The sequence below is a fragment of the Camelus bactrianus genome, chromosome 19 (genome assembly GCF_048773025.1).
Source record: "Camelus bactrianus isolate YW-2024 breed Bactrian camel chromosome 19, ASM4877302v1, whole genome shotgun sequence".
Classification (NCBI taxonomy): Eukaryota; Metazoa; Chordata; class Mammalia; order Artiodactyla; family Camelidae; genus Camelus; species Camelus bactrianus.
This window is the reverse complement of record NC_133557.1, coordinates 41,755,248-41,899,426: the sequence shown is the minus strand read 5'-3', so window position 1 is coordinate 41,899,426 and position 144,179 is coordinate 41,755,248. Positions and strand designations below refer to the sequence as shown.

The 144,179-nt window shown below is 42.4% G+C and overlaps 1 protein-coding gene and 1 long non-coding RNA gene across 2 annotated transcripts; both read left to right on the top strand.

Annotated features, from left to right (window-relative positions):
• Nucleotides 1-42,903: 42,903 nt before the first annotated feature.
• On the top strand, nucleotides 42,904-111,579 carry ISM1 (isthmin 1). The gene is made up of 6 exons (XM_074347858.1): nucleotides 42,904-43,041; nucleotides 84,987-85,226; nucleotides 94,060-94,324; nucleotides 101,680-101,823; nucleotides 104,572-104,661; nucleotides 109,868-111,579. The coding sequence occupies exons 1-6, from the start codon at nucleotides 42,904-42,906 to the stop codon at nucleotides 110,383-110,385; spliced, it is 1,395 nt and encodes a 464-aa protein (XP_074203959.1). The 3' UTR covers nucleotides 110,386-111,579.
• A 5,922-nt stretch (nucleotides 111,580-117,501) lies between these two features.
• LOC123613648 (uncharacterized) lies at nucleotides 117,502-129,617 on the top strand. Its single transcript, XR_012500777.1, has 3 exons — nucleotides 117,502-125,196; nucleotides 125,647-125,754; nucleotides 126,024-129,617. It is a non-coding gene; the product is annotated as an uncharacterized LOC123613648 (long non-coding RNA).
• The last annotated feature ends 14,562 nt before the right edge of the window (nucleotides 129,618-144,179 follow it).

Sequence of the window (144,179 nt, the reverse complement as noted above, 5' to 3'; positions counted from 1 at the left end):
GGATAGAACAGGAGTTCCTAATCCAGCTAATATAAAGTTGAGAAAGAAATAATAAGGACAACTGAAGGTAGGGGGCAAAAAATCAAAGAAATAACAGAGAAACTATTTTCCTGAAACAGAAACAAAACAGAAGGTAGAAAAAGGCCCAATAAGTACTAAGCTGATGAAGAAAAATAGATTTTCACCTAAAGGCATCTCATGAAACTTTGCTAAACCAAGGAAAAAGAGAACTAAAAAGTTTTCAACTAGAAAAAAAAACCAGTCTCTCCTATGAAAGTAAAAGGAACAGACTTTACTTCTAAATATTACCAATGTGTCCTCCAGAAAGTTCATTCCAATTTCCAAAGCCATCAAGGAGTGTATATAAATACCCATTTCCACAATCTGTGCCAGTGCTGAGTATTACCACGTTTATAATGTCTGTCAGTCTGACAGAGAAATGGGTTCTTACTAATGTCTGATTCCCATTTACTAGTGACACTTTTTTTTCCACGAATGTATGGCTGCTTGTATTGGTTTTTTGCACATTTTTTTTTGTATTCCCTGCTGCTTTTTCTATCATGAATGTCTCATTAACATCACTAGATGCTAGAAGACAATGAAGCCATGCCTTCAAAATCAGAGGGAGAATAGTTCCGAGTCTAAAATCCTATATCCAGAAAAACATATCTAATCAAGGGAGGGCAAAATAAGAACTTGTTTTTACATAAAAAGTTCAGAAGGTTTATTTTCTTTAAAAAAAATTCTTAACAAATACTTCAAAAAACACATCCAAACTAAAGAAAGACATGGCATCCAGAATTAATCCAGGAGTAAAAAAAAAAAAAAAAAAATCCCAGAATTAGTTAAAATAGATTCAACACTTGTAAGAAAAGATGGTGGGCTGTTTTTCCTCTTGTGGAAGTCAAAATTCATGTTTCTGGTTGGCAAGCACCCTCCTCCACATGGTGTCTCAAGGACCCGGGCTATTTTCCCAACTGTGGCTCCACCAAGCCCTAGGACTTGGTCATGTCACATGTGGCTGAGCATCCAGATTTCAATCTGTGCAAAAAGAAACACGAGCATGGAGGAGGCCACCTCTTATCCCTTTCTGTTGATTGACTTAACTTTGGACACATTCCAAAGAGGATGACATGCTTTGATTCCACAATCCCAAAGGGAGTATTGAGAGATCTGTAAGAAGCAGAATTGCTGTGGATAACACCTTGATTTCTCAGCACTTAGAGATACAGCCCTCTTCCCACAACACTACTCCAGCGCCAACCCCACTTACCCCTGGCTGATAGTTAAGACTTTGTAAGCTCCAGTCCTAGAGCCCAGAATCATAATCCCACAGCCGGCTGGGGAGCAGATCAGCCAGTCACTTATCCCATCTCTTATTCTCATGTGGATGCACACACCTTGTTCCTCAGAAAAAAATGAGCAAGGTGCCTGTCACATCTGAATACTCTCAGTTAAGGCATCTTTGAAAAGGCTGGGCTGGGCCTGGCCAGAAGAGGGAGTGTTGCAGTGGTGGGTGTCCACCTACATGCAGCTCTCAGGAAGTGGGAACTCTGTCCGGGCCATGAGAACTTCAAGCGTGCTAAGCCTGGCCCATATGCTGCTCAGGATATGAAAAGAGAGGTGATAGGTTTCTCGCCTCTGTGATCTTCACTCTGCCTCTCAAATTGTCACACCTCACTTTGGAACCCTCCTGGGTTTCATTAGTGATGGGGAAAGCCAGCCAACTGGTGATTAGTATAGGTTTGTTTGGGGTTGACTCTTTTAAAATTCCACTTTTACAGAGTAATAGCCTGGGGTCAACTCTTCAGTGAAACGCTGGAAACAAGAAAATATGGTGCACTTTATGGCTTGTTTATCCATCTGCATCTTCCCTGGTGCACGTTCCTGGAGTCTCTCCCCTCCTGGGTTATGACCTTTCAGGGTTTTGCAGCTTGTTCAAAGCTACTTTTCAGTGACACTTTAAGGATAAGGTGAGGTAGCCACTAAAAATAACAGTGTGCACAGCAATTCATTCCTGCCCCATCCCTATGCAGTGTCTCCCTCCATTTTCACCATTCAGCCTTAAATGTGACTATATGTGAGTGATGTGAAAATATAATTTACTTATGGTAGGTCTTCACCTTGCAAAAGTAAGAGTTGAAGTGACATGCTTTTAGAAAATGCTTGTTCATCAGAATTCCAGGAGCATTAATGTTCAGTTCTTTTAAATTTATACATCCAAAGTTCATGATTAGACAGATGTTCTATTAGAAGTGAAAAGTACCAGAAACAAAAATCTAACAGTAGGCTTCATACTTTGAAACTGGCTTTTTTGTCTCTGGAAAAAAATTGAAATCTTTTTATTAAAAAGATGCTTAGGGTGGGACTTGAAAATAGATCTCAAAGGATTTCTGGTCAAGATGGTGGAATGGTAGGACCACGAGCTTGCTTCTCCTCATATCTACAATGAAACCACAACTGACTGCTAAACAACCATCAAAAAAAAGACTGGAACCTAGCAAAAAAGATCTTCTTCAACTGGAAACATAAAGAGGGAACCACAGCAGGACAGTAGGAAGGGTGTGCTCATTATATAATTGGGCCTCATACCCCCCAGTTAGGTGACCCACAAGCTGAGGAATAATTGGGTTGCAGAGGCCCTCCCACAGAAGTGAGAGTTCTGGGCCCCACATCAGGCTCCCCAGTCTAGGGTTCCAGTGTTTGGAGGAGGAGATCCCAGGATGTCTGGTTTTGAAGGCCAGCAGGTCTTGGCTGAAGGAGCCCAATGGGACTGGAGAAAACAGAGGCTTCATTCTCTTGGGAGGCATACACACAATCTAGCATGTGCCACGTCCAAGGGCAGAGGCAGTGATTTCATAGGAATCTGGGCCAGGCCTGCCTGCTGGTTTTGGAAGTTCTCCTGGGGAGGTAGGGGATGGCTGCAGCTTACCCAGAGGACATAAAAGCTGGTGGTAGACAATCTGGAAGTGTTCATCTACATGAACTTTCCAGGAGGCTGACATCTTGATTGGATCATTAGCACCAAGACCTAGCTCCACCCAACAGCCTGTAGGGAAGCTCCAGACCAAACAATATACAGGATGGGAACACAGCCCTATTCATAGCAGACTTCCTGAGCCACAAATGCCTCTAGACACAGCCCTACCCACCAGAGGTCCAGGATCAAACTTCACCCAGCAGTGGGTAGGCAAAAGTTCCTCCTGCCAGGAAACCTGCATAAGCCTCTAATCCAGCCTCATCCACCAGGGGAAGATACCAGAAATAAAAAAAAACAACAATCCCAAAGCCTGTGGAAGGAATCCACAAACACAGGCCAGACTCTACACTGGGACCAGCTGGACCCTGGCCCTTGGGTGACAAGAGAGGAGTGTACTACTGGGACACATAGGACATCTCCCATAGGGGGCCACTTCTCCAAGGTCTAGAAACATAACTAACCTACCTAAAAATACAAATAGAAGGATAGACAATATGAGGCAGCAGAGGAATATCTTCCAGGCCAAGGCACAAGATAAAATCCCAGAAGAAGAAATGAGTGATGAGGAGATAGGCAATTTATCTAAGAGTTTAAAGTAATGATGGTGAATATGTTCAGAGAATTCAAGAGGAGAATAGATGTACAGAGTGAAGTTTTTAGCAAACAGTTGGAAAATATAAAGAACACCCAAGCAGAGTTGAAGAATAAAATCACTGAAATGGATAACACACTAGAAGGAACCAGGAATAGACTAAATGAGGCAGAAGGATGGATCAATGAGCTAGAAGACAGATTAGTGGAAATCACTACTGCAGAACAGAAAAAAGAAAAAAGAATGAAAAGAAATGAGGATAGTTTAAGAGAACTCTGGGACAACATAAAGTGCACTAATATTCACATTATAGGGGTCCAAGAAAGACAAGAGAGAGAGAGAAACAACCTGAGAAAATTTTTGGAGAGCTAGGAACCAAAAACTTGGGAAAGGAAACAGTAACCCAAGTCCAGGAAGGACTGAGAGTTCCACACAAGATCAAACCAAAGAGGAACACACCAAGGAACACAGCATCAAACTGACAAAAATTAAGGATAAGGAGAAAATATTAAAATCAGCAAAAGAAAAGCAACAAATAATATACAAAGGAACTCCCAAAAGATTATCAGCATATTTTTCAGCAGAAAATCTACAGGCCAGAAGGGAGTGGTGAGATATATTTAAAGTGAAGAAAGGGAAAAACTTACAACCAAGAATACTCTATCCAGAAATTCTTTGAAGTTCAGATTTGATGGAGAAATCAAAAACCTCACAGATAAACAAAAGCTAAAAGAATTCAGCACCACCAAATCAGCTTTACAACAAATGTTAAAGGAACTTTTCTATTCATCAAATCATAAGAAAAGAACAAAAATAAAGAAGGGTGAAAAAGACCTACAAAAGATTGCTTTGGTAGTTTGGGGTCTTTTATGTTTCCATGTAAATTTTGGAATTGTTTGTGCTAGTTCTATGAAGAATATCATAAGTATTTTGACAGAGGTTGCATTGGATCTGTAGATTGCCTTGGGTAGTGCGGCCATTTTGATAATGTTGATTCTTCCAATCAAAGAGCACGAAATTTCTTTCCATTTCTTTGTGTCATCTTCAGTTTCCTTCATCAATGCTTTATAGTTTTCAGAGAATAGGTTACCTCTTTGATTAAGTTTATTTCTATGTATTTTGTTGTTTTTGGTGTAATGGAAATGTTTATGCCAGTTATAAAATTCTGGTTTTTGAAGTGAAAAAAAAGTGAATGAACGGCTGCAAATGGCAAAATATTCTTCTTCCTTAGGGGTGAGTTGTATTCCATTACACATATACAGTGCATCTTCTTTATCCATTCATCTGTTGATGTACACTTGGGATGCTTCCATATCTTGGCAATTATAAATAATTGCTGATAAAAGTGGGGTAAATGTATCTTTTTAAATTAATTCTTATTTTGTGGTTGGATTTATTCCTCTGATAACTATGTAAATTTAAAAAGGTAAAGCTCTAAACATTCTCAGAAGCAATGAACAGTGCATATATGTAAATTTTAAAAATATGTGCAGTATACTGTATATATGTAGTTCATGCAACATATTGTATATGTGCAGTCAAATTGTAACAATTCTACCTAATAAAACTGAAAAATGAAAAAAATTTGAAAAAAGATTCTTAACATTAGAGACAGACAAGTTGAACACAGATTTAGTTATCCAAAGAGCTAAGAAATTACTTAAAATCTGTCCTGTGTTTCATTATTGTGCTCTTGAATTATACTCAGAAGATTTTCCAATGAGGACAAACTTTAGTTGCTGACAACATTATGGTCTAAGTAACCAGAACCCCTCCCAGTGTAAGGAGGAAATACTAGAGAAATGTAAGATCCTTTTAAATGCAGAGCTGAACCTGTAAGAAATTTGAAAAAATCCCCAGGGATGAAAAATGAAAAGGATCTTGAAATCTTAAACTGTAAGAGCTGAGCAGAAACTCTAGTGACACCATGGGTGTTTTCTGGTCTCGGAAACATAGAGGCTTAGAGTTTTAATGTTCATTTGGCAACACAGTCGAAAACTTAGGTCAGTAAGACATGAAAGTTTGGACTAGAAAAATCCACCCAAAGGCAGAATGAGACAACAAGGACATTTTTCTGTCCAGGCTATAGATGGAGGGAAAAAAAAATTGGTCTACTCTAAGAATTCATAACCATAAGACTGACCTCATGGGTTTGGTCCCATAATTACACTAGAATTCCCATGTCAAGAAACTAGCACAAAACATGTTCTGAGTTAATAGCACCCATGGTATGCATGACAGAAACTATCAGAAAATCTCTCTTAAGGGCCATTTTCTTAAACTAGGATTCCCATTGAGATCCCACAAAAGATGAGTTCATACTCCAAAAATTACAAAACTTATGGGGAAATAATCTACTATGAGCAAGAGAAGTAGATAATATCAGAAACAATGACAGTAGACACCTTTAGAAAGACACCACAAAAAAAATCATTCTTAAATGATTAAAGACATAAAAAATGTGCAGGAAACATAAGAAAGATAGGACATATTCTGAAAACAGAACTTTCAGAAACGTGAAAATATGATTGGAAATAAAATCTCAATAGATGCCTTAGACAACGCCTCAGACAAAGCTTAAGAGAGAATTAGTGAACTATAAGAAAGAAAATTATTCAGAATGCAGCCCAGAAAGATAAAGAGACTTTTAAAAATATGAAAGAGAGCTTAAGAACAATTTGAGGATGTCATAGAACTTTATCAAGAAGGATGAGAGTATTGTTTGTAAAATCAAAATGGCTAGAAATAAAATATCTGTCTATAAGTAGGTTTGTTTGATTTTAATGTCTTATTTATTAAGATTTTTATTTAGTTTAAGATTTACTTAAATTTAAATAACTATAAGTTTAATGACACTGTAAAAATAATATTGCAAATATAAATATTTTATAAAACTAAGTAAATATTTAGAACATGTATGTACATAAATCCATAAGAAAATATCTAAAAGACTTTAGCCTATTTTCTCTGGGTAAGGATACTGGATGTGCGTGCGTGTGTTTATGTGTGTGTGCAAAATCTTACACAATGAAAAAAATAAAATAAACTTAATTTGGAGGGAAAATACCAACTTATTAGATTCACTCAGAACACCACTCTTGCTGAGCCCTAAAGATAGTGGTCAAGGCTGCTTACAGACTATAGGTTTGCATTCATACATGAAAGAATATAGAGACCTCTTGAGAAGCCTATGATCCATGCAGACTGAAACTTGTAACATACAAAAAGAAAAAACACAGCCTGAAGAAACTAAGCAAAAATCAGAACCAGAACAAGATATAACATAGATATTTGAATTATAAGACAAGGAATTTAAAAAAAAACTGTGATTAATATATTAAAGGCTCTAATGGAAAAAGTAGGTACGATGCAAGAACAGGTGGATAACATAAACAGAGAGACAAACTCTAAGAAAGAATCAAAAGGAAATCTTGGGGGGGTACTGTCTAACACAAATAAAGATTACCTTTGATGGGCTCATCAGTAGATTTGAAATAAATGAGTAAAAAATCAGTGAGTTTGAAGATAGAAGCTTCCCAGAGTAGAACTTCAACAAACTACAGGACAGTTTTGAAAGATGTAACATGCAAGTAACTAAACTACCAGAAAAGTAAAGAAATGATGCATTTCTTTACACTAACAATGAATCAACAGAAAAAGAAAGTAAAGAAACAATCCCCTTTAAAATAGCACCCAAAGTAATAAAATACCTAGGAATAAATCTAACAAAGGAAGTGAAAGAGTTATACACAGAAAACTATAAACCACTGATGAAGGAAATTGAAGAAGACTTTAAAAAATGGAAAGATATCCCATGCTCTTGGACTGGAAGAATCAACATTGTTAAAATGGTCACACTGCCCAAGGCAATCTACACATTTAATGCAATCCCTATCCAATTACCCAGGACATAGTTCACAGAACTAGAACAAATCATAATAAAATTTATATGGAACCATCAAAGACCTAGAATTGCCAAAGCATTACTGAAGAAAAAGAAAGAGGCTGGAGGAATAACTCTCCCAGACTTCAGACAATACTATAGAGCTACACTCATCAAGACAGCATGCTATTGGTACAAAAACAGACATATAGACCCATGGGACAGAACAGAGAGCCCAGAGATGGACCCACACACTTTTGGTCAACTCATCTTTGACAAAGAAGGCAAGAATATACAATGGAATAAAGACAGTCTCTTCAGCAAATGGTGTTGGGAAAACTGGACAGCAGCATGCAAAGCAATCAAGCTAGAACACTCCCTTACACCATACACAAAAATAAACTCCAAATGGATCAAAGACTTAAACATAAGACAAGATACAATAAACCTCCTAGAAGAAAATATAGGCAAAACATTATCTGACATACATCTCAAAAATGTTCTCCTAGAATAGTCTACCCAAGCAACAGAAATAAAAGCAAGAATAAACAAATGGGACCTAATGAAACTTACAAGCTTCTGCACAGCAAAGGAAACATAAGTAAAGCAAAAAGACAACCTACAGAACGGGAGAAAATTTTTCCAAATGAAACCGACAAAGGCTTGATCTCCAGAATATATAAGCAGCCCATACGACTTAATAAGAAAAAAACAAACAACCCAATCCAAAAGTGGGCAGAAGACCTAAACAAGCAATTCTCCAAGGAAGACATACAAATGGCACATGAAATAGGCACATGAAAAAATGCTCAGTATCACTAATTATCAAAGAAATGCAAATCAAAACTACAATGAGGTAGCACCTCACACCAGTCAGAATGGCCATCATTCAAAAATCCACAAATGACAAATGCTGGAGAGGCTGTGGAGAAAAGGGAACCCTCCTACACTGCTGGTGGGAATGCAGTTTGGTGCAGCCACTGTGGGAAACAGTATGGAGATTCTTCTAAAGACTAGGAATAGACTTAACTTATGACCCAGGAATTCTGCTCCTGGGCATATATCCAGAAGGAACCCTACTTCAAAATGACATCTGCACCCCAATGTTCATAGCAGCACTATTTACAATAGCCAAGACATGGAGACAGCCTAAATGTCCATCAACAGATGACTGGATAAAGAAGAGGTGGTATATTTATACAATGGAATACTATTCAGCCATAAAAACTGACAACATAACGCCATTTGCAGCAACATGGATGCTCCTGGAGAATGTCATTCTAAGTGAAGTAAGCCAGAAAGAGAAAGAAAAATACCATATGAGATCGCTCATATGTGGAATCTAAAAAAGAAAAACAAACATAAATTCAAAACAGAAACAGACTCATAGACATAGAATACAAACTTGTGGTTGCCAAGAGGGTGGGGGGTGGGAAGGGACAGATTGGGATTTCAAAATGTAGAATAGATAAACGAGATTATACTGTATAGCACAGGGAACTATATACAAGATCTTATGGTAGCTCACAGAGAAAAAAAATGTGACAATGAGTATATATATGTTCATGTACAACTGAAAAATTGTGCTCTCCACTGGAATTTGGCACAACATTGTAAAATGATTACAGATCAATAAAAAATGTTAAAAAAATTAAATGATGAAGCATAAGAAACATTTGAAGTAATAATGGCTGAAAACCTTCAAAAACTAATGATGACTACTAAAATACTACATATCCAGCAAGCTCAGAGATAAAAGGGTAAATCTAAACAAAACAAATGAAAACTCTACATATGTCATATTCCAACTACAGAAAAAGACAAAAAGAAAATCTTGAAGAAGTCAGAAGGAGACAACACCTTACCTAGAAAAGAACAATGTGGGGATTACAGTGGACTTCTCATCAGAGACCATGAAAGCAAAAGGAGAGGTATGTGAAATATCTGAAGTTTTGAAAGAAAAAGCACCACCAACCTAGAATTCTATGTTCAGTAAAATCATTCTTCAAAAATGAAAAAGAAAAAAGACTTTCTCTGACAGACAAAAATTGTGATAATTCTTCACCAGTGGACCTGGACCCCTCTGCAAGAAATGTTAAAAGAAGTTTTTCAAGCAAAGTAAAATAGTATAGGTTGGACACTTGGATCTGCATAAAAACAGAAGAGTGTTGGAGGAGGAATAAGTAGAGGTAAAATAAAATATTTTATTCTTATTATTCTTAGACTAGCTAGAATGATAACTTTTTAAAGTAATAATAGTAACAATGTATTGCAATGAGCATAGCATATGGAAAATTGAAATAAATAGCAGCAATGTCACAAGGGATGGGAGAGATGAGTTGGGAATATTCTACTAAAAGGTACTTGGACTTCATGTGAAGTGTCACAGTGTTATTTGAAGGTGGACTTAGATTAGCTTTTTTACAAAAAAAAAATTTGTATTTCACTCTCTAGGGAAACTACAAAAAAGTTTTAAGTATAATTGTTGTGCTAAGAAAGAACATAAAATAGGATCAGCCATAAAAAATGCTCAATTAAAACAGAGTAGGAAGAAAAAGAGCAGGAGAAAGAGGGAAAAAGAAACCAATACAACGAAAAAAAAAATTACAAACATGGTAGATGCTAATCCAATTATATCAATAGTCACTTTAAATGTGAATGTTCTAAGACTCCAATTAAAAGACAGATTGTCATAGTGTTTGAAAGATTAAAGAGGCAGTTAGTGGAAGAGCTCAGATACACCCCCATGACTGACTGTCATAGAGGTTCTTTCTGCTTTACCAGAGCAGGAGACTGTTTCTTTTATTAAAAAAAAAGAAAAGACTTAGCACTGACATGTTTGGTATACAAATATCTCCTGTTATATTCATCAAAACATTAAAAAAACAACAACAGAATTAGAAATCTGAAATAACCATGATCTGAAGGATAGTCAATCTGAAAGATAGTCAAAAAGTTGTTAAAATTACTGCATATTCCAGTTAGGAATGCATTAGGCCACGAGAAAAAAAATATTCCATAAACACTGACTTAAGAAATAGGGTTTACACTTTTCAGCCAAAAGAAAGTCCAGAGACAGGCAGTTTCTGGCATAAATTCCAGTGCTCAACAGTGCCATCAGGGAGCCAGACTTGTTCTCTTTTCACTCCACTTCCCTTGACTTTGTCCTCTTGTCTGTTGCCTAATTATCACAAAATAGTGACCATAGTTCTGGACTTGACAGCATCATTCGAGGCAGGGAAAAGAGGAAAGTGTCAGGCTGGTAGCATATGTCCCATTTTAAAAGAAAATGCTGACCCTGAACTTCCCTCAGAAGAACCTAGTTACATCTTATTGGCCAGAACTGTATCACAGAACCACCTGTAGCTGCAAGAGGCTAAGAAAGTGAGTATTTTGCTTTTCTAATCTAAGTGTGGTAAGTGAGGGAGAATAAGGCAGACAAGCCAATAGTGGCTACCACTGCATGTCCAAATAAAAAGAGAAAATCTGACTTTCTAGCTATCAGTAGTTTAGCTTTTGCTTTTTTTTCTTTAATCGACTTTATTCTTTTAGAGTAGTTTCAGGTTCACAACAGAATTGAGCAGAAAATACAGAGTTCACACATAGTCCTCCCCTACTCTCAACAACCTTCATCGTTGTGGCATATTTGGTACAATCGAGGAACCACCATGGGCACATTATTATCAGCCAAAGTCCATAGTTTACAATAGGGTTCACTCTTGATGTTGTACATTCTATAGGTTTTGACAAATGCATAATGACATGTAACCACCACTATAGTATAATACAGAATAATTTCATTGCCCTAAAAATCCCTTGTGCTCCATCTGTTCATTCCTCCCTCCCTCCCTCTCCCCAAACCCCTGGAAACCATGATCTTTTTATTGTTTCTGTAACTGTGCCTTTTCCAGAATGTCATTTGTTTGGAATTGTACAGTTTTTAGCCTTTTCAGACTGGCTTCTTTCATTTAGTAATATGTCTTTTAAATTTCTTCCATGTCTTTTATGGCTTAATAGATTTTTTTTTTACTGCACATATACTTTTTAATTTACATGTATGTACTGCTCTTTGTTTCTAAGAATGTTTAGAGCTTTAGACTTTTAAATTTACATAGTTATCAAAGGAATAAAGCCAAGCACAAATAAGAATTAACTCAAAAAGATACATACACCCTGCTATTAACAGCAATATTATTTATAATTGCCAACATATGGAAGCATCCTAAGTGCACATCAATAGTTAAATAGCTAAAAAAAGATGCAACATATATATATGTAAAGGAACACAACTCACCCATAAAAAAAGAAGGCTAATTTGCCATTTGTGGGTCTTCATTCACTTTTCTTTTTTTTTCCAACATTTTTTATTGATTTATAATCATTTTACAATGTTGTGCCAAATTCCAGTGGAGAGCACAATTTTTCAGTTGTACATGAACATATATATACTCATTGTCACATTTTTTTTCTCTGTGAGCTACCATAAGATCTTGTATATAGTTCCCTGTGCTATACAGTATAATCTCGTTTATCTATTCTACATTTTGAAATCCCAATCTGTCCCTTCCCACCCCCCACCCTCTTGGCAACCACAAGTTTGTATTCTATGTCTATGAGTCTGTTTCTGTTTTGAATTTATGTTTGTTTTTCTTTTTTAGATTCCACATATGAGCGATCTCATATGGTATTTTTCTTTCTCTTTCTGGCTTACTTCACTTAGAATGACATTCTCCAGGAGCATCCATGTTGCTGCAAATGGCGTTATGTTGTCAGTTTTTATGGCTGAATAGTATTCCATTGTATAAATATACCACCTCTTCTTTATCCAGTCATCTGTTGATGGACATTTAGGCTGTCTCCATGTCTTGGCTATTGTAAATAGTGCTGCTATGAACATTGGGGTGCAGATGTCATTTTGAAGTAGGGTTCCTTCTGGATATATGCCCAGGAGCAGAATTCCTGGGTCATAAGTTAAGTCTATTCCTAGTCTTTAGAAGAATCTCCATACTGTTTCCCACAGTGGCTGCACCAAACTGCATTCCCACCAGCAGTGTAGGAGGGTTCCCTTTTCTCCACAGCCTCTCCAGCATTTGTCATTTGTGGATTTTTGAATGATGGCCATTCTGACTGGTGTGAGGTGCTACCTCATTGTAGTTTTGATTTGCATTTCTTTGATAATTAGTGATACTGAGCATTTTTTCATGTGCCTATTTCATGTGCCATTTGTATGTCTTCCTTGGAGAATTGCTTGTTTAGGTCTTCTGCCCACTTTTGGATTGGGTTGTTTGTTTTTTTCTTATTAAGTCGTATGGGCTGCTTATATATTCTGGAGATCAAGCCTTTGTCGGTTTCATTTGGAAAAATTTTCTCCCGTTCTGTAGGTTGTCTTTTTGCTTTACTTATGTTTCCTTTGCTGTGCAGAAGCTTGTAAGTTTCATTAGGTCCCATTTGTTTATTCTTGCTTTTATTTCTGTTGCTTGGGTAGACTATTCTAGGAGAACATTTTTGAGATGTATGTCAGATAATGTTTTGCCTATATTTTCTTCTAGGAGGTTTATTGTATCTTGTCTTATGTTTAAGTCTTTGATCCATTTGGAGTTTATTTTTGTGTATGGTGTAAGGGAGTGTTCTAGCTTGATTGCTTTGCATGCTGCTGTCCAGTTTTCCCAACACCATTTGCTGAAGAGACTGTCTTTATTCCATTGTATATTCTTGCCTTCTTTGTCAAAGATGAGTTGACCAAAAGTGTGTGGGTCCATCTCTGGGCTCTGTTCTGTCCCATGGGTCTATATGTCTGTTTTTGTACCAATAGCATGCTGTCTTGATGAGTGTAGCTCTATAGTATTGTCTGAAGTCTGGGAGAGTTATTCCTCCAGCCTCTTTCTTTTTCTTCAGTAATGCTTTGGCAATTCTAGGTCTTTGATGGTTCCATATAATTTTGTTATGATTTGCTCCATTTTTTTTCACTTCAAAAACTAGAATTTTATAACCAGCAAAGACATTTCCACTACATGAAAAACAACAAAATACCTAGAAATAACCTTAACCAAGGAGGTTACCTATAGTTTGCAAACTGAAATGACACTAAGAAAAGGAAAGATTTCTTGTGCTCTTGGATTGGAAGAATCAACACTATCAAAATGGCCATATTACCAGAAGCAACCCACAGATCCAACCCAACCTCCATCAAAATATTTGTGACATTCCTGACAGAACTAGAACAAACAATTCCAAAATTTATAAGGAACCACAAAAAGACCCCGAATATCCAAAACAATCTTTTGTAGGTCTCTTTTTTTACCTCTTTTTTCTTTTTGTTCTCTTTTCTTATGATTTGATGACTAGAGAAGGTCCTTTAACATTTGTTGTAAAGCTGGTTTGGTGGTGCTGAAATCTTCTAGCTTTTGTTTACCTGTGAAGCTTTTGATTTCTCCATCAAGTCTAAATGAGAGCCTTGCTGGATAGAGTATTATTGGTTGTAAGTCTCCCCCTTGCATCACTTTAAATATATCATGCCACTCCCTTCTAGCCTGTAAAATTTCTGCTGAAAAATCAGCTGATAACCTTAAGGGACTTCCCTCATATGTTATTCATTGCTTTTCTCTTGCTAGTTTTAATATTTTCTCCTTATCTTTAATTGTTGACAGTTTGATGACTATGTGCCTTGGTATGTTCCTCTTTGGGTTGATTCTGTGTGGCACTCTGCACTTCCAGGACTTGGGTGACTGTTTCCTTTCCCAAGTTGAGAAAGTTTTCAGTTATTATCTCTCCAAAAATTTTCTCAGGTCCTTTCTCTCTCTTCTCTTTCTGGGACCACTATAAGGCAAATATTAGAGCACTAGTTTTGCTTTTTCTTCTTTTAATTTCTTGAACTTGTGATTTCTCCAAAAAGAAAAAAAAAGATTTAACTGAATATTCTGCATATGAACCACAACTTCACTTAAAACTGAAACACCTTTCTTTTTCATCTATATAACCCTTTTGCTCTCCATTCCCTAACATAGAGCTGGTCTCCAAGCTACAACCTGGATGCTACCACAGATTATGACACACACTTCAAAAGAAGCAATGTAATTTAGGTGAACATGTTGTGCAAATGATAAGTAAAGTCCCTCTAGGTTTTGCATATGGGAGATTTAACTTACTTCATTTTAGGATGACATGGGACTTTTGGTGTGGAGCACGCAGCCAGATGCTCTCAGAATGTTCTCAACTGCAAGGGTTTTTAAACCCAACTCCAGATGGCTTTCTTAAACAATAAAAGGAGTTTCTCAGCTTCAGCAGAGTTTTATCCAGTGAATCAAAAATGTCACCAAGGACCCTGTTTTTGTTTTTCACTTTTTGGGGTTTTTTTAATCTGTCTTTTCTGCCATCAATGACATAGGCTTCACCCAAGGCTGGATTGCCTCATGCTTACATGATGGCTGCCAAGAACTACAGGGCAACGTACTTTCTGATACACACATAAAATATAAAAGAGATAAATTGACATCTCTCTCTTAGTCTGGTCATTTAGTTTGCTACAGTCCCTCACTTTGCTCTGATTGAACTGAACCAATCACAGTGTCAATAGAACACAAAGATCTGGTAGGCTTCAGCCAACTATAGGGATCGGGTCCATCCTACACAAAGGACAAAGTGCATCACTGCATAGTGGGAGAGAAAGAACTGTTGGGGTGCTGGGGAGGAAACCACAGTTTCCACTAGAGCTGGCTCCCTGCATTGCTTCCTGATGATCTGTGTGCATGAGTCTCCACAAACCTCAGCTCCCTCCTCCATAACATATGAACAGTAAAACCTGCTGAGTAGCTCAATCCACCCCTCAGGGTCCTTATAAGGACTGAGCAAGATAATGCAAATGAAGGATCTTTGTAAACAGTAAAGTATTCAACAAGACGAGGTACACAAATTATTGAGCGCTAAAGGTAAGCTTCTGGATGAACTTCCATTAGATACATTGAACAGCTACTGTCACTGACTTGCATTACTTGGCCTTTCCCATTTCTATTCACATCATCCAACTTCCAACTACTGACATCTACGTCCTTTGCCTGAGGTTTTTGTCTGGGCACCAGAGCCCTCTCTGCCCATGTGAGAGAGGTCACAAGGGCTTGGGAATAAACATCCTTCTCTCCAGCCCAGAAGCAGCCCAGCCTGTGACTGACAGAGTTGAGGAATAGATTCCTTGCTCCTGAGGTGGGGCACATTCTGCACAAATCCCAGAGTGGCGTCTCCAGGTGTCCGTGCTGGGAGCTGACTTGCTAATGCAACTTATATTGGCTTCCTTCCCTCCCTTCCCCCTTCCTCCCACTAATTCCTGCTTCCTGAGATCACCTCCCAAATAAACTCCTTGTGTTCGCATCCTTTTCTCAGAAGCTCCTTCTAGAGGAATCCAAATGAAGACACACATCCAACCAGTATCGTGCAAATAAAAGAATTCTTATTTGACATGAAAAGTATATCCCAGACATTTTATTTTAAAATACATCCAGTGATTCTTTTTAAGTGATTTTTCTGTGAGTTTTCATTTTCTCTATAGAGCATACCTTTGTTGCTAATTAATTCATTATGTTGCTAGTCTAACTGAGGGGTCAAACATGGCCTGACTCCAGAGAAAGATGAAACACGAGCAATGGTCCCCAGATGTATTTTCTACAAAGTCCTGTCCTGAAGATAGATAATGCTATTAGAACCCAGAATCTGCAATTAGTATATTTATCCATAAAATACACACTAGACTGTGATGAATTTGCATGTTTAAAGGCAAAAGAAAAAAATATGTTCAGGATGCATCCACTTAACCATCACTAAAAAAAAAGTTGTTTTGCACTGAGTTCATCTCTATCATAATCAAGTGATTGAGCTGAACAGACCATTTCATTTAGGCTCTTAAAAAATGGTGGCCTGTCATAAGCATTTTGAAAAAATGATTTTTTTTTCCAAAAAACTACATAGAAGTATTATAAGTTGAATGTCCAGCTATATTTGTTTTCTTATTTTATGATGGAATTCAAATAATTTGTTTAAAAGCTTAACCCTGCCCCAGGGCCTTTGCACTTGTGACCCCTTTGTCTGGAGTACATACGTCTGCATGGCTGCCTCTTTCTCACTATTAGGGTGGTAAAAAGTCTTTCTTCATCCACTGTCTAAAACTGTGCTGTCCCATACAGTGGCCAAATGTGGATGTTGTGCACTTTACAGGTATCACATATATAAAACCGATGTTGAATTTTAAAGGCTTAGTATGAAAAAAAATGTGTAAAACATCTCATTAATAATTTTTATATTGACTACATGTTGAAATATTATTTTAGATATACTGAGTTAAATGTATATTATTAAAATTAATTTTGCCTATTTCTTTTTACTTTTCTTTGTGTGACTGCCAGAAAATTTAAAATGTCATATACTGCTCAGATTTTGGCTCATGTGATATTTCTGTTGTTCAGTGCTGACCTAAAGTCATGTCCACACAAACTTCTACACCTTGATTTATTGTCATCACAGCACTTTATCACCCTTACACAGGTAAATTCTAAAGTAGTTACTTGTGCACTGAATTGCTTAACTGCGTGCAGTAAGCTCCAAGGATCCTTTGGGCCAAGCTTACTCTGCACCAGCATTTGGCACACAGTGGGGTTGAAAACATAGTTTATGAAATGCATAGATGAAGGAATACAGGACGAAGTGGACCAGGTGCCCTGTTGTCCTGAGAGTTCCCCGTCAATAGCAACTCAGCCTCACTCAGTCCCCACCAGGTTGATAAGCTGGATCAGATTCCCATGGAGGGAGAGAAGGGACAGGCACACAAAAGAAATAGAATTTGCTCGCTGGCCATTTCTTAATTCTATTTTGTGGTTTTCTTCATGAAATCACAATCAGAAATGCAAGACTATTTGGCTCATCTGGTAAGAATAACCAATACACTGAGGATCTAGCTGAGCAGAGGATTTGCCAGTTATTAGGAAGCTAATGACTCAGTAACTAAGGCGATTGACTGGGATCAAAAAGACTTTAACTGACCTTCTGCTTAGCGAACAATCATTACAACAATCAAGAATCTGAAGGTACTTCATTGGACTAGAAGTCACCACTAATTGCTGGCCTCTGAGTCCCATAACTGCCGTCAAATGGCTACCAGTGATATAATTAAGCTTCATAGTTGACAACTCTATTAAGATGAATGGGCAAGTTCACACTTTACTCAATGCTATTATTTTTAGATTTGCCTGTCTGAAGACTCAAAGACTTTGTCCAGACCAAGTCAAAATCTACTTCTATTTTGCTCACTGAATTGGCTCTGTCTTACATAGAAAGTCAGGAGTCTAGAGTTAGGCAACCATAGTGCTCCATAAATTATGTGATAAATTGTTTTCCCCTTTTTAACCTAGAATAGAGATTCCTGTATTCAGGGAATAGAGAAGTTATGTCATTGTTGATCCAGTGAACCTAGGGTTCCAACTTTATATTGGTCAATGATTTACAAAAAGGTTTCAAACATATTTTTAACCTTTTTCTGTCCCTGTGTCCTCTCTTTGGATATACCCATAGCAAAATACTTTAGTAGCCATGAAAAAAAAGTTTGATTTTTATGTACATACTAATCATGCCTTTCCTAAGACACACATTTTTCCCCCAAAATTAATTAAAAATATCATCTAACATGAATACATAAATAGCAAAGCTTTTCTCCATATATCACAAATATTCAGTTATTTGACAGTGTCTGAATTTTTTAATTTTTCAGTTTTAATTAGATTCTCATTATTATGTAGATGTGACCTGATAAAGTACATTTCTTATCTTTCTACCTCATACCTAAATGCCTGTAACTAAGCCCCAATCTCTCTGTCCTTTTATTTTTTTTTTCAGTGTGGGGGCATTAACTGTACTTCATCCACAAATCTGCAAAACTGCATATTTGTATTTATTTTCATTCTTATTCTTGTCATTTCCCTCCACTAGAATGTTCTTCCTTTTCCCAGCTGTTCCTCCATCCTGCCATTGGAAACCTGTTCGATGCCTCCTCCTCCACAAAACCTGCCCAGAGTAACTAACTTCTATTCGAATAATAAGAACATGGATATTTTAATTCATTTTCTTCCTTCTTTCACTTCCTCCTTCCTTCTTTCTTCCTCCCTCCCTTCCTCCTGTGCCTCTGCTATTCACTAAGACCCAAGCAGTGGCTGAAACAGACCTGGATCCTGTCCTCATGAGGCTCCTCTAGTGGAAAAGACGAATGTGAACACGTTTATCTCCACTCTGTAGCTCACTCACAAGGCCCTTGAGGGACAGAGGAGATTCTGAGAACTGCCTGTTAAGTTGACCAAGACTCAAGTGAATTTGATATTTATGTTTATCACTGACAGGTGTACTTGCCTCTCAGGTTCCAGTTCTGGTTTTCAGTGAGCGGTGGCCCACCATCTCTGCAGCTGTGTCCTAAACGAAGAAAGTGAAAAGGGTAGAGCCTGTCTTCAGGAAGCTGCCAAGATGGTGCCCCAGTGTTAGGATTTACAAGTCAAGACATCACTTGTACTCCAGTTTCAAGGATTCTTCCTCTTTCCAGCGAGGGTGACCTGTGCTGTGATACACTCCTTTAACCAAGGCTGTTGAGTGCACTCTGTGCTCAGCCCAGTCTCAAGGCCCAATTCGAGAACTCTTACACTTAGATAGCTTTACCAGCAGTGATAAAACCCAGTTTCAGAAACATGTGAATTTATCCTTCCAAGATCCTTTCAAACTATAAAGTGTCTCTCTTCAGAATGATTCCAAATAGATAAAGTTGAAGTTTCTCCCACTCACACAAATATGAATTGATTTCCCAAAACTCAAATAACAAATCATTTTAAAATAAATTCACAGAAAGCACGATGGCTCTTTTACTGACGTTTTTGCATTGGCATCCTTCATGATTTCCAAAATTAAGCTAATGAGCTGAGACATAAACTGTAGAAATGATTAGAGTAATTTAAAATTGTCATTGGCACCTCAATCTGCGTTAAGTAAACGGGGCTCCCTTTGAACATTGTTGGTTGTTGCGTTTCCTACCTGGAGACCCATCTGTTCTGTTAAACTGTTATTTTCTCAGGGTAGAGACTAACTGAGGTCTCTCTACTGCAATGGGCACTAAATATGTTCCCGGAAGTTTACCATAAACCCACTTGACTTAGTTAATCTACATCCAATTTGTACTTACAAAAAGAATAAAAAATTGGGAAATACCAATAGATTGACCAAAGAAGGAAAATGACATTGGAGTTAAATTTCCACCTTCCCTGGATTATGTTACCAGGGCACCTCCCGCCCCCCCAGTGAGGGGGAGCGGTGAGCAATGAGATTCATTAGCCATAATGATAATTACGAGCACTTTCAAAGAGACTTTTATCCCCCAGGCTTGAAGTGCTCTATAAACATTAATTAATTTAAGCTCCGGGTAGCCCAGTGCCATTATGTCTTTTGTAAAGAAGAGTAAACAGAAGTTCAGGAAGTTAAGTGGTTTCACTAGGCTCCTTGACCAGCCAACTGCAGAGCTGTGAACAAAATCGGATCTGAATGGCAGCCACCAATGCCAGTCACAAGCACAGGAGTTTCCAAGGGAGGGAGGGAAGAGGAATTCTGCAAAGTCAGTCCAAAGTCGAGAAAGTAAGGAAATGGCTAAATTTTAACCAAAGTACAGGTAAGCAGTACAGCACAGCGGATAAGATGGACCTCACCATGTGGATCACTGGCCCCATTTTTTTTTTTTTTTAAGGCAGGGCTTCTCTGGCTTTAACGTGCAGACAAATCTCCTGGGGCATCTTGCTAACCTATAGATCCTAATTCAGTAGATCCCTGGTCAGGCCTGAGGGTCTTCACATCTAAACAAGCTCTTAGGTGAAGAGGAGAAATGCAGCTGGCCATGGACCACATTATGTGATAATTGCCCGTGTAGTTTTTTTTTTCATTATTATTATTATTGTTAGGTTTTTTTCCTTTATCCAATTCTGTACTTCTTGACTTTTTCAGTACCCATGTGTTATCTTTTTCTTTCCTTTAAAAATTGTTGTACGATACTTGTAGGGGGAAACACACAGATCTTTAAGTGCTCGGTTCTATGAGTTCTAACAAATGCATGCACTTGGATGATCCACAATCCTATCAAGATAGAGATCATTGTCATCACCCCCAGAAAGTTCATAGCCCTGTTCTGCATAGCCAGGTTACAGGGTAACATTGTAAAATGTCATTTTTTTTTAAAGGGATGTTGGAACTTCTAAAATGAGAGGCACATTACTCCTCTAAGCCTTTTAAGTTAAGAAAATGGAGTCCTCACAACCCTACTCATTTCTCTGTGACCTTCTTTGGAATTTTGAGGCAGAGCTGCAAACATATTATGCTGTAAACATCAGGCTGGAATCTAGGTCACCTGCCCTTTGATCCCAACTTAGAGAGACTGCCAGTCTTTTGAGCAGGTCTGGCTTGGCTCTTCCTACAAAATGTGCAGAAGGAATTTCACTTCATGACATTTATTATTCATTATTACTATTTGTAGTGTTTCTCAGCCCTTTTTTAAAGAGGAAGCACTAAATTTTTTAAAGATTTTTAAAGAAGGAAGCATTGGACTGAGGCAAATTTGCACTGCTGGAGCAGGGGAGAGAACATAGGTAAACCAATAAGAAATAAATCATGGAATTATGTTTAAACAATTCTAAACCACAAAGATGAAAAGATATGTAATCAGTCATTCAGAATTTTCTTTTTTCCTACATGAGGATAAACATCTGGACATTTGGAAACATCTGGATAATTAAGTCAATTTCTCAGTCTTTCATTGTAAACAAATTAATTGATCAATTTAGTTACTAAGGGCAAGGTTATCTATAAAGTATGCTGATAGGTTCCTTGAAGATGTAGGGTTGTTTGGGCTCCAGAAAAGATTATGGTCCACGTTACAAGCACATTCAGTAAGGCAAGAGCCTTAAGAAGGCACCAGAGAGGAAAAGGAAGGCTCACTAAAGGGCATACCTTCGGGGAAGACCAGAGAAAAGCTCATGGAGAAGTAGCCTCTGAGAGGGGACTTCATGGACAGGAGGTGGTAATGGGGCAGCAGGTATGCCAGGCAAAAAGAAACAGACAAGTAGAGGCATAAATAAAAGTGAGAAGAATACATGAGAGTGTTGGGAAACAAATTCTTATTATCTTGTCAAAAGAGAAGAAAGCAAAATGAGAGTTATTTTCATCTGAAACTGGTAGTTATAACAAAATGTAACTCTAGGCTTAAAGAACTCTTCACATATGGCCACACTTCCATCTTTCATCCAGTACAGGTCTCTGAGTGTGCACTGTGTGTCCGGCACTGTGCTAGGCTTTGGGTGGGCTCTGATGAAGCAGGGCAGGCATGGCCCCTGAGCTCATGGAGCTTAGGGTCTAGTTAGGGAACCAGGTGAAATAAGTAAGTAAACAAATCATGCACACTGACAAGAGATGGAAAATGCAGTAAATGAAGGAGATATAGACCTGTGGTGAGGAGGGACCTACTCTATACAAGATGATCAAGGAAGACCTCTCTGAGGAGGTGACATTTCAGCTAAAGTCTGAAGGACTTCAGAACTGAGAGTTGGAAGCATAGTGGCTTTTCATTGGCTGACTTATGACAGTCTTTCATTGGCTGAGTTCTTGCCAGGCAAGAAGAGGAATATTCCTTCTTTCTCTTGGGCTCTGCTACTGTTGTCTTAGAGCATAATAGCTCCCCCTTCTGGACTCCAGACTCTATTTTAATGGAAGTTTCTGTTTAACTTTTACAGCCCCCAGACAGAAAAGAATGGATGTGTTCCAGGAACTGTCAGAAGAACAAAAAGCCTGGAGGTTAGGAAGCCCAAGATGAGATGGGGCAAATAGGCAATGATCAGATCTTGCAGAGTTTTACGGACCATGGCAGGGAATTTGCATTTTATTTTAAGTGCAATTCCCAACCCTGGATGGGTTTTAGGATGGGAGTGACATGACCTAACCTGCGTGTTTAAAAGACCATTCCTATGACTAAGCCCTAGAGATCGACTGTATCGCATAGTGCCTGCAGTTACTAATACTGTATTGTAGACTTTAAAATTTGCTGGGGGTAGCTCACAAGTGTGCTTTTATCACACACACATTATCATCATCATCATAAACAGAGGGTGGAAGGAAACTTGCAGGAAATGAATATGTTTGTGGCATAGATTGTGGTGATGGTTTTACAAATGTGTATTTATGCCTTTTGTATGTCAGTCATAACTCAATAAAGTGATTTTCTTAGTGTAAAAAATAGAGTGAATGTATTCTGAAAGGAAAAGGTCATTCCTACTCCTTTGGAGAAAAGGATTGGAGGAGGGTAAGAATGAAAGATGGTGGTACTTAATTCAATGCCATTTTGGATTTTCTATGCCATAGCTACCTGTATTAGTATACATCTTTAAACATTATCAGTCAATTAAAAAAGAAAGAATGCAATATCCAATTCTCATATGAATTCCTAAAATGATATTGATATGCTACCCAGAAGTTAACTATCTAAATGTTTACATGCAAAGAAAGAAAATAAGGGGAAATACATGCAGAGTTTCACTCTGATCAGAAATTGCACAAATATAGGTTCAGGTTTCCCTGATGTACTGACCTGTGAGCTTCAATGTGAAGAAAAATTTGGGATAAAGCAATAAAAAGTTGTGGACTCTCAGATGATAAACTTTTTGAAGAAATCCACCTCTCGCAACTCCCCTCTCAGGCCAGACAGTGTCAGTGGTGTGGTGAAAAGTATTTTGGGGGGAGGGGAAGCTTGGGCAGGAGGAGTAGGGAGTAGGGGAAGACCCCTAATTTGTAGTATTTACTGATTTCCACGGTATAGATATTCCCTTCATGGCTGATTTCAGTCTACCAAAGAAGTAAAGTCACTGAACACAGAGTTGGAAGGCAATGTACAAAAGTACACCATCATATAGTATTTCCGCTGTATGAGCTACAATGGAGATGAATAAATTCAACAGCACGAGTAACTGTAAAATGGAATATAATCAGGAAATAAGTTTTGAGCATTACCTTTGCTCCTGACACAACTTATTTAATTGCACGTTTATGTAATCTGATTTTTTAAAATAACCATGTTTAAAGGCAGCTCACAAAATTCCTGGAAATGTAACATTTGACTTTCACAAGTCAGTCTCTTTCTTCACCACACTGCTGCTTGTCCACTGGAACTCATGACACATACCAGTGAATGTGTGTTGAATGAACTTCACTGGGCAACCTGGACTCAGAAGACATCAGTCTTATCATTCAAATTCTAGAAAAGTTCTATCTTAACAGAATTTTCATTAATAAGCAATTCCTAAGCACTTAGCTACATGCTCAAGGACTAGGGGTTGGGGAATATAAGTAATATATATTGAAAGTTACTGTGTGCCAGTTACTGTTGTAGATTCTTTAACTGAATTAACACCTGCAATAATAGTCGCTACAAGTAGATACTATTATTATTATTGTTCTCCATTTTTTGAGGAAAATTGGAACACAGAGGTCAGTTGGTTGAAAACTTGACAATTTGAACCCTTTCCTGAAAGTTAAGGGAAATAAACAAAAATGAAGTAAAATCTCTCCTTCAGCAATCTCAGAATGACACAAATGCGTATGTAACTATTTCATCTGTAAACACTCATGTCTGTGGATCAAACTTTTGCATCTTGTTCATATACTGGAAAAGTTTTTGTACTTTCAACTGCCTCAGTGCCCTTGAAATAATGGTCTATTTTAATAATTTGTGCCTTTATGGATTAAAAAAAATAATTTAGTTAAATGACAATATGAAAAAGCATTAATTTGATAGGATTAAGATGGTCAATACTTGCATTTTTAATCAGCAGTGGTTGAACCACACATATTTTTATAGCCATTCACTATTTCTCTTCATGCCACAACTTGTGGACATTTAAGTTATAAAAATAGTTTATAGGCCTGTAAAAACCAGAAGCTCTGTTCAATGGAAAACAAAGAAAGTAATTTGTACTGTCAACCATCTATTTAAACTTCAGAGTAGGGATGGGGGCTGGGGGCTTCAGACTAAGAAATGCAAAAGCTACAGGGGTTAAGCTCACCTTTTAAAATAATTTCTGACCCAACTCTTTAAATCCATTTTGAATCTACAATAAATGGGCCTCTCAGAGGAAAAAAAAGTTTAATCCAAGTGCTTGTCACATGGACTCACACCAAAAACAGCTTTGCAAAATCATTTCACATAAAACTTAATGATGCCCTAAGATTTCTCAGAATCCTCATGAATATAATAACTCAAATAATATTACTCAAGCATCTATACATTCAAAGACAGACTTAATCAGTCTTTTGAGTACTGATTGGTTTTGGATTTCCATAGTTTTATTTTGATTTTGAGACATCTTAGTTCCAAGTCTCAGACAACCTAATTGCTTTCACAAGAGAATAACACACATTTGAAGGGAATGGGGTGAAAAAGTCTTCCCTCAGAGCGCTGAGTCGTTCTGCCTGTCTGGGCCACTTTTAGTCAATTATTTCACATCTACAGCTAACAATTTTCCCCTTGCTGAAGTTTTCAAGGGCCCATTCTGTCCACCTTTGTAATTGAATTCTTCCCCTGGGGATGGAAATACTGCTGGAGCCTCCTTTCATAATTTTCACAGGGTGTGATACAGAAAGATAATTCTTTCTTGTGGGGAAAAATGTGGGGGAAAATGCCTTTTTTAGTCATGGCTCATATTTTCTTCCCAGGTGAATTAACCCCACTTTGGATTTGCTATGAGGTAGCAGGCAGTTGAAGGGCTTTAAGACACAATTGGGCCCAATGTGTCAGGTTCAAAAGCAGTGGGGGTATCTTTACCCACCTAGGGCCATGTCTGCCTGATCTGACTGGAGGAGGAACAGACTGTGAGAACAGAGGGTAGAGGGAGGGGGTGGTCACCATGCATGGATGCTCCCCCAAGAGGGGGTTTACAGTTGGGTAGCTGTACTACCTCCTGCTAAAAAGGGCTAATGCTTTGGTCCCCACAAGCTCTGGAAAGGTCTGTCATTGAACTCCAGAAACATAAATCAGGTTAGATGGCTCCTCTGCTTAAGACATTTGTTAGCTTTCCATCTTTCTTAGGATAAACTCAAACCTCTCCACAGGGATGAGGCCCATGTCCGTCTCTCTCAGAGGTCCGCCTACCAGCCACCTGCTTGCTCCCGCCTTCCAGGCCTCATTGCTATACCTCAAGCATGCCAAGCCCTTCCCACCTCCTGAACTATTTTAAGTGCCTAAAACTCTCCTCTAGTATGTCTCTCGTCAAATTCTTGTCTCTGTTCAAAAGTTTTCCCTCAAGCTCTCCACCATGTCAAAAGCTTTTTCTGCATCTACTGAGATGATCATATGGTCTAATTCAAAGAGATATCTGGACCCCAATGTTCACAGCAGCACTTTTTCTAATAACCAAGACATGGAAGCAACCTAAATGTCCATCAACAGATGAAGATGTGATATATATACACAAGGGAATATTACTCAGCCATAAAAAGAATGAAATAATGCCATTTGCAGCAACATTAATGGACCCAGAGATTGTCATACTAAGTGAAGTCAGTCAGAGAAAGACAAATATATGATATCACTTATATGTGGAATCTAAAAAGATGACACAAATGAACTTATTTACCAAAAAGAAAGACTCACGGACATAGAAAATAGACTTATGGTTATGGGGTGGGGGGAGGGAGAAAGGAGAGATAAACTGAGAGTTTGAGATTGACAGATAAAAACTACTATACACAGAATAGATAAACAATGAGGTCCTTCTATATAGCCTGTGGAACTACATTCAATGGCTTGCAGTAAACTGTAATTAAAAAGAATATGAAAAAATATGTATATATATGTATATATGTATAACTGAATAACTATGCTGTACACCAGAAATTAACACAACATTGTAAATCAACTACACTTCAATTTTTTAAAAAATGGGGAGAAAAATAAAAGCTCTCTGCCTTGTCATGAAGGCAGGGTGAGAGTGAGTTGGGGAGTGGAGAGGGGCATTAATGGGCAGGTGACCTTTGTGAACAATGGGGGCTCAGTCCCTCCAAAGACCTACTGGGAGACTGTGTAGAACAGGCCTTGAAGGAAGGAAATTGTGGTATTTGCCCACCAACTCCTGTGTGTGCCCTGGTGGAGGTCAGCTCCCAGGGCTTCCATCACTGCAGGCAGGTGGGACGCCCTCCTGCGGCCAGAGAACACCCTCGAGCAGAGGCCAGGATGATTTGAGTAGGGGGTCCCTGGCATCTATCAGTGGTGCCAAGGCAATACGGGGAATTGGCCGTGTCAGGTGCACACGCTTCCCTAATCCCATGGGGACCAAGTACAGGGACCGCATTCTTGGAGCAGACCCAGTCTGGGAGGTGAGCTCCTGCACTAGCTCATTGTGCACACTTGGGTGGCACCTTCTCTCTCTGGGGTCATTTCTTTGACTGTAAAATGGGGGTTTGGGTCGTAGCAGTGTTTCCAAAGTGTGGCATACAAATCACAGGTGGTATGTAGGTAAGCTTAGGTAATAAATGGATGGGTATGTTCTAATTTTGAGAGTTATGCCTTTTTATTAGACAGGTAACTCTAACTGCTAAAGCAGATACCTCTTGAATGCCCAGCCACTTAACACAGTAAGCCTTGATTTCTCACTCGTGGGTAGTCCCAGTGAAGGCTGGTGCGATGGAAAGAGGGGTGGGAGGGAAGCAGGAAGGCCTCTGATCTACAAGGCAGTTTAAAAATCAAGCTTCCTTCCCTCTACTGACTCTGCCTCTGCCATTTTCAAGGACCCTGGAGGCCTAAACTGTATTCTTTGCATCCAGCCAGCAGACAAGGGGAGAGAGAGAGAGGACAGGAAACTTCAGGAATCAGTCTAGAAATGAAGACATCAGTACCACTGACCCTGACTATTCTTTTTTTTTTTTTAATTTTTTGACGTCTTTATTGTGGTATGGCTCCTGTATGTAAACTACACACACATTCTGATGAATTTGTTGGATGTATACACCAGTGAAACCACTACCACAATCAAGACAGCTGACATTTCCATCCCTCCCCAAGAGTACAACTTCTGAATTCCCAATTTATTCCTTCCCACCTCCTTTACACTCTGGTAACCATAAGTTTGTTCTCTATGTCTGTGGGTCTATTTCTGTTTTGTAGATAAGTTTGTTTGTGTGACTCTGACTATTCTTGATATAATCATCTTGTCCAGAATTCAATCACATGACCCCAGCTACCCTGGGAATGCAGTTTTTCGATGTACCCAAGAAAATAACAAATGAGTTTTGCTGAACGCACACATAGAAGATCACTGTCACAGTATGATGTATGTCCATATAGATATAGAGATATAGATACAGGTACAGATATAGATGTGAAAAATATAACAGATCAAATTTTAATTTCATGGATGTTATTATTTGGCTATGTGTACATGGAAATGATCTAAATGACTGATTTAAAATTAAGTTTTTAAATGATTAAATTAATACTGTTGGAGGAGTTATGTAGATGGGACAAATTGTAAAGGTGGAGTATCAGTGTCTTCCAAATATATAATTTTTTATAGAATTTTTTTATTCAAGTTTTGTGATGGTAACTGTAAAACTGAGTCAAGGACAATAATTCAGGTCATGTTTCTGGAAATTTTAGGAATCAGTTAACTAGCTCTACAGTAATGCTGGGTAATAATCACCCAAAACTCAGTGGCTTAAAACAATAATCAACTATTTAGATGTCTGCAGAGCAGGTGGGAACTACGTGACCTACTCGAGTCCAGCTGGCCTCAGCCCCAGGCTGCCAGCCGGGTCCAGGTCCCCTCCACACACATCTCTCATCGTCCTTAGAACAGTAGCTGCCCCAGGGCAGAAGCATAAGAGACTGGGAAGAAACACACCAATGTCTCTTACGGCCCAGCCTCAGAACTGACTCACCACTGCTCTTGCCCACACACCACAAGCCAAAGCAAGGCACTCGGCTAAACCTAGTTATCAATAGGGTTGGACAATACACTCCACTGAAGAGCTGGGGAAAATAATGCAATGCACACGGGGCCCCTCAAAGACAAGCAAAGGAGAAATGAGAGATCTTGGGGAGATGAAAATGGAGGAAAGGAGAATAAAATTCATATCCTAGTCACACAATTTTATTCATTACCAAAACTTATTCTGGTATCAGTTTCTATGATCATGTGGTTCTTTCCTACAGTTAAGTGAATGAAGAACACAGAAAATATGGAGAGACAAATTAGACAAAGACCTATATGTCACCTTCCTCTGCTGTCATAAAGTGCTAGTAAATAACTTCCTCCAGGTCTCAGTACGAGCCTGACTCAGGTTCTAGATGGGCAAAAACCATCATCTTGGTGATGTCTTAATGGTTTTGCACAGCACATGGTAGCAACTTAACATAAGATAAGCAACCCAGTATAGGAAAAACCCAGTTTTTTTCCCCTTATGTGGCATCTCTGTTATAGAAAACCTAGGTTGAAACTTAATTAACAATGTTGAAATATTTTTTCTGCTTTTTAGAATGCAGGTGTTGCCTCCCTTCCCACCCTCACCGACCTCACGGTGGTGGATAAGGTAGATCACAGCCCCCTGCTCTTCCCTTTATCTGTCTTCTCTGCAATGAGTCTCACAGTTCTACCCATCAGGCAGTGGAGTCTATGTGCTCACACTTTGAATTTGGACCAGTCTTGTGACTCACTTCAGATGACAGGTTGCAGCAGAAGTGATGCTGTATGAGTACTGAGCCTAGCTCAGGAGCCTGGCCAACATCCATTCTCTCTTGGATTCTGCCACCATTATGAGAACAAGTCCAGGCCAGCCTGTTGAGGAATAAGACACCACATGGAACAGTCCCCAGACCACATGCCACCTGACCACAGATGCATGAGACCAGCCCAGATTAGCAAAGCCACCCCAACCAACTCATAGACTTGTGTGAAATAATAAATTATTGTTTCAGGACAGTGAGTTTGGGCATTGTTTGTTATGCAGCACTACATACTGATACAGATGGAGAAACTCACCCAAGTTTTTCCCCTCCCCAAAGTCCACTGATGTTGGACTTAACCATGGTCCTTTGACCAATGGAGTGTAAGTGGAGGTGACACAAAACTGAAGCTTATATGTGCTTGTGCAGCTGGACCAGGCCTTTCAGAGCTTCTACCTTCCACCAGGAAGCCCCAGGTAGTTCTTCATTTAGTTTAGGTCCTGGAACACAGACACAGGAGCAGACTTGAAACTCGCCTGAAACTCATAGTTTACCCTGGCCTAGACAAAATCAGTCAAACCACAGCCAACCTGCAGGTTATTGGTGAGTGTGAATTAAAATGTCGATTATTGTAACCCACTAAAATCGTGGTGTTTTTGTCAAGCAGCATTATCATAGCAGAAACCTGACTAATACACAGAATATCCACATATAAAGTTAATGAGCTCTGGGATGCATATAATCTTACTCCATAAACTAACAACATCCTTGAAAACATGACATAATTGCTTATGGATTATATGAAAATTGAATTTTACTAGGAAATTTCACAAAAATAAAGAATCCAATTATGAATCCTTTTCATAAACTGCAGTTCGTGGAGCAACATCTTTAATTATATTGACTTTTGAATTCAGATTTCAAATATTCAATGCTAGATTAAATGGAAACTTATATGAAGACCAAGGAAGACTGTAAGAGTTCTAGGCCTGATTCCCAGTTGGTTTACTATCTTTGACACTACTGCCAGGATCTGAAAATTTCTGCTCTTTATCTAGCTTATAAGAGGACTGTAACAGAAAAAGAGATTATGGACTTTTAAGGGGAAAATACTATTTAATTCAAAGTAGTATTTTTTTTAGAAATTATGAGATTACATTAAGGAATTTATAAGAAATGTAATCAAAACCTATCTTCAAACATGTATCATACAATATTTTTATTCTTATTTCTGTTTATTGAGGTACAATTTATCAGCACCCAGATTAAAATATAAAACACTTCTGGTTTCCTCATGCCCTGTCCCAGTCTACACCCCTCCCAAGGCACTATTCTGATCTCTCATCACCTTAGATTAGTTGGACCTGTTCTGGAATTTCATATAAATGGAACAATATAGAATACATCCTTTTGTATCTATTTTCCCATTAATCATCATGTCTGTGAGAATCACCCATATTGTCACATGTGGCACTCAGCTCCATTAATTCTTCTCCATTAATAAGTATTCCATTGTATGGATATATTGAAAATTGTTTATCCATTCTAAAATTGACACATATTTGGATTGTTTTCAGCTGCATATTATTAAGACTATTCTTACACATGTCTTTTTGTTGATATAAGCATTTATTTTGTTGAATATATCTCTCTTAATGGTATTCTAATTAAGGGAATTTTGTACAAAATAAGTGTCCAAAAATTGAAGTCAGACTAATTAAATTACAATATATTCATGTAAGAGAATATGCTACAGCCATTATAAGTTTTCTTTCAGAAGAGTTTTAATGACTACATGCAACATGATTTCAATTATGTCCCCAAACTATGTAAAAATATCTAAATAGGTACGCAGGCCATGCATATTTGTATGTGCAAAGATATGTATGTGCTCAGTGTGTGTATATGTGTGTGTAAACAGAAAAATACTACACCAGAAGGCTAGCAATGGTCATCTTTAGGTGACAGAAATATACATCATTTCAATTTTTCTTTTATTTATAATTTTCCATATTTTCAACAGTAAAAATATATGGCTTTTATAATTAACAAAATGCTTAATAAAAGAAATGATTCAAAGTAACAACAGAAATCTACTCATTAGTAAAATCTTATATTACAAACCACATTTTTGCAATGTCTTTTAATTTAAGTTTAAAAAATTGTAATCATTTTCTTGATCTAAATGATATATGAAATCTTACCTGTTACCACAGCTGCTGATGAGTCAGAACTGAAATGGGCAGGCCAAGCAGATGTCCTTCTCTGTGGCTCCGCCTCGGCTATTCTGAGAGTCCAGTTTCTCATCATTACCCGGTTGTACGATAACCAGGAAAAATAGCCATCCTAACTCTAGGAGAGAGGGAGGACCAAGGAAAAAGGCAGCATCTGAGTGCTTCGTTGAGCCAACAGAAGTACTAGGTGAATCTCATTACAAAGTGCCTAGAGAAGATTAGCACAATGTAACTGTGCATCCTACTGCTGAAGCAAACCCTTTTATAATGACATACGCATGTACTATATTTTGAAATATAATTTTATATTTCTTATTACTATTCGGTCTATAGTAAATGTTTATAACTGTTATTTCCCAAGAATGTAACTGTTGTCACACAAAACTACTATTTAAGACTGCATAATCTACATAATCTCAATTAAGTCTCTATTCTTCTATAATTGCCACCAACAGTTATCTAAGAAATCTCAGCAAAGTCAAAATCAGCTTAGGAGTCATCTGAGAAACAGAAAATCCTGAAGTGCCAATTATTTCCTTTTAGAATTTATCTAGTCCAGGGGTCCGCAAACTATCGCTCACAGGCCCAGGTCGGCCCACTGCCTCTTTGTTCAGTCCCTGTTTTTTTTTACATTTTTAAACAGTTACACTTTAAATGGTTATAAAAGTACATACATAATGTACTTTATTTTTCTTCTTGTCCCACAAAGCTGAAAATACTTACTATTCAGCCCTTTTTGGAAAACTATGCTAACCGTTGCTCTATCCAGTTCACCCATGACACTACAAGCTTTTGTTCACATACTGGTGAAAATGAGTGGTATTTTGACAGAAATGATTCTACGTGGAAACAGTACCATACATTCAATATGCCCATTTTATTTTCCTCCTAGACATACAGGAATTCTACATTTCCCAGCTCTCCTTGCAGCATGTGACTGAGTTTTGGCCAATGGCACGTGGTCTGGCCCTTAAAGCCTCCTGAATGATATTCGATTTATACTTTTCTCTCTTCCATTGTCTGCTGGATAAAGGTTCTAGAAAATACATGGCCACTAAATAGAAGGAGCCTGGGCCCCTTAATCAAAGGAAGGCTGCCCGTTGAATACAAAGGTATTCAAAGTATTGTGGTACAAACAAGAAATAAAATTTTATAGTGTGAAATCATTGAGTTTTGGAGAATTGTTTCTTATACAGCCAATGTTACTTTTCCTGATTGATACATGCATAATTTGTTTTTCCAATACTGCTGTGCCTGATATCATCACAGCATGTATTTTCTCACATACACACCCCAAAAAATGTGCAAACAGTTTACCCTTCAATCTTTTTGAGTAACCAAAACATCCCTGGAAAATATTATTTGGCTTTTATGGCCCCAACAAATAGAAGCTTTATTCCCAAACACTACTTTTGTTACTTATGGATAAAACTGAACCACAACTTCAGAACCAAGTTAGATGCCAGGTAAATAAAGGAAATTCCTGACCTTTGTTCAAACAACAATTTCCCCAAATTGGAGCTCCAAAAATGTATAAACAGCTTTTCCATGCTTGTTCCTCCACAAGGCTATTGCACATCTAGTTTTCATCATCCTGTTTCAAGTTTACCAAGTGAGAATTTTCAGATTTCAGTTTAGACACATCTGGCTCACAAATGAGGCACGACAGCCCCTAATTGTTGTGAAATCCTTGCCACAAGCATTGGTGATGAGATCTTGTGTTTATTAGCAAAGATGTGAAAACCAGTTGGTCACAAATCTATTTTGAGTGGAGACATCGCTGACGTGGCGTCTTCGAGGTGTCAGTTTGATCTTTCTCTGCTGAAGAACTGTTATCTTTAAATTTATTTCTAAATGCAAATTTACCAGTTTTAGCCTTCTTTCAGATCTTAACCTCAACTGGAGCTGTTGAAAAAAGTTATTTCAACTACTCTTTAGCTGTTAAAAAAGTAGCAAACATTACCAATCTGTTGGATTTTTTCTTCTTTTGAGCTCTTGTTAACTTCCTTGGGTATATTTAGATTCCTTGCAGTTTTTTTTTTTCAAGTGCATCATTAAAGCTAAGGCATTTACTGTTTTTAAACCACTGAAGTCAACTTTGATTAATAACAAATTTATTTCTCCTTTGTCTTATACCAAGTCTGGCTTGCTAGCAAAAAGAGAGACTCTGAGAAGGAGTGAGAGAGGGAGATTGAAGCTAAAATATTAGGAATGAATTGATGGCTTTTTAGAGCAAACAAAAAAAAAATTAACTGATTCATATGGGAAAGTCACCCTCTAATGAGGTCACAGCCCACTGCCTAAGGGGGCTAGACAAGGTTAACAAACAACTTAGAACAAAGTGGAGTAGGTTCCTGAGAAATTGGATGAACTCATGTTTTCTCTCTTTCCACAGAGGGAAACTGTAACATACCAACATACTGTCAATCAAGAACTCTTCCCATTTGATTAAGACCTCTGCATAATGAAAAAGATTCCTCAACAACGGGGTAAATCAGTACTGTCAGCACTGTGGACCCTGTGTGTATTATACATATACATATATTCTTTTCCAGTGCTTTTCTATTATAGGTTATTACAAGAGATTGAATGTAGTTCCCTGTATTATACAGTAGGTCTTTGTTGTTTATCTATTTTATATATAGTAGTGTGTATATGGTAATCATATTTCACTTAATATGATAATCTATAAGTCCAATCATGTTGCTGCAAATGGCATTATTTTATTCCTTTTTATGGCTGAGTAGTATTCACATTTTCTTTATCCATTCACCTGCCGATGGACACTTAGGTTGCTTCCATGTCTTGGCTATTGTAAATCATGCTGAAATTTTTCAAAATAAAAAGTTGGGGAGATGGGAGAAAATATTTGCAAAAGATGAAACTGACAAAGGCTGGATCTCCAGAATATATAAGCAGCTCATATGACTTAATAAGAAAAAAACAAACAACCCAATCAAAAAATGGGCAGAAGACCTAAACAAGCAATTCTCCAAGGAAGAAATACAAATGATAAATAAGCACATGAAAAAATGCTCACTATCACTAATATCAGAGAAATGCAAATCAAAACTATAATGAGGTATCACCTCACACCAACCAGAATGGCCATCATTCAAAAGTCCACAAATGATAAATGCTGAAGATGGTGTGGAGAAAAGGGACCCCTTCTACACTGCTGGTGGGATACAGTTTGGTGGAGCCACTGTGGAAAACAGTATGGAGATTTCTCAAAAGGCTAGGAATAGACTTACCATATGACCCAGTAAGCTCACTCCTGGACATATATCCAGAAGAAACCTTAATTCAAAGAGACACCTGCACCCCAATGTTCATAGCAGCACTATTTACAACAGCCAAGACTTGGAGACAGCCTAAATGTCCATCGACAGATGACTGGATAAAGAAGATGTGATATATTTATACAATGGGATTCTATTCAGCCATAAAAAACGACAACATAATGCCATTTGCAGCAACATGGATGGCCCTGGAGAATGTCATTCTAAGTGAAGTAAGCCAGAAAGAGAAAGAAAAATACCATATGAGATTGCTCATATGTAGAATCTAAAAAAAAAGAAGAAGAAGAAGACAAATGAACTTAAATATAAAACAGAATCAGATTCACAGACATAGAATACAAACTTGTGGCTGCCAAGGCGGGGGCGGGGGTGGAAATGGACAGACTGGGAGTTCAAAATTTGTTGATACTGACAGGTATATATAGAATAGATAAACAAGTTTATATTGTATATCACGGGGAAATGTATACAAGATCTTGTAGTAGCTCATGGTGAAAAAGAATGTGAAAATGAATATATATATATATATTCATGTATGACTGAAAAATTGTGCTCTACACTGTAAATTGACACAACATTGTACACTGACTATAACTCAATAAAATAATAATTTTAAAAATGTTGAGGAGAGGGATGGAAGATAGCACAAGAAGCCAGACACCTAGAAAATATACCATAAAATTAAATTTATATTGATTTTTAAGGCAATTCAAATGGATGGTGATGGAAGTCAGAATATTGGTAACATTTGGGTGATCAGCTTCTGGGGTGCTGGTAATATACTGTTTCTTGATCTGAGTGGTAAATATTCCATTGCATCATAAATGCTAGAATATTCACTCTTTTCCATGTGTATGTCATACTTTAATTTTTTAAACTGTACTTTGAAAAATATAAAAAGTAATGGCCTTGGAGCTGGGAAACCTGATGCTGCCACCCGGTTCCTCTGCGGTATTAAAAATGTCGATTTAATTCCCTGGGCCTCAGTTTCCTTACCTGTAAAAGGAAGCTGGGTGAACTCTGGTTGTCGTCTTCCAAACTCTAGACTCAGAGATTCAATTCTGACTGAATAGTTTGCTCTCTTTGTGCCTAGAAATTACTTGTCAGAAGTTTAAAACAACACATAATATACAACATATAACCTTGTAATTATACAAACTATAATTATATTTTTTCCTCCAGTTGTAACACGTCCCTGGGATTTTATTTTGCTTTCCAGAACATGCACAGAAATCATTATAGCAAAGCAAAAGCAATAAAAGGGTATATTTTAAGTACAGATGAGGGCTACAAGGGCTAGCTATTTGCAGAAATCAGTGGACAGGCAGGACATCACATTTTTTCAATTGAAGTATAGTTGATTTACAATGTTGTGTTAATTTCTGGTATATAGCATAGTAATTTAGTTATACATATATATATTCTTTTTCATATTCTTTTTCAATATACTTTATTATACGATAATGAATATAGTTCCCTGTGCTATACAGTAGGTCCTTGTGTTTATCTCTTTTAGATATAGTAGTTTGTATCTGCTAATCTCAAACTCCTAATTTATCCTTCCCCCTCCCTTTTCCCTTTGGCAACCATAAGTTTGTTTCCTGTCTGTGAATCTGTTTCTGTTTTGTGAATAAGTTCATTTGTGTCATTTTTTTAAGATTCCACATATAAGTGATATCATATGATACTTGTCTTTCTCTGTCTGACTTACTTCACTTAGTATGATGATCTCTAGGTCCATCCATGTTGCTGAAAATGGCATTATTTCATTTCTTTTTTATGGCTGAGTAGTATTCTGTTTTGGGGTGTGTGTGTGTGTGTGTGTGTGTGTGTGTGTGTGTGTGTGTGTGTGTATACCACAACTTCTTTATCCAGTTATCTCTTGCTTCTTTGTCTTGGCTATTGTAAATACTGCTGCTATGGACATTGGGGTATAGGTATCTTTTTGAATTAGAGTTTTCTCCAAATATATGCTCAGGAGTAGGATTGCTGAATCATATGGTAACTCTATTTTTAGTTTTTTTAAGGAATCTCCTTACTGTTTTCCATAGTAGCTGCACCAAATTACATTCCTACTAACATTATAGGAGGGTTCCCTTTTCTCCACATGCTTTCCAGCATTTATCAATTGTGGACTTTTTGATGATAGCCATTCTGACCAGTGTGAGGTGATATCTCATTGTAATTTTTATTTGCAATTCTCTGATAATTAGCAATATTGAGCATCTTTTCATGTGCCTTCTGGCCATCTGTGTAGGACATCACATTTTAATCTCATACTGGAAGTGCAGTAAAGGACTCTGCCACATAAAGAAGGACCGTCATGGATCTTTTCAAAAAGCCCATCCTGTTTTGCCACCACTCCTGCCCGTGGCTGGGAAGGACTGTCCTCACTCGGGAATGAAGTTTCTTATAGGTCATACACTCAGAAGTCTCTTGGGTCCTTTGTATATTTAGGGGCTCTTAGGGTGAAGTGGAGAGAGACACAAGCATCCCCCCAGTTCTCAAATTTGTGTGTGTGTCAGAGCCTCAGGAATTGAAACAATTGCCAGTGGTCCAGGTGTCCCACAGCCTGGCTGTTGCTTTAGCGGTTAGCGCATCTCTGAGCCTCTGAGGGTGGTGATTTTCTCACTTGTGAGCACTGTGACCCCTTGCACAGTTCAAAGGACTCTAATGGAACAACGTTTTGGAGGTTTTGTTTGCTTGTGTTTCCTTGAGGGCTTAGAGTTTACCTCTAGGGCTCCTTACAGCTACAATTTTTGACAGTTTTCTAAAAGTTGTGTGCATGGAACAAACATTTATGAAACAGCTACCATGGGACCTCAGACCGGCTCGCTGCCCTCATGGATATGCAATGAAGTCCTTCATCTCCTGGACCGAGAGGCCTGGAACTATTCATTTTGTCTCCTTGTGGCAGTGATAGTTGAACTTCACAACAACCTGAGAGTAGGCATACTTAGCTCCAATTCACAGATGAGGAAACTGAGACTCAAAGAGGTAAAATAACTTGCCTAAGAGGTTACATAGCGAGTAAGGAGAATCTATCCAAACCCATTTTGCTGTAATTCATTTCCTGTATAGCACCTGAGGTGAGGTGGTGAAGCATGCCCATCTCTTAGAACATGGATTGGAAACTAAGTTAGGTACTCCAGCAGCCTGTTTGTGTACACAAAGTCTTATTAAAACACAGCCATACCCATCCGTTCACGTAATTTCTTTGCTTTCCCACTGCAACAGCAGAGTCGAGTAGTTGTGACAGAGACCTGATAGCCCACAAAGACAAAAATATTTGCTATCTGGCCCTCCAAAGACTTGCCAGCCCTCCCTCACAGAACATACTAGTGCAAGAAATGTAAACGCCTGTAGCAAACACTCCAATTTTTGTGGCTCAAAACATTTTTTAAAACGTTTACTTCTAATCACACAGTAGCCCAGCAAGGGTGTTCTGGGCAGAGTTGGAATTGGGTAAGAGCTCTGGCCAGGGATCCAGGCTGATCATTGCTCTAAGGTCACCCTGGACAGAAACACCCAGCCAGCAGACAAGGGAAAAATAGAGAGGATCACACACAGGAGACGTTTATGGGCTGGATATAGAAGCGGCATATATCACTTCCACCCACATTCTACTGTCCAGCACTCAGTCACGTGGCTGTATCTAAACGCAGAGGATACTGAGAAACGTAGTCTACTGGTAGATACCTACTGGTATGTTTGAAGAAGAAGAGGAAGCAGGTTTTGGTGAACACCACAATCCCTATGCTAATCATTCTTACATCTAGAAAGTCTCCGATTTTGACCTCTCAAATCTGTTTTATACCTCACATACAGTATACATGTGTGTAAATGTTTTTGATTTGAGTCCTTACCTTCTTGAGATATATACTAAAACAGGTACAAGTGAAATGATATGATATTATGGATTTGCTTCACAATAATCTGAGAGGTAGGAAGTGAGAAAGCAGATGAGGCAAGATCGATTGAGTTTTGCTGAAGCTTAGTTATGTGAGGATTCATTATATTCTCTTTACTTCTGTATATATTTAAAATTTTCCATTATGAAAAACTTTTTTAAAGATTACACTACAACTACTCTTTGTTGTCTTACAACAGTTTTTAGTTTAAAAAAAAATACAGTAAAAACAATAAAATCCTGACCATAATAGACTAAAAGGTTTTCTTTAATATCATTTACTATAGGTGTTCTGGCTTGTTAATTTGTCTTACTTTATGCAACTATTCCAGTTAATTAAGCATGTCTGCAAAAGAAATGGATCAGTAATAAAAGATAAAGTCTGTGAGAGAATAGTACACTCAAGAGACAGAAGAGTCAATATTCATAGAACAGCTCCTTATAGTAGGAATACTCAAAGGAGAGTTAATTAAATAGGGTCTATATGAAAACCATATTTGTTACTTTCCTCAAACAAACACGGGTTGAGCAACTACTCCATGTGAGGCATTGTGCTCAGCTCTAGAAACAGAACGATAATGAGGGAGTTTCTGGAGAACTGTACTTGTCAGGACGGAATGTAGCACTGTGTGACAGATATTCCAAAACCACAGTGGCCTTGAACAACAAAGTTTATTTCTTACTGTGCAAGGTTAAATGCAGGTATTCCTGGTCCCATAGCTCTCTTTTGAGCAGTCACTCAGAGAATTGTGCTCTGTCCACCTGAGAGTCCTTCTCATGTAGAAAGGAAAGAGAGAGCATGGTAGATGATCACTCAGGATGCTTCATAGCCAGATCTGGATGTGACAGACCTCTCCACAGTCCCCTCTCAACCCAGTGTTGCTGGTGTTCTCTGGCTGTGAACACAGAAAGAAGAAAACTGGATACTGGGGTAAGGGGGATGTGCTCTGGGATGTTCTATTGCAAAGGTGATCCAGGTCTAGTGAAAAGGCAGACATGCAAACAGACACATTCTACTAGGGCATAATAAGATCAGTAATAACAAGATCAGTAGTGAAGATACAAAAGGTGCTGTGGGAACTCTAGAGAAGGAGGTAAGTGTTTTAAATCATCAGCTATTGGTGTGATTTCCTAAATGTGCTTGAAACTCAATTTGCTTGGGCTATTAAATTTGTTTCTTTTTCCACAAAACTTGTAATCCTGTTTTCCCCAACTCCTCAAAAGCAGAGCACTGCTGATAGCCTTGTTTGGCAACTTCAGTCACAGAGCATGGAGGTTTATCAATGCCAGTCATGTGTGCTTTCTCAAACATAAACTCACCTGGAATTTGGATCTCACAGCATGAAAGAATTTTAATAGGATTCATTCATACATTTGGCCAACAATTTATAAAGACCTCTGTCCTCAAAATTCAATTTACAATTTTTACAACATTTTGCAAAGACTTTGATCTCCAACTCTCTTTTTACAAATTTATAAGAATTTACCCTCACTGCAAGGATTTCTTTTCCAACATTTTAACAATGGTATTTTTCCTTAGATCCCAAAACTGTTAATTTTAGATGAGAGAAGAGGCAGTGGAGGTTCACTTGTGGCAACTCTGTGTGATGCAAATGAGGATTCAAAGGGCAGCACCTGTATTCTCGTTTAGACCAGCTCACCCGAGGCAATAGGGAAGTCATTTGTCCCTGAGTGCCCACATCACAATCTGGCACAGCTGGGGATCAGAGCCAGCCTTAAACTCTCTCTGGATACAGAATTCTAGTTTGCCATCTTACTTTATATATTCCATAGGTGCGCTGATTCTCCTGCACTCCCCCACCCCTTTCTAAGTGGTTGTAATTAGAAAACACACAGGAGGATCCTTGTGGGGTCTTAAAGCCGCTGGGATCCCTTCTTTGATCTCCCATCTGAACCAGGGATCATCTATTGTTTCAAATTCTCCCCTAGCGCTCCAGTTGACAATTATTGGCATTTAGAGCCTGAGGATTGCAATAAGATGCCTGACAGTACCGGCTGCCTAAAAATTTAAAGCAAGCACTCCCTCCAAACATCTCCCCCTTCTTAACGCTCCCCGTAAAAAGATTACTGAAAAGGAAATGAAATCGAGTGCTTTATAAAGCTGTCGATTTATTAATAAGATGCTAAGGGCTGGTTAGGACTTTAAAGATGCTCACAAAGCATCTCTAAAGGCAACCACTAGTCCTTCCTGCCCCCTGACACAAATAAACCCAACCAGCACACCATACCTTAACCACCATTATTTAAATACTCCAAAAATACCACGGTGACCCGATGAACTTGATGATGAAAGTGTTATTTGGATAACACTTGGTTGAGTTGCCTTACGTAAAGACATGAACTCGGAAGGTAGTTAAGAATCTTACTTCGTTTGTACCGCTGGGTATGGTGGGTAGGGGGTCGTGCCTCAGAGAAACGTTTATTTATTTATTTAATTTCACTTCCCAAGGGAGAATCGAGAGGATGCATTTCGGGGACACTGGAATCCAGGATGCGAGATGGGCTTGGAAATTTGCAGTATTTATGAACGCCTAGGCTGAAGGCTCCGCTCATGCTCGCGGGGAGGAAAGGACTGGGCGGGCACAGGGGAGGAGGGAAGGAGGAAACCGAGTGGGAAGTGGAGGAAGAGCAGTATAAAAGTCCCAGCCAGACTCAGCGCCCGCCACTCCGAGCCACTTGGAGAAGGCGGGAGTCAGAGACAGACCCAGACCCAGAGGGAGGGAAACGCACAGTGCCGCTGTCTGTGATCTGAGCCCAGCACTCTACCGGGTTCACGCTTGCATCAGAGGCGAGGACTCCGTGCCCTCAGCTCGACCCTCGAGCCCTTCCACCAGCCGGCTATTCCCTGCAAGGCATGAGTGGCGCGTGGGAGCCGGAGGCTTCAGCGCGGTCATGAAGCGCAGGCCCAGGAGCGGCGGCTGTGCGACGGCAGCCCCCAGGTCCCCTCCGGGCTTGGCGCCTCCGGGATAAGCACCCCCCGACCGGCGACTGCCTGAGCTGAGATTTAACCTCCAGTGCCCCACCTACGTTCTGCACGCCTGAGCCGCGGGCACTGCGCCCCGGCAGCTTCCCGCCGCGACACCTGTGCGCTAGTCCAGACGGACGCCCAGCGAATCCGACTCGCCTCCCTTTCTAGGCTCTACCAGGCGCCGCGGGCGCGTGAGCAGCGGTGCTTAGAGAGCTGGCTTCCCATCGTCCCGGGGCAAGTGTCAAGACTGTTCTGGAACGGCACTTTATCTCCCCCCTCCTCCAATACATACACAGGGCAACTTCAGGGAGGGGCACACAGCCACAGGCAGACACCTGGCCGGTCCTGCGCCCTCTCCGTTCTCCATCACCACAACTCCCAACTGCACTTTTTCAATAAAGGCTTCTAAACTCGCCCAGGCACCCCTACCCACCCACAGCCCCGAGCCTCAGTGCGCACAGGGACTTCGGCTGCGGTGGCGCGCACTTGGCACAGCCCGGCAGACGGACGCCGACTCCGGAGGGGCGCGCAGGTCACCTCCAAACACTAACAGCGGCGGTGTACACGGGGCCCTCATCTGAAGCCGGCTCACCCTAGGACTCGGCGGCGGGGCAGCGCGGCCCGCGGCCCGAAGGAGCGCAGGGAGGAGGGGAGGTGGCTCGTCGGGTGAGTGGCTCCGGGCAGCAAGGGCGGGGGAGCCAAGCGTGGAGGTAACTCTGGGCCGCCACTGAAGCCCTCCTCCTCCTTCTCCTCCTCCTCCTTCTCCTCCTCCTCCTGCTCCCCGCGCTCCTCTGGCGGCCGCTCCCGCTCCAGCTGCGGCGCCGCGGCCACATCTGGGGCGCCCATGTGCGCTCGGGGGTTTGGCTGCGCCCGCCCCGCCGCCGCCCCCGCTGCCCCCTGCCCGCAGGGTGGTCCCTGGCCCGGCCCAGGCCCTGGGAAGCCCTCCATCCCCGCCGCCACCGCCGCCGGGGAGCGCCGGGGTTTGCTCCGCAGCCGGCTTGGACGCCCCCGGCCCCGCCGTGGCTCCGCCGTGGTGCGGCGGCAGCGGTGGCGGCGGCGGCTCCTGCTCCCCCGGCCCGGCGCTCCCCGCCGCGTCCAGCGCCAGCCCCAGTCCTGCGGGCTCGGGGAGCGGGGCCCCGGCGGGGGCCGAGGCGGGAGCCGCGCTGCCGGGCTCCCGGGCTCCGACTCCTCCTCCACCGGCACCTCCGCCGCCGCCGCCCGCCCCGCCGGGTCCTAAAGCCGCGCGCCTCAGGAGAATGGTGCGCCTGGCGGCCGAGCTGCTGCTGCTGCTGGGGCTGCTGCTGCTCACGCTGCACATCACCGTGCTGCGCGGTTCCGGAGCCGCCGACGGGCCGGACGCGGCCGCGGCCAACGCCAGCCGGACCCAGCTGCAGGTGAGTGAGCCGCCGGAGAGGGGCGCGCGTGGCAGCGGGGACCCGGGTGGCGGGGTGCTGAGCTAGCACCTGATGGATGCGAGGAGGCGGTCCCTGCCCGACCAAAGAGCAACTGTTTTGGCAGCAGTTTTGCCGGGAACGCCCGTCTCCTGCTGAGACCGCCCGTCTCCTGCTGAGACCGAGCAGGGGCAGGTGAGGGGGGGTTCGCGGTAAGTGCCTAGAGGCTGGATCGGCTTCGAGGTCTGGCAGACGCGCTCCTCCAGGTCTGTCACCAGGTACCTGGGAGTGCGAAGCTGGAGATGGGCGGAGAAAGTGTGGAGTATGTGTGTTTGCTTTGGGGTGCTGCCAGTCTTCGGCTGCTGAGTAACATTACACTGGGAGGAGGGGGAAGCTGAAGGAATCGTTACCTAGGATGAATCCCCAAACTGCATTTGGGAGGAAGAACCCTGGTGAGTTGCCCCCTCAGAAAGCAATGCCGAAGGTCAGAATAATTTCCCACGAAGAGAATGGCCAGATATCCCCTGTGCGGGCACGTGGTTCCCTCGTCTACCTTCTACCTCCCCAGCCGTTCGGGAGGCGTGGAGTCAGGCCACCTGGTGTGCCTTGGACCAGGGTTACCCAGGGCTTTTAAACTAACAACAAAGACTTCTTCCCAGCGTTCTGCCTCCGTTGAAGTTCACTTTAGGAATGGACTTCTGATGATCTGTTCAGCCCCAAGTCAGGGGAGGGCGTCGCAACTGGGGAGAAAGTAGTGGGCATCAGACACAAGATAAATTCTGGTTTCCAAATAGAGGATTGCCTAGGTAGAGATTTCCGGTCGCTGTCTTGGAAAGAGCTTTTCCTTGGATCTCTGTAGGGGTGTGACAACTGTCAACTTGGAGCATGGGTAGAAGTCAGTAGGGATTTTCCCAGGAAGCAGCGGGAATTTTCTGGCTTCTAAAATCTCCTCCTCAAACCACCCCCTCTAAAACTCTTTACTCTGCAATGTCAAAGTAAGCATTATTCATTCTTCCCAAGGGTCTTTAAGATTGCCCCTGTCAATTCACTTTTCACACCTTTATGTAATTTTTTGCTTAAAAACCCACTGTTGAAGATAGAATTCACTTAAATGCTTCCATAGTACTGACCATGTGCTAGTTTTAAGTGCTTCACAGAATTTAATTGATTTAATGAGGTACTATACTGTTAATATCCCCCAACAGAGGCAAAAACTGATGTACAGAGAGATTAAGAAAGTTACAAAGGTTACACATTCCAAGCTTTTGGTTGATTACACCACGTTTTTTCTTTGCCAGGATGTCATAGAGTAAAGCAAGGTGATCCTTACACACAAATGAAAAACCAGGAATGAAAAAGTATGCACCCCAGAGCTGAAAGTTCTTTTAAGTTGGGGACATTTCTGAAAATGTCCTAATTTTGTAAGGCCCTCTCATCTTCTGTGGGCAACAGGTGCAGTGACAGCCTGATGGGATTCCTATGGGGAAAATGAAGACAACCCCATTCTATAGACGGTGTTACACCCACCACTCTCACACTGTAGGGACAATTCTTAGTATCTTCAAGATTTCTGGAAGTCATATTTTATACATGATGCTTTCTTTCCTCATGGACTCATGAAAAGCTGTAAAAATGATGTTCTATGAAAAAGTAAATTTGGCAGATTTCTTTATGAGGTGTTTGCTATCATTAGAATAACCTAGGCTTGGCCTTTTCTGCTTGAATGTTCAGGTAATGAGAGAAGCAGCTGGTTGGAAGTGGCAACTGCAAAGGGGAAGTAGATTAAATTCTCAAAAGAGCCTTTGGCTGAAGAACTGTCCCAAGAGGGCAGAAGAAATGGGGAATTTAGAAAGAGTCATGCTCCTAGGAGTATCTTGGGTCCCAAGTAGCTGCTAATTCACCAACTTTCAGCTTGTTTTGTACTAGTGTTCACTTATTCTGCCCACTCAATGAGCTTATTCAGGCAGACTGATGAGTTTAACAGTTTAGTTCATAATTTCACTCTCTTTTGTAATTTGTTATCATAAAAGTTTTATATTCTTCCTGACTAAAGTTATTTCTTTGCCACTCTGACTCTCCAAATGTATTACAATTCCAGCAGAGAGAATAAGTTCCACCAAGTGAACACGTCTGCAAAAGGCATTTATTAGTCTGTCTTTTTCAGGCCCCTGGAAGTGAATTTGTTAGTAGCAGGTGTATTTGAAAACAAAACTGCGGGCACTCTGTTCTCTCTGTTTACTCATCATTTTTAACCAGTCTTAAACTCCATTTAAACTTTATAATTTGTGGGCTTTGTGATATCTTAAGCTGCTAAAATCATTCTTTGCCACCAGAAAGGTAATCAGTTCTTATGCTATGTTATTCGTGTTGTTATCTCTGCTTAATAACATTCAGAAATATGAGATTGGAGTCAGAAATACACAATGGTAGCTTTATTAAACCAAATTGTAGTATATTGGGATCCTTTTTAAAAAGAGGTGCACCTTTATTTAAGATCTGGCGTATCAAGGATACCCAATAAAAGTAGTAGTAAGAATAACAATAGCAGCTAAGATTTGTCAAGGGTCCTTTATGTGTCAGGCCCTGTGCTTAGTACTTTTCATATAGTAACTTTTAAATCCTCACAAAAATCTCATAAATTAGGCATTACCGTTATCCTTGTTTCAAATGAAACAACTGAGGTTGGATAACTTGCCCCAATTTGCACAACCAGAAGCTGCTTGATTTGTTGTTGGTATTTTATAAGTGTAAAAATCTTTGAAGAATATTTGTATTCCAAGTTCTTGATAAAGTTATCATGTGGATTACAAAAGAGAGAAAGCCTTGTAACAATTTACATTTTCAAACACATTTTACTGTATCAAATATCAGCATACATATCTATATATATCTCTACATTAGATATACATACATGTATATAAACATAATCTAACATGATTTTTTGGTTGTTTCAGCATACTAGGAGATGTATTTTTTGACTACATAAGTGACTGTCCCTGTACTGTTTGGTGTGCTGTTATGAGGTGGTAGTCAAATGCTTTGAATATACCATTAATATAGGGTATGGGGCTCATAAAAATAATGATGTTAGTGTTTGCACTGTTTTCAGTATTTAAAAAAAACCAATGAGAAATTTTACAGCAGCTGCAGAGAAGTGAACAGAAAAATGGACAGAAACTGTTTTCACGTTTGAATGAAATCTTATCTCCTCATTGAGATAAACTTGTCTCACATTGAGCAGATACTCAGATTAGTTTTTTCATATGTCTTTAATTGATCATAGTAAGAAAACAATTATATATAATACAGGCAGTCTGAAAGACAGAGTATCTCCAAAAAGAGAATCCATAGGAAATAATAGTAGTAGTAGTAGTAGTAGTAGTAGTAGTAGTAGTAGTAGTAGTAGTAGTAGTAGTAGTAGTAATAATAATAATAATAATAATAATAATAATAATAATAATAATAATATTTTTCACTTGAAATTCAAATGAGTGCCTCTCTGCTAAATCTCAGTCAGATTCAGTCATGAATTTCAACAGATTTTATATAGTAAAGCTAAAACTCATTAAAACGGTGAGATTTAAGCAAGTATTATAAATTGTCAAATTGATCATTTTTACAGTAACATGAAGGCAAACTAGACTCTGAAATGTAACTAAATGTGTTTGCTCTCTAACGTCTGCCACCTTTAGCAGTACTTTCCTCCTTCAATACTGCTTATTAGCTCCTTGTTATTCCACTTAGCTATTGCTACATAACAAACCACCCCAAAACACAGTGGCTTAAAACAACTATCATTTTATTTGCTCGTGAGTGTGTGTGCCAGCAATTTGTGTGGGGCTCACCTGCATGGTTCTTCTGCTGATCTTGCCTAGGATTATTCATGTAGCTATAACCTTCTGTTGGCTTGTTGTGGGCTAGATGGTCTAAGAGGACCTTACGCATATGTTTGATAGTTGGTGCTGGAGGTCACCTCTGCTCTTTCTTCATCCTCAAGGAAGTTAGCCCACATATCTGTATATATTGGACTCAGAGCAACAAGGGAGTAAAAATAGAAATTGCAATTCCTCTTGATGGACTTGTACAACTTTAGCCACATTCTGTTGGCCAAACAAATCACTGGGTCAGCTCAGATTCCAGAAATATACTCCTCTTGATGGGAGGTCCAGCAAAGTAACATTGCAAAGGAGCATGTGTACAGGGATGGAAGGGAGTCATTGTAGCTGTCTTTGCAAAATACCTACCATACTGACCCTTTATCTCACAGACTTTGCAAATGTTGAAACAATTTTGCACTCATCTTTTAACATTGTTTATCCTGCTTTTGGCCATGCAGAGACTTAACTGTTTTAAGTGTAATCAACTCTGAATCATTTCCCTGATGACTTCTGGTTTTCTTGTCTTTCTTGAGAAAAGATTGCTCAAATAAAGATTGTCAAATCTTTAAATGTATTTTGTTCTAACAGTTTCATAGCATTGTTGTTGTTGTTGTTGTTGTTGTTTAGAACTACAATCTACTTTGAAGTTATTTGTGGGCTTAAGATTTAAGATAAAGATACAACTTTGGTTTTGTCCAAGTGACTAACCCCTTGTCCTATCCTATTTGTTAAATACTCCATTCTGAATTTGGTGATACAAAAGACCACTTTATCACATACTAATATTTCACATATACATTAGTCTGTTTCTTGACCTTCATTTTTCTATTCATGTACAAACGCCACACAGTTTTATTTCATGTAGCTTCATAGTATGTTTTTATAGGGCAAATGTCCTTTTATTAAAGTTTTTTTTCTTAGAAATTCTTCTAAAATGTTTTCTTTCAAACAGACTTTAAAATTATTTTGTTTAAAAACTCGTTGAGCTTTTAATGGGAATTGCTATATATATTTGGTGGGGGGTAAGTTGAGAAGAATTGAGAATTTTATCATTTGAATTATCTCATTCAGGACCTGGTTTATGTATCTCTATTTCTCAAGTAAAGTTTTATAATTTTCTTCTTCTTTCTTTTCACATTTCTTTTGACAAGCTATTTTCTAGGTTTGACTGCTATTGTGAATTTTGTTTTATTTTCTATTACATGCTTACAGTTTTCTTGGTGTGTTCATGAAAGTTAGCAGTATCGATTTCAATAGTGATATTATAGCTTCATGGCATGAATTGAACATCCTTTTATTTCTTTCACTTTAGCACTTTAAATAATAAGAATTATCTGTTCCTTATGAGATTGTTAGAATTCACTCATACAGCCCTTTTGAGCTTGGTACCTCTTTGGTTGAGACCTCTGATTAATGTTCCATTTTAGTCCATAGTGAATAGCCTATTCAGATACTATAACTTTTCTGTAGTCATTTTTGATAATTTATGTTTTCTCAGCAAATCATACATTTTATCAGATTTTGACTTTATCAGTATAAAATTTGTATGTAATGTAAGCATATTTTGCAAATATTTAATGACTGCATATATAAGACATGTCAGAGCAAGATGGTTAATTATACTAGGAAAACACTTCATGTCTTGATTTATTTATTGTTTACTTATCTACTGAGTCCTCAAATAACTGCATTCTTACTCTACTGTTGTGTATTTGTCTATTTCTCCTTATGATCCCATTTATTTGTTTAGAATCCATGGTGTTAGGACATAAAATGTCTCTCTTCGGGCTTTTTTTTTTTTTTTTTTTTTTTTTGCTATTATATTTTTATCAAGGTGAAATTCCTTATATATCTTTTTATTGACTTGTCTTGAATACATTTTAGAACATCTCCATCATCCCGAAATGTCTCTTAATGCACCTTTGTAGGCAAGTCACTTCTCCCACAGGCAACCGATGTCTGACTCCTGCCACCATAGATTAGTTTACTTGTTTTAGAGCTTCATGTAGATGGAATCGTACTGTATGCATTTCTGTTTGTGTGTCCGGGCTTCTTTTGCTTAACATAATGTGTTTGGCATTCATTTATGTTGCTGTGTACATCAGTAGATTTCTCTTCTTTATTGCTGAGTGGTATTCCATTGTATGACTATGCCACAATTTATTAATCCATTCCCCCATTGATGGACATTTGGGTTCTTTCCAGTGCTTTGGATATTATAAAAAAGATCACATTGTGAGTAAATACCTGTTAGTGAAACTTGACACAGCCTCTGTTCTTGATATTATTATGGAAATTCCTCTAAAGAAACTCATTTTTTTTCCTTGGTGATCTTTCTTTCACTTTATTAGCTCTGCAATGTTTCATTTTCAATTGGTTATCATTTGTTTCATATCTACCAGAAACCATTCCTTCTTTTGTAGATGACTCCCTCTCAGCTTCCACTTCTGTTGGGGATTTATTTTTATATTTCATCTCCTTTTTCAGTAGAATTTGAAGAAGAAAAAAATAAAAATGCTCAGTCTGCCACCTTGAACTGAAACACTATAATTTTATTTCTTAATTTTATTTTCCTGTACACAAACCAGAAGCCCTTTCACTCATTATTTTCTAGCCATGTTTTAAAAGACATTGATTTTTGAGGCTTTGGGGCACCCTAAGAAGTCATGAGAACTATCCATTCAGTAAAGAAGAATCTATTGTGGTTTGAAAGCCTCCAAAAGAAAGAATCCCACAGCCAACTTCTATATGTCATAGAAGTATCTTTTAACAAACTTCAGTGTCAGAACACTTTTTTCTCTAATGTCTCCTTTAAATCTTTTATGCTATATCTTAATTTCATGTTTGCTTTTTCCACTATTCATTCATTTTTCAAGAAACAACTCATGCAGGACTTGAAGATTAGTATTTAATAGTTCCTCTGCCTTCTCTAGATTTGATTATCTCAGTTTTTTAACTTGTCTTCATTGATCTTATTTTACAATGTTTTAATGTCTTTGTGATCCTCTTATTTCTCTCTCATTGTCTGAGACCATCTTTCTTCTGCAGCCTTTGGCCCAAGCCTTTATGATTTATAAAGAAAAGGACGGTGGTGAAGCCCCTTTCTTCAGTGACAGCCAAGGCAATTCCTCCATCAGCACTCATCCACCAAAAGACAGAAGATTATTTAGGGGATGGGGAAGGAGTTTCAGTTTAATTCCCAGGATTGTATGCACTGAGTTTACAGAACCAACAAGGGAGTTTGCTACTGAAAAAAAATCTCATTTTGCATTTTATTTAAACCTTGTCTGAACTCCTCTTCCATAAGAACTTCCAAAAGAACATAAAACATATAAAGTTTAGTTCATTTCTTGCTCTGGCATATCAGTCCAACGATTGGATGGAGTGCAATGCTAATAAAATAATGTCAGCATACTAGTGCCCAGTGTTCCCCTTGGGACTGAGCACTCACTGCCCACCATGGTCACTGGCTTGATAACATAACCTTATGGCTGTTTCCCTTCTCTGCCTTCTTTCCCCTTCTCCTACAAGAGAGTCATCTCCCAAGTCTACTACTTGCTCTTTGTCTCAGAGTTTGCTTCCAGAAGAGCCCAAACTAAAGGAAGCCAAGGCTACTTAAACGTTAGCCATGGGAACAGTGACCATTTCTCTAGGTAATGCTGGCATAGAAAAGTGCAGGGCAGAGTTTCCATGAGGCACCTGCTGCTTCTTGTTGTCACTAACAAAGCTGAAGTCTGTTACCGTCAGAAAGGGGGGTGCTGTGGCAGCAACAGAATCCAGCTATGCTCTGCCCTCCCAGAGCAGCTGGGAGGAGAGGAATTCCAAAATCGTAGGAATGGGAAAGGTCAAGTCTAGGCAAAGCCTACAAATTGCTAATGTTTAGAGAGATGACTGTTGTTTTTTTCCTGAAAGCCTCATCCCATGCCTGTTTGCTATTTTAGGTGCCAGGATGAGCAGCAATGGGAAGTTCTCAATGATGTTTGGGACTGTCTTCTAATGCCTAAAAAAGACAGAAGCCAGGGGACCTTGATAAATGTAGCTTTGCATCAACTCCCCAGGCACAACCGGCATGTGTGACTGGAAAGTTGTTTCTGTAAACTGAGTAGAAGTAAAAACAGTAGATTAACTACCCCTTCTTCCTGTTGACCTGACCCATGAACACTTAGTAAACTGAGTCATCACATGTAGAGCATTCTCTGTGGCTAATATACCTTCATCAGATAGGAACACCCCAGGGCCCCCTAGAAGGAACAGTGCTGTGGGGCCAATGGAATAGGAGAATTCCAGCTTCAAATTTGGGACTCTGGGCTGCCAGACTCACAGTCTGGGGCACGTCAATCCCCAGATGTGCGACAGAAATAACCTGGGAAAAGGAAGGTAGACTGAATTCAAGAGGCTGCTTTCTGCTGGATATCTCATCACTATTTTCTGAAATAACAAGATGGGGCTTGAATCTGTGTGAAAGATACAGGAAAGTGGAAAGTGGTGTCATTGGCCTCCCAGAGGTTACTTTACTCCCACCAGCATCCAGACAGAATATTCATGCCAAAGCCAATGAAACAAATAAAAAACATGCCTTGGCTCCCAGCTGCCTCTGACTGATAGTGATGGAGAGACAGTGAAAGGGAAGGTGGCAGCTGTGTTATTATTTTTTAAAATACAGCTTTATTGAGGTGTAATTGACATACAATGAATTGTGGATGTTTAAAGTGAACAGTCTGAAGAGCTGACACCTGTGAACTGCCACCACCATCAAGATGATGAATAAATCTACCATCTCCAAAAGTTTCCTTGTGCTCTTTGGGGATTCCTCCCTCATTCTCCAGGAATCTCCACCACTGATCTGCCTTCTGATGCTATAGATCAGTTTTTGAATTTCCTAGACTTTCCCATAAGTAGAGTCATGCAGAATGCACGGTATAGTGAGCTTCTTTGGCCACCATAATGGCTTTGGGATTCACCCATATTGTTTGGTGCATAAGAGTTTGATCCTTTTATTGCCAATTAGTATTCCATTGTATGCGTATAGAATATGCTTTTCCACCCACCCATTGAAACACATTTAGGTTGTTTCCAACTTGAGCTTATCAAAATAAAGGTGCTAGGAATATTTAGGTATAAGTCCTTGCATAAGTATGTACTTTCATTTCTCCTGTGTGAATAGTTAGGAGCAGAATGGCTGGGTCACATGGTTGGTGTATGTTTTGCTTATTAAAAAATTGTGGCAATCTTTTAAAGGCACCTGCATAATGTGTTTAGGATCTACAACAACCCAGGACACAATTAAAAAAACTTCAGAAAATTTGGAAGTTGAGACCTAGGATGATACTGTCCTTGAGCTAATACATAGGTATATAATCTATAGTATATTATGAAAAACTAAGGGAAGGGGAGAAGATATTGTTTCCTTGGAAAGATAGGTCTTTTCAGGTTTCCCAAAGTACAAGTCTCTTGGAGCTCAGTTCTCCAGGTGATGGTGGTGCTGGTGGTGGTGATGGTGGTTGTGGAAGGCAACTTAGTTGCTAGGCAGAACCAGGTGGAAGAGTGTCCCAGCAGAAGATTTGGCTTCCTCCACAAGCTGCTGTCTGATGTTCCCTTCATCTTCTTGTCCCGTGCACTGCCTGGCTGGAAAGTAAGAGAACCGGAAATAGATTCTGTATCTCCTGCCTGGGGACTCAATTACATTGTGACATGGAAATCTGGTACTGGTTTTGAGTTCAAAATGAATTGAAGTTTCCCAGGTTTATTGCTGGGAACCTTCAAATTCCAGGAAGTAGAAAGGGCAAAAATTAAAAAGGGGAACCCTCACTAGGTGTTTCTAATCCTTAGCCCAGGAAACAGGCTGTGGAAACGTTAACATGAACTAACCCCCCGGCCATGCTGGACATAAGGAGAGTGAAGAATATTAGAAACCCATCGAGGATTCTCACTAGAGGGCACGGACTCTCCTTCCCTTACACTTAAGGTGGTCCATCCGCTGCCCCAAGTTCACCAGGCACAGTTGGGACCTACAAGCGAGAAGCTCCGGATGCCGTCTCCGCACTTGTATCCACAGTGCAGTCCGTGGAGCAGAAGCAGCAGCCTCTGCTGGGAGCTCACTAGAAAATAAGAATCTCAGGCCCCACTCAGAACTACTGAATCAGGATCTGCATTTTAATAAGGGGTCCAGGGGAATAATACGCGTGATACAGTTTAAGAAGAAGTACTCATCCAAGTGCATGCTTTTCTCGCAAGTGTCAGGAAGCACTCAGTTCAAGTCAGGTATTCTTTAGTTATGGCCCAGTTATGCTTCATGACAGACTACCTCGAAACTCAGTGTCCTGCAACATAAGCATGTGCTCTCACGCTCATGGGTCTGTCAGTTGCTGGGATTCAGTAGATCTAGGCAGGCTGGGCTGGGTTTCTTCCATGCATCTCTTGTACTTCTGCCACCAGCAGGGCTACCTTCCACGTGTTTCTCTCATGGTGATAAAAAATTACAGAAAGGCAGTCAAGCCGGATGGACAAGCACACTCCAGCCTTTCTTGGGTCATACCTGTTAGCATCCTATCAGCCAAAAGTAATCACAAGGCCCTACCAAGTGACCAAAAGCATCGGCTTTGGATTTGTTTCAATTCCACATCTACTTCTTACATGGGTGCCCTTAGGCAAAAGTCTCACACATCTCTGTGCTTCTGCGTCCTGTTCAGTAAAATGGGATAATGAAAGTTACATCCATAGGAGGTTACAGGTGCATAGGAACGGTGTAACTCATGGATGCTGGTATTACAGAGCACTGCGACCTTGGGCAAGTCACGTGAGCTCCTTGCGCTTCATTTTCCTTGTCTAAAACTAGACATCCTCCTGGGATAATTCTACTAATTTTTGAACTTTATCTTCAAACCTTGATGATGATGGTGATGGTGATACAAAAGCTAACCTTGAGCATTTATTCTGCGCCAGGCATGGCTATAAGGACTTTATGTGTATTTACACCTTTAATTCTCATAATAGCCCAATGAGCATTCTCTGCATTTTGCAGCTGAAGAAACTGAGGTGCAGCAATGTCAGGAAATCAAGGTTTAACATCTGATTGTTCTGAGCAGCTCATGTGGAGGGAAACACATCACAGAACTGAGGGTGTCCAAGCTGGCTGACACACATTCTGCCTCTTGCCAATCAGTGAGGCTTCTAAAAATGTTATTCCTGGCTTCTTCTCTCATGTGGGATAAGGAAAGGGAAAAAATAGGGGCAGCTCGAGAGAAGAGATTGGGAAAGAACTGGCCTCCTGATTAAACAGAGGCCCTCTCCCCATCTCGCCCACCATGCGGCCACGTCCTGGGGAGTAGATGCCGGACAGATGTGCTGCACATCTCCAGTGGGACCTGACCATTACCTAAGGCCGTGCTGTGGAGCTGCTCGGCCTGGCTCAGGGCTGGAGTTGGGCCGAGGGGAAGGACGGGACCCAAAGGACCCTGCCTCCCATGGGTTGCTCTGTCAGCACTGCAGTCCACCAAATGTTGTTTCTGAATCGAGATACACATGTCCATCTCTTTCCATCTTCCTTCTGAATGGTTGCCCTTGTGCTTAAAAATCGTGTGTTCCATGGCAGGGATGGACCTGCGCCTGCAAATATGTTACTTATCACTCATAGAGCTTTAACAATTTAAGCCTGCAACCACTTTCCCTGCCTGGGGACAGGACTTTCACAAGCTTTCTGAGCTGTACGTTCTGCTCCCTAACTACAGTTCCTGAGGGGGAGGGTATAGCTCATGGAGAGCACATGCACAGCATACACAAGGTCCTGGGTTCAATCCCCAGTACCTCCTCTAAAAATAAATAAATAAACCTAATTACTTCCCCCCACCAAAAAAAAAAAAAATGATAGTCTAATTACAGTTGCTGACCAGAAGAATCTCTTCCTTGTGATTAATCAGATTGTCCCTTTCCTCCGTATGTCACAAAGTCCATTTCCTCAAGGTCTTCTGAGGAACAAGTATCAGAGTTTCTTAAATGTTCCCCACAGCTGAGAGTAGTATCATATTTCCTTTTCTGGTTACAGCATTACAGAGCTAATATCTAATCAGCTTTTGGTCCACTCTGTTTTCAGATCTTTTTCTGTCATTCTTCCCAAGTCTCTGACCACCCTGGACCCCCAGTGAGTTTATCCTTTGTTTTGCTTTAGTTCTGATTCGCTGTGTCTCATACTTTAAATATGTTCTAGAGCACCCTCTCTCTTCTCCCTTTGGCTCCCCAAGTGTTGAGTTGGGACCAGTCTCATTTCAATGATCTTAAAAGCTTATTAATTTTGTGATTGTTGCAGAAATGAGCACTGACTAGGTAGATCGCTAAAACAGAAAGAAATAACTTTAAAAGAAACAACTTTAAAACATCACTAGAAATGTGAAATCACTACGTTATTCCACCAGAATGGCAAAATGAAAAGAAAAACCAAAAAGTTAGCAAGTGTTATCAAGAGAGTGGAGCACCTAGAGGGAATGCAAACTGATACGGACACTTTGGAAAATTGTTTTTCCCAAGAAACTAGTAAAACAGAATACATACATACCCTCTGACCCAGCAATCTCTCCTGGGTACACACCCACCAGAAATGTATTCATCTATGGACTCAAAAATCTGAAAAAGAATGCTCACAGCAGTGCTATTTAAAATAGTTCCAAACTGGAAACAGCCAAAATGCCTATAAACAGTAGAATGGAAAATTAGGCAGTAAGTGTACATATTGGGAACGAGCCAATCACAGCTCCACACGACATGTACAACTTCACAGATACAGTGTTGTGTGGAAGAGGCCAGTCACAAAAAGAGTACATGCTGGATGATTCTGTTTATGTGAAAATAATCAGGAAAAACTAATCATGCTTTTGGAAGAGAGGACACTGGTTACCCTCATCAAGGAAGAAACTAGAAGGAAGTGCAAGGGGGGCCATCTAGGGTGCTGGCAAGGTTCTCTTTCTTGATCTGAGTGTTGGTCACATCGGTGTGTTCAGTTTGTGAAATCTCACTGAGCTGTACAGTTATAGGTGTGCATTTTTCTATGTGTATATCACACTTCAGTTAAAAATGCTGTCAAGAATGCAGGAGGCGGGGTAGATAATGCAGAAGGGTTGGCCGTCTTTCACTGGGAAAGGCAACCAACTGGCAGCCCTGGGAGCCACTCCCCGCGCTCCCTGATGTGCACTCCCTGCAGGCTGGTCTCCAGATTATAATCAGTGTGGACTAGTTTCTGTGTTACAGGGATCCTCTTCTGCCTCTGTGGCCGAGAGCCATTGTTATGACATCAAAGACCAACTGCTGGCTCAGATACAGTCCATATGAAAAGAGAGACCAGCAAATTTACTGCTTGACTTCATCCCCTTTAAATGGAACTGGCCACATGGTCCACTTTCAAAGCTCAATTGTGGACATATATCTTCTTTATAGGACACCATGTACAATAAAGAGAAGCAATAACTTAAGGGTTTGTTTTTTTTTTTAAAGAATACCTTTGAAAGCGCTGTGAGACAGGCATTCCATCACTGTGGTTACATGTGCCCAAACACTCCTGAAAGTCTAGCCACTGTTCTGAGAGCTTTCTATTCAACATGGTGACTCTTTTTTGACTAATTGAGCTATATTTTTATGCTCTAGTCTCTGTAACGTCTTGGGAAAGTCATTAGTGAGAGGTGATCAAATTCATACCAGAGGGCCACCTCACCAAAGTCAGGCAAATGGCAAAGTTCATATCCCATTACTCGTTAATTTATTTGGAGTTATCTTTTGTAGAGTAAACATTTTTTTTAAGGACCGAGGCCAAACTAAGCTCCTGGATCAGTTCTGCGCAGTCCCCCAATATCCACATGGATGGCATATCTTTATGTGGCTCTGGTATGGGAATCTCAGGGAGTTTTTAGCATTTACAGATACTAGAACTGGGTGAGGAAGGAACGGAGTTGTTTGATTATGAGAAAACAAAGCATCTTATTCTTTTTCTAAGAGGGAAGGTAGTTCTAAAGCATACAAATAAAATTACTTATAACCTAAAGGATGTCTTCCGCTTGCCTTGGGTGAAGTCTTTCTCCGGGTGGTGGAGAAAAGCATCAACAGTCAGAATTACCAGCCTGCTCCAAACTGAACCATCCAGAATGGACCTTTCAATATGTGATCCCTTATTATAGCAGCGAATCAACCTGCGGTGGGATATAACATCTTAAAGAGTAGCCAAGTCATCCTGGCTTGGAGCTTCCACTTCTGTTTAATCCATCACTCTTGAAAGGTTCAGCATGCCACACTTTACTGGAAAAAGGCTAACGACCAAGCAGAACCTTTCCTTTCCGCGTCCCTGGCCGGCACTTTAGGGAAGACATGCCAAACTTGTGAAACAGCTGTGATTTTCCTGCTGAGATTTTGATGGAGGCAAAATACTCAATACGAAGGGCACCTAGGAAATGAGCTCAACCTCACCTATAAATGAGAATCGACATCTATTGGAAGAAACTGGCAATATTTGGAGAGGCTGTGGAATCCCAAGGAGAGTGACTGTACTGTTGAGCCACAGGTGGGGATAATGAGAGCCAGGCTCTCTGGAAGGCACCTGCGGCAGACGGCTTTTCTGTTCCAAGTCCTCCCCACTGACCTCGCTGCCCTGAAATGCCGTCCAGTGTGGTGCTTCTGTCACTGTGTGTTCTCCACCCAATGCAAGGCTCTGGAATAACCCCCTAAATGATCATCAGTATCTTTGGCCTTAAATTTGCTCCTAAATGGGAAGTCAGAGAAGGGAAGCGGCCCAGACCAGACGCGGTGAACTAAATTACAGCATGACGTGGCCCCAAATTAGGGGAGCTTTGTGTGCCCTGGGGCCAGGACGGGTGCTATTCTCACTTTCCTGACTTTCCTGATGTGAGCAAGGATAGGGATGAGAACACAGGTGAAAACAGAGACAGAATCACAGCTTCAGAAAGCTACCCTCTAAATAAGGAGGCCGCATCTTTTCTCTGGCCTCTGAATGGTTGCTCCTAGATTGCTCAAACCATTAACTCAGTTCTCTACTTTGAGGGCTCCCGAATGGGTCTATTGTTCCTTTGGGTTGGGGTTCTTCATGCTACTTAGAATGTGGTATAAATAGAAGATCTGTGGAAACCTGCCAGTGAGATGGAGGCTGCCTCAATGCCATGAGCTGTCTGTAGGCTACACGGACTCCTTTTAAAAGAAAAATTCAGCACCCACAAAACCCCAAGTGTTCAGTCTCGAATGACCTCAGGGCACCATCTGCAGGCTCCCCCTTGAGATCCAAGGAAAGCTGGATGCTGACAGGGAATCGCTGTGGCCATGCCCCTGGAAAGTTTCGTCTTGGTCCTACAATATAAGTGGAATGCCTTTGGTGGCAACAGGATACACGGGCACATGACAGGTGCTCGCGTATGCAAGGGTCACTGCACGTGGCTGCACACGTGGTCACTGCCATGCTCACTGGGCTGAACTGGTAATCCTTCAAGCTCTATGCCACCCCCACCACCACAATGAGGCGCTCTGCTTAGAAGGCAGGTTGCAGACACTCACCAAATCCTAGAATTTTGTTGTTGGCAAGAAACCTGGAAAACTGAGTCCCAACTTCTCTTTTTGTACTTGAGGAATCAAAAATCCAGAGAAATGAAAAGACTTGCCCGAGACCACACTACTTACAGCAGGGTGACTGACTTCCAAGCCAGTCCTCTTTCATGAAACTGAACGACCCCATCTCTGAACACCTTTAAGAGTTTTCATGGTCTCTCTTTGCCAAAGAGAATTGGAGCAAATGTCCGTCTGAAATGCCCAGACTCTGTGGCATTACAGTTGCCGTTAGATTGTTAAGGGAATGGGAAGGAAATACATGACCATGAATTGTGTCTCTTTTCTTTCAGAGGCAACCAGGTTGCACTCGGGTAAATGAAATAATGTACAGGTAAGGGCAGAACACGACCCAGCCATGTAGTAAGCACTCCATGACTCCGTACATTCACTCAGGACTCACATATTGAGTGCCTACTGTATGCAGGTGTGGTGCCAGGCACTGGAATTCAATAGAGAACAAGCTTATGCTCCAGAAGGGCAGATCGAAAATAATTCATAAATAAAATAATTATTGTAGCTCGTGATAGGTGCTTAGTGGGACATAAACAAGGAGCAAAGATAGTGACCCCTGGGGAGTACCTACTCAAAGAAGGTGGCCAAGGGAGGACTTGGTGGAAAAGTGACATCTAAGTCCTGAGCTGGGGAATAAGAAAAAGCCAACTCAGGAAGGAACCAAGGGGAGAGCCAGTCAGGCAGGTGGAATCACAAATACTAAAACCTTAAGGTGGGAAGGACTTTGGTTTGACTAAGGGACAGAAAAGAGACTGAAAAACAGTGTGTAAGGGAGAAAGTGGTTTATGAACGTGTTCAAAGGGGGCAGGGCCTTGTAGGTCATGATAAAGAACCTGGCTACTCTTTTAAGATCAGCAAAAAAGGATTCACTAAAGAGACTTTGAATAATGACTCTGGTTTGCGGAGAATGGGAGGGAAGGATGCAGACGTGTCAGGAGGCTTCATAATAAAATAATCCAGGCAAGAGAGGAAGGGACATGGACTGAGGTGGGGAGGAGTAGATGGATAACGGACGCAAAAAACACAGAGCCAACCGGATATGCTGATGGATCAGATTTCAGAGTCCAAGATAACTTCCAGCTTTATGGGTGGGGGGCAGCGTAGATGTCAGTAGATCTATATTGTGAGTATGGGATTTGGGATGCTTGTGGGATGTCTAAGTGCAGATGATGAGCAGGAAAGTGGACAAGTGGACCAGGAGGTGAGACTGAGATGTCATGACCAAAGTGGTCAGGGGAGAGTCAAGAGTTGTGCCACAGAAACTGATGGAGGGCCATGCCTCAAGGAGAGTCCTCCCATGGAATGCCCCTGTCAGAGCACAGATGAGGACAGAGATGTGCCCATTCAACTGGAAAGCATGGCCATTTCTGGCGGCCTTGATGAGAGCAGTTTCAGAGGCATTATGGGAGCAGATGTCAGTCTCTAATGGTAAAGGAACACATTGAAAGTGAGGAAGTAGACATAGAGTTTAATGTGGTGTATATATATGTACAGTGGAATGCTACTCAGACATAAAAAAAAGAATGAAATAATGCCATTTGCAACAACATGGAAGAACCTGGAGATTATCATACCAATGAAGCAAATCAGACAGAGAAAGACAAGTATCATATGATATCACTAATATATGGAGTCTTAAAAAAATGATACAAATGAACTTATTTACAAAACAGAAACAGAATCACAGACATAGAAAACAAACTTACGGTTACCAAAGGGGAAAGCAGAGGAGGGATAAATTAGGAGTTTGGGATTAGCAGATACAAACTACTACGTATAAAATAGACAAAAAACAGAGTCCTACTGTATAGCACAGGAAACTATATTCAGTATCTTGTAATGACCTACAATGAAAAAGAATGTGAAAAAAGAATATTTATATGTTTAACTGAATTACTATGGTGTACACCAGAAACTAACACAACATTGCAAATCAATACTTCAATTAAAAAAAATTATACATATATATATGTATGTGTGTATATATATATATATATATGAAGAAGAATATGAGGGAAAGAAAAATAAAATCTAAAAGTAAATCTTCGGGAAGTTTTGCTATGAAAGGGAAAACGTGGATATGAGGCTGAAGGAAGGTTTTGGGGTTCATTTGTTTCAAGATCAGAGATACCAGGGCATCTTTGATGCTGATGAAACTGAGCCAGTTGAAAAGGAGAAATTAATGACAGCAGATTGAGAGGGGAGGACTGAGCAGTAAATTTCTCAAGAAGACAAGAGCATAAGTATGGGAATTGGCCTTTGATAGAAGCAGGGATGATCATTTCATGTAACAGGATGAGGGAGAAGATGAGCTATGCAGAGGGGAGTGTGATGTAGTGGTGGGGACAGAGCATCGCCATCTGATGGTCGACTCCTCTTCCTTCAGTGAAGGATGCAGTGAGGACAATGAGGAAGAGTAGGAAATTTGGAGGGAGAAGATACGAAACTGTCATCTTGAATACTGGAGAAGGCAAGGTTATGAGGAAAGGGCAGTCAACTTGGAACAGTCCTGAGTACTCCTTTGAGGTCTGAGAACATGTATCCAAAATGGAGCAAGGTTTTCCAGTCTGGCTATTTTATTTTTCCCATCGCCCACCTGTTTGACTGCTCACCTAGAGAAGTCAGATCATTGGGTTCAACCAGATCTGAAGTTTTGCCAGTGAACTAGATCAGAGGGAGAGAAGAGGGCAAGGAGAGTTGACGGGACTTGTAAAGGAATCAGAACATGTGCTGATAACATCCAAGTGAGAGAAAGAGGAAGGACGGTGGTAGTGGAAAACCAGGGGAATGAGCCAGTAGAGGCTCTGATGTCTTCTACAGTCTCAACTCAGAAGGGACACATATCAGTTCTGCCACATCAATCATACCTCGATGCAAGGTCACTTGGAAAGGCATCCACTTGCTGGGGGGCTGCCTCTACTTTGGAGCAGGGGCACATATTTTTGTTGGAGCTAGTGTTCTCTGCCATAAGGCTCATAGGAGCTTATGCTTCTGGGACTCTCTGTGTGCACTTCTGTGGACCACACCTGGGCCTGGGCTCGCATCTCTTGACCTTCTTCCTGCCTCACCTCTAGGTTTTCTCATCACAGGACCAATAACTGACTATGCAGCCCATCACATCTCAGAAGACAAGATGTGAGTTGAGAAAAAACTTAGTCCTTCCCCAGTGCCAAAACCCAGGGAAGAAATTAAGCATGCCCGGAGTTGGAAGCCATAGTCATCACCTTTAGGCATCTGTTTACATTGTGAATATTTATCCAGATACTAATCAGCAAAATCCACTTTTGGTAGGAGTTGTTATAACCCATTCCATAGGGAATACAAGACTTAGAAGTCCACAGTGTTTACCTAGTTAGAATAGCAGTTACCGTTTCCCTGAAATAGTCAGATGCTTGAAGGAGAGATGGACTTATTGCCTCAATTATCGACATAATAGGTTTGCTTTAATGGAATGGACATAAGCTTCATGGTGCTCATGGTGTTTGCAGAAGGGAATGCTCATCTATTACCACAGCTGCAGCGGAGATGGTGCTGATCTACCGCCGAGAGAGAGAGAGAGAGGCTCCAGTAGCCAGCTTAAAAAGGTAACACTGAGAAACAAATGCAAACAGCATTGTCCTTCACTCACAGACAGGCCAGGTCAACTCAAGCAGAGAAAACCTTTGCCTCAGTCTTGGATGAAATGCAAAGATCTGCTTGCACTTTCAAAGGTTGAAAAGTCTCCGAGAGCAGGAGACTTGATTCAGGACAGCTCATGTCTGACTGGGTTTCAGGTGACAGTCCCTGACCTTAAGTCTCAGCAAGGTGTCAAGCTCGAGTACAGAAGCTCTGCCTTCCACTCCCGTGGAAGGTTCGCGTGAAAGGACCAGAAGCAGCTAATGCAAAGAAGTGGTTACTGATTTGGACATTGAATATCTTTAAGTTCTACGAATTATGTGGCAAGATTGTCCTGTAATTTTTTTTTTCTCACAGCAAGAGGACTGGTGAAAAGAACTTAACCACAAGTAATTCTATCTCACATAAAAGCATATTTAAAAGGTTTAGCGTGGAGGTTTATCCTACAGTTCACAGGTGTAATAACTTCTCTAGATAACGCCAAAATTAAACATACATGAAGAGATAATGAGATTTCTTAAAAGTCCTTTGGTGACATTTTTAAACTATCATTTAAGTATTTTGGGGTCAATCATGCAATTCTGGGATGATATTTTCTACTGAGAGTATATGTCCCCCTTTCCCAGATTCCTAAAAGCAAATACCACTGCAAAATCAAAAGAAGGTAAGATGCATACATAGGAAAGGTGCGCTTCACCTATGTGTCAGCTTCAGAAGCATCTGCCTTGCCTGGTGTGTATGGCATTAATTTCCTGCCGCTTTTCTCCTGGAATGCCCCCCTGAGTCGCCTGAAATTGAAAATCAACTCACGTTTCTTTAATCAGCCCTAGGAAACAGTGAAAGAAAGGGGTGATGGAGAGGTTTCTTTTTATGAAAAGTTTCTAAAATCAACAAAGCCTCAAAGAAAGAGTCTGTACAACTTTGGCCAACGAGTCTGGGATTTTTATCTCAAAGAGCATCCGTCCCCCACTGTCCCCAGGTCAGTTAAGTATCATCTTCCTTGGATGAGTTATCTGTTGTTCTAATATTTAGCAGCTTAAAAAAAAATCAGACATTTATTATCTTGGAATTTTTGTGGGTCAGGAATTTGGACATGCTCTCTGGGCACACCTGGTCCAGGGTGTTTCACAGGCTGATATGGTGTGTCAGACAGGGCTACAGGTGTCTCCGGAGGAAGACTGGTTTCTGGGCTCACTGGCACGGTCATTGTCAGGATTTCATTTTCTTAAGGACTAACAGCCAGAGGGTGCCCTCAGCTCCTGGCTACGTGGACCTGTCCCTGGGGCAACTCAAATATGGCACTTGGTCTCATCTGAGCCAGAGTGCTAGCAAGATGAAATCTATGAATTTCTGCTACCTAGTCTCAGTGACCTCCTATCATGTTTATCTTATTCTCTCTGTTAGAAGCAAGTTACTCACTCCATCCCACATGCAAAGGGAGAGGACTGCACGAAGGCATGATCCCAGGAGGAGTCCCCTTTTGCACATGACCTGACACCTCTCTTGTTGGCCATCTTTAATCTCTGTGATTATAAGACTGAGACTCAGCCTCAGGTTAGGTGTTTGAATGACTTTAGGAAAGGAATTCATATTGGGGAAATCTTTTTCATTTGAGAAACTGTACGGTATTTATTGATTGTGTCTACTGCCAGCATTTCTATCCAGTTTTAAGATTTCTGGGGAAAAAAAGTCCTGGTTCCTTGCCACTCAGAAAAAGTTTACTGAAAATACCATTTCACTAAAAGCCATGAAATCTGCAAAGGCTGTCTTCTGCTAAAATAACGTTTATAAGTAGGGATGGGATTCTTGCTGACATGTAGTCACAAGGATGGTGAGTGGTACTCTTTGCTGGCATTTGCCTAGATGACGATAGGTAAGTTGAGCAAATTATAGCCGTCATTCATTAAGTTTTGGATAGTGCTGTAATGATTTGTTTACTTTAATGAAGACAGATTTTGGTAAAGTAAAAAAAAAAAAAAATTATACTCCCCTCCATATGAACATAGGTCCCCGCCCATTTCTGTTGTCCCAACAGTGACAATTCCCCTTCACTCTCTGGTGTGGCAGCCTGCGTCCTGACTTTCCCAGATCTACGTTCCAATTCTAGTTTCTCTCTTCTCATGTTCTTCAAAAATATAATGCTCGGATTCATCTTCTTAACAGTTGTTGCCCTCCCTGCTTAAGAATGTCCAATGGTTCTCCCCCATTACTTGCCTCAAAACAGGTACTGAGGAACTGCATATCTGGAATTAATCAGCTTTTCTTGCACTTTGCTTTATAGGCTGTATTTGCAGCCAAACTAGACTCTGACTAGTCCTTGTGCCCTCCCTGTGCTCTCTTGCCTCTCTGCTCAAGACATCCCCTTGGCTAAGACAGCCTTCTTCCCTCTTTCCAGCTGCAAAAATTCTGGACAAGCCACAGAAACTGTCCTGGGAGCTGTCAAGGTGGAAATGGGCTCATTTCTGAAGTCAGATAGCCTTGCACATCCATTAAGAGAGGATTACATTCTTCCTTACATATGATTATCTATTTTATCTACATGTATGTAATGCAATCACATACACACATATATATAAAATGTAAAGTACAAAATATCCCTGCACCCCATTCCCTCCTGCCAAAACAGAGGAAGGGTCCAGAAAACAGGATGGTGTCTTAGTTCTCTTTCCTACCCCTTGGTGTGAACTACATTCCCTCACGTACAGCACCTGTCTGATAAAATCTGGTGTGTCAGCCAGTGCTGTGCTTTCCAAAATGCCTTCACCACATATGGGGAGTGGATGTTGTTCTTTTTTTTATAGATGAGGAAACTGAGACCCAGAAGGTTTACCCACTTGCTGACAGCAAGTAGAGGCAGAGCCCTGACTGAAATCCCAAGTGCCAAGATGCCGCCCAGTCTCCCAGCATCCTGACCTGTAAGAGGAAGGTGACTAGCTCGGGCTTCTCCACTCATACCTATTTTTTTTTTCCTTCTAATATGAAACCACCTAACTTGACCTGATTTTTTCGTGGAGCAATCCACAGTCACTCACCAACCCCTGCATTGTAATAAATGTCCCACTCTTTGACTTTTTTTTTTTTTAGCCACTCCAGGGCAAAGGATGGAGTGGAACAGAGACTTTAATAAATAAATAAAAGCCCATCGGGGCAGGAGGGCCTGGATCTGCAATGTCTTGTTCCTCTATGAATTAACCTTTCAACATAGCAAAAAAAGCGGCACCAGAAAACATAGTGTTTTTCAATGTTACCTTGTATGTCTCTTGCTGTCCCCTGATTCACCTCTGACCATGAGATGAAGTAAGTTATCAGCAGCTTGTAGCCTGCACGGGTCAAGAGGGTTTTAGTGACCCAGGATCCCTTTGCCAGATGCCTTGACTGGAACCACAGGCTTTTCTTCAGGAAAGTGGGGTGTGTGTGTATGTGTGTGTGTGTGTGTAAGAATATGTACATGTCTGTTGATGTGTGTATGTGTGTGTATATATCTGTTGGAGTGTGTGTGTGTATGCATGTGTCCGTGTGTGTATGTGTATGTTGATATGTGTATGTGTGTGTGTGTGTGTGTGTGCAGGAAGAGGAGCAACTTAAAAGGGAGACTTAGGCATGAGGTTTATTTCTTCAACCCACTGTCCAGACCTCTCTAGGCAATATTCTGAATTCAGAATGACTTTCAGCCAAGTCACGTTTGCACCTGGGAACTGTGAAAAGTATTGAAAGCTTCTGACAGAGATGAAACCTGACCACGACAGGAAGTGACTAACAGCCCCAGAGGCTCAGATGTATTGACATAAGGTAGTGAAGTCAGAAAGAATTACAGTTTTCAAAAAGCAGTCGGATCTTGGTTTCTCTTTTATCTCAGTATGATGTGTGTGTCCTAGAATAAAATCCTCTAACCACAGTGCAAAAGTGACATTCACGCAACGGACATGGTTTGAATCACTTGCTTTTGTGGATTTGATACTGAGGCAAGTCGGAATTTCCCCTGTGACTTTTTCATCCTGTGTCAGTATTGTGGTTTCCAAACACTGTGTGAACCTGATTTTTCCAAGTTGCAGGTGGGCGATGTGCTGCTTATGGCCGCAGCCAGAAGTGCTGAAGGAATTAGCTGGAGCCGCTGGGTTACTTGGAGACTGAGGCTGTGGTTGCCCAGTTCATATTAGGATCTTTTTTTTCATGTGTGAATTGTCAGAAACCTTTATTCTCCAGCATTTCTTCATTCAGTTCTCCTTTGAGAACATTTCTTATTGTTCCACTTGAATTAAGGGCCTGATGCCTGGCAGCAGGTGATTATCCAAAAAGCTGAGCGTGAACTGTGTAGCTGGCGTGTGAACTGACTCGGAGCAGCCATGACCAACTGGAAACTGTGATCTAATTCTGACAAATTGGTGGATCATTCATCTTAGCAGTGAGATGTCTATAATCCATAGGAGGCTATTTTATGTTACCTTTTACCTGAGATTCTGCTTTATGGTCCATCTCGGGAGGCTCTCGGGTTTAATGAAAGCACTCTCCATCCTCTCCTGGCAGGTGACTTCATAATTCACAAGACCATTGAACTTCCCCTCTTCAGCCAGGTCCTGTAACACAATAATTTCTAGCAGTGCTCTTCTCATCTTCCCCGGGTGAACTGCACTGATTTTGTTTCCCCTTTCAGCCCACTTCTTTCCCCCTTCTTCACCCGATCCCAGTCTTGGGAATAACTTCTGATATCCTGAAGGAATGTCACATGACGACTTCTGCTGCCAACGCTCTGATCCCACAAGATGTTTCCCTGTTCTGCATTACCAGCTGTTTGGGAGGAAAAGAAAAAAACAAGATGGAATATATATATTTTTGTTTACAAAGTGTAGCCCTGGCTTTGAATTTCATGTGAAGATGCAAATGGAAAACTGGAAAAGAATATGATGTAGAGAAGAGAGTTGGTAAACATGAAAATGGTGTAAAGCCTTGTTATTTCTTAAGGCACTTGTATAGAAGAAAGGGCTGTTTGTATTTGGGTGACATTGGCTTAACACATGGTCCAAATCTGACCCCAGATACATCTGGTCAGCCCATGAGCCCTGGAAAGAATCTGGCTTTGCCTTTATCCAAATATTAGTCATTGCTGGGTGGAATTTTTGGGATGCTTTTTTGAAAAGATAAATAAAATACGGACAGAAAGACCTGGAAGAAAAGCCAACTCTTAGTCAGGGAATGGGTTTCTCAAGGCTCTTCCTCTCTTCCCACCACTGAGAGGGACCAGAATAGGCCTGAGTGGGGGCCAGTGGTGAGCCAGCCCATTTCACAGATGCACCAGGACTCAGGGAGTTCAGCCAGTCCAGCCCAGGGCCTCCTGCATCCTCATCCCTGGGTCTGCCCAGCAGACTGCTGCAGTCGGACCAGATGTGAAGCAAGAGCAGGCCAGCTTGGACCCCTCCGTGCCCTGAGTGGATGAACTGGATGGACGTGGCAGGACCACACGGAGTCCATTCTCCCCCAGCAAAGCCATGATGTGTTCCAGGCAAAAACCCAATCTGGGATGTTTTGGCCCAAAGGAAACATTTACAACCAAATTATACACCTCGGAAAATAAATGAGCTTTCATTTTGGAAGGAAACCCTGCCAGGCTCTTTATTATTTGCACCACAATCATAAAGGTGGTTTTAATCTCTGTAGTGGAATGCTGCTGGGTTGGCCAACTGGAAGGCTCTGGTGGTTTGAGTGGGAACCACTTCACCCTTAAGAATGCACAATGGGACACAGGGGGAAGTACTTCTCCTGAAACAGTTTTCTCAAGACCCGTTATTTTTAGTTTAGTTTTGTTGTGTTGTGTTTTGTTTTCTGGCATGTTTATTGCAACTTCGAGGCAGACTTCTTTTTCTTTCCCTTTTCCTTTATTCTCATTTTTTAAAATTCCTGAGCCCTTTCAGGAAAAAAATAAATAAAGAAGACTTAATGTAATGTTTCCTTTCTAAATTGATGAAAATTCAGGAGTAAGTCCAAGACACTGTAATTGGATTTCCATTGATCGCTTAAAGGGGAATTGGATATCAAAGCTCAGAGAGAACAGAAGGGAAGGACTTAAGGAGCAAGTTCTCTTTTTCAACCTTAACAAAGAAATCGAGTGACTTAAGCCTGCTGTGAGTCTGCTCCCAGGATTCATGCCATGAAATGACCTTGTAGATATGGCAGCCAAGGGGCTTAGGTTTTCTGGGATGGCCTGGGTTTCGAATATTTCATATCGTTATCAGATTGATGCTTGGTAATGTGCTCTGATTTAGGGTTTGGGTTAAGGAAGTCCCCCTACCAGTGTGTGAGGATGTGGCTAGTACTTTTAATTAGGAAACTCCCTCAGAAGGGCTCAGAGAGACTTAAACATACAGAGATTTTGCATTTGCACTGAAGAGTAAAGCTGCAGTCCTTGTGGGCACACGGAGTTTCAGGAAACTGGGCAGGAGCTGCTAAGGTGAACCAGGGACCAGGCTTCCAGGTTTATCCATCAGGCCAATGGTGGCGACACAGTTACAAATCCTGTGTGGTTCCCAAACTTTGCTGCACATTGGAACCCTGTAGGGATCTTTTGAAAGTACTAATACCTGGATCCTTCCCCACATCCCTGGTGGGATAGGACCTGGTGGTGATGTCATCCGGAGATGAGCAGAGTTTGGGAGACCCCACTGGAGACTAAACCCCATGAGGGCAAGGACTGTCCCTGTCTCCTCAAAGCTGCATTCCCAGCACTTGTAACGGACTAATTGGCTCTCAGTAATTATAAGCTGAATGAGTAAATGAGTAGATGAAAACGGGTTCTGACGCTCATCTGCCCACACACCATCAAAATGAATGCCAGCTAATTAGATGGTCTCAGCATGTAAATATTTGGGGTAGCTGAGGGTGGAGTGTGGCTTAAGTTCTAGGTCTTCGTCACTCCCATCTATTTTATCATCTGCTTCTCCTTACTTATAGCATCCTGAGAATGATTGTATAACCTCTTCATGGACCACCTTTAATTTTTATGATCTCATAATTTAGGACTATTGATAGCTGTGTATTATCTTCCATAGGTCAGGAATTTATACCTCAGCCACCCTGCTCCTTGGGTTTCCACATCCCTCCCTGTAATACTTTAATTACTCAGAAATGGGTCAAGCCAGGTCTTTGCCAGCAACACCGTGAGGGCATCTTTCACCCAGGAGTTAGATGCAAAACACTTGTTCTCTGGTTCTGACGCTTGGGGTTTCCACATCCCCCTCCTACAGACACTGAATCCTGGCAGTGGATAAGTCAGCTTTTATTGTAAAAATGTTTATGGAGACTGTCAGTTCTTAACCTTCAAACTGAACCATGCTGTTTGTATTTTTCCAAGTGATGGAGAGTGCGAAGGACTAATGAGAATGGAGCGTGAAGGGATCAAACGTGCGTCAGGGAATCTTTGTTCAAAGCCTGGAACGGGAGAAATTCCGCTTGGGGCGGGGGCGGGCACTCCGGGGAATTGGATCCTCTATTCGTCGGGCTTGGCTCGAGGCCTGAGATCATGATCTGGCCTGAGAGAAAGTGAGGTGTGAGGGAGGGAGGGAGCCAGCAGGGAGCAGGAGGGCGAGCTCCCAATGCTTTCTTTCTCTTTCGAGAAGCTGGAAACTGTTTCCTCTGGTCAGAGAGGGAGCAGATCCACTTGTAACAAACTGTCTTCTGGCCTTCTTGAGCTTGCTTTCCAAATCTGGATTTTGAAAGAAGCCATTCATAAGTTACTGTAACAGACCACAAAGTTGGAGAACTTTTCATGAACTGTGTGCCTTTTCTGTAGGTCCTGGGAGGGTGAATGTTTGGAGCCCAGGGCTTTGGTTAAAAATGGGTTGAGCTCTATCTAAACAGCAGTCCTTCCATCTGCAGACCTGGGTAGTAGAGAGGAGAGTGTCAGGGCTAAAGCAGACAAACAGCATTTTCACAGAACGAGATACAAAGTTGCTGGAGGCAAGCGATTCTCTGGTCGCTACCTGAGCCTTCCTAAGTCAGGGCCTGTGTGGCTTGTGCAGAGAGCATTTTCTTAGGTGGATTCCTGGCAGCAGCCAAGGTGCCTACGGCACCTCCCGACACACAGGGTGAATGCATTCCTCTGGCTTCTGTTTCGGAAGATCTCTCTGAAGACTCAGGAGCACGTGTGCAGGGGAGTTGGTAAATGAACACTGCCCTGGGTTTTTCCTTAGAGAAGGAGCCTTTGCCTTAGTAACTGCTGGGCATGTGTTGGGAACAGACCGATTTTGCTTCTTCAACTTCATATGTGAGTCATTGCTTCAATCTCCTGGAAGACTGAAGGTTAGGTGCTGGGCAGTCTCAGATTGATTGGCTGTGGAGGGGCTTTGGGGCACCAGGGAGCTGTCAGATTACAGAGAAGCCATCTGCAAACCATGGGGACAGTCATTTGGCATCTGGGGCACCCGGAGAAACTCTCTGTCTAGCTCTCTCCTTGGTCTCCCAACCATTTCTCATCCCACTTCTCTCCTAGACTGATGGATAATTTCTCTCTCTTAGGCTGGGCTGAGGGCCCCCCGTCCAGCCTCATTTTATCCTCTGCTGGTCCTCTGAGCTAGGAGAGTGTATCCAGTCATCCATTAGGACCCCAGCCTCTCCTGCCTCATGGGTCTGTGTGGCTTGTTCAGAGACAGACACAGGGAGGGAGAAATCAGCCAAAATTCCTCTGCTGCCCCATCTGGGGCACTTGCTACCTAAGAGAGCTTGACAAGGCAGGGATGCCTGGATGCCAAGGAAAGTGGGAAGGGAGTCAAGTCTTACAGTTTGCCCTCCACCTTCGGAGATTTGTCTCTTCACCTCATGTGTCGGTGTTGTCACTTGACTCAGGGACCCAGGAGGGCAAGGAGCTCTGTCCTTCCCCTCACAGCATCTTCACTGTTGGGGGGGACCCTGAGGAGTGGGTGACCAACTGCTCCAAGGGTCTCCTCAGGCTGGATGGGATGCATGGGGCTCATTTGCTTTTAACCTGATTGCATTTTCCCTAATAAAAATCCACCACCCATTTGAGAGCCCTTCATCTTTCAGAACACTTTCCCTTTGCTAAAGTGACCCTCAGAATAATGGCTCCTAACCACTGCTTAACCACCTGTCCTTCATCTTCTCTTGCTTAAAGCCAAGGTTCTCAGATATTAGCCTGCATCAGAATCCCTGGGTGGGGGGAGCTTGTTAATACGCAGGTTGCTGGGCTCCACCACAGAGACGCTGATTCTGCTGGGTGGGGGCAGGGCCTGAGAACCAGCATTCTTAACAATTTTTGCTGCTGCTGCACGTCTGAGGACCATACTCTGAGAATGATCAGACTACTGTGACCACTCAGCGTTATCATCAGCTTTTCTCTGAGCTTGAGCAGAAAAGAATGGGCAACTTAGGATACCTTTAAATTAAATTAGAAATTAAAATTAAAACACACACATCCATACATATATAGATGAATATGTGTGTCTATTTATAGATATAAGGATACTTATAAATCTGTTGATATGCACAAATGCCTATTTCTATACACGTGCACACAGAAGGATGTGCATATACAAATATGTATATTGATATACACCTATATAAAGTCTTTGAATTCTTATTGGACATTGAAAAGAAGCAAATAGATTCAGAAAGTGTTCAGAATCAGAATTGAATTCAAAACAGCAAAATTCCTGGGCCCCTGTGCTTCTTCTCTTTCTGAGTCTCCTTTCTGCTCCTGCTTCCTGACCCCACTGCCCCCTGTTGCTCCATCAGGGCTACACCTCAGTGCCCACACTGGGTGTTGAATGGTGACTTGGTCATGCACAGGTCGCTGTCACCATCGATACCTCCAGCCCAGTGTCCACATTCTCTCTGTGCAAAGGGAGGAGCCAGGCACAGCACATGACATCACTCTGGGGCAGGCAATTGTACCAGGACTTGTGGTCATCACACAAATGGAGACCAAGCCAGGAGCCAAGCCAGGGAGCCCTTCCTCACCTCTGCCGGGCCTTCTCCTCACCCCCACACCTGGGAACCCAGATGTGGTTCCACAGATGTAGGGGGAGCAAACTGTGCCCCTGCTTATTGGAATTTGAAATCCTGTCTGTCCATCCATCCATCCATCCATCCACTCATTCAGAGGACATCAGTGAGGTCCTACTGTGTGCTGGGCTCTGGGATAGGTGCCGAGGATACAGAGGTGACAGAACAGATGTAACCCCTGCTTAAAGGAGCTGGCTCTCTGATGGGGGCTGAGAACAAAGAAGAAAGCCTATGAATGGAATCATTTTGGCTCATGACAAATACTATAAGGGAAAGAAGCAGAGAGATGGAAGGGAACTATTTGGGGGGAGGGATACTGCTTAAATAATCAGAGAAGTCCTCCCACCCTGGAGGTGATATTCAAGCTGAGTTTTGAACGACAGAGGAAGAGTGATGACAGGAACTTGGACTAGGAATGACAGCAGAGAAATTTCAGAAATAGACAAAATACTCTATTTCTTGTTAGCAGGAATGAATGGACCTGAAGAAGCTAACAAGGCTAATCTAATTTACCCCTTGTACAGTTGAGTTTGCAGTTCAGCCACTTTTTGTGTGCCTCTATCAGTCATTAACTGGACAGAAATGAATACAATTCTAAGAATGTATAAAAATACAGTAAAAGAAGTATGTGTAAAGCACAGAAGTAATGCAAAGCAAGGAAAGCCTAACTCTGCTGAAGATCAGGGAAGGCTTCACAGAGAAGGCAGTGTCTAAATAGGGTTTTTAAGGATGCATAGGAGTTTTGTGTTGATAAGAGAAAGAAAGTCTTTACAGGTAGAAGAGACAGAAAGATATTTGACCCGAGGGCATCTATTAGCACCTATTAGTCTCTGTAGGAGTTACAGCAAGACATTCCCTCTGGGTGGACAAGGTCCCTTCCTCCAGCCCCAATTTCAACCCTGACTTGCCCCTAGAAACCCAAGAAAAGTCCTGCTCACAAAGCAAGCTTCTCCACACTTGTTTCAGCTTTTTAGTGCATTGGACCAGTATCCAGATAGGGGTCTTCTAGAGAAAATGAAAGATCATTGTATGGTGATTGTTGAAGATTCAGTAGGTGGTGAGTTGTGGCATCATAATTAGAAGTATGGATAATTTTACTTCTGTACATGCAACTCTTTCACTCCTGAAGAATTTCCCACTTTCTACCTTGTATTTTATGTGTAATCATTTCTTAATTTCCTCAGTGGAGTCCGAAGTCCCTAAAGCCTGTCCAAATATGATTTTCATAATATTAAAAACATGGGTAGCATATAAAATTAATATATGTCAAAGGTTTATTTAACTAATTAACAAGGGAACTAATGCCAGTTCAGAGCATGTGAGGAACAGATATTTATAAAATTAGTTGGGATAATCATGACAAAGTAATGCTAGAAACAAAACTGGTTAATGTCCTATAGTGCAATAAACCAGTAAGCATTGAGTTATCGTTGTGTTAGTTTCTGGTGTACAGCATAATGATTCAGTTATACATACACCTTTTTTTTTTATACTCCTTTTCATTACAAGTTACTACAAGCCATTGAATATAGTTCCCTGGGCTACACAGTAGGATCTTGTTGTTTATCTATTCTGTACATAGTAATGGTAGTACCTCATTGTAGTTTTAATGTGCATTTCTCAAATAATTAGTAATGTTGAGCATCTTTTCATGTGCCTGTTGGCTATCTGTATGTCTTTTTTGGAGAAATGTTTATTTAGATCTTCTGCTCATTTTTTGATTGGGTTGGGGTTTTTTTGATATTTAGCTGTGTGAGTGGCTTGTAAATTTTGGAAATTAGCCCCCTGTCAGTCACATCATTTGCAAATATTTTCTCCCACTCCGTAGGTTGTCTTTTCATTTTGTTTATGGTTTCCTTTGCTGTGTTTTTTTCCCCAGTTTTGTTGAAATATAATTGACATATAACATTGTATAAGTTCAAGGTGAACAGCATAATGAGTTAATATATGTAAACTTGTATATATTGTGAATGATTTCCACTGTAAGTTTGGTTAACATCCGTCACCTCACAAACTTACATTTTTTTTCCTTGTGATGAGAACTTGTAATGAGTTACTGTTTCTACCAGAAAAAAAGAAAATTATACTTCCACAGGGTGAAAATCTACAAGTTAGCATGTAACTTTTGGCCTGAGCCTTAATCAGTAGTAAGTAATAAATGAAACAAAGGTCTATTCTCCTAGAAAAGTGAATAACCTTGGACAAGCCTGTCAGACTAAGCCCTGGTATGAACTGATCACCTTAAAATCATTCTTTTGCTTTATTTCCAAGTTTCGGATAATTTCTTTTAACAAGATATGTGCTGTTGAACTGTCTTACCCCAGCACAGCACTTGCCACAAATTAGACGCCCAGGAAGTGTTTGTTGAATGACTCTATGAATAGAACAAAACTCCATTTTTAGAGAAAGGTTAGCCAAGCTAAGTCAAGGGCCCACAATCACATCAGCAACTGGCTTTCCAAGCAGGGATCAAACGGTTTCCCTGGAGGAGAACAGAGTAGCAGCCCAAATAAGAACAATCTGTACAGGCAGGTGGGAGAAAGAACTGGTCCTGGTGGTGTACAGCCTTCTCTTCTCCTCAGGCCATAAGTGGGTCTATGATAGCTCTGTAATTGCTTTATAGTGTCAGTAGGGGTTCCCTAATAAATGAGCATGACTAGTTTCTGGCAGCCAACAGAGCTCTACAGGTGCATCATGAAAGTGTAAAGGAGAACAGTTAAGTCTCAGCTTTGAATATTTGAAACCCTGGCAGTGGAGCTGTTAAAGCAGCACATGTAAATGACAGAAGCAGTAGATGGGGTGTGTTTTCCAACAGATTTTACCAACCTTGTGTCAGCAGGTGAAGAGATGTGAGAGAGAAGAAGGTAGGCTAGACATTGAAGATCAATCGCATCTGCATATCATGCATTTAGAACCATCAGATTTTTGTTTAATCTGCCCACCCTCAAGTTGATGTTTTCAGTATTTGGTACCAGTTTTTGTTGTTGGAAAATATTTTCTGAAGGACAAGTATCTCTCGATGATTCTATTCCTAGAAGGTCAGAACCAGGTGGATGGAGAAATTTTCTGTAGTTCTACCACACCCATTTTATAGAAGAAATAACAGGTTTTGTATCAGTTAGCTTTTGCTGTGTAACAAGCCACTCTGAATTCATTAGCTTAAGACCACAAATGTTTATTATTTTTCACAATTCTGTGGGTCAACTGGGTGGCTTTTCTAGCCTGCATTGGCTCAGCTGAAGCCAGGTGGTCTAGGATGGTCTTCATCTAAGTGACTGGTCATTGGCTGGCTCTTTGGTCCAGGATAGATCATCTCTGTTCCTCCTGTCTGCCCTCATCCAACAGGCTGGTCAAGGCCTCTTCACACAGTGATCTCATGGTTCCAAAGAGCAATAAAAACGTCAAGTTCCAATATATAAGCATTCTCCTCTACTTATTGTTGTCCATCAGCCAAAGTAACTCACACAGCCAAATGCAAAGATAGTATGAGGGCAAATACCCAAAATGTAGATATTTAGAGAAAGAGAATCCATAGACATTTTTGCAAACCAATCTAGCTGCAAAGGTACAGTAACTTGCCTAAGCTTATGAAAAATTGGTATGGACAATGCTGGAACATAGAGCCAGGCCTTATCCCTCCTGGCCCAGGCCCCTCCCACAACACCATGATCCCTTCTTTAGGATTCCAAAGTTAAGGTCCAGTTCCCTTTAAAATCTAGTCTAGAGATACTCAGGGCAGAGGGGTTTGTGATAGGTTTCAGTGACAGGTCTTTGGGTATTAAGAGAAATCCATCTTCTCAATTAAAACTATAAGCTGGGCAAGGGTCCCCAGGGATACCCCCACCCCAGCCTGAACTCTGCCAACCCATGCCCTTTGGCTTGCCTTCTAGTTCCTGCCTCGTGATGGCAGAAGCCAGCCTTGACTTGGCCTTGGGTGCCCCTCCATTCCATGTGGGGAGACACAAAATCCCTGCGGGGATGTTCACCTCCAGTTTCCTTGTCCTGTACGACATCCTCCCTCTGGTCAAGGGGTCCCTCCCTCTGGTTGGGCCATTAGGCACACTAATGATTTGGTGCCTCTTCGAGGAAAAGGGTCCTGGATGGTTACCACTCAGTTTTCCTTCCCACATGTGGAGAGGGCACAACAAAAACAATCCACAGTAATCCGTACTCATTAAATATTTGCTCCGAGGTTCACTTGGATGGGAAACTCAGCTCTACAACGCTGAAGCCCCCTGGTGGCCACGCTTGGCCTGTTCTTTATAACTCTGAGCAGGTTAGCTCTGCCCTCAAATTCAAATACCCCTCTCAGCAGACACATCCCTCCCTTAGCTTACTGGTGAGGCAGGTTTGTCTCACAATCCAAGAGATTTTATCCAAGTGTCCCCTCTGGGCAAGTCCACCATTACCCCCTGCGAAGGATTCTGGAAAATATAATTTCTTCATCCCTTTCTATTTGCAGAGAAGTTTTAGATGATGGGTGAAGGTTTCTTTAGCCAAATTGGCTTACCAGCCTTGAACTTGACTTTTATGTGTTTTCTTACACTTGAAGGAATAATTCGCGTTTCATTTCTGTTCATTCTTTAGCCTAACAGGACATAGAGGCAGTGGGGCCTGGAGAGTTCTCACTCTTGTTTTCTTTGCCAGCCATGGAGAAAATACAACTTGAAAAGTTACCAATAATCCACACATTCTCAAGATCAAAGCTGTTTACAGAGGTATCCGAGACGAGCTAGTGGGGTGTGGACTTCCATTTTGTCAGCTGGCCCCAGGAACCTCCGATTAGGAACGAAGCACAGGGGTGGGAGGCCACACCAGTGGCGCCTTCCCCTATGGAGCCGGCTCCCTGCCCAAGAGCAAGGAGTTGGCCATGCTTCAGTCCTTCCAAAGCGGTGCCGGACATCACAAGCGAGGGGGCTCCCAAGCCCTAGAGTAAACAGCTTTATGTACTCTCTGCCACTATAAGGGAAGGTTCCTCAGCTGTTAGTCAGACTTTCAACAGGAGGCTCCCTTCCCAACCAAGATGAAACACTCCTGCATCTTGAAACATGACTTGCCCGTGTCACTAGCTCCCAGGATTGTCTCCAGGATCCAACAGCAAAGACTGAAGCACAGTTCTGTTCATTTCCCTCTGCCAGGAATTTAGGGCAAAGGGGCATTGCACGTTTGTGCTATAAAATAGAGCGCTTGCTATCTGTTCCGTTCCTGGTGCCTGGAGGGGAATGATTAGCATCACACACCGGCGGAGAGAGCAGAAGGGAGCCGAGCTCCCCACCCGTGTGATCAGTGGCGCAGGATCACCCTCCCAATGGGTCCTGGTTCCTCTCTCCAGCATATCAAAGAGCAAGTCTCCACCAGCCGCTGCTGCCGCTCCTGTGATCACAGTCTCTCTGCCATGCTCCTGAGCCCTGAGAACAAGTGCGCCCCCCACCTCCCCAAGATAGCAGATTCCCCACCTGAAATTCATTCTCCTGGTTGTCTTTTCCGAGGAGTGCTTGCTTCCCAATCGTGTGTCAAGATAAGCAGTGTGCCCTTTTATTCCTTTTGTTTTTTTTCTCCACAAACAGGGAAATGCTTGCTCTTCCCTTTGAAATACCACCAGTGACATTCTTGAACTTATTTTTAGATGTGTGGAAATGTTCCAGACACAAATCAATGCCCAGCACAGATAAAGCCCCGAGTGTGTTTATCGTGGGGAGAAGAAAACGGAGTGTTTTCATGTGGAAGGAGTGTGGCCATACGCCGGGATGCAGTGTGGCTGCCTTTAATCTGGAAAAAGGAAACAAGCATTGTCGATAATAATATGCAGATGTCCAGCCCCAAATGAGGACATATTGCTAATTAGCTATATTGTTAATATGTTTTAAGGAGAGAGGCTGCAGTGACGTTAATTATAATCTTTGTTGTTTGTTGTTCAAAGTCTGTGAGACCGAAAGCATTGCTAATAATATCTTCTTTAATATCTTCAACAGAAGATTCTTGGATTTTTTTTTTCTTTAGAATCCCACATAAAAGCCACATGAGGGGTAATGAGCCTTGTAGCCTGAGCCTAATTAAAACAAAATCTAACTAGGCCCGTGGCCATCATTATCATTAACCAGTACTTACTGGGTGCCCCTCCCTGCCCTGAACTCATGGAATAGGAGGGTGTGGGGTTTGAGATCGCAGATACAGCCTGTTCTTTGCCCTCCAGAAATTTGCCATCCCATCTGCCTCCAAGAAGTCTGCCTAGTTGTGTTAATCTGGGAATAGTTAGCACAGCCTTTAAAAAAACAAAAAGACAAAAGGCACTAAAACTGTCCAGGCCAGCCACAATTTGTTACTAGTTTGTGCCTCTTCTAGAAGTTCTGGAAGTGGTCAGATCAGCCCTGCTTTTCACATACCAGTCAGTGTTTGGTCAGTGTTTGCAGAACAGGGCAGGTGGCTGCTGGCAGACTGGGACAATGATGCTTAGCGCACTTTTTCCAAAGGTGGACCCGTCACACCTTGATTGTCTGCCTCAAGCTGATCACTGTAATTGACCCTGTGGCTGGTTCTCCAAAGAACCCCTCCCCTTCTCGCTCCTGTGCCAAATGGCCAGCTGGCAACTCTGACCACCATTGTGACTACTTTGACCTTGATGTGGCTGTGGAGATCCACCTTGATCACAAGGACAGCAGGTCTACCCTGTGGTGGCGGAGGGCACCCTGGTCTTGGGCCAGTGATGTCCTGGGGAGAAGGGACACAAATGACAAAGTGTCTGGGCTTTTTAGACATTGCACCCAGTCTGCAGATGAGAGCTTTTCTCTGATCAGCTCCTCTTGGCAAGCTTTCCTGGGGGCATTCTGGACCAGCTGATGAGAGCCAGGGAGGTGGGAGGCTATCCCAGCAAGCCTCTAGATGACCCAGGAAGGCCACCAGGGAGGCGGTGGCCTAAGGGAAAAGTCACAATGCCCTGTGATAGAAATCCTTCAGACCCCGAAGGCTGTGTGTCCAGGTGTCTGGGCGCTGAGCCTGGCATTTGTATTATTTGCTCAGGGATCTCTTACTAAGACAGCTGAGTGGCCCTGAGCCTAATGCCCACTCCAACTCTGACAGCTGCTGGCCTTGGTGCCAGGCCCAGTGAGGCCTTGAGGAGAGAGTCTGCACTGCCGCATCCTTCATCGGGATGCAGTGTTCGCTGGCCCACCTCCCCCTCTGCTCTGTTCTCCTCAGTTGCGTCATGTGCTTAATTTTACTTGCCTTTTCAATCTCAGTTCAAACATTATTGCCTCAGGAAAAGCTTTCTCTTTAATAAGAATATTTGAAGAGTTTTATAATCCCTACCCTGAGTGCGGGCAATCGTTTTTCTGGCTTTCTCTCTTTTGTGAACATCATCATCGCTTCTTGAAATTTCAGATTCAAAGTATGGCAGTCAACTACATCCTCTGTTTTTATGCTCAAATTGTCTGGTCCTCATGCAGCAGGGCCCTTCAAGCTGGCTCCTGTGTTTTTCCGAGAGGACACTATTAGTCACTGAAAGCTTCCTTGCTTTCTGACACAGCAAAGTATCCCAAATTCACCTTTACTTCCCTGCCCAAGCTCTGGAATCAGCCATTTGTCCAGGGAACTCTGGATTCTTTGAGTGGGGGCAAACTCCTTGAAATTTCATCATAATATTTTAGGACAAATTAAAGGAAATACTACTTTACACAAGGAGTAATAGATTTGAGAAATGTAAGGTATAGATGCTGACACAGGAAGATTCCACAAGTGTATGGAGTGGGGAAGGGTAGGTTTGGAATAGGATACTGTGAACATTAGCTGCAGAGCAGGGTGCCCGCAACCTGGCTGCCTTGTGAATTTCACGGGGATGATTCACTCAGTGTCCCGTTGGTACCTCCATGAGCTGGGGATTGTGTTCCATTGCACAGACCAGAGAACCCAACCTCGGGTCACTCAGCTGAATTAAAAAAGTGCTTTTCCCATTTTATTGGGAGTCACAGCTGTCAAGTTAGAGACACACAGGTAACACTACTGCTAGTGTTGTAGTGTCGATGTTAATGTTTGTAGCATCAGTAAAAGCAGTTCAGAGATCACCATTCCAGGCTAGTATGATGGTTCCACCCTGCTGTCAGGGACCCCAGCTCCTCTCTTTCCATTCAGCCACCTTTAGAGTATAGTCGTCAGCCTCTTCCCTGCCACCGGCCTCATTTCACTTCAAACACTTATATCCACACTTCAAGCAGGAGAAAATGGAAGACAGAAAAAAGCAAAAGGCAAACTGACTCCACCTCCCATCCAAGAGTCCCACCCAGCACCTTCTACTTATACGTCATTGGGTAGAACTGTATCACATGGTCATCCCTAGCTGCAGTGGATGCTGGGAAATGTAGTTTTAGGTAAACATGTTACCACTTATAAAACAGTTAAAGAAAAAAAAGTGGGGAATGGATATTGGGGAGGAAATTGCAGTATCTGCTGCAGTGATACAGCCATCTGAGGCAAAACACTCCATGCATAAGCATCAAACCTATTTTGTTATTTTACTATTGTTAACATTTTATTATTACTTTATTCCTATTTTAGAGAACAATAATGGAGGGACAGCTGTGTGCAAAGGTGGGGAGCATCAAGTAGCAGCTGGATAATTTGGCCACCATGGGTCACCTTCCTCAGCAATTGAACAGAACATTGTATAAATCACACACTAGCTTTAGTTATTCTGTCTTTCTTTATTAGTAGTCAAATTAGAGTTGCAGGGAGAACATTGCTGCTTGAGCTGAGTATTGTAACAGAGGGAAAGTCAACTCAAAGACAGCTTGTGGATAGAGAAATCTTTTCCCAAACTGAGTAGGCGCCTTCTTGTCACTTGAAATTAGGCAAAATGAATCCTGCAGCACCTTGGAAAGAATGGTGGTGACATTTCTTGTCTTCAGTTCCTGGACTTTCCAAAGCTCAGGTCTTCAGAGAAGGGCAAGTGCTTTTCTGAATGAAACACACTGTTTAAATCTTTATTTTGAGACTCACCCTTCCTGAGACTCTTCACTCTACTAGAATTATTTATTTATTTATGATTTACAGTGTTGTATTAGTTTCTGGTGTACAGCTTAGTCATTCAGTTTTATATATATATATGTACCTGTGTGTGTATATATATGTATATGTGTGTGTGTGTGTGTGTGTGTGTATATATATATATATACACATACATATTCTTATGTTCTTTTTCATTACAGGTTACTATAAGCATTGAATATAGTTCCCTGTGCTATACAGTAGGACCTTGTTGTTTATCTATTCTATACATAGTAGTTTATATCAGCCAATCCCAAACTAATTAAGTGGAACACTCAGTGAGTGAGCTTGGTGATGATAAGAGTGGAGCTTGGTCCATCAACCAAGGCTTCCAACGGGGCCTCTACAAGGACACTGTACAGTCTGTCTTTGACAAAGGATGAAGAAAGGCATTTTTCTGCATTGTTAGCAGATCTTGTCTACTGTCTCCTGCCCCAGGTTTAAAATCTTGACTACCAAAATGGTGGTTACTCCTGAATCTTATTATTGATTAAATCAACTGGAGTTTCATTTTCTAGGAGCCATTGTAAGGCACCCTTCCCCATTCCTAGGACTTCCAGTTTCTGAACAGTTTATGAGCTTGCCAAGGTTTGGAGGGAGCCAAGATTTCCAGATAAATATGTTTTGGTAGAAATACAAGAATAATTCAGATATTCAGAGGCCATGACTAGCATTTTTTTTATTACTTCCCATTCCTATCTTCCAAATGCTTTATGAACACTGAGCTTTTGTGGGGAAAGATGGAGATATGTCACAATTGTGTGCATATTTCAAGCCAAAACATAATTTAACCCTGGTCTATTCCCGACAGAGATGCTTGTGGCCTGAATTATTCAGCCCAATTGCCCTAACTCTGTATTTCTCTTTTCAAGTGTAGACAACCTACGCTGAGCTCTCTTGATCTTCCTGCTGGGACAGCATGGGATTCTCCTTACTGTCTACTTGTTTTACATGGCAGGTCATCGGGCCACAAAGAGTGTAAGGGGATTTCTTGGTCCATGTCTAAACCAGGCTCATTCTGTGGTGCTGTATCACCTACCAGGAAAAAAATTTCAGAGTCAGATCGAGAAGCCAAGCAGATTCAGTCCTTGTTTTTTTCAGCCACCTAAGCAAATGCAAATAAGCAGCAAAAACATGTTTCCTATCTCTTCTTTTAAAATGTAAGTTTTCATAGTAGAAAGAGTACTTCATCACAGGGAGAAGGAAGGAGAGCTCCATTTTTAACCCAGTTAAGCAGTATGTCTCGGTTGCTACAATGAAGTGAGGGCTGGATTTGCAGGAGATCCCTCAAGCCATTGGCAAGCAAAGCCACGGCCCCTTCTGAAACTTAGATTCCCAAAACCTACACAAGAAATTCTCCATGAGAAGTCAGCTGTTCTCACTAACACTGTGGAGGATCCAGGGAGAAAAACAAGGGAGCCATTATCTCCCCTTGGGCTATGATCGAGAGGTCTTGTGTTGAGGAAGGACTTAGCATGACCCCTCCACTCTCTCTCTCTCCATGTCCTGGATAATACAATTCCAGTCTAATGCATTTGGCCTCTCTTGCACTGAGCAATGCCTGGGAATGCCAGGGCAACTCCCTCTACGAGGATGTGCCAGGAGACAGAAACCATGGTGGAGAGGTGTTTGGAAAGGTGAACAAAGACACTGCCCCCAGCCACATCTCCTGAGCAAAGAAGAAGGACAGGCAAAAACATGAAGAGCACCAGTGAGCTTGTTCCTCAGTCCCATTTTTGTTTAAAGAGATAGAAAACTCCATTCCCTCAGGTTAGCTCTCTAATAAGATCATCATCTGTATGTGTTTCATCCTCAGGCCGTCCTTGACCTTGGGCACTCAGGGTCAGGAGTGTTTTGATACCAGATGTAACCCTTTGTCTGGGTCACAGACGCTGCAGTTGGGGGCAGGGAGTGCATGTGGAGACAATGTGCTGGAATATTCCCTCCCAAACCCCCAAATATGCCCAAGAACAACAAGAACATTAACCACCGACCCAAACGCTGGTGAAATTCTATCTCCGCATCTCCCTCCACCAGTAAACATGAAAATGCTGTCCCTGAAGGGATGGAAGAAGCTTCCAACAAGAGGTCCGAGGAGAATGAGAGCAGGACGGCTGGCTTGGGAAAGAAGTCCAGCAACTTCGACGCTCCTCAATCACTGGGAAGAATCCCCCCTGTTGACAACTAGACATTTTTCACACACTTGGAAAAACAATGGACTTGGCACTTTCCTTTTCAGGAGAGAGACATTGAATTTCAGAATGCCTTTTGGTCCCTTCCCCTTTGGCCATCACCATCGCTTCATCCTCCTCTCGGGTCACTCTCCCTCCTTCAGTCCCTACCAGCCTCACTGGCCTTCTCTCTGTTCCTCAAATGAGCCAAGTCCATCCCTACCTCAGGACTGTCTTGCTTGCTGTTCCCTCTTCTAGAATGTTCTTCCCCCAGATAGTTACTGGTGTTCAGGTTTTACCTCAAATGTCACCTTCTCACAGAGGTCTTCCTTACCTATTGGCTGGGCTGCACTCCATAGCCCTGCAAGCCCTGTCTTTGCCCAGTCTCAAGGCCGAGGGAAGAGCCCAGAGTCATCGACAGAGACATCAGTGGTTTATAGATGGGGGATCTCACATGTCTGAAGGAAGGTCTTGGAGAGACACTCCACCATGTGTGGCAGACAGGGGGCAGGACGTGGTGGCCGTCTTCACTGCCCTGGGAAGAGGGAGATTACCAGTTATAGGGGAATTGATGTCACATTGGCTCATTGGTTACCAGGGAAACCAGCCGAGGGGCACACCCCTCACCAGCCCTTTGATAAACTATCATCGTGGAGATAGTCCTTATCTAAATGATTAGAACAATCACTAGCTGGGGCCAGGGGCAAGTACATAGTCATTTACTGATTAGGCTCTAAGATTAGGAGGGAAGGCCAATCTTGTGTGTAGGGTGTAGGTGAAGCAGGGACTGGTGGAGCAGAGGATGTACACAGAGAAGGGAACAGCCGTCTCTGATGGCCTGAACATCCACCAGCTAATGTTGTCCTTGGCTGCTCTTTGTCCTTCTTCCTTTTCTTCTTAGCAATCACCATTCTCTGGTCTGAGTTATTTTATTATTTAGGTTATTCCCTGCAACTAGACATATACCCCAGGAGAGCAGGGCCCTTGTCTGTCTTGTTCGTGGTTCTCCTGTGCTTAGCATGTGGTTGACACTTCTTGATGGATTGAGGGATGGAGAGACGGATGGATAAATGGATGAAAGGATGGATGAGTGGATGAATGAAAGAACTGAAAGTAGGAAGGAGGGAAGAAGGTTGACTATGTTGGTGGGTGGGTGGATGGAAAAATGGATGAATGGATGGAGCAATGGATGTAATCAATGATTTGGCTGAAATGTTCGATCCAGTTTGATCAGATCTTTTGCTCCATGACCTACACCAAAGAAACAAACTCTGGACACTAGGCCAAAGTAGCTCATCAGTCAAAGCTGTGAGAAGGAAACCATAATTTGATTCCAGCTCTACATGAGTTCTCCTTCAAAATGGCACTTTTGTGTTGATGTGCTTTATTGTTTGATGAATATCCCACAGCACATTAGTCCTCAGGAAATTCCCAAGTAGCAGGCTAGGAAGAGTTCCCTGATGACTTAACTTTTTGAAGATGGAAAGACTAAGCCATGGGGAATGAAAATGTGTTGGGAATATCATCCCGGCTTTATTTCAGCCACTGGAATTGTCCTTGTCCTAAATTTTTTGAGGGTGGTATTTTTAAATTATACTTCTCCTATCGATTTATTTGTTTGCTTGCTTGTTTGTTTCAGAATAACCTCAACGTGGAAAGTGATTCTACATCAGGAACCAGCTTTCCTCTCTCCAAAGAAGCACCAGGGGAGCATTCAGACCACGAGACTGCACACCAGCCCCTCCCCAGACAGCGGTTCCAGCAAGAGGCTGGGCACCCTTCATTGCAAAGAGACGGCCCCCGATCCTTTCTCCTTGATCTACCAAACTTTCCAGATCTTTCCAAAGCTGATATCAATGGGCAGAATCCAAATATCCAGGTAATGCTTAGCAACTGAAAGGTGAAAGAAAAAATAGGCCATGTCTTTGTTTCATGATCTGATTCCAGAGCAACTTCTGCCTTACCTCACTTTTTTCCCTAACCCTTTGATGAATCCTGCTATATTGTATTTCATCTGTGTGACACCACTGATTGTGAGATGCATTACTGTGAGATGAAATTATTTTATCAACCACTGAGAAAAGAAAACACTGCTAATTAAAGAATGACACACAAGTGATGATATGTCTTGATTTCAGAGGTGTTGAAATCTAAAAGCAAAAAACAAACAAAAAATATGTCCTGAAACTGAGGAAATACATGCCACAGGAAAGCGCCAATCTAACATGTGAGTAGATGAAGCAAATCATAGTATGATTTCAAAGATGCTCAGGAAGGCACTGTCTCTCAAATGCCTCCTAGCTGGCCGTGGACACCAGAAACTCCTTTAGGAGATGGCAATACGTGGGTTGCTCTAAAGTATAAATGACTGATAAAAATTTTTGATAAGGGGAAGGGAGGTGAGAACAGAAGTTCCTAGAGGAAAGAGCAATACTTATCACTATGATGGGCTAGGACGAAGCTGGAGGAAATGAAAGTTTAGGGAAAGGATTGAAAATGGTAACTCTCATCTACAAGGAAATAGCACAGTATACAAAGCAAAGGTTGATCTGATTTGACTCTCCCAACACCCTCCTGAAGGAGATGAAGCACGTTCCATTCTTCTAGTATTGTTAATAATGCAGCAGAGTCTCAGGAAGTTCCATTTGCTTTGCCCAAGGCCACATGACTAGTAAATGGTAGTTGGGGCTCAAATCCAGGCTCTCGGGCTCCTAGGAATATTCACCCTAGCCGTTCATGTTTCAGAGACAAACTCCTCATTTTGAATTTTGTTATGCTTCTCTGTTTCTTCCCAGAGATGGTCCCCACAGTGGCTGAAGGTAGCTCTCCTTTCGCCACGCCGCCCTGATCAGCCTGGCCGCCACTAAGCCCCTGTCCTCCTGTACCTGCTTCCATCCTTCCAAGCTTGGTTCTCGACTCTTCTCACTTGGGGAAAGGCAGCTTGTCCTTTTTCTTCCTCGCTGCATCCAATTCCAATTAGCTTCCATGGCAGAAATTTCCTGAACCTGACCTTAAAGCAATTGATCCTTAATTAAGTTGGCCGTCTCTCCAGACTAACGCTCTCTGCATGACACCCTTTTAGATCAGATTTCCTTGGCCAGGGTTGTTTTGCTTATAACACAGTGTTGTGGTGGCTACTGACTGTCCCTGGGAATATGCCTCAAGTGGGATCCATCGGCCAGCCCCCAGCAGTGTATAAAATGCCGCACTAGCTTATGCGAAGATAAGAAATGTAGGCGCTTCTCCCTCCAGGAAGTAACACAGGTGTGAAGATCCCAGCTGCCACCTAAGATGGTGCCAAAGTGGTCACGAGACAGGGACAGGAAAGGCCTCGTGTTCTATGGAGGGCGGACCTGGATAGATGGAATATTTGGGAGGATTAGGGCAGAGCAGCGTTGAGGGTACAGAAGTGAAAAATGTTCCGGAAGTCACTATTTGACAACCCACGTGCGGAAATCACTGCATGGATCTATTAATATTTCTGAAAGATCTTTGCATTGTTCTAATTGATTAATTGGGAAAACGGCCGTTTCATGCCACTGCCCTCTCAGCAGGAACTGGTGGAGTGGCTCTCTGATAAAGAACAAAGGATCCACTTAGGGGAGGTGCAGACTGTGGGGGGAAAGAAAAAGTACAGATATTTCCTTCTGTTGCCCAGCATTGCTCCCCGTCATGTCCTCATCGACAGGAAGTGATTTTTCCTTGTTGGCAGAGTTTATGGTTCTAGGACTAGACCACGCTTACCCCAGCGGTGCTTAGGCAATTCCCTAGACAATTTTAGGTTTGCTGTGGTTTGCGTTTTTTTCCCAGAGGCGGGACATGTCATTGTGGGGCTTAATGCTGAGGACTGAGCTATTAACGTAATAGATTTAAGGACTAATGGAGACGTACAAGAAAATGCCTGGACGCGGGGGACCGGAAGGCTGCAGGGGGAGTGTCCCCTCGTTGGAAACGTACTAAGTGCCTGCTCCACCTAAGAAGCAACTTCCTAGCAGAATTTCTCAGGATCCCCATTCTCCCTCCCAGATAAATCCATCAGTCAGGATGTCCCCAGACCCCACTGGGACCTTTTGTAAACATTAACTTGAATGTCACAGAAGAACTGTGGTGCCAACGTGTCTGGGATCCTCAGATCTGGGAAACCCAGATTACTTTTCCATAAAAGGAAAAAGGCAACCACGAGGCACTAAGCCCCCTCCAGCCCATGCAATGGATTTGTGCATGAATGCCCTCAAGCTTGCCATCCATTGTTCATCAGAATAAGCTGTGTTGTTTAGCCGGACGCAAAGTGAAGAATGCTTTGGAACGGTGTTGCTGGGCTTCCTGAGATGTGAGGGGGCTGTTGGAGTTTGTGAGTGTGGAGGCAACTATAAAATGAGGCAAGGGAACAGAGAATAAGTGGAGGATGGGTTATGAGAAGACCACCCTAGAGCTCTCGAACAAGGCCTCTTGGAGTTTTATAAATGCAACTTCCCCATGTGCTGTCACAAAGGACGGCTGCGAAAATAGTATGAATGGAAATCGTTTGCCCCTATCCCCTCTGAGACCCCAGCCACCTGTTTGTATAGACTTCTAACAGGTGCGCAAAGCAATCACCAGCTTTGTCTTCGCTCTGTCTCGGCTCTGCCCAAGAACCAACAAGAAGCTCGCCTCCAGGTGCTGCTCCCAAAAGGGATGCCTTGGAGCACAGAGTGGAAAGGGGACCGGGCCACTCCTATGAGGTCCCTATACTTTTCTTGAGTTACACCTTGAACAGAAGCTATCACTATAACTCCACGGTGTCCCCATGGATGTCCCCGTAGCTCCAAATACCAGGGTTACTGGCAAAATGGACTAGAAGCTAGTGAGGCTGCAACCTCGATACCATCACAGCCGAAGACCCGAGAAGACCAGACCAGTGCTGTCTTGTCTCCCGCGGGCTGGTGGGGTCATCCTGTTTTGCTTTGTACAAGTCCTGTGTCTGTTAACCTACTGCAGGCAGTGTGAGGGGTAGGGCGGCCTGTGTTTTATTGATCTGATGACCTCTTGGCACAGAAGAAAGGAAAACTGAATTGCGTTTCTGGCCTTCTCTTTCTGGAAGACTGTAAAAGGTTAATATTGGTCACTCAGAACGATGTTCAAAGAAAGACTGACATAGCTGCTACCCCTGAGAGCCCCAGGCCTAGGTCTGCGTGTGTGAGTGCCTGCACACACACACACACACACACCCCGAGTGCTGGCCGCTGTAACCCCATGCACCACTGCACTTGAGTAAACCAGTTCCCCGGTGGTCCTTTAAGAGATGAGGTGCTTTCTACAAGGAGGTGATGGTTTTCATGTTGGCAGCACTAGCCCCTTCCTTAGAGCACTGCTCTTTTGTTGAAATCCACTGGTTTGACACGGGCCCCACTCAGCCAAGCAGACAGCCCACTGGTTGCCACGGGGCCGTCAAAGCGTTTGCTCCCCCAGGGAGCAGAGTGAAGACAGGTGTAGGTGCCTCGGCCGGTTGGCTTCCGCTGCCAGAGCCCCCGACCTCGTCTGCCCCACGCCCCCTGGCATCCCGCCCCTTGCCCCAGTAGGAACTAGGAAGCTGACAGGAATCTGATACCCCACTCTCTGAATCTACCTCCCCAGCCCTTCCTGTGTCTGGAGGCATTTCCCACGCCCCAGGGCTGGGGTCTGCCGTTTGCCCTGCCAACTAGCCCACACCTTTCCAAAGTGACAATGCTGAGCTCTCGGGCCTCTTGACTTTTAGGAAGGGAAATCCTTTAAAAAGCCCTGCTTTTGAGAGCTTTTCTTGTTTTTTTTTTTTACCCCCCTAAGCCCCTTAAGCCAGGCGGCCTGTGACCCATGTGGATGAGGCTCTCCATTTTAAGACTTCAGGCTGTGGAAGTGAGCAGGGGAAAAAAATGCACAGAACAAAAAGAAATAGCCTCAGACTCCTAAACCCAATCTCCATATTAAATTTAAAACAAAACTAGAAGTTGGGTTTTTGGCAGAAAAATAAATGAATGGATAAATAACTAAATAAATCATTCAGGAAAGAAAGTCAGTCCCCCAGGACAAGTTAAACTTGAATGTTCGTATCTTTGGCTGGGTTTTTGGTCTGCAGCTGATGGCCAGATAGCAAAGACAAAAATCTCTAAAATAAACTCATTATTAGGCTTATTGCATCAACGCGTTATTACCACAGTAGCTATTCGCCACCAAATATTTCTCTTTTTCTAGATCAATCTGAGATTCAGATTCATTTCATCCGATATCTTTATTTCTGTTCTTCTACTGAAAGAGACTTAAAAATAGTCATCTAAAGGCCTTTTCTCCCCCGTGCACAGACTTATTTACATGGCCGCCAAGCTCTTGATAACAATCAGATGCGCTGGCCAGGGCTGTCGGTGTTGTACGTGACTGTACTTCTGATTTCCTCTCCCCCTCTTACCATAAAATACTTTTGGAATGGCAAGTCTGGCCAAGGAAGAACCAAGAAATTTCTGTGGCCAAGACACAGACCCACACACTCCTGGGGACGAGCTGGTATTCAGATTTTCATGGGGACACTGCTGTCTCCATCATGAGCTGGAGTCCACTGATCTGCACTTGGGATCTGGTGCCACCATTTCATTGGCCAGACTTGGCCTCTCTGGCTTCCTGCAGGTAACTTGATCTCTCTGTGCCTCAGTTTTCTTGTCTAAGAAATGGGAGCGATAACACTCTACCTATGAGCACCTCTGCAGTACAAGACTGCACCAGTAGGGTTGTGGGGAGGATTCAATGAGATCATCCGTGGAAGGCACTTAGCCCAGGGACAGGTATCTGGGAAGCTTCCCCAAACTGCTGGATGCTGGTTGGCAGTGACAGTGGGAATGAAAACGACAGAGGAAACAGGCATAAAATAATTAAGAATCAGAAGACCTAGTGTTGAGACCAGCTTTCCACCTTCCTTGCTATTCACCTCGGGAATGTGAATTCTGCAGGTCAGTTTCTGTGCCTGAAATTTGGGTTTCACTTGTGGAGAACAAGCAGTGATGTTTGAACAAGCATGCTGCAAGTCTCAAAGCATTAACCACAGTTACCTGGGCTTCCAGAGCTGCGTCACGAGCATCAGTGGGTCTGAGAAGGAGGGATTATATGTCCTCCTAGTCCTCTGTGTCCTTTCCTCAGCAATCCTCAAGGAAGGAGGGGTACGTAATCAGGGCCCTAACCCTTCACTGGAGACTGCTGCCCTGTCCTTGGATGCTCTGTGCTTTGGAGGAGGCACTTTACCTCCCAGGTCTCATTTTTCTCTCTGTGAAATAAATACGAACCCAATTCTGCCTAGTCACTATAGCCCTCTAGCAAACTAGAAGGTTCTGGAAGATTCTCCTGAACTCAGAAGAGCAAGGCTTCTGTATTCCCAGTGTCATTTATTTATTATTCAATTAGACTAAGAATTATGTTAGTTTCCCAATGGAAAATGGTTTTCAGAGCAAGAGTAAAGAGTTTGTTTCTGATAAATGTTTAAATTGTCAAGAGGAAGAAAGAAGCTGGTAGTATTGCAAAGGATCTTATGTTCCTTTCCCAATTTTGGATGGAATTCCCCAAATTGGCACCTATTCTAGGTTCTTTTTCTTGGAGCTGACAAGATTGTGCCAAAAGTTGGACTTGGGTCTTTTGGAAAAGTTACCTTTCTTTTACTGTCTTGATTCAAGGTATGAAAAAGTCCAGAATAAACAAATATACTAAGACGCTTCAACTATGTGTATAAGGATGCAAAAGGGTGGCGAGATCTAGAACTATCAGCTTGGAAATCTGCTGTGCTCACTCCCACACCTTCAGCTCATCCTACTGATTACTGTTCAAGACATTCTTGTGAATGGATTCTTTGATGCTAAAGAACATGTAAATAGAATAAGAGCAACAGGAAATATAAAACTAATCCCCACCATCCAAGAAGTCATTGATCATGCTCATTAAGTCTTTTTAATTGGATGCCTAGAAATTTCAGGTTCAAGATTAGATTTCTTCTCTTGATATCAATACGAGGTTTCCATATTATTAACTGCAGGCAAGGGTGTATCCTAAGGTTTGTGTGGTTTTTGTTTTGTTTTGGTTTTGTTTTTAATTCAGTTGGAGCCATGGCTAGAAATTAAAGGGGAAGAAGAAACCTCTAAGCTGATGAGATTTACTCATTGATAAAGTTTTTGGAGTAAATTCGTCTCTTGCTACTCATTGCCTGGCCAGCCAACCAACAAATCTATTTTGTTTGGATCTGAGCAGCAGTTGTTTTTTTGGGGTTTTTTGTTTTTTGTTTTTTTTTGACGTGTTGAGGGGGTGGTCGTGTTGACGGTAATAGCTTAAAACATGAAATTGTTTTTATTCCCAGCTGGGAGAAATTGCAGGGCACGTTTTGTTTGGGCAATCCTTTTGACTCCAGTCTGAATACAACTGGAATATCAAAACTGTCCGGCCTGTTCCCCCTTATCTCCTACCCAGAGACTGATTTCATTACCATAATTGCAGGCTTGCCTGGCTCTTGGCAGCTTCTCCCCTCCAAGACCCTTAATAGCCTTGCAGATGATTGTTGCTGCTCAGTTGTTCTGTCTGCAGGGGGATGGGGCTGCAGAGGAGAAAGGTTACATCTTCAAAGGCTTGACATTACCGCGTCACCGCCCAGCTCGGTTTTCCACCACCCAGCTGTGCAGTCCTTCCACTCCTGTCCTTCCAGGGTTGCATGTGGGTCCCCAGTCACCGTCTGTCTCCAGCAACCATCCTTCCAGCAGACAGCCATGATATGAGGTGTATGATGTAATTCTTTTTTTCTTTTGGGGGGATTACTAAAAATTCCACAATTATTTATAAATATGCAAGGCATGCTTATGAGATGGGGTAGTGGTGGCATGGGATAAAGCCGGTGGTCCCCTTCTAGGCACCCAACACCAGAGGAAGAGATGCACTCCGTCTGCCGCTACCTGGGTATACTCAGAGACTGAAGGCCACACCCTCGACCTTGTATTTGGACCACATAAGGCCACAGCCCAGGCCCACCATCAGCTGAGCAACTTCCTTTGAATGTCAAAGCAAATAGAACTCAAACTTCCCCATTCCTAAGACAAAAGGAAGGGGCTGTTTGTCCCTGGGGTTGGCACGCCCTGGTGCAATTTGGCAGAGTGTCCCAGCAAATCTTTCAGATGTCAGGTTAGGGCAAAACTGGAGAAGCATCTGCCCAGTACGTCTTGCGCAGATTACTTGGAGGCATGTTTCTGATTCATTTGCACATAACTTATCCAGGGGGTGTTGCAAGAGTTGTGTGATGGCCAAAGAAACCCAAGGAGTCTTTTATTATATTTTTTAAACAAGTTTCTCTGTGTTGATTGTCTCTCGGAGCCAAGAAGCTGCATTCTTTTAGCCCCGTGACTTCCAAACCAGGCTCCATAAATCCACAAGCAAGTCCTGACCTTGGCTCCAGGATGATCGGCTCTGACCCTGAGGGTTGATTGAGGAGGGTGCACTGGATCTGGACAGTGGGATAAGTGAAAATCACAGCTGGAAACGCCTAGACCACAGGGACCTTGTACTCACATCTCTACACATCCTGTGGCATCCAGCCCCCACCAGCATCAGTGGCCTCTGTGCTCACTTGGTCACAGGAGAGGACGGCCCCTCTGTGACTCACGTTTTGAGAGCGGTATGGCAAAGTCAGCAAGAGCACAGTGGTAAGAGCTCTGGAGCTGGACTAGCCACGTCTGCCAGTGACTACTGTGTGACCTTAGGCAAGCTGTGAACTTCTCTGTGTGCCCCTCTTCCCTGTCTATAAAAAGCTATCTATTGCTGTCTAGCAACCACCCCAAAACTTAATAGCTTGAAGCAACAACCACTGGATTGCTCACAGTCCTGGGCAGGAACTGGAGCAGGGCTCAGAGGGGAGAGCTCATCTCTGCTCCACATGGTATCAGCTGGGGTGACCCCACAGGGCTGAAGGATCCAAGACGGCCGCACACAATGCCTGGGGCCAGTGACGGAGGAGACCTTGTTCTCCCTGTGGTCTCCCTCTTCACGTGGCCACTGCTTGCACAGCAGCCCAGGCTGCTGGACTCCTCACATCATGGTAGGAACAGTCCAAGAGAAGGAAAAGGGAACTACCAGACCTCGTAAGGCTTCTGTCACAGTGTCACCCTTACCACATTCTGCTGGGTAAAGTGAGTCACAATTGCAGCTCAGGTTGAAAGGGAGAGGAAATGAACTCCACCTCTCGATGGGAGGAGAGGCACGCATGCACAGGAATGGGAGGGAATGCCAGGGCCATCTTCACAGATCACCAACCACAAAGGCCATTCAATAGTACTGACCTTATACGGTTGTTATGAGGATTAAGTAAATTCATATATGTAGGGCCTTCGGAACAGTGCCCAATACAGTTAGTACTCCACCGGTGTTTGGTTTTATTTTACTTATTCTTGTGTCATTTCAAGAGCATACACAGTACATATTTACCCAGCAACGTAGTTGTCAGTAAACCAGAGACCCTAGTGATGCGTTGCCTCCTCCCAGCCCTAGGCCCATGGGTATCAGTGCCATCTAGTCGTGAGGTCTGTCTGGGTGCCCCTGGGTGTTCCCCGTTCCATGTCGCCACACAGCCTCAACTTCCCTTCATGAGGGGCACCTTTCCCTCTGCCATCTCAGACTTTCTTCCAAGGGTCACCCGGCTTGGAGGCTGTTGACTCCTCATTGACCCTAGCCTGTTCTGAATTCTTCAGGTCACCATAGAGGTGGTGGACGGTCCTGACTCGGAAGCAGATAAAGACCAGCATCCGGAGAATAAGCCCAGCTGGTCTGTCCCACCCCCCGACTGGCGGGCCTGGTGGCAGAGGTCCTTGTCCTTGGCGAGGGCCAACAACGGGGACCAGGACTACAAGTACGACAGTACCTCAGACGACAGCAACTTCCTCAACCCCCCTGGGGGGTGGGACCGTCCGGCCCCAGGCCACCGGACTTTTGAAACCAAAGATCAGCCAGAATATGGTGAGTTTACCACCCAGTAATGTGAAATTGGTGGGGAGAATAAGTGAGGACGGATGAGGCCTAACAGACACTGAGCCAAGCAAAACCCAGTTTACAGTGTGTGGCTTTTGGTCTTCCGTGAGGCGAACCTCCTACAGGCTCTGTCCACAGAAGCCCCAAGAGGCACCAGCAGCCACATTTTCTGGAAAGACTATAATTTTAAAATAATACCAATTATCCTTGGAAAGAATTTTCTTTTTAGTCAGGGGCTCTTTAAGGTTCTGCCCTATTTTTCCCCAAACTTTCCTTTTTTTCCAAAAATGAAGAAATCACCAAATTAACCCCCTTGCATACTTGCCTATAAAAACTCATACTGAAAATCAGTTTAGTGAAGGAGATGTGCCCAGCTGCCTCCTCTGACCAGGCAAATGTGTTATGTTGGACGCTGGCAGCAGAGCGGCCCTTGGGGACCCTTATGGACATGTGTTATCATGCATCGTCACAGTGAGGTCTCCCCACCCATAAATTTCAAGACCTCCAAATGGGGACTTAGAGTTTCCCATGCTTTTAGAGTAGGATAGATGAGATAACAATTTTATTCGATGACTTAAAATAATGAAAGTTTATTTCTCTCTTAAGCTGAGTTGAGAGACAGGATCGGGGGGACTCAGCTCCACTCAGTCATTCAGGGACCCAGCCAGGCTCCTTCCATCTTGAAGCTCCACCAAATGTGAGGGCCTGAAAAGTACCCACTGGATGCTCTGCTCAAATTATTTGTCTGGCTGGCAGACGAGTAGAGAGACAGAGTCCAGAAAAGGCACACATGCTCTTAAGCCCCTCAGCCTGGAGGTGACCCACCTCACATCTGCTCAAATTCTATTGGCAAGACCTCATCACCTGGCCCCACATAGATGTGAGGGAGGCTGGGAAATGTTCTCTGTGTGTCCTAAATGAAGAGGAAGCAGGTTTGGAAAGCACCTGGCCAGGCTTGGTGAGGAATCAGGCAGTGTGCCTTGCGTTGTAAGAGTCCTTGACCTCTTACAAATGCAGCCATCATCATGATGTTCTTGTGGGTCAGCACTTGCAGATGTAGGAGCACACACTATATGATGGAGATGACTTGCCTGGCACCACGTGCAAGCTCACCATTACCCCCATTTTTCAACAGAAAGATGAGTTGTATATTGGACAGTCATTTCTGCCTGCTAATAGATGAACTTAGGCCACTTCCAGAAGAGTAAGACAATTTTTTTTTCTCCAGCCACATCATTCATTTGTTCAACTGACACTGACCACATCTTATATCCATCACTACGCTAGGTGCTGGAAAGCCAAAAATGAGTAAGACACGATTCTTCCCTAAAAGGCATCTCACCTACCTATGGACAAAAGAGAAAAGTTAACTGAGAGAGCAAAAAAGTGCCATGGCAGAGGTACGCATCAAATGCTATGGGGGTAGAAAGAGAGTTCCCATACCCCATCCAACCAGGAGGGTCGTGAAACCTTCCCCTTTCCCGGAAGAAGTCCGATTTATTTTCCAAGAGGAAGGATTGGGAACAGTAGCCAACCTTTATATAGAACTTGCCATGCATAGTCCGTCTTCACAGCACCTCTCATATATTGGCCCATTTAATCAGCTCCCTGAGGCAGGTACCCTATTTCACAGATGGGGAAACTAAAGCCTGGAGAAGGTCAGCAACTTTGGTCTCAAGGGCCAAGATCTAGGATTCATCTCAGACGGTCTGGGTCAAGAGCCTGACCTCTTAACCTCTTCACCACTATGTTATTCTGCCTCTGTTGGGGGGTGGGGCGGGGAAAGCGTATCTGTTCGGGCAGTAGAGTGGATCTAAAAAGTGACAGTTAGATTGGAAAATAGGATTGGAAGGAAAAGTCCAGTGCTGAACTGAACTGTTGGACAAGAGCTGGAGACCAGCCCGACGCTGCACAGGACTGCAGCTTAACTGGGCTGCCCAGCCCACACGGAACAGCGTTTCTCTGAGTGGAGCTCAGACCCTCGACATCAGAATCTCTGGGTGCATGTTAAAATTTAACACCCATCCTGGGCCCCAGCCCCTTCCCTATATACGAGCAGTTCTCAAGGTGCGGTCCCCACGCCAGCTGATCAGCATCACCTGAGACTATGATAAAAATGCAAATTTTCAGGCCCCACTCTCAGCCACTCTGAGAAGGGTCCTCCAAATCTACCTTTGAGCAAGCACTCCAGGGGCCTCTGATCTGAAATAGTGATGCCCAGTGCACCAGTGTTTCTCAGTAAGGTTGCTCATACTCACCTGCACAATTTTTTTAAAAATCCCAATGCCTGGACTTCTCTCGAGATCAATTAACTTGGGATCCCTGGGGGTGGGACCCAGGCATCAGTGTTTTTAAGGCTCCATCGGTGACTCCAGTGTGTGGCACAGGTTCAGAGCCACTGTTGTCCTTCTACTGAATCAGAATATCCAGGAATGTTTCTTCCTCGTTTCTTCCTTTTTTCAACCATGGTCATCTGGGGATTCGAATGCTCACTGCAGTTTGAAGACCACCACTTAGAAACAACTTTTTCATCTAAAGCTTTTGAAGAAAATATTCCGCCAAATTTATGAATATTAAAAATACCCCCTCCATTTCCACCTTGAGGGTAGAATTTGCTTCTCCTGGACCAGTTACAGTGGCTGCCTCTGCCACCTTCACCTCACCTTTCTAGACCTGAAGTTCCTGGAGGGCACCCTGCACCTGAACTTTCCAGCATCACTAGGCTGTTGGAGAAACGCCCATCTTTTATGGTATTGGAGTCTCCCTTAGTAACATCTCCATTGTTAGGCTGGATATCAGGATTACTACTTTATATAAAAAATCTTGGCCCTTATGATACCTCTAAAGCAGTGCTTTTCAGAATTTCATGTGCACACAGATCACTTGGAGGATGTTGGTGAAAGCAGCTTCTGATACAGTAGATGTAGGAAAGATGTGCAGCCTTGGTGAAGCTGACGCTGTTGGCCCTCGGACCACACTTTGAGCTCAGTAGCATTTGCAAAATGGATGAGTGATTGATTACTGCTTCTCCATCAGGCTGACAAGGGACTTGAGATCTCTGAGTTCCTTACAGCATCAGATGAGTTGAGTCCTCTTTCATTTAAACCCACAAGAACATACAGAGAAATTTCTAAGCATTTATCTCTATGTCGAGTAAAATAAAAAATAGTACACTGTGGAGGATACAAGGAGAGAAAATACAGCCCAGGAAGGTGAGGTCCATGCAGAGGCAAAGGAGCTCAAGTACAAGGACTTGCCCACCTGTCTGAGACCAGCTAAACTTGCCACAGGAACTGGTCTTTGTGGGAGATACTGAGATCAGATTTTCAAAGGTAAGATTTTTAATAAATTTAAATGTCTGAGACCAAAGAGAATTGCCAAAAATCCTAGGTGACATAGACTAGAACAGCATCTTTAGAATAAATTATGAAACACAAAATAGGAGCTAGTTAGACCTAACTTGCGATCGTAGAAGCGCATTATGTGACCGTGAGTCAGCTCAGCTCTGAACTGTATGTGTCTGAGATACTGATGGTACCACCCAGAGAAAAGAAAGAGTCCGCATAAATATTTTTCTGTCAAATAGTAGTACACCATCCCCCAAGTTGTTCTGAATACCCTGTATAATGAAATCAGATGGGCACTGCTTAGTGTATTCGGGGTGGGGACTCAGTTCTTTGCAATTCTCTGACTGATCAGGGTCCTATTTTAATAGAAGATTCCACCATGATTTTTTGCAAGGGTTTTTCTTTGTATTGATGGCCATATAAGTGAGTATCTTAAGGAAGGGCTGCTTGGACAAGAATCAAAGCTGCTAGAACACCAGGATATAGAATAAGATATGGCACAAGCAGGCAGGTCTCAGGTCGATCTCTACTCTGCCAAGTTTGAGCTGTGTGACCTTAGGCAAGTGTCTTAAGCTCTCTGAGCCTTGGTTTCCTCATCCACAAAAGGAGAAAGTTTCTACCAACTTTGCAGGATTATTATAGGAGTTAAAGCCGTGTGTTTGGACAGAGCGGTTGGTTCCAGTGTGCCCTCAATAAGTAGAAGCCACTATCATTTAGAATTGGTGGTGGAGACTAACCAGTGGCCAAGCCAAGACCCAAGTCACGTCAGTTACCCAAACACTATACCCGGCCCACAGAACTCAAGTGCCCTGAAAGTATATAATGACCACTTTAAAATTTCAAGTGACGTCCTTGAAACCCAGCTCTCAGCCCACTGCACTGGGGAGTGTTCTCTGCCCTCACAGGGACTGTCAAAGCACCATACAAATGTTTGCAGGGACAGTGTTCTACTGTCTTTGTTGTCATCTTTGTAATTATTGCTGCTCACACTCATCTTCTGCTCTGAGCAATGTGCCCCAGTTTCATTACCGCAGGAAGAAGCCCACCCTGAAATCTTTGTCCTCCAGTCAGAAATTCCCTTTCTGTCCTTTGAACACATGAAACAAATAGAAGCCCCCACGAGGAGGTTTGGCTGTGGCATTCCTCTGGGGCTGTATACTGTAGATGCTTCAGAGCAGTGGGCAGACATGCCCACTTTTCTCCAAGACGTCATTGCTCTTTGTTGCTAGCCCAGTAGAAATGATTAGGCACCTGGCTGTATACACGTTCTGTGCCTAACTTGGGGGGACCAGGATAAAAAAAAGTGTTTGGAAAATAAATGGCTTTGTGAGCATTTAAAACAAAGACAGAGAGAAAGCCACTGATGAAAGCTCCAAGTCCACCAGCCGTCGAGGGAGCCTGTTATAGGGAGGATTTTTATGGTGTATTTGTAATAGCTTTTTCTGCGTAAGAAACCACCCCCGAAACTGAGTGGCTTAAAAGTTCAAATGTGTTTGTGAGAGAAGAGTCTGCAGGTTGTCTGGACCATGCTGCTCCGGGCTGGCTGGGCTGAGGTGTGTGGTTTAGCATGGCTTCGTTCACAGTGATGGGGTCCCAGATGGACAGCAGGGGCTGCTGAGATGGCTGGCCCTCTCTCCCCCATCCCTCGCCCTCCAGGATGCTAGCCTGGACTCTTCGCTTGGTAGTAGAGGAGTTCACTGCCACAAGAAGGCCGCCCTAATGCACAAGCACGCTTTCAGCCCGTGGTTGCATCATGTTTGCTCTTTCCCCATTGTCCAAAGCAAGACATGTGGCCCGGACTGGGGTCGGTGTGAAAGGGTACCGACCCAGGGGAGGGTTTGGGGGAAGAGTTACGGAAGTCAGTTTTCACACAATCTGACACAGGACTAACGTTCAGTAATTTAGATCCAAGAACCCAAAATGAGAAATTACCTCAGGCAGAGATTCCAGTATAGGTCCCGTGGTGTGTTTAATGCTAAAATCTTGAATTTGGGGGATATTTCCCAAAACTAGCTATCCATTTTACTATAACTGGGGAAAAGATTGCCAGAGATTTCTAGATGGTTGAGGCCAGCGGGAGACCTCTTGGCATCATTGGATCATGTCTTCACCATACAGGTGACATGGACTTATATGATTTAATAAGCTTTTTATAACTGACCCACCACCCCCTTTCTATGAGTCTAAGGATAGTATGATCTTTACTGGTGATGTTTTGCTGTGGTGGCTGTTCTTTTTAAGAAACTCTGGCCCCGGGGGGGTGTTCATATGTGCGTATAACCCGCTACATCTGGATACGCCTGCTGATAAGAGCGCCACCTTGTGATTGTTCCAGGTACATACCTTGTGTTCTGGGGAGTTTACCGAGCGGTCTTGGAGCAGCCAAGGCCCACCTCCTCAGTGGTCCCTCCAGTTTCACTGCACTGATGCCCAGGTGGGAGGTGGCAGAGATGAAGGCAGCTGATGGGGGGAAGCAGACCTATCCCCTCACATGAGGCAATAGTTTCAAACATCTTGGCCGTGAGGCTGGAAAACCATTTCTTGGAAGGAAATAAAGTTTGGAAAAATTCCTTTTGGGGAGGGAAGAGAAATGAATGAGGTCCTGGGGGCAGGTGAGGTGTGAGCAAACTCTTCACTTTGGGTTAGGGAAGAGGACTCAACCAGGAACCCCCACCACAGACTGTGTATAGTGGGCCGAGGAGAACCAACGGCCCGATGTTTGCCTAAGCAGCGTGCAGAGCGAGCATCAGGCAAACAGCAACCTGGGAGGTAGGCACAGGGCCCGCGGTTCAGGCAGAAACACGTGTGGACTACATTCTTGCCAGGCCTTCGTAGTAACAATCTCTGTGAACTGTTATGGATGGAGTGGACCCCTTCCCTGCTGGAACATGTCTGGGGCTCCGTGCTTGGCACTGGCAGAGGATCCAAGGCTGGAGGAAGATTTGGAGAAAGCAGGAAAAGGTATTTCAGAGTGAAGGTGCTCAGGAAGAGTCATGCTTTAGAGATCAGGAACTTGGCACGTGAGCCCAAATGTTCTTGCTCTCACCCTGATGGCCTTGAGTGGATCACCCAACCACTTCAGGACTTGGTTTCCTTACCTTTAAAAAGGCAAATTCCGTCTCAGTAATCTACCAGCATCTCTCACGCACCCAGGCCCCCTAACTTGGTCTCCTTCTCTTTTTCCCATTCCACTTACTGACTTCTGAGATACTGCAAAATTTACTCATTTTTTGTGTTTATTGATTATTGTCTGACCCTTTTCACTAAAATATGAATTCTATAGGGCAGAAATCTTTGAAAGTTTTATTTAATGATACATCTCACATACCCAGAATTGTGCCTGACACATAATAGGGGCCCAGTAGGTATTTGTTGGATAGATGCTGAGTGATGACCTCCAAGGACCATGTCTAGCTTCCACCGTGTGTCAGTTATCTACTGCTGCATAACCACCCCCAAACTCGATGACCAAAACAACAGCAGTGTATTCTTTCTCATGATTCTGTGGCTCAGGAGTTCAGACAGGGCCCCAGTGGACAGTTCCTCTACTGCCAATGGCATCAGCTGCGCTCAGCTGTCCACTGGGAAGTGGCTGGAAGATCCAGGAAGGCTTCACTCCCATGTATGGTGTATGGGTGACCCTCCAGACAGCTCCTCTCTCTGCATGTAAAGGAAGTGATGATGGTCATTTTGGAAAATCCCTACCATATTATTCCATGGCCCATACTCTGCAAATGTATGCCTTCTCAACAAGCACTTACTGGGCAGCTTCTAGGGGTCAGGGCATGGCCACATGCCCAAAACCTCAGACAGAGTCCCTTTCTCCATGAAGCTAATCCTGAAAATGAACCCTGGAGTCATAAACCCTTTGACTCCAGCTGGTCTCTGGCCTCTCCAACAGTGGAGCAATGGATGCGGATGGTTGGCAGGCAGCTCGAAGGGAGGACATGGGGACTCTGGGCGAGGCTGGTGACCATCTCCCTGGCTCCCTTCCAGATTCCACAGATGGTGAGGGCGACTGGAGTCTCTGGTCTGTTTGCAGTGTCACCTGTGGGAACGGCAACCAGAAACGAACCAGGTCCTGTGGCTATGCATGTACTGCAACAGAATCTAGGACCTGTGACCATCCAAACTGCCCAGGTGGGTTTACCCCAGGATGTGGCTCCATGTTCAAGGGGAAGCTTTATTTTATTTTATTTTTTATACAATTTTTAAAGATTATTTACAGTTATTACAAAATACTGGCTAGAGTCCCCATGTTGTACAGTACATCTCTGTCTTACACCCAGTAGTTTATATCTTTCTCTTCCCGACCCTACACTGCCCCTCCCCGCTCTCCCCACTGGTAAACAACTAGTTTGTTCTCCATATCTGTGAGCCTGTGGAAGCTTTTAATTTATATTTAAAAACTTTTACAAATTGACTTTTTACAGGACAACCATTTTTCTAATAAGAATTCTGACCAACAGGGACAATAAGACACAAGTAATCAGCTTAGTGGCTGAAAAGATGGATTTTCTGAGTCCTATGCACAATTACAGTAACCATGACCTAGAAGACAATGCCACCATGTACTTAATTTAAAGGAGGGACTCTGGCTAATTTGGGCCTTTGATGTGGGATTGGTTGTACCTTAAAAAGACACATAAAGACAGATATTCATGGTCTTGCAAGGAAGCCAGGAGCAGAGGATTAACAGCCATCTAGAGAAAAACCATGTGTTCGTCCTATTGGTAATGCCTGAGAGTTGCTGAAGGCTCCCAGGGGAGCAAATTGGGGCAACTTGGCCATTGATTATCACTTTACACTGCATCATCAATGTTTTTAAAAAGTAACTAATTGCAAACTTGGTGAGAGGCCATATTGGGTTAAAAAGTAGTTGTGACTGCTGCGTTATCAAACCACAGCCTGTTTCTATCTGGCCCACACTTTCTAAAGGGTTGTGGAGAAGAAAGAGGAGGAAGCAAAGGAGGGGGGAAAAGAGGAAAAGGAGGAGAAAGAATATGCAAGCAAGACCCCATGTGACCCCCAGAGCCTAAAATATTTACTTTCTGTCCCTTACTTTCCCCCAAAAAAGTTTACCATCTCCTGGTCTGTAGTTTTCCACTTACCACATGTTCCCCATGGCCAGGTGGAGTACCAGCCTGAAATGCCATCTTGGGCTCTTCCAAGAAATCCCACATTTCAAATGGCTTCCTCTGAAAGAAATTTCAGAGATGGAACATTTGCTCCCCGCACCCTAGACATCCTGTTTTGACTCCTAGAAACTCTGTTCTCAAACCGTAAGACTGAGACTTAGAACAGAAAATGAAGTCCAAAAGCAAAGGGATTTCTGAGCTGAGAGAGGATGGAGTTGGGCATGTGTGTGACAGCAAAGGGGTGTGTGTAGAAAATGGGGCTGACAGGCGAGAAGAGGCTGTTGTGGCCCCGGTCGGCCATGCAGATGGATTTCCAAAAGTGGGACGATCAGGATGCTTTTCCTGATCTTTCCTGGGCTCATCCTAGTGAAGCTGGACCCAGATAGCACTCAGTGTCGGGGCTCGGCAGCTTAGCTGGTGCCTAGACCCAAAAGCAGTGGACCAAGAGGTCTTGTCAGGGGATATCTTCTCTGCAGCCATTTTGAATGTTTCCTTCTGGTTTTCTCCCCGCAGTGTGGCCAGCAGTCCTGTTCATCCATTTTCTTCTCATCTGACCTTGCCTTTCGTCCATCCTTTCTGCCTCTCTGTTCTGACTCTGCCAGCTTTTCAGGGCTCCCTTGAGCAAGAAGGATCTCCTCTTACAGGATCTCTTTCTTCTTCTGGTTGATTGATTCTCAGCCTCACTGGAAAGATCCAGGAGGCAGGCCATCTCCCTGGCCTGGCAGTGATCACACTGTAAAAGGGATCACACGGTCCCCTAGGCCGACCATACACATAAGTTCTAGGGGCCTCATGTAAAATCAGAGAGAGCCTGTTAAAGGAAATCAAGTCATGCCTAGCAGGACAGCCAAGGTTCTCCAACAAAGAGTCTATGTTCTACTGCTGCTTCCTCTCCTGGCTGCCTCTACTTACATAGGATCCCTGTTTGCAAAGGAAGCCTGGATGGGATGGAGTGGGGTAGATAGTCTGGGGAGGGGAGGGAGCCAGGAAGTTGGAGGCAAGCTAGGTTTACTGTCTCCGAGTGAGTAATGACCACCCCAGCTTCTTTCCTCTGGAGCATCATCAGCAGTGCCAAAAGTCCTAGAATATGAGCGATCAGGTTTCAGCTAAGGACTGCTGCCTCCTCAAAATGAGCTACAGAAATATTCAAGGGGAAACTGTCACTCTCACTTACCACTTCCTACTCACAGGGCTTTCTTTACACATGACCCATCCAATTCATTCAACACTGTATGGTGGACCATTTGGTTCTCCCCATGCATGGATGTGAAAACTGAATCACATCAGGGTCCTGTGGCTTGCCCAAGGTCACCCTGCTAGTAATGATTTGAACCCAGTGAATCAGTCCTCAAGACTGGTATTGGCCACATGGCAAGTTATCACTGTGGTCCACAGCCTCTGATTTGGTTTCTACCCTGACACCAGCAGACAGCCAGCCATCCTGACGTGTGTCCCCCAGTGCCCAGAACCCCATTCCTGAGCCCAGGGAATACATTCCTTAGGAACTCATTCAGGCACGTTTGGATCTGATTTCATGCTGCAAATGGTATCTGGGGGGTTAATATATTTTCTGCTCTACTACCTGCTTTTTACTGTTTCCTCTGTTGGCCAGTTTCTGCCCATGAGTAGCGATGAATACAAAAAAGGCTTTGTTCAGGTGTATTTGTTTTTTCTTTATTTGCCAGTCTTGAGGGTGGGGGGCGGTGACTGTTTCCATAGAACCAGGGAAAAATGAGTCCTGTCTGTTTAGGAATTGAAGACACCTTCAGGACAGCTGCCACTGAAGTGAGTCTGCTTGCGGGAAGTGAAGAGTTTAATGCCACCAAGCTCTTCGAAGTTGGTAAGAAGAATTTCTTTCTTTTTCATCCAGATATTGACTTAGTGTTTTAGAGATGCCTTTCACCTTTGCAATGCCATCCTTGGATCCATCTAAATGTTCCATTTTCCTCTTATGGGGTCCAATTCTCTCAGCATATTTCTTCCTCACCAAATATACCCCAAGCAAGAGAGAGCCGTCCCAGGCCTCCTGTGCCAGACAGAACCCAACAGCTGTATTGTGTCCACCCTGCCAGGGACACAGTGTCCACAGTAAGCTGGCAGGGACTGCCCTCCCCCTAGCATGGGACCCATCCAGAGTAAGGGCCTCAAGCCTCATGGCCTCTCTTCCCATAGCCCTCCCCAAGGGTCCCCAGTGAAATCAAGGAATGGTGATGTCAGTTTTCCATCAGAGGGGCGGGGTGGGGGGGAGGGAAGAGGAGAAAGGGGATTTTTTTCAACATGATGCTTGCCCCCGACCACTGAATTTTTTTGTAAATCATTGGTGCACCCTGCTACTCATCTGCTAGAAAATGCTAGAGCGAGTGCAACAAACATGGAGCAAGTGCCCCCTCAGGCGCCAGGGGAAGGCTCGCTTTTTCAAAATAGCGTACTTCTGGGTGTAATTCTGCTTTGCAGAAAGGTGAGATGTCCTCTGCCCCATTTCTTTTGCCACCCCCAAAATTCATCCTTAGCTTCTTCACTTCTGCCCTCCTCAGCCAAATTGGAGTGGGTTTGGAAATTCAATTGCCCAGGGGCTCCCACCTCAGGCCTCACACAGAACCAAACTGTTTCAGCAGGAGTCTTCTCCAAACACAATGCATTTGATCAAAAAAAAAAAAAAAATTAAAGATTAAAAGTGGGAATTTTCCATACAATGGTGAAGTAGCAAGACAGTCTTTTGGGGAAAAGAGCTTCTTAGGCCTCCCTGTATCTCAGGCAGCTGCTTGTCCTTTCCTGTGGCCAGGGGTCCAGTGGCAGCTAAGGACACACAGGGAGGAGACAGGATGGTGGATCAATCTGGTTCTGGGCAGGAACAAATGTGGCACACACTCAAATCAGGAGCAGAGGAGCATTTGATGAGGGTCCATTTGCAAAGGTATGAGCAGGTGGATGGAGACCAAGAAGGGATCAAACAGACCCCTGGGGCTGGCAACAGTGGAGAGCCCTTATCACCTCCTGGCCTGGAGGGCCCAGGAGAAGGAGTGGTTACCAGAACCACAGGGGAGGGCTACCTGACAGCACTTTGGCTGTCAGAAGGATGCAGCCAACCTGTAACAGTGAGGGAGGAGCCTAGGGGACTATACCCTGACCTTGCTCCTGCCTCCCTCCCTCTGGTCTCTGACCAGTTTCTCCCATGGACTCACCCCAATTAGAAGTCAGGGTGCAGAGAGCCCACTGATCCAGTCCACACTGGGCAACCTTCCAGGGCAAGGAAGAATATGGAATGGGGATCTAGAAAGACAGATAGAAGATGCCTAGCAGAGATGAGAAAAGCTTAACTAGCACAAAGTCAAGTTTCTTAACCTACTATGGCCTCAGTTTTCTGATTTATAAAATGGGACATGGTAACGGTGCCTACCTCCTAGATCTGTTGTAGAGTTAAATGAGTTCATACTTGTAAAGCATTTAGAATAGTCACACTGTACACTCCATGTAGTCTGAGAAAAATAAGTCAAAAGATATACGTCTCGTAGGTACATGAAGTATGATGGCCTTCTACCCTGGAGGAAAAATACAAAGCTATTTTCTGGGGTCTCACTGAATTTTCTTTCTGAACACCCTGCCCTCTAAGGGGGACCCCCACTGGCTTCACAGACACACACGTCCCAGGGTGGAACCTCCGTTCTCTTAGCAGCTGCTCAGTCAGGGGCTCTAGGGGTGGAATCCTAGAACTCAGAGCCTCAGCAGATCCCTGCTGGGGGCACCCTGTTCTGTGCACTCGCTGCCTTCCCTCTGGTTTAATCCTCATCACATTTTTTGAAAAAGGCACTATTTTAATCCCCAATTTACAGATGAGAAAACTGAAGCATAGCAAGGTCGAATTCCTTGCTCAAGGTCACAGGGCTGCTAGACACATGAGTTGATTCGATCCCAGGCCATCTTGCACAAGATCCCATACATTTTATCTTAGGCCAGGCCCTTCTCAACTCCTGAGAAGTGCTCCCATCTCTCTCTTCCTCATTTCACTCAAGGAAAACCGGAGCCCCACTCCATGCTGCTCCCCCGGTTCTGACCACTTGATTTTTACTCATGACACCACCCGCCTCCCAGGCCCCTGGGTCAGAGCTGGAGAGACCTTCTGATACCTTCTCCCCTTCACCTCTAAGCCCACCGAGGCCTGGCAGCCCTAACTATCTGACTGCTTCTGATCTCACCTGCTGTTCCCTCCCAGAGCACCTCAACTGGACTCTTTCAATTGACATCAGCACTGAGTATATCTTCCTACTGAACGCTATCACTCAAAGACCTTCCGTGGTTCCCTAGTGCCCTCTGAACAAGCCTACACTGTACTGAAGACCCCAATGATCTGACACCAACCGCCTCCCTTCCCCATATCCTCTGCTCCAGGGAAAGTGAACATGTCCCCTACTCCTAGACAACCCCACAAACCCTGGTTTGCACAATTAACACTAATCTGGGTGGCCCCCCTGGCCCCCATCTCTGCTCCTGTAGTCTGTCAGCTCCAGCCCTCTGAGATGGGATTGGACATTCAGGAGACTCCCTGGGGAGGCACTCAGGAGGGTACAGGGGGAAGGCAGAGGAGCAGGCAGGGAGGGCTTTCAGACCAAGGGGCAAACTTGACCCCTGCAAAGGGAGGAGGGAAGGAAAGACGACTGGGAGGCAAGGACATCAGGGCAGCTTGAGAAAGTCTTGGCCATGCCAACGGGGCACCCTCAGCAAAGGCTGCTAGTCCCTAGCTGGGCAAGCACCCCCACCACACTCAGTCAGCAACCAAGAGCAGCCATGACTTTGATGTGAACACTGACGCAGACACAGAGGCTGCCAGTCAGCAAAGTGCCGCAGGGTTCCTTGCAGGAGCTCAGAGTCGGACACCTGGGGGCAACCATGCAGCCCAGCCAAGCCTCAGAACCAGCCCGGGGTCACACGCTCCTTGAAGCACTCCCTGACTTGCACTGATAGAAATGACACTTTGTAACCCTCTTGGGACTCTGCTTTGACGCACCCTTAATGCACCCCACATTCCACCATGGGTGGCTTCCCTGTATATCCCTCATCTCAGCCACGGCAGCTGACTGAGCTCACTGCGCTGCCCGCACAGGTGCCCACACCCCAGCGGCCCCTGTGGTTCTTTGCCAGAGAACTTCTTCTGGCCCCCAGAGCACACCAGCCCACGAACGCATGGTCGGCTGGAAGTCCAGGAGCAGCCCCCTATCCGTGATGCGTGGGAGCTGGGGGAGAATGCCCAGATCCCTGCCAAATCAAAAACAAATCTTTCTGCAAAGAGTATTCAAAGGATTGTTGCAAGAGGGGAGGGGGCTATTTGCAAGAGAGGGACTCTAGGCCCACAAACATCTCAAGGGTTAGGCAAAAGTGCTTTCCTTTATTGAGGGGTGACTCAGGCTAGAAAGAACCAGGTGTGGGGATGTAGGATGAACGGGAGGCGAGGGCAGATAATACAGCAGAGAAAGTTTTCCCCTGAGGCCAGCCTGTTTTCTAGGAGGGACCCTTAAGGAGAGTCTGTATGCTAGCTCAGGCTGGGAGGCCAAAGTTCCGGGACTTGAAAGAAGAGGAGAGCATTAACTAAAGTTTGGTTGAGATGCATTTTGTTCTGACTGATTAGTGGGGACAAGCAGTTTAGCTAATCATTTATGAGGCAAAGAAAGGGAATTTGGAGGGTCTGTGTCTGGCTTTGTCACAGTAAACAAGGGGCCTCTGTGACTCAGAGAGTCACAGGAAGAACAGTAAGTGCTTTTCCAGGATGCGCAGGGTGCGGGGAATCCTTGACCTTGTTTGTATCCCAGGATCACGGGGTAAAGTTCCAGCCTGTCACTGACGGGGTAACTGAAATGTTCTCTAGTAGGAAGAAGCTCCAGTTTTGTGCAGTGGTTACTTTTTTGAGCCACACCCTATATTGCTGCCCTCCCTTCCCTGTCCCTCCTCCCTGCTGGTGTTTCCCGGAATCACCTCCCAGAGACCATTTTCATGGCATCTTTGTCTCAGGGTCTGGGAAAGCACAAGCTGAGACATGCACTAGCCCAGAGGTGTGGACTCAGATGACTAAGGGACCAAGAGCGAACACCCGTGAGTGAAGGGGTCAGGCAGGGATGGTCGTGAACTGGGGAACTCCTGCCTCGACAAAGAAGTGGTCACTGGTCGCCTGCTCGCAGGGCCACTTGTTCCCATGGAGCATTGCAGGACCAGCATAAACATCTCTTTTGGTTTTCCAAATGAAACTAGGAATCTACATTCATAACTAGAATCACCTGATTCTTAAATGTTGGCAATTAATCCAATCTTTTTTAATACTGTAAAGGCTGAACACAGACACTTCTGGGGGCTGGTTCTGGCTTGAAGCCTACAGGTCAGTGTTAAATTCACTAAAAGCTGGGGCCACCAGCTTTACCTCTTTAAGGCATTTTATCACAGGAATTTGCATGTAATGATTGTTACTGTTTCCTGCCTAAGGTTAAGAGGTTAGGACACTAGCCTAGTTTAACTAGTCAGTGAGTGGCAGAAATAAAACCTAGTCCTACAAATATTCCTTTGAGGCATTTTCTACCGCTTATCACTGATGTAGAGAGAAGATTCAGAATAGCCCTCTGAATTGTTAATTTTGTTACGAGTGATAATAAGGTTATGGTTATCTAGGAAACCATAGAAAATATGGTTTGATTATCCTCCTTTTTATGCAGATGCCTACTAAAATTTAGGGGTAATAATATCATATATGTTCCCAAAAGTTTTTTAATGAAGGAAACATGATTGGTTAAGTCTAGGTGATGGTATCTTGGTAAGCATTGTGTAAGTATATTCTCTCTACTTTTCTATGTATCTGAACATTTTTCATACTGTAAATTAAGGAGTTGGTGGATCAGAGAACCTTGTGAACAAAGAAGTTCCCAAGTTCAAGGAATGTGAGGGTGTTCAGCTATGGCCTGGGGGCTCCAGGGGCTGCAGGGCTTAACTCCGGAAAGGGGGCAGTTTACTGCAGAGCCATCCCGCGGCCAGTCTGGCATGTGATGAGGATTCTCTGTGGCCTGTTTCAGACACGGACAGCTGTGAGCGGTGGATGAGCTGCAAGAGTGAGTTCTTAAAGAAGTACATGCACAAGGTGATCAATGACCTGCCCAGCTGCCCCTGCTCCTACCCCACCGAGGTGGCCTACAGCACGGCCGACATCTTCGACCGCATCAAGCGCAAGGACTTCCGCTGGAGGGATGCCAGCGGGCCCAAGGAGAAGCTGGAGATCTACAAGCCTACCGCCCGCTACTGCATTCGCTCTATGCTGTCCCTGGAGAGCACCACGCTGGCCGCCCAGCACTGCTGCTATGGTGACAACATGCAGCTCATCACCAGGGGCAAAGGAGCGGGCACGCCCAACCTCATCAGCACCGAGTTCTCGGCGGAGCTCCACTACAAAGTGGACATCCTGCCCTGGATTATCTGCAAGGGCGACTGGAGCAGGTACAACGAGGCCCGGCCTCCCAACAACGGACAGAAGTGCACGGAGAGCCCCTCGGATGAAGACTACATCAAGCAGTTCCAAGAGGCCAGGGAGTATTAAGAAGATGCTACCAGAATGCACTGCACTGATCTGCCTCCTGGCCCAGAGGCCATCTCACCTGCATACGTGTATGTGTGTATATGCCACGTGAGTATCTGTGTAAATTACACTAGGGGTGTGCTCCAGGCCCCGTGACTGCCATCTGAAGCCACCATTGCGGTCTTCAGTGCCTACAGACCTCCCTGGAGCTCTTCCTAGGGGTGATGTCCACAAGGAGGATGGGGACAAGGAAGCGGGAAGAGGACCCTGGAAGCCATAGCGGGCAGGATTCAAGTCACACCCCGGATCCAGTGTTTCCAAGGGACGCAAAAGGCGAAAGAAACTGAAGTTGTAAACGTGATAAGCAGTTTTTATATATAACTTATTTAATGTGAATGTGACTTATGCCTAACCTTTTCTCTGGAGTTGTCAGTCGTGAAATTATTTAATCACTTCCAAGAGAATTCAGAAGGAGGCTTAGGGAGGTGGAAGAGAAAGAGAATTTTCTAGTGATGACTCCTTTAAAAACTAAATAAATCAATGGAAATATATCAAAACAAGAAAACGCCCACCTTAAACCAAAGGTTATTTAGTCATGAGGTACCTTGCTGGAGTCTCAGCTTCCAAAATGCCCTTGCCTCAGACTGGGTAGAAACTGGGGGGCAAATGGGCATTTTGGAAGCAAATCTGAGGCCTGGTTTTAAATAGGCTTTAAAATAAAAGCCGATATTAGCACAATGCTATGATTCTACTAAAAGGACCCAGAATGGCAGAATTTCTGCTCATGCCTTAATCGGTTCAGAAGGCTGCAGGAAGGCCAGATGTAAAAATAAGGAGTTAGCACTTTTCCAAAGAAAAAAAGCAGAACAGATAGGAAAAGAACATAAACCTCATTTCACCTATTTTATTTTAATACCATCTTAATATTTTTCTCGACCAATATATGCCCAATAAATAAATATAAAAAAGAAAAGGAGACCTCAAGTCTAGAAATTTCTAATTTTTTATGTTTTAAGAAAGGAAAAAAAACTACATTATTTTTGTAAAGTATTTATTGAGTCGCTGAGTCTTGTGCATCAAGCAGTTATAATATGACCTGGTTCTGTAGGGTGGAACTTAGGATAAATAAAGAGTTGGTTCTTATGCAGTCCTTACTTGCAAAACTCCAGGAAAAGAGATTATATAATAAAATCATAATAAAATGTGTTACCTGCAGTTAATGTGTTACCTACAAATATTTATGATACAAATTCTGTAAATAGCCCTGGTAAAGCAGGACTTTAAGGCAGAGGAGAAGAAGGTTGAAACCACGTAGGAATAAAAGGCTCATTGACTGACATGATGGTGGGTGGTGCAACTCATAGCATCTTTGGCAGCAAAAACATCAACCCAGCCCCCAGGAGGCTGAAGCTCATTGACATCATGTGACTTTTTGCCCACCCAAAGCAAAGGCTTAAGACAGCCCAGGTGAGTGGGACCATTTCCAGACAAAACTTTGCAATTACAGTAGTAAGTAGAACTCCTCATCAGGCAAATTATTCCTTTTCCAGATGAGAAAACCAAAGCTCAGAAAAAATAAATCACATTGGGCCCATCCTTCACTTCCTAGCCCAGTGCTCCTTTGACAATATCAAGTGGGTGACGTCCTTACATTCCTGGTGCCTTTCATATTCCTGATCCTACCCTTAGGTTCTCTTAATAAAATCTTGCTTTTATAGACAAGCTCTTATCAGTCATTTACACGTTAGAATGGGTTCTCCACGTATTGCCCACTCTCAGGATATTTATATTTAAGATCTATTTCTAATTATAGAATTACTTACTCACATCTGAAGGAATTTTAGGCAAAGGAGAAAACCAATAGTTCCATATATCAGGGAAGCAGATTTGGTTCCTAAAACAGGAAGACCATTTTTGCAGAAGGTTGGTTGCAGTGGAATGCATTGCCTTTGGGAGGGTGAGGACCCTGTCAGGACATGTATTCGAGCCGAGCTGGAGGTGAAATCACATGAGAAGCTCATTTTAGAGACGAGGAGAGACGAACACGTGCAGCAGGAACCCCCTCTGATAAGCGTTCTATGAAGGGCAAGTGGAAAGTACTCTGGGAAGAGAGAGGCAGGAATCAGGGAAGTACCCATTGGCTCTAACAGAGGAGTGGTATTTCACAAAGCAGAGAAGAGGGAGGGGAAGTAGATGCATTTGAAGTAAGAAAACAGTACTGACAAAGGCAAGAAACTGGGCGAGAGCTTGGTGTTTTATGAAAACTGTGATGTTTAGAAACTGGGCGAGAGCTTGGTGTTTTCTGAAAACTGTGGTGTTTAGCCTGATGAACCAGATAGAGAAGAATGACGAGTTATGGAGCCACATCTAAGGTGTTTCTGTTAAGGATTTAGCATGGCAAATTAAAGCTCTTTCCTACTACAGTGAGAGTGACTGATATGAGCCATGTTTCCAGTGGGCTGTTTTTGCCTCTTCATTTCAGACCTTACTGACATCATGAACAGAGAGTTGGAAGGCGGGGTGAACTGGGAGCCAGGGGGAGCTCCTGGGCTCTTGGCCTACTGAGAACACTGCTAGTGTCCCATCTGTCATCCAGAAGTGCCACCCCTCTGGAAATTTTCTGAACTATGATCTGCCTCTATCCAGATGGATCTCATTCACTGCAGGGCCCCAGGCCAGCCCCAGGGTAACCCTGGGTAATTCCTTCATGGAAAGATATCAGTTGCTCAAGGACCATCTTTGCCCACAGCGGGGGAGTCTGTCTGCCCCTCATCTGTAGCACCTGCAAATATGTCCCCTCAGCAGCTGCTCTACAAACGCCTCTCATCGAATGCTTCGCTCTTTTGCCTCTCCTTGGAAAGAAAACCCTTTCTCTAGGAATCCCCTGGGGCTCTCGGGTGCCAAGTCTGAGCAAGGCAATAGCGGCAGAGAAGCCAAGGCCCTCTAGCGGCCGCACGTGGAAGGTCAAGGACGAGGGCCTGAAGACCTGGGCTTCCTCTTCACCCCATTCAAGCATCCGCCATGATTAGCCTCTGAGCCTTTCCATCTTTGTAGCTTAGTGGCCAGAGGGTAGAGTTCCCCAACCTAAGACCAGGGATCAAGGGTCAAGGAATAGGTACAATACCAGCCACCCTTTTCTGAGCACACACCTTGCACCCTGTGCTGATCACTTTACCCTGCGAGGCAGGCTGATCATATCCATTGTACAGACAGAGAAAAAGAAGCCCAGCGAGGCCCTCTAACTTGCCCGAGGCCAGAAGGCTCGGTAAGTGACTAAGCCCTTTCTGTCTGATCACCAAGCCCATGTTCTTGACCTCATCCCCTACTCTTCCTACTCTTTTCCTAACTGTGCTCAGTTCTCTCATATCCCATAAGAGGATTTTAATCCTGTATCCGAACCCTTGCTCAGGTTGGGTGACTAGCAGAGCCTGACATATCTAGAAGACAGACCGCCCCACAGATAAGAACAGAGACTGGTCTGCTTCCCCCACTACACCCAAGCCCCGTGCCAACTGTTGCCTGTTGGGTAGACCTCGGGGGCAGATGCCATGTCTTGTGCTTTCCTACATCCCAGCTCCTAATCCTGTACCTGGCAGATGTCATCAGGCAACAGACAGAGGGCTGAAGAGTTTGAAGACTGAGTCAGACTGCCTGGATTCCAAGCCTGGCTCCTTCCCTTGCCTGGTGAGTACCATTGGATTAGTTAATCAGCCTCTGATTCCAGTTTCTTCATGCAGTTGTTTTGAGAACGAAATAAGTTAAAAGATATGAAGTTCCCAGCACAGGGCCCGCCCAGTAGGACCACGTGCAGTAAAGATTGGGCACTGGTGTTGAGTCACTGGAGTCATATTTATTGAGCACGTACTAGTTACCAGGCATTGTTCTAGATGCCAGAGATACAGCAGTGTCCAAATCCAAGTTTTTCCGGTGGATGGGAGACAGCTGATAAATAAACGCATAATCTGAAATAATAGTAAATTGTGTAAGGAAAAATAAATTATTTGCTCACACGTGTATGTTGCATTATTTAGAGTAGTGCTAGTTTCTGTAATAGATAGTCTTCAAAATCACAATGGCTTAACACAACAACATCTAAAGGGTGTGTTTCTGGTCAAGTGGTCTCTTCTCAGCGATGACCCAAGGACCCAGGCTCCTTCTGTCTTCAAGGCATGACTCTCTAGGACGCCTTGGGGGGCACCTCTGTGCCAGGCTGCCGAAGGAGTAAAGAGCAGGGAGAGTCTGTGGCAAGACCTGGGTAGTGGGCGCGGGGGAGCACAGCTGTTTCCTGCCACACCCGTCTACAGGGGAAACTGGGAAATGGAGCCCAGCTGGGGGCCCAGGCGGCAGAGGTGGGCTGTGTGAGTACCCAGTCTGTCTCTGCCACACTGGCAGACCACCAGCTAACTCATTACACATAGGCAGGAAAGAAAGCTGGTGGAAGGGGTTCTAGATGGGCCTAAAGTTAGTGACCCAAGGGGAAGAGCCTTCCACCCCATTCACCTCCTTCCACATTGCACCATGGTGCCCAACCAGTCCTCAGTTTATTGTCTGTAAGTAGGGATGAGACCACCTGTCCTGTCTACTCAGTGGCAGATAGGTGCTTTGGATGTCTCACACTTTGGATCCCTTGGCAACTTTTGTATCTGTGCAGAGCAGCCCAAATTTCAGTTGGCCACTCCTACATCAGTCACCTGATGGCATTACTTTAGCTGCTAGGGCCCTCAGCTCGCACAGTGCAGGATGAAGTGCCAGGGAGTGAAGAGTCCCCAGGAGACACAACAGGAACTTCATGGATGAATAACCCATCTCCCGCATCCCTCGAGTGGGGCAATTCTGAGCATATTTTATACCACGCCTGGAGCTCCCAGTGGGCCTGAGCTCCAGTCACCACGGTGGTAGCCTGCTTGCTAGCACACTACTTACTGGCCTCCTTCCCTTGCTGTCTATCTCCCCCACTTCCCTACTGGAATCATCTCCCAAATAAGCTACTTGCTTGGTTCCTTCTGTCTAGATCTGCTTCCGGGGGGGTCCCCAATCAAGACATCATTTCATGTTCTAATATTTACCTCATTATTCAAATACAAGTTTGTAATAATTTAACTGCCATCACGCTCATGTGAGATGAGGTTTTGTGTTGGTTACAGCTCTTCCAGAAAAGAAAATTCAGTCTCATTCTGGCCAGAGATAGAAGCTCTCTGAGATTTCAATACCATTTAGTTTTTCCAAATTAAAAATAAAGCCCCAGTTTTTATGATTAGATTCAATAGGCAGAAAATGATTTTGCCAAATACCTCTAAATATTTGTGAACACCTTTTCTTAATTTTTGACTTCATCTCCTTACTGACTGAGACCAGTCCTGCTCCAAGGACCACACTTTGAGTAGCGCTGCTCTCTCTAACCGCCTGAGTGACTGAAATCGACACCCCATGAGCATTGATTCTAGCCTGATGGACAAAGAGTCATGAAAAGGCTTCCCAGGAAGTGTATGTGGGGAGGGGAGGGGCCAGGGTTCTTTCTTTGTCATCCATTTACAATTTCCGATGGAAAAATGTGTGGGTTGTCACCATTATGCCTGCACGATTTCAGACAAATTAAAGGCTTGCCTCAGTAATTACTGGGTGGGTATATACAGAAACATACTTCTATGTCCACAGACCCTGAATACAGTAGTGTAAATTAAGGCAGAAAGCTTACAGTTGGTTGCTTTTCTGAGGCTTAGCTCTGGTTTACTCTATGGGATTAAGAGAAGAGGGGCTGTTTTCCAGAATCGGAAGGTAAGACTTTTCAGGAACAAATTTATTGGACTAGCAACTCTTTGTTGAACCAGAAGAACAAAGCTTAGATACAGACCTTTTTCTTTCCTTTTCTTTTTTTTCCCAGATCTCCATGTAGAGATTTGAAAAGTCAACATACAAAGACCATTGCCTTGCCTGTAATGGCAAATATAGAAACATTGTTAACCATTTTAGCAGCAGGGGAATTGGCAGGGGGACTGGGTTGAGACACAGCTGCAAAAGCAAAGCTGGGTAAGAGTTTTATGACATTGTTAATTTTCTATCTGTTCTGGGGGTGATAAATGTGCCCTTATAGATATTCAATGATTGTCCTTAAGATGAAAAAAAAAAAAAGCTTTTAAATGTCACAGAAAAGCCTTTCATTCTCAAGGTGTGTAATTCATGGATGATTTTCAAAATGTCATGTTTGAACTGGGAAAGTAACATTCCTTGAACTAATCAGCCAATTGCTTCGAGAATATGACTCAAAGGATTTAAAAAATTTCAAGCCTGACTTTTAAAAAAGAAAAGGGAATTCTTTTTTCTAGGCAAGTTCCTAAGTTTATTTTCACAAAGGTCATGGCTAAATGTTAGGTTTATTTGCCATGGAAGGAAACAGTCTAAATGAAGTACACTTCTAATTCCTTATGGAGAGGGAAAGGTAGCAGATCTTAAGAGGCACCATTTAAAATTTTTATATCACTAGATGTGTAGTTTCACTTTAACTGTAACCTCCGCTCTAGTCCCCACTTGGTTGTGTTTTGGGGGTTTTGTTTGTTTGTTTTTAACCTTTGGATTGCTGAAAAAATGGAGAAGGAGAGAGAAAAAAAAAACCCAGGATCTGCCAGGATGAAATTCTCTTTGGAACCTCTAAAGTACTGACTGTCCCTATTGTTAACGTGAATAAAGTGAGATGTTTACAAAGGGGGACCTGGAAAGACCTGCACCGTTGATGTACCTGTCCCCAAGGAGCCTTCAAATCCCCCTTCAAGGGTGGCTGGGTCCTGCCCAGCCAAGACCAGTAAGAGATTTCCAAAGGCCTGCGGCCTGAGAGCCACGTGACCAGGACTCCTCCTGTCAAAAGGGAGCAAGGTGTCCTGTGCTGATTGGCTGTGGAGGGTAGAACTTTCTGACAAGAATGTTCAGGGTTCACATGTGGAATCTAAAAATAGATACAAATGAACTTTGTATCTATTGTTTTGTTTGTTTACAAAACAGAAAGAGATTCATAGACAGAAATTTATGGTTACCAAAAGGGAATGGGGGTGGGGAGGGAGAAATTAGGCGTTTGGGATTAACATATACGCACTACTATATATAAAACAGATAAACAACAAGGGCTACTTTATAGCACAAGGAACTATAGTCAGTATCCTGTAATAACCTATAAAGGACAAAAATCTGAAAAAAAATTCGCTTATACATATATAAGTGAATCACTTTGCTGTACACCTGAAACTAACACAACATTGTAAACCAACTATACTTCAATAAAAAATAATAAAATTTTTTATAAAAAGAATGTTCAGGGTCCTTTCCTGAGGGCTCTGCTGAGTGGAGGCCAAGGCTACCTGCTCCACATCTCAGGAGAAAGCCTGCCTCTCAGCCTCTGGTGAGCGCTCCCTCCTGCTATCACAGGATGTTATAAATAAAGAAAAAGAGGAAGGTGGGGATCAGGTGCTGGGAAGACAAAGGCTGGCTCACCACTCACCAGCAGCAAGTGTAAGAAACCGAAGTTTGAACTAAAAGTGCAGCCTCCCTCGGCCTCCCCTTCTCTGCTTTTTCTCCACCTGCACCTCTCCAAGCACCTTCCTCCCACTCCTCTCCCATCCCCTCTCCACCCAGTTGGCCATCTTGTAGCCAATTGCCATTTTTGGAGCCAAACTTTCTTTTAAACTATTGTTAAAGTATAGTTAATTTACAATATGTTAGTTTCAGGTGTACAGCAAAGTGATTCAGTTACACATATACACATATATACACATTCTTTTTCATGTTCTTCTCCATTATAGCTTATTATAAGATAATTGAAATTAGTTCCCAGTGCTCTACAGTAGGTCATTATTGTTTACCTATTTTATATATAGCAGTCTGTATCTGTTAATCCCAAACTCCTAATTTATCCCTCCTCCCCCGGAGCCAATCCTTTTTTAAAGATTCTCTTCGAACACTTTATTCAAGTATAGCATGCATGCAGAAAAATGCACACCTATCGTAGGCGCACGACTACGTGAATTTTCATAAAGTGAACACCCGTATGTAACCAACGCTCATCACAAAGATCAAGAAATGGAACAGAAGGCTGTCAAGGGGCTCTCTGCGGGGATAGAAATGTTCTAGGTCTTGATCATGGTAGTGGCAACAAAACTGTAAGCATTTGTCAAAACTCTCCAAATTGTGCACTTCAGAAATCTGAGTTTCATCATGTGTAAATTTTACCCCAATATAAACTAAAGAAAGAAAACATCCCCAGCACGCCATGTCCCCTCCCCGTCAGCACACACTTTGCACCAAAAGTCATCAGTATCATGACCGCTGCACTTAGATCAGTTTTGCCTGATTTTGAACTTCAAGTAAATGGAATCACGCAGCATAGGCTCCTTGAGATCTGGCGTCTTTCGCTCACGTCATGTTATGAGGTTCTTCCACACTGGTCCTTGCAGCTCTAGGTCCTGCAAGTCCATCACTGCCTGGGGTGGCTCACGTCTATTTAATCATTCTACCAGGGATAGACATGTGGCTGGTTTGGAGCTTTTGCAAACAGTGCTGCTGTGAACAGTCCAGGGTGTGTCTTTGGTCCTCATGCACACAGCACTTCTGCTGGGAGGGCAGCGCTAGTGCATACTGCCCAGGGGTTTCCCAAGGTGGTGACACTGGATGCCACTCTATCCAGGAGTGTTTGAAGGCTCCGATTCTTTGCCCAATCTTGGTTCTATCCTATTCACTGTCTGTTCTGTTCTTTGATCTCTTTGTTCTTCCATTTAAGTCAACACGTATGTGCTGAGCAACTGAGCACCAACTGTGCGCCAGTCACCATCCACCATGCTAGGAACCAGAGTCACAAAAAGGAACGGAAGGGAACCCTGTCCTAAACAAATGGTTCAGAGCAGCTGACTAACACAGATGACTATAATATGATGTGATGGGGCTCTGGGACCAGACGAGGACATGGTTAATCCTGGCAATCATAATTAATAAGCCAGATTTGCCACATTTTATTTAGGAAAACAAATCTGACAATACCAAGTGTTGGCAAGATGGTGAGAAAACAGAAACTCTTTAGCACTACTGCTCGTGGTGATGTAAGCTGGAGAACAATTTTACTATACCTAGTAGAGCTGAAGGTATCATGTAGCAGGATTCACCAATTGCCCTCCTGAGGGTCTTTTTTGTATTATCAAACATTGGGAATAAGTAATATTGTCCACCAACAGAGGAATGAGCAAGTAAACCATGTTGTATTCATAAGACAGAACACCTTCCATCTGTTAAATGAGCTGGAGCCAGGCTCATCAAAGTCGTGTCATAAAACTGTAATAGGGAAGAATAAATCTGACTGTATATTAGATCTATTTCTTTTACTTTAAACTTTGTATTCTATTGGTTGTTAATCACTAAAGGGATGTTGCCAGAGGCTGGTTTGCGGCAGGCAGGGTGGGGCAGGTGCTCAGTAAGAGGGCTTTTCAGACTTGGGTGGGATCCCATGACCCCAGAGTTGGCAGGGTTGTTTGTTTGTTTGTTTACCATCTCCTGGCTCCTCTGGGAGCTCAGCTCCTCAGGCAGGATCACAGGGGGCAGTGGGGACCCTGACCCAGCAAGGCAGGACCAGCATGGGGCCTCTGGCCAGTCATGCTGGCTTTGGGACCAGCTTCCCAGTCCAGAGCTCTGTTTATCCCAGACAGTGTGTGCAAGAGAGGAAGGGAGCAGTCGGCAGAGGAAGGAAAGTGGTGGTGGGAGCAGGTGAATGCTGAAAAGCCCCCTTACTGAGCATCTCTTTTGTGATGGACACTGGAGGGGGAAATCACCTCAGTCACCTTTTAAAATGTCCCGGGTGAGGACCCCGAGGCTCAGGGAGTGGAGAGGCGCACCCTCCATCACACGCGTAGATCCATTTTTAAACCTCCCAATCCATCTTTCTTCTCTCACCTTTTGAGCTTCCCACACGGAGCGGGTATCTGTGCCCCACCTTGCCTGCCCCAAACCAGCCTCTGGCTGGAGTGAGAGTCAATGAGATTTGATTCTCATCCAAGTGCCTTCCAAGTTCAAGAGAGGCCTCTGACCCCACAGTCCCTCCTGCAGCCCGTCCCACAGATAATGGAGGCCTCAGCACTGCTATGCCTGCCCACAGACTTCTGTCACAGGCTGCTCCGCTGAAAATCAAATTGCAAAAAACCAAACAGGGTAAGAACAACTAGACTATGAGCAACTTCCAGCTTCCTCTGGGTGAACCAGATGTAAGCCCGGCTGGCAGGTGTTTCTGCCTCTAGTCAGAAAGTAGAAGTTACAGGAACACCAGGGGCTGCCCACCCACATCACGTCTGTGCCTCCCAAAGGCCAAGGGTGGAGGCAGGAGCCTCACTTAATCCTAACAGGGGACAATCACCTGGAGAGAGGGAGAAGAGAGCTGGGCAAGGCACAGAGGAGAGAGGAGAGAGCTAAAGGGAAAAAAGAAAGGTGAAACATGGCTTAGGGAAAAAAAATCTTACATTCTGTCTCACCTATTTGTTCAAAAAAAGATTGGATTTCAGAGTTCTAGGGTTGCTCTGAGACCTGAAGATATGAAGGGGAAAATGACTACTGTAACTTAATCCCCTCCCCACCACACCCCCCTCCCCAGGCGTGGGAGAGGCCTATGAGGGTATCTCGTCCTGTCATCCCCGGGCCTGTGACCTGTGACCAGCATGGCTGGAGTCGGCTTAAAGGAAGAGGGCTCTCAGACCATCACAGGTCACAAAGAAATGGCTCAGGGCTCCTCCTGTGAAAGCACTTGAGGTTTTTGAAAACCTCACCTAAGAATTAGGGGCTAGAGAATCTGCCCAGCCTGCTTTGAAGAGGTGACCCACGTCCTCAAAGTCAGAGGCTGGGGGGCAGGTGGTCAGCAGGTGGCACTGCAGAGAAAGGGGCCCCGGGCTCCCCATCCTGTGGGAAGTGGCTAATACTCAGGCCCCTGGCCCCACAAACCACGCCCTGCAGTGAGAGCCCCCACCCCACCCCAGCACTGCTGAGGAGATGGGGGCCCTAGAAGAACACAAGAAGTTACCTTTTTTCTTAGAATTAAGGCGAATCCCTGGAAAGGACGCTAGAGCAAAAATAACTTCCCACATTCCCAAGAGAGTTCAGACTTTATTAGCAGAGTTCTGTAAGGTACACTAGTTTTGTGTTTGAGGAGATATTTTAACCCTAAAAGTATTAACATCATCCTGTGTTTGCAAACCCAAGGGCAGAACCTAGAGATAGATGGTACCAGTCAGGGCTCAAGGTTAAAACAAGAGAACTTAACTCTGGTTAATTTAAAGAGAAAGAACGCATACTGGGCAGATAGTAGGTAGTGTTAGAAAGATTCAATGAATAAAACCACATCATGTATTATTTTAGAGGGATGCTCTAACAATTAGAATCAGGCTTACCACACTAGGTTAGAGAGAAACAAGGTAACCATGGCTTAAATAAGATAAAAGTTTATTTGCTCTCTTGTGAGAAATAAGCCTGGAAGTAAATAGTCCCAGGTAGGTATGGGGTCCAAGGCCCCTCAATCTCATTGTTTGACGTTTCTCTTCATGCAGTTTCTACCTCATGACATAAGATGACTGCCCAAGCTCCAGCCATCACGTTCATATTCCTGTCACAAAAATAGAGGAAGGAGTAAAACAAGACCTCCCAGAAGTTGCAGACACCTTTTCTCTTTGCATCCCATGACCAGAACTTAGTCATATAGCCACACCTAGTTGTAAGAGACAACAAGGAATATCATCTTTATGTGGGGCAGCCATGAGCCCCAGATAACAAATAAGGATTCTGTGACAAATAAAGAAGATGCTGGAGAGAAAATTAGCAGTTTCTTCCACAGGGCTGTAAACCCTATGAGCCCTGACCATGACAACTGTAGTCAAAATACCTGTGTCGTGTGCTCAGACCAAGGGCCCCTCCACAGCATGCCACATCAAGCAGGGCTCTTCCTCTCTGGGTAAGTGATGACTGCTTGGTCCAAGGCAAGAAATGCTCTGTTCCAGGAAGTTCCAGAATCCTGGCCACACAGCATCTAAAACCCTCAGTAATGTTGCCATGTAAATGTGATGCTTGTCCCTTGGCCCAGACTTACTGCCTCAAAACCTAAGTTACACACAGGGACCTGCTGTGTTTAGGCCCCGATCCAATCCCCAGCACCTAGCCCAGGACCTGGTTGGCTCACTCAAAGAAATGTTTGTGAAGCTGATGAATAAATTGCTATATTCAACTGCCTCCCACATAAATATGGGACTATTTTTTGTGTGCATGTAAATATTTTTAAATACTCTTGAATTCATAAATTCATAACTTTTTTTCCCCATGTGTGTTTTCTTAGTGAATTTCTAAGTGTGTATGTGTTGGGCTGGTGGGCAGGCAGCAGAGTCAGAGTCTTGGACCTGACTGCCTGGGTTTGAGTCCTTGATCTGCTGCACACTAGCTGTGTGACTTTGAGTAAGATACTTAACCTCTCTGTGCCTTAGGTTCCTTGTTTATAAAATACGATTAGCAAATGGTACTGTTTGTTGCTCAAAGGTTGCCATGAAAGTTTAATGAGTTAACACTGATATTATGTAAACTCTGTGTGTGTGTGTCATTTAGAACAGGGATCAGCACAAAAGGTTAAATAAAATAAAATGTTAAAAGTGCAAATCCCCTTTTGGAAAGTCTCATGTTTTTAATGTCATAAAGAGATTCTCCTCTGAACAAAGCTGGAAAGCTGTCATCTACCGAGCCTAGATGATTTTCCATTTGGCACCTCTTTAGGTTCAATCATTTCTTAAATTTGCCCCACGCCCAAGAACACATCACCTCATCACTATCAAAGATGGTTTGTGGCGCATCTCCTGGGTGTCCAGATCTAAGTTAAAGAGTCACAGGGAAGAGACTCCCCCCGTACCCCTCACCGCCCTGCTGTCCTGGCCCACAAACCCACGGCAGACACTGTATTTCTCTCCAAATCCTCCACCTGCCAACTGGCTCACTTTGGAGCATCCCAGCAGCTGACTGTTGCAGACACAGACCAATTCCCTTTGATGCCCAGGACCAGACGAGGTCCAGATGAGGCTCTCAAACAAAGCTTTGTTTCTAAACAACTTAAGAAGAATTACAGGAGAAGAAGGGCTCTATTTTCTCAGGCTCCTTTTCCTGCTCAAACAGAAAGAAAAACTCAAGACACAGGGAGAGGCCCATTGAGACAGATAGAAACAGATTTTGAGAAAGAGACAGGAGCACAGGACAAGGAATGGCTGCAGAGCTTAGATTACGGCCTGAAAGATGATGGGGGTTGGGGGTGGGTACGTGATCTTTATCTAATCAGGCAGTCTACCCAGGAAGTCCCTAAGATCAAAGCAAGGGGGCTTTTTATTTAGCCCTGTGTCAACTTAAAAACAGTTCTGGCAAAGTCACAGATCTGGACAAGCTCACACCTCTCCCTGCCCCCACCGCCCTGACCTGTCTCTCAGCATCTGAACCCTCTTAACATTCCACTTGGAATAAAACCCTGGGATGGAAGGAGTCCCCGGGATTACTGCAGGAAGAGAAGACATTGGACAAAGCCAGGCAGAAAACGCTGGGCAAAGCCACCGTTCTTCCTGGCTCCCCAGAATGACGAGGTGTGTGCTCCAGGGGAGATGGCACCATTTCATTTCTCTGGGTAGATTCCGCGCCACCCACCATCCCCTTCCATCAAAGGTGTCCTGAAAAGTACACGGCCACTTGTCACAAGCCTGCCAGGCGTGTCAGGACAGCTCTGAGGAAAAGCAGGTACTAAGGGGGAGCAATTGGACTGTGACGTGGGAATCACAGCTACAGTCCCCAAATCTTCCTTGACCCAGAGGATGAAGGGATGGGTAAGGCCAGGGTGCCATGGGGTCACGTAAATCAGGGCATATGCAAAGATCGAAAAGATAGGTGCTGAGGAGGCTGGAGACTGGTCCAATGGGAGAGCGGTCACTTCTTAGAAATATAGTGAATCTAGGGGAACAGGACAGGAAATTTGGAATCACACTACAAAGGTCCAAAGAGCCAGGGACCCCCTCCAATGCATGACCATGGAGAAAGCTCTGCGCCGGCTCCCAGTGCAGCTCATGCCCTTGTACCCATCTCTTCCCAGAACAAACCCTACGGACAGAACTGGTCATAAGGAAGCCACGACTTCCTGGTCATTTACTCTGTTAGGCACTTTAAATATGTTTTAATAAATATAATTTTAATAATTTTAATAAATTATCTTATTTAATCTTTATAACTACCCTATGACTACACTTCCATTTGAGGAACTGGGTCCATCAATTTGGACCTAATTTTTCTTATATGTGCCATGGACTGCTTCTAAAGTTGATTGTTCAAATAAATTTTTAAAGAAAGTAGTTAACATTCACCCTGAAAGAAAACTGTGTTCTTCAAACCCAACAGCGTGAAATGGAGGCTTCCTCACAGAAGAGTGGGGGAACCTTTTTTTGTCCTCTCCTCTGGACAGAATTTATTTTTTAATAGCCAAATTGAGGAGAAATGCATTATTCCTTGTGAGCCTTTCTGGGTTTCTATGTAGTCAGATCGTCACTTTAAGGATGTGTTTTTTTTCTCTAAGAAATGTTTTCTATTTCTTCCTTCTAATCAGGACAACTTGCACTAGAGAGGAATTAGAATTTTAAGCCAAGAAACACGTGAAGGAACTGCTTGATGTTCTGTGGGAAAACACTGCAACTTGCAGAAACCATCTCTGAGCTCTGGCTGTGAAAGCAGCATTAACAGCACTCACTAATGCTTGCCTAGCCCTTCACAAATCATGTCCCCCTGGGCTGTCTCTGATTTCACAGCCCTGACCCACAGGTAAGGAGACAAATGGTGAGAGCAATGAAGTGACGGGGTTAAAAATACCCGGGACACTGTAGGGGTCAGTTGCCTCATTATCTGTAAGACATAATTAAATGTGAGGTGTATTTTTAAAATACAACTTTTAACTTCAGGATTTATGAAGCTTTAAGTGATGGGCAAAACCCAAAGGTGCAGAAAGAGGGTCTTGTCTATATTTTTAGCAGGAGCGGAGGATTTAGACTCACATCCTTTGGTCTCTCTGAAGACTGGTGGGTTTTAATGCAACTGGATGAGACCCTTTAGGAAGAAAGTAAGCTAAGTTTCAGTTGGCTTTAATTATGCCCTAATCACAATCATCTACTTCAAATGTTTAGGAAGCTCGCGCTACCACACATGGAAAGGGCTGGATGACGTAGGTCAAAGAGATGTCTACACAGTGTCTTTACATTTTCTTCAATTTTCCAGGTACTGATCTCTTCTCAGGGCTGGTGCCAAGCCAAGTGGCAGAAATGGCCTCCAATACCTCTGCAGGAGACACCTACTAAACATATAAATTCGTGTATTAGATAATAGGTAAGTCTAAGCCGGAAGCACCCTTATAAATCACCTAGTTTAAGTTTCCTGTTTTCTAGATGAGAAAACTAAAGCGGGGATTGCAGGTAGCTGGGAGCGGGAGGAGTCCTGCTGGTGGAGGAAAGGAAACACAAGGACTCAGATGACCACATATAACACCATTTGGTCAGAAGCGACTCTGTTTCTTTTTTTGCTGCTTCTTCTCTTGGTGATCAGCTATTTCCTTCTACTCCCAAGAAACACATCGGAATGTTCTCTTTGTTTTATAGGAGGGTTCCAGCCAGAGAGCTTCTGGAGGCAAGGAACAGAGAGATGCTCCACTGGAGTGACTTCCAGGGCATGCCCACAGGACAGCCCGGCAACTGGGAGGTGCCCCTGGGGACTCTCCCTTCTCCTGGGAAACACGTGTGATGCCACAACTCAGACTGTTATCTTTTGTTCTTAGCAAGGGGTTAGAGTTCTCAGGTTCTTTCTGAAAAGCGAGGTTGCACATCTGTACTGGGAACACAAATCTGCAACATGTGTAAACCTCGTCCTTGAGACACCGTTGTTTACAGCTCTTGCTTGCTGGCTGGCTCTTCTGATGTCTGTCTCCATAAATAAAACAGGGAGAAACCTGTTGCTTTGATTCCCAAACAAGGCAGAAGATGCCATGAGAGGGCTCACATGTCTGCGACAGGAAAGGCAATAAGGGGGTTATAATGTAACTCACCTCTCCCTGGGCAGTTGCCTGTTGTCCCCAGAGACATGACCGTGGACAAACCCCCGCTGCTGCCATCAGAGAACAAACTCCCTCCAGCAGAAGCCAGATCCGAAATGAGCTGCTCTTCAATGAATCCCACCTGCGTCCAAACCCTGACTGTTGTTCATATGTATTTATTCATAATCCCCATTTGGTGAACTGGGTATTTGGGCCTGGTTTTTCTTATTTTTCTTCTACATGCCATGAGCTACTTGTAGAGCTGCTTCTTAAAAGAAACTTTTTTTTTTTTAAAAAGGAGCATTTAACACTCCTTTGAACACTTGAAAGAAAACCTTGTTCTTCAACCCCAGCAGTTTTAAATGGAGGCTTCTTTATGGATAAAAAACAGTTTCATCAACTCCACAAAAATTCTACCTACAGTTGCAGCCATTCCCTCCACCCCAGCCCCACCAACCCATGGCAACCACTGATCACTATGGTTTTGTCTTTTTATAATGTCTTGTAAATAGCTCTATACAGTGTGTTAATCTTTTGCAACTGGCTTCTTTCACTGGGCATAATGCCTTTGAGATTCATCCAAGTTGTGTTGTGTGTGTGTGTGTGTGTGTGTGTGTGTGTGTGTGTGTGAAAGGTTCACTCTTTTCTATTGCTGAGTAGTATTCCAGTGTATGAATATACTGCAGTTTATCCATCACCCATTAAACAGCATTAAAGTTGTTTTAGTTTTGGGAAATTATGAAAAGAGCTGCTATAAACAATAATGTACAGATTTCATTTCTCAAGAAAATGTCTAAATATCTGGGAGTGGGATAGCCAGGTCATATGGTAAATATATGTTTGACTTTTTAAGACACTAGCAGAAGATTTTCCAGAGTGACCGGACCATTTTGCATCCCCACCAGCAATATGTGAGCATTCCACTTGTGGAAGCTTTTCTCTTGTGTTTTCTTTAAAATTGTTTTCATAGTTTTGTATTTAACATTTACATCTATGATTCATTTTGAGTTAATTTTTGTGTAAAGTGTGAGGTTTAGGTCAAGGCTTACTTTTCTGCATAGGATGGTAATTATTCCAACACCATTTGTTGAAAAAACTATGCTTTCTCCTTTAATTATCTTTGTACCTTTGCCAAAAATCAGTTGATGCTACTTGTGTGGGTCTTTTTCTGGAATGCTCTATTCTGCTTTATTGATCTATAAGCCTATCCTGCCCCCAATACTGTCTTGATCACCATAGCTTTAAGGTAAGTCGTTAAATCAGGTTGAGTTCATTAACTTTATTCTTCTCCAAAATTGTTTTGGCTATTCTAATTCCTTTAGTTTTCCATATAAATTGTAGAATCAGCTTGTCCTTATCTCAAAAAAAAAAAAAATCCCACTGACACTGTGATTAAAATTACATTAAATCTGTAAGTCAGTTGGGTACAAATGACAATTTACTAAGTGTAATCTTGCAATCCATGAACATGATATGTCTCCCCATTTATTTAGAGCATGTTTCATTTCCTTCATAACATTTTGAAGTCTTAAGCATACAGATGCTGCACATTTTTTTTTTTAGATTTGTAAATTATTTCATTTTTTGCAGCTATTGTTAATAATCGTTATGGGCTGAATTTTGTCCCTCCAGCATTCATATGTTCAAGTCCTAACTCATAGTACCTCAAAATGTGACTGTATATAGAGACAGAGTCTTTAAAGAGGTAATTAAGTTAAAATGAGGTCATTAGGGTGGGCCCTAATCCAGTATGACTGATACCTTTACAGGAGCTTAGGGCACAGACACACACAGAGAAGACCATGTGGAAACACAGGGAGCAGACAGCTATCTACACGCCAAAGTGAAAGGCCTCAGGAGAAACCAGCACCCTCAAAACCTTGACCTCAGCCTCCAAAATTGTGAGAAAATAAATCTCTGTTGTTTAAGCCACCCAGTCTGTGTACTTTGCTATGGCAGTCCTGGTAAACTTTATACAATACTCATTTTTTTTAAGATCAGTTTCAGTTGTTCATTGCTAGTGTATAGAAAAACGGTTGATTTGTATTTACCTTGTTTCTCATAACCTTGTTAAACTCATTTATTATTCCTATAAGCTTTTTTTTTAGAGATTCCTTCAGATTTTCTACCTAGACAACCATGTCATCTCAAATAGGGACAGTTTTATTTCTTCCTTTCCAGTCTGAATGCCTCTTATTTCTCACCCGTGCTGCTGCAAAGGCTAGGAGTTCCAGTATACTGTAGACTAGAAATAATATAAATAGACATCCTTGCCTTGTTCCCAATCTTGTAGGGAAAATATTCAGTCTTTAAACATTAAATATGTTAGGTGTAGGATTTCTGTAAAATATCATTTTCAAGTTGGAGGTGTTTGTTTTAGTCCTTGTTTGTTAAGAATGTTTATCATGAATGGATGTTAAATTTTGTCAAATGCTCTTTCTGTATCTATTGATATGACCAAGTGGTTTTTCTTCTTTCAACTGTTAATACATTAGATTTCTTTGATTAATTTTTCAACTTTGAATAAGTCTTGCATTTACTAGATAAGCCCCAACTGGTTTTAACCATTGTTAAATTTGATTCTTGAACATTTTTGTAGATTTTTGCATCTGTATTCATGAAGGATATTGGTCTGTAGTTTTCATTTCTTGTAATGTCTTTGATTTGGTAATAATGGCCTCATAAAATGAGCTTAAAAATGTTTGCCTCTTCCTTTATTTTCTGGAGGACACTTTATAGAATTAGTATTATGTCTTCTTAAAATAACTAGTAGAATGTGCCAGTGTAAAAATTGCAAGCCTGGAATTTTCTTTAGTGGAAACTTTTAAACTATGGATTCAATTTATTTACTAGTAGTAGAACTATTCAGGTATCTCATTTATCTTGGGTGAGTTTGGTAGTTTGTGGGTTTTGAGAAATTTCATCATTCCATCTAGGCTGTAGAATTTAAGCACACTGACTTACCTATAGTATTCTCTTACTATCTTTTTCATGTTTGTGGGCTCTGTTTTAACGTCCCCTCTTTCAATCCTGATATTGGTCATTTTTGTCTTCTCTACTTTTTACCTTTATCAGTCTTGCTAGAGTTGATTTCTTTCATTGATCTTTTCCAAGAAACAACTTTTGGTTTAATGAATTTCCTCTATTGTTTTCCTGTTTTCAGTTTTATTGATTTCTGCTTGTATCTACCCGATCATCTCCTTACTTCTGCTTGCTTTGAGTTTGTTTTGCTCACTCTCATTGCTAGTTTCATAACCTTGAAGCTTGGGTTGATTTCAGACCTTCTTTTTATTTCCTATGTTAAGCACTTAATGATTTATACTTACCTCTAAGAACTGTATTATTTTCATTCCACAATTTCCATATGCTGTATTTTCACTTTTGTTAAGTTCTAAATATCTTCTAATTTTCTATGTTTGTCTCCTCTGTTCCCTCAGTCCTCTGTTTCTCCTTTCCTGCCTTCTGCTGAGTGAACATTTGTAGTGCTACAAGACATTGTACCCACATCTTATATTGACATTCCCAGCAAGCCAGTGGTGCTGTCCTCCTGACTCAAGGCACAGCCCAAAATAAGAAGAACATTCAGGAGTTTCCTGCTTTCAGAAAAGCCATCAGGCCCACATTTGAGAGCACACATTCCAATAGAAATAGGAGTGATTACTTACACTGTCAAAAGATTTATTTAAAGAGTCTGTAGTGGAGTATCCAGTCCCCCTCTTTTGATACAATTGCCTAGATTTCTGTTGAAGAAAAACCTCTGCTTCACTCACAGCTTCTGTGATTTAAATTATACGAATTTATACACTATATACACTTTTTAATTTTTGCTTAAATCAGTATATAAGTTTTTTGGGGTTCACTTGCAAAGAAAGGGTACTGATGACAACTACAAATTCCTATAAATAGGAAACTCCACTGTACTTTTAGGTTTGTTTTTTTTTAACTTTACTTTCCCTTCTTTATTTGTTACTTTCCATGGCACTGGTCTGTGAATTCCAAGACTGAGACTGTCTCATTTATCATACAATGTTTTATGAGCAGTCTACATTTGTGGAATGAAGACCAGGGCCACTGGTTTTCACTTGGGGTTAGTTGGGTACAGATGGGTCAGGGTGCAAGTGACTGGTTGATTCCCTGAACGTAAAGAACATTTTCCTGAATGTGAGTGGGCTGATCCACAGGTAATTCCCCACATTACTTCCTTTCTTGGCTGTGGCCATTACTGGGCACTCACTCACTGTGTCCCTAGAGATCACAAAAAACATTATCCCATCCTGGATGACTTCTGACAGTGTTCTTTGTAGTTTTGAGATAGAGTTTACTTACTTCAAAGTTGCATTAGCTTGTGTTTGCTTATGTCTTTCATGCAGGGTTAACTATGTAATTTGGGGAGCTCAGTGCAAAATGAAAATGTTGGGACCTTGTTCAAAAAACAAGAAAAAAGTGCCATTAAATGTACTTAGATATAAAGCTTTCCCTCTCTTCCACAAGTCTTCTTGACTTGTCATGGTGTTTTTTATTTGCTGTTTAATGTTATTCAAAGTAAAATTATTACATTGAAATTTTGTCATTAGCATGAATTTTACCATTCATCTCCGTATAGTGCACCACTAGTTTTAAACACAAATATAAGAGCATTTAACTGGTTTGAGGAATCACAAAAATTACACAATTTGCATTTTATAATTCCTACATGTGTATGTATTTCATTCTTATCAGAAGAGTAGAAATGCTGCAAAAACAAAAGCATGTGTTCTAATTTCACTTCTCCATAAACTCACATTCTACCAACAGTCTCTATTTGGGGCTTACTGATGAGTTCGCAAGGACAAAAGGAAGAGGAGATCAACGTTGTCCAAGCTCTCTCTTCCCCCTCCTGCCATTCAGCACATGCAGTTGACTACTGCAGGGTAGGATAAGCTTTCTAGATCATTCATGTTTCTTACAAGCCATTTGCTTTTTCGTGCATTCAAAGCCGCTTCTTGTTTGAAGGGAGAGTGTGGCCTCCCAGGGCTGTCAGCGCCCTCACTCACTTTGTAGCCTGTAGACCCGCACACTGCGAAGTCCTGCAGAACTCCCACGCACCCCGGGCCCACCCGAGCTCCGCGCTCACAGACCATCGCAAACACCCCAGTGGGGATGACCAGCAGACCCACGTGTTGTCCAGACCTCTGCTGCAAACATACATGCTCTGTTGCCCAGCTAGTCTTCATTTAAACACCAGTTAAAAGATAAAATGATTAAAAATGTCAAGGTAGCAACGGCAGAGCATTCAGCCAAGCACAGGGCCCTTCTGAGCCCGGGCCCCTGCAGCTGCCCAAGTTATACACCCGTGAAGCTGGCCTGGCATGTGTGTGTGTGTGTGTGGGTAGAAATAACCAATAAGGTGATTCTGTATTTTCTTTATTTGTTTTATTGTTCTGTCCACACTTGACCTCCTGGGAAATCTTCAGAATCCAGTGTGACATTTTGAGATCATTAACCACTTGACAGGGGAGGAGAGAGAAATTTAAAGCAAATGTGTCAGGAGTCACACCTAATCAAAGATCAATCCAAAACAAACATAAAAGCACCTTGGAAATGAAAACACGAGTCAATAGCAAGACAGGGCTTCTTCCCAAACATTTTGGGAACAGGTCGATTATGTCAAGGCACACAGAGCCACCCTCCAAAACATACTGAAATGAGAATATTCACATTTTTTCCATCTGCCACACCCCCTTCACCCTGCCTCCTTTTACAAAGACATAGTTCCATATACAAGCTACAATGTTCAAACATAAACAGCTCAGTGATGCAACTCAGTTGTAGCCCATGTGAAAAACAAGTACCTCATTGTTCTACCAACAAGGAATAAATCTTATGATAAAGTAAAAGTAACATACCTTTTATATATTATAAAGATATATTTCTTGTTTCATTTTTAGTTTTGAAATCATGTAAAAAGACATCACACATTTAACTTCTTAAAAAGAGTGTACAGATTTCTTTTTTGTTGTTGTTGTTTGTTTGTTTTGTTTTTAACATTTTTTATTTACTTATAATCATTTTACAGTGTTGTGACAAATTCCAGTGTAGAGCACAATTTTTCAGTTATACATGAACATATATATATTCATTGTCACTTTTTTTTCTCTGTGAGCTACCATAAGATCTTCTGTATATTTCCCTGGGCTATACAATATAATCTTGTTTATCTATTTTACAATTTTGAAATCCCAATCTGTCCCTTCCCACCCCCCGCCCCCTTGGCAACCACAAGTTTGTATTCTATGTCTATGAGTCTATTTCTGTTTTGTCTTTATGCTTTGTTTTCTTTGTTTTTGTTTTTTAGATTCCACATATGAGCGATCTCATATGGTATTTTTCTTTCTCTTTCTGGCTTACTTCACTTAGAATGACATTCTCCAGGGACATCCATGTTGCTGCAAACGGCATTATGTTGTCAGTTTTTATAACTGAGTAGTATTCCATTGTATAAATATACCACTTCTTCTTTATCCAGTCATCCGTTGATGGACATTTAGGCTAATTCCACGTCTTGGCTATTGTAAATAGTGCTGCTATGAACATTGTCTTTTTGAAGTAGGGTTCCTTTTGGATATATGGCCAGGAGCGGGATTCCTGGGTCATACAGTAAGTCTATTCCTAGTCTTTTGAGGAATCTCCATACTGTTTTCCACAGTGGCTGCACCAAACTGCATTCTCACCAGCAGTGTAGTAGGGTTCCCCTTTCTCCACAGTCTCCTCAGCATTTGTCATTTGTGGATTTTTGAATGATGGCCATTCTGACTGGTGTGAGGTGATATCTCATTGGAGTTTTGATTTGCATTTCTCTTATAATCAGTGATATTGAGCATTTTTTTCATGTGCTTATTGATCATTTGTATGTCTTCCTTGGAGAATTGCTTGTTTAGGTCTTCTGCCCATTTTTGGATTGGGTTGTTTGGTTGTTGCTTATTAAGTCATATGAGCTGCTTATATATTCTGGAGATCAAGCCTTTGTTGGTTTCATGTGCAAAGATTTTTCCCCATTCCATAGTTTGTCTTTTTGTTTTCCTTATGATTTCCTTTGCTGTGCAGAAGCTTGTAAGTTTCATTAGGTCCCATTTGTTTATTCTTGCTTTTATTTATTCTAGGAGAAAATTTTTGAGATGTATGTCAGATAATGTTTTGCCTATTTTTCCTCTAGGAGGTTTATAGTATCTTGTCTTATGTTTAAGTCTTTAATCCATTTGGAGTTTATTTTTGTGTATGGTATAAGGGAGCGATCTAGCTTCATTGTTTTACATGCTGCTGTCCAGTTTTCCCAACACCATTTGCTGAAGAAACTGTCTTTATTTCATTGTATATTCTTGCCTCCTTTGTTGAAGATGAGTTGACCAACAGTTTGTGGGTTCATTTCTGGGCACTCTGTTCTGTTCCATTGGTCTATATGTCTGTTTTTGTACCAATACCATGCTGTCTTGATGACTGTAGCTCTATAGTATTGTCTGAAGTCTGGGAGAGTTATTCCTCCAGCCTCTTTCTTTCTCTTCAGTAATGCTTTGGCAATTCTAGGTCTTTGATGGTTCCATATAAATTTTATTATGATTTGTTCTAGTTCTGTGAAATATGTCCTGGGTAAATTGATAGGGATTGCATTAAATGTGTAGATTGCCTTGGGCAGTGTGACCATTTTAACAATATTGATTCTTCCAGTCCAAGAGCATGGAATATCTTTCCATTTTTTAAAGTCTTCTTTAATTTCCTTCATCAATGGTTTATAGTTTTCACCACCTTGGTTAGGTTTATTCCTAGGTAATTTATTACTTTTGGTGCTAATTTAAAGGGGATTGTTTCTTTACTTCCTTCTTCTGTTGATTTATCGTTAGTGTAAAGAAATGCCACTGATTTTTGAACGTTAATCTTGTAACCTGCTACCTTGCTGAATTCTTTGATCAGCTCTAGTAGCTTTTGTCTGGACCTTTTAGGGTTTTCTATATATAGTATCATGTCGTCAGCATATAGTGACACTTTCACCTCTTCTTTTCCAATTTGGATCCCTTTTATTTCTCTCTCTTGCCTGACTGCTGTGGCTAGGACTTCCAGGACTATGTTGAATAGGAGTGGTGACAGTGGACATCCTTGTCTTGTCCCAGATTTTAGTGGGAAGCTTTTGAGTTTTTCACCATTGAGTACTATGCTGGCTGTAGGTTTGTCATATATAGCTTTTATTATGTTGAGATATGTCCCCTCTGTACCCACTTTGGTGAGAGTTTTTATCATAAATGGGTGTTTAATTTTATCAAATGCTTTTCCTGCATCGATTGAGATGATCATGTGGTTTTTGTCCTTTCTCTTGTTGATGTGATGTATTACCTTGATTGATTTACATATATTGAACCACCCTTGTGTCCCTGGGATGAACCCCACTTGGTCATGATGTATAATCTTTTTTATGTGTTGTTGGATTCTATTTGCTAATATTTTGGTGAGGATTTTGGCATCTATGTTCATTAGTGATATTGGCCTATAATTCTCTTTTTTGGTAGTGTCTTTGCCTGGTTTTGGTATCAGGGTGATGGTGGCTTCATAGAATGAGTTTGGGAGTATGCCCTCCTTTTCAATCTTCTGGGAGAGTTTGAGAAGGACTGGTGTGAGTTCTTCTTTGTATATTTGGTAGAATTCCCCAGTGAAGCCATCCGGTCCTGGACTTTTATTTGTTGGGAGGTTTTTTATTGCTATTTCAATTTCATTTCTAGTGGTCAGTTTGTTCAAGTGGTCAGTTTCTTCTTGATTCAGTTTTGGTAGACAGTATGTTTCCAGAAAGTTGTCCATCTCCTCTAGGTTATCCAGTTTGGTTCCATATAGTTTTTCATAATATTCTCGTATGATATTCTGTATTTCTATTTTGTTTGTTGTAATTTCTCCATTATCCTTTCTTATTTTGCTAACTTGTGCTCTCTCTTTTTTCTTCTTTGTGAGTTTGGCCAGAGGTTTGTCGATTTTATTTACTTTTTCAAAAAATCAGCTTTTGATTTGACTGATTTTTTCTATGGTCTTTTTAATATTTATTTTATTTACTTCCTCCCTAATCTTTATAATTTCCTTCCTTCTGCTGCCTTTTGGGGCTTTTTGTTCTTTTTCTAATTCATTCAGCTGGTGGGTTAAATTGTTTATTTGAGATTGTTCTTCTTTTTTGAGGAAGGCCTGTATCACTATAAACTTCCCTCTTAGCACTGCCTTTGCTGTGTCCCATAAATTTTTTGTGGTTGTGCTTTCATTTTCATTTGTCTCAAGGTATTTTTTAATTTCAGCTTTGATTTCCTCATTAACCCATTGTTTTTTTAATAACATATTGTTTAATCTCCATGCTTTACTTTTTTTCTCCTTTGTTTCTCTGTTGTTGATTTCTAGTTTCATGGCATTGTGGTCAGTTAAGATGCTTGAGATAATTTCTATCTTCTTAAAATTGTTGAGGTTTCTTTTGTGCCCAAGTACATGATCAATCCTGGAAAATGTTCCATGTGTACTTGAAAAGAATGTATATCCTATTTTTAGGGGGTGTAATGCTCTGGAAATATCCACCAAATCTAATTTTTCTATTGTATTATTTAATTTCTCTGTTGCCTTATTTATTTTCTGTCTGGAAGATCTGTCTAGTGATGTTAATCCGGTGTTGAAATCTCCAACTATGATTGTATTCCCATCAGTATCCCCCTTTTTCTCTGTTAGTAATTGTTTTATGTACTTAGGTGCTCCTATATTGGATGCACATATATTAATGAGTGTAATATCCTCATCTTGTATCACTCCTTTAATCATTATAAAATATCCTTCTTTGTCTTTCTTTATGGCCTTTGTTTTAAAGTCTATTTTGTCTGAAATCAGTACTGCAACACCTCCTTTTTTGGCTTTTCCATTTGCATGGAATATCCTTTTCCATCCTTTCACTCTCAATCTATATGTTTCCTTCTCCCTAAAGTGGGTCTCTTGTATGCAGCATTTTGAAGGTTCTTGGTTTATTATCCAGTCTGCCACTCTATGTCTTTTGACTGGAGCATTAAGTCCATTAACATTTACAGTAATTAATGATGTGTGTTTATTGCCATTTTGAACTTATCTTTGCAGTTGATTTGGTATTTCCTCTTTGTTCTTTTCTTCTTCCTTTTGTGGTTTGGTGATCTTCCTTTAGATTTCTATTTAACCTTTCCTTGGGGCCTAATAACTACCACATCAAATATCAGTTATTACACTTTCAATTGAATTCAACAAACATATATTCAGGAGCATTTAGAGGCAAGGCATTGTGCCAAGGCTAATGCTGTCTTAGTCGGTTTGGGATGCTGTAACAAATACACCATGGACTGGGTGGCTTATAAACAACATAAATTTATTTCTCATGGTTCTGGAGGCTGGAGAAGTCCAAGGGTGCCAGCATGGTCGAGTTTTTGGTGAAATCCCAATTTCTGGTTTGCAGACAGCCAACTTCTCCTTGTTTCTTCACAAGGTGAGAAAAGGTCTCGCTAGCTCTCTGGCCCCTTCTTACAAAGACACTAATACCATTGATGAAGACTTCACCCTCATGACCTAATTACCTCCCAAAGGCTCCACCTCTAAACATCATCACAGTGGCATTAGGGTTTCAACATGTGGAATCTGGGGGATATATTCAGTCCACTGCAGTGGCCCTGCTATTTGGTTTTTATTATCCAAATAGAGAGGTAAGGCAGATGTGTAAGTTGAAAATTCCTCTCAAAACACAATAAGTGCTGCTATATAAATCTAAAGGGTACCATGGGGACACAGAAGGTGAAGGACAGAACATAATGAGAACTCAAATGGGTCTTGAAGGATGAGTTCTGATGGCAAGAAAGTGAGCCATGCAAGAATTTCACAGGTCAGAAATGGGGAAGGTGCCAAGATGGTGGAGTAGAGACTCACAGCTTGCCCTCTCCCACAAATACACCAAGAATTACATCTACAAACCCACTGATTCACAGAGAACATCTACAGATCTCTGGCAGTGTGTCTCTTGCTTTGAAATACAGGAGGATTCTAAAAAAAATCTGATAAGCGAAAAAAAGAAAAAAAAACTGATGCAGGATCTGTCCTACAGGGAGGGAGCAGCAAAGTAAGAAAGGCACCCTCATGCTGGGATGCCCCTCTCCAGCCAGGCGGCCAGCAGGGACAGAAGCAGAGCTTCCGAGTCTCAGAGGAGAAAGTAGCAGCTGCTTGGCAGAAGGAACTAAGAGAAACTGGCATGGAGGGTCCCTGCCATCCCCAGCCCTAGACATGAGCCAGCAGGGACAACCTGGGACTGGCTGCTAGAGATCAGTTATGAGACCTGGGAGACGGCTGGAGCCCACAGCACAGAGGCAGCCTCCAGGGACTGGAAGGTGCTGTGAGCTCTGGCTGGTGGTGTATCTGGAACAGCCTGGGACCCCCATAAAAAAGCACCACTGTTAGTGTGCATGGGTTGGGTGCACAACATAGCTGCACCATAGCTGCTGTCCACACTTGGCTTCATTGTTGGTGTGTTCTCATGTGAAGACAGGTGGGGCTTGGTCATAGCCATCGTTGCTGAGTGGAGGCATGGCTGAAAGCTGAATCCATACTCAGCTTCCCTGCAGTTTTACAGGCAGGACTGAGATTTGCTTACAGCCCCAGAAGAGTGGGTGGATTTGCTCCACTAGTACCTTTGTGAACCTGTATTTCTGGGATGAACAGTCAGAGAGCTGAGTTCTGGCACATGGCAGGGGCAAGTAGGTTTTTTCACAACCGGCCAGCATACCATATAGTAGGGGGGCATGGGGTTGGGATCTGTGCTGACCCTGTGGTGCACCACAGATTCAGGTGTGTGACTGCATGCTCACTATTGTGGGTCCTAGCATCTGACATTGGCAGATCTACACTTGTGGTTCCAGGGGCCCAGAATATTGGGGACACAGAGTGGGTAGCTGACCTCCCCACAGCTAAGGTAGGGACAAAGGCAGCATCAGCAAATAGTACTATGTAACCCCACATAACAAGTGACAGACAACACCAAAGAGGGCACTTCCCAGTGGACAACTCTTGCAGAGTTATACTCAGTGACTCTTCTTCTCAGCTGAAGGACTCCAACCCTGCCTACCATGCACCACAACTCAGAAATGGGTCTAGAAACCTCTATTCCAGCAACAGAGGAGCAGACCCAGCCATGGGTCTGTCATGGCTGTGACAACCACAGAATAATAAAGGAGGACCCACTCAGCAACAACAAACAGGGCAGGCTCTGATCACAACAACTACACAGCCAATCAAAGTGATAACAGCCAATACACATAGAAGAAAGACAGGGCAACCATCCATAATAAGAACAGCCTTTGAAACAAAACTATTAGATGAACACAGTCTAACAGAAATGCTCCCACTTTAAATACAAGCAATCAACAATAACAACAACAAAATCCTTCAAGACAACAGTATATAAATGATGCTCTTAAATCCATAAAACTAGAGAAATATAAATAAAATGAAGAAACAGAGGAATCACTCCCGATTAAAAGACAAAGAGAAGTCCCTTGAAAGAACAAACAATGAGATAGACCTCAACAATCTTCTAGATCATGACTTCAAAAAGAGGATGATAAAAGCACTGAAGGAAATAAGAGAGACTATGAATAGAGACAGAGAATACTATAAAAAGGTAATAGAAATTATAAAGAGGAGGCAATTAAAAATAGAAAATTCATTTGCTGAGATAACAGTCAAGCTATAGGCAGTCAAAAGCAGACTAGATAATGCAGAGTAACAAATAACTGACTTAGAAGACAGGATAACAGAGGTCACTCAATCAGAACAGCAGACAGAAAAGCAAATAAAAACCAATGAAAGCAATATAAGGGACCTATGGGATAATATAATGTATGCCAACATATGCACAATAGGGGTCCCAGAAGGAAAGGAAAGAGAAAAGGGGATTGAAAAGGTATTTGAAGAAATGATGACTGAAAACTTTCCAAACCTAAAGAAGGAAACAGATATCCAAGTACAGGAGGCACAGTGGGGCCCAAACAAGAAGAACTCAAACAGACCTACGCCAAGACATATCATAATTAAGATGGCCAAAATTAAAGATAAAGAAGGATTCTAAAGGCAGCAAGAGAAAAACAAAGACTTAGTTACAAGGGAACTCCCATAAGGCTTTCAGCTGATTTCTCTACACAACAATGCTGGCCAGAAGGGAGTGGAAAGATATATTCAAAGTCCTGAAAGAGAAAAAGCTGCAACCTAGGGTACTTTATCCAGCAAGACTATACTTTAGAGTAGAAGGAGAGACACAGAATTTCACAGACAAGCAAAAACTAAAATAACTCAGCAATACTAAACCTATCCTAAAAGAAATATTGAAAAGAAGCAGGAAGATATAGAAACAAGAAAACCATAATTGGAAATGTGATAACTACAATTAGTTGCAAGAGAAAAAACATGAAGATATTATATAAAAAATGAAAATAACAAAAGGTGGCAGAAAGGAGCAAGAATTAATAGATTTTTCTCTCTCTCTCTCTTCTTTCTTTCCCTTTGTTCATTTTATGATGTATTTGAGCCTAAATGACTATCATTCTAAAGCAAACAGATATAGTAATGGGTTAATATACTTCAAAAAACAGGATAAACACAAATAAAAAGCACACAGTAGAGTCACAAAAACCAAAAGAAAATCAAACTAATACAAAAGAAAATTATCAAACCACAAAAAGAAACACAAAAAGGAAAACAAAGGAACAAAGAAGAAATACCAAATCAACTGGAAAACAAGGATCAAAATGAGTATAAATACATATCTATCAATAATTATTATAAATGTCAATGGAATAAATGCTACACTCAAAAGACATAAAGTGGCATATTGGATAATAAAACAAAAGTCTACAATATGCTGCCTATAAGAAACCCACTTTAGAGTGAAGGACACACATAGATTGAAAGTGAGAGGATGGAAAAAGATGTTTCATGCAAATGGAAATGACAAGAAAGCGAGTGTAGCAATACTCATATCAGACAAAATAGACTTTAAAACAAAAACCATAAAGAAAGATAAAAAAGGATATTACATAATGATCAAAGGAGCAATACAAGATGAGGCTATTACACTTATTAACAAATATGCACCCAATATAGGAGCACCTAAATATATACAGCAAATACTAACAGACAGAAAGGGAGAAATTGATGGGAATACAATAATATTAGAAGACTCTAACACTCTGCTAACATCATTGAATAGGTCTTCCAGACAGAAAATCAGTAAGGTAATGGAAATACTAAATGACACAATAGAATAGTGTGATTGGTTGATATTCTTAGGACTTTATATCCACAAAAAGCAGAATATACATCTGTTCAAGTGCTCATGGAACATTCTCTAGGATAGACCACATACTCAGGCACAAAAGAAGCCTCAACAAATTTAAGAGGATAGAAAGTATTTCAAGTATCTTCTCTGACCACAATGGCATGAAACTAGAAATCAACCACAGAAGAACAAATTTTAAAAAATAACAGCATGGGACTAAACAACATGCTACTAAAAAAAAACAATGGGTCAAAGATGAAATCAAAGATGAAATTAAAAAATACCTTGAGACAAATGACAATGAAAACACAGCCACACAAAATCTATGGAATGCAGCAAAAGTAGTCCTAAGAGGGAAGTTCATAGCGATACAGGCCTGCCTCAAAAAAGAAGAACAATCTCAAATAAACACCTAACCTATCACCTAAAATAATTAGAAAAAGAAGAACAAACAAAACCTAAAGTCAGCAGAAGGAAAGAAATAAGAAAGATCAGGGAGGAAATAAATAAAAAGAGATTTAAAAAAATAGAAAAAAATCAATCAAACCAGGAGCTGGTCTTCTGAAAGAATAAGCAAAATTGACAAACCTCTGGCCAGGCTCACCAAGAAGAAAAGAGAGAGCACACAAATAAACAAAATAAGAAATGAAAAGGGAGAAATTACAACCTACACCACAAAAATATAAAAAACCATAACAGAATACTATGAACAACTATATGGCAATAAATTGGACAACTTAGAAGAAATGGATAACTCTCTAGAAACATACAGTCCACCAAAACTGAATCAAGGAGAAATAGATCATTTGAACAGACCAACCACTACAAGTGAAATAGACTCAGCAATAAAAAAACTTCCCTGCAAACAAAAGTCCAGGATGAGAAGGCTTCACTGGGGAATTCTATCAACCATACAAAGAAGAGCTCACATCAATCCTTCTCAAGCTCTTCCAAAAGATCGAAGAGGGGAGAGTACTCTCAAACTCATTCTATGAAACCACCATCACCCTGATAATGAAGTCAGACAAAGACAATACAAAAAAAGAAAGCTACAAGCCAATATTGTTGATGAACATAGATGCAAAAATCCTCAACAAAGTGTTAGAAAACAGAATCCAGCAGCACATAAAAAGATTATACACCATGATCAAATTGGGTTCATTCCAGGGACACAAGAATGGTTCACCATACACAAATCAATCAACGTGATACACCACATCAACAAGAGAAAGGACAAAAATCATATGATCATCTCAATAGATGCAGAAAAAGCATTTGATAAAATTCAACACCCATTTATGATAAACACTTCAACTAAACTGGGTATAGAGGGAATATATCTCAACATAATGAAAGCTATTTATGACAAACCTACAGCCAACATAATACTTAGTGATAAAAAGTTAAAAGCCTTCCTCCTAAAATCTGGAACAAGGCAAGGATGCCCACTCTCACATTTCTATTCAATATAGTATTAGAATTCCTAGCCATAGCAATTAGACAAGAAAAATACATTAAAGGGATCCAAATTGGAAGAGAAGAGGTAAAATTGTCACTATATGCAGATGACATGATACTATATATAGAAAACCCTAAAGGTGCCACACAAAAACTACTAGAGCTAATAAAAGAATTCAACAAGGTAGCAGGATACAAGATTAACAGACAGAAATCAGTGGCATTTCTTTACAATAACAATAAAATATCATTAAATAAAGTAAATGAACAATCCTTTTTAAAATTCCATCCAAAAAATCCCAAAATACTTAGGAAGAAATCTGACCAAAGAAGTGAAAGACTTATATGTGGAGAACTACAAAACATTGACTAAGGAAATTAAAGATGACTTAAGAATGGAAAGATGTCTCATGTTCTTGAATTGGAAGAATTAATATTGTTAAAATGGCCATACTACCCAAAGCAATCTACAGATTTCATGTGATTTCTATCAAAATACCCAGGACATTTTTACAGAACTAGAGCAAATAATCCTAAAATTTATAAGGAATCACAAAAGACCCAGAATTGCCAAAGCAATACTGAAGAAAAAGAATGAAACTGGAGGAATAACCCTCCTAGACTATAGAAAATGCTACAGAGCTACAGTAATCAAAATAGCATGGTATTAGTACAAAAACAGACATATGGATCAATGGAACAGAATAGAGAGCCCAGAAATAAACCCACAAACTTTTGGTCAGTTAATCTTTGACAAAGGAGTCAAGAACATACAATGGAGTAAAGACAGTCTCTTCAGCAAATGGTATTGGGACAACTGGACAGCTGCTGGTAAATCAATGAAGTTAGAATACTCTCTCACACCATACACAAAAATAAACTCAAAATGGCTTAAACACTTAAACATAAGACAAGACACTATAAATCTCTTAGAAGAAAACAGGCAAAACATTATCAGAGAAATCTTAGCAATGTTCTCCTATGGCAGTCTACCCAGGCAATAGAAATAAGATCAAAAACAAACAAATTGTACCTAATTAATCTTATAAGCTTTTGTGCAGCATAGGAAACCATAAGCAAAACAAAAAGACAACTTATGAAATGGGAGAAATATTTGCAAAAATGAGACTGACAGGGGCTTAATTTCCAGAATATATAAACAGCTCACACAACTAAATAAGGGAAAGACAAACAACCCAATCCAAAAATGGGCAGAAGACCTAAACAAGCAGTTCTCCAATGAAGACATACAAATGGACAATAGGCACATGAAAAAATGTTCAGTGTCACTAATTATCAGAGAAATGCAAATCAAAAACTACAATGAGGTGTCACCTCACACCAGTCAGAATGGCCATCATTCAAAAGTTCACAAACAAGTGCTGGAGAAAAGGGAACCCTCCTATGCTGTTGGTGGGAAGGTAGTTTGGTGTAGCTGTTATGGAAAACAGTATGGAGATTCATCAAAATACTAAAAATAGACTTACCATATGATACAGCAATCCCACTCCTGGGCATATATCCAGAGGGAACCTTTATTCAGAAAGATACATGCACCCCAATGTTCATAGCAGCACTATATACAATAGCCAAGATGTGGAAACAACCTAAATGCCCATCAACAGATGACTGGATAAAGGAGTTGTGGTATATTTACACAATGGAATACTACTCAGCCATAAAAAAGAATAAAACAACGTTATTTGCAGCAACATGGATGGTCCTGGATGTCAACATGGATGTCATTCTAAGTGAAGTAAACCAGAAAGAGAAAGAAAAATATCGTATGATAGCACTTGTATGTGGAATCTAATAAAAAACAAAAGACAAAAAACACATGAACTTATTTATAAAACAGAAACAGACACACTGACATAGAAACCAAACTTACAGTAGGGGGGAAATGGGTGGGAAGGGATAAATTGGGGGTTAGAAATTTGAAGA

Bases quoted from the DNA above. Each gene is read 5' to 3' on its own strand.
- ISM1 (XM_074347858.1), top strand. From the start codon at position 42,904: ATGGTGCGCCTGGCGGCCGAGCTGCTGCTGCTGCTGGGGCTGCTGCTG. The intron at 85,227-94,059 runs GTAATGCTTAGC...TGAATTCTTCAG, and splicing joins GGCAGAATCCAAATATCCAG to GTCACCATAGAGGTGGTGGA. The intron at 94,325-101,679 runs GTGAGTTTACCA...GCTCCCTTCCAG, and splicing joins CAAAGATCAGCCAGAATATG to ATTCCACAGATGGTGAGGGC.